General features: G+C 39.0%; 1 protein-coding gene across 1 annotated transcript; it reads left to right on the forward strand.

Moving 5' to 3' along the window:
- The first annotated feature begins 15,389 nt into the window (after positions 1-15,389).
- LOC117409022 (gamma-aminobutyric acid receptor subunit alpha-2-like) lies at positions 15,390-89,715 on the forward strand. Its single transcript, XM_034014537.3, has 10 exons — positions 15,390-17,008; positions 17,533-17,618; positions 19,248-19,363; positions 42,339-42,406; positions 49,824-50,044; positions 51,581-51,663; positions 57,094-57,237; positions 60,825-60,977; positions 75,636-75,838; positions 86,267-89,715. Exons 2-10 carry the CDS (start codon positions 17,539-17,541, stop codon positions 86,570-86,572), a joined length of 1,374 nt encoding a protein of 457 aa, XP_033870428.1. The 5' UTR covers positions 15,390-17,008; positions 17,533-17,538; the 3' UTR covers positions 86,573-89,715.
- The last annotated feature ends 19,341 nt before the right edge of the window (positions 89,716-109,056 follow it).

The raw sequence follows: 109,056 nt of genomic DNA on the forward strand, positions 1-109,056 counted from the left end.
CAATATATCCTAGCATCTTGTTGGCCTTTTTATAGCTTCCCCACATTGTCTAGATGAAGACATTTCCAAGTCAACATAAACTCCTAGGTCTTTTTCATAGATTCCTTCTTCAATTTCAGTATCTCCCATATGGTATTTATAATGCACATTTTTATTGCCTGCCTGCAGTACCTTACACTTTTCTCTATTAAATGTCATTTGCCATGTGTCTGCCCTGTTCTGAATGCTGTCTAGATCATTTTGAATGACCGTTGCTGCTGCAACAGTGTTTGCCACTCCTCCTATTTTTGTGTCGTCTGCAAATTTAACAAGTTTGCTTACTATACCAGAATCTAAATCATGAATGTAGATTAGGAATAGCAGAGGACCTAATACTGATCCCTGTGGTGCACCACTGGTTACCTCGCTCCATTTTGAGGTTTCTCCTCTAATCAGTACTTTGTTTTCTACATGTTAACCACTCCCTAATCCAAGTGCATGCATTTCCTTGAATCCCTACTGCGTTCAGTCCCATAACTAACAATTATTTGTGTTTTCAGATTCTCTTTTCTTCCTTACGTCAAGGCTTCATATGAGCCATTCCATTCTCTGAAGGTTGAACGCGGTCGGTAACTGGGACCCAGTCACGAGGCAACGCCTATAATGACTCTCCGAGAAGTCAGAGGACTCTGTTTTTTCAGGGGCCTGGAGACCATTACGGCTAGCCTCGACTCCATAGGGAAGGCTCTCTCGGTTGGAGTCTGGCCCGTCCTTTTCTCTCTCCATTGTCTAGAGCAGGGGTGCACAATTCTGGTCCTGGAGGGCCGGATCCCTGCTGGCTTTTGTTCCAACTGTGTTCTAAATTTACTAAATTAAACCAATAATTGGTAGTAATTGGTCCAATTAAGTAATTTAGGGCAAGGTTGGAACAAAAGCCAGGAGGGACACCGGCCCTCCAGGACCGGAATTGTGCACCCCTGGTCTAGAGGCCGAGCCTCCAATTCTAAGTTGCAAAAACACCCTTCCTCTCGCAGCCCTGGTTCCCACCCTGTGAATTATGTATTAATTATTAATTGTTTGTATAGTAATTTAAAAAACAATACAAGAAACCAGACCAATTCATGTTGTAGAAAAGTATTATGTGCTTCTACATTGCAAAATCTTTTTTTTTTTTTTAAATCGTACAGATACAGTTTATGTTCATTCAGGAGGTATTACCGAGAATATTTAATTCTGTATGTTACATTGAAATACTAGGCCACACGCTGGTCAGCATATTCTATAACTAACAAATATATGTTTAAGCCTTTCAATTAAGAATAAAATGTATGTTTTTATACCTTTCAAAATATGGTAGATGGCTAGTAAATGTGCTTTGAAAACACGGATCTCAAAAAGAGAAATGCACTTTGTATTGTTGATACATGTCTTATTGTCTTTAATTTTAGTTGAATAGTATCGAAAAATGTCACTGTGATTATATTTTCAAAACTACTTTTTTTATTCCAGTAGAATATCCGTTGTTATTGGAGAAATTAGCAAAAAATAAAAGTAAACAACTTTCAGTAATGCAGTCATGAAGTAAACAATACAATAACTCATTACTTCGTTGACTTGGAATCTGGACAAGTGTTATTATTATTTATTGTTCACGGGATAGGTAAGTAGTCCAGTGATGAAGAGAATGCCATTAAGTGACTGACATACTGTATGTGGCCAGGTAATGGTATATACCCACTTTGAATTTACTTTGTTTTTCCGAGAGGTGCCCCAGGTACTGTTTTTTAAAGCAGGAGTGTACCAATATTGAGCATGTCATTGATGTGAAGTGCCATGGCAGCCTTATATTCTTAAAAATCACTGTAATGTGCTGCATATGAGATACTGATGTAACTGTCTTTTTTCAGTGTACTTAATTCAGGCCAGTGATGCACACGCATTACAGAACAGAAAATAATTGGGCCTGTCAAACACCATGGAAACAGGGCTTGAGTTCAACCTACTCTGTGTTATACTGTACTTTAAAGAGCAAGTGTTGAGAGATATACCATTGAATAACTTGTATTCACATTCAGTGCTGCAGCGTGAATAACTGTATTACTGGATCTAATTTTGGAATTGTATCTTGTACTTGCATCTTGTAATAACTAGGTGAATCGAAGTATGACATGACTAATATAAGGAAAGTAATCCCCGGAATTCAACACTTTAATCTAGGTTTTTCTGACTTTATGTATTTTCCATACATTTGTTGCAATAAGCTTAATTTTCTGTATAACATTTACTTTGTATAATGTGTATGTATGTGTTTGAAAACACATTGTTTCAGTTTGTAAAAACTCTACTTTTTAGGATGTGTAACTTGCAGAGATGACATAATGACCATATATGGCAAAAGGCTGTAGGAAAGAACAGGAATGTCAGTCCCTGAAGGTAACCATTGTATTGGGCAGGGCTGGCCCAAATCAGGACTGGTTGTTAACCAAAGTACTCAAACAGCTGACCCTAATTATCCCTTTAATTGGGTTGCGTTAACTGGGGGGGGGGCAATAACTTTTTCACACCTGAAGATTGCATGTTTGATTACCTTGCACACCAAACAAATGAAAGAAGCACCAAACTTTGGTGTCATTTTTTCTCTGACTCCCTCTATATACTAGTACAACCCACAAAAAAATCTGACCAAATACAATGTGAAAAATGTGCAAAAATGCAGAAAATCAGACAGGGGCCAAATACTTTTTCACAGCACTGTAACTGTCATATAAACAGAATACTAAACAAACATACATGGATGGCTTTGATTTTTGTTTTCTTTATGGTAAACTTTAATTTCCTTATTCCCAAATGTCATGGGATGTCTTCCTGTTCTAATTATTTAACAGTTTTTGGTTTTAAAATTTAATTTTCTACACTTGTGAGCTGTAATTAGATTAGCTGTAATTAGATTAGTCTTTGCTCTGACTGACAGTCTATTGTTTTTCAATCAGATGGTGCCTGCTTGCCAGGTGCATTTTTTTGGTCAGTCAATTAGCATCAGGACTAGTGAAGATCGTGAAGTTTTACAACGCAATAAAATATGGCACGGAAGTATTCTTTGAAAGCTGGCTCCTGACGGTGGCCTGTTCAGGTGTTTTACAATGTATTGGACCTAGCAGCCATCAACTCTTGGGTACTTTACAAAGAATGCACGGAAAATAATTTACCAAGTATAGAATATATTTTACAGTTAGCATAGAAACTTCGCAAGAGACACCAATGCCAGGTTGGCAAGTGCAATAAAAATAAAACTTTGGAAAGCTGTGCCCTGTGCAGAAAGGAGGCATGTGGAACGTGCATAGAGAAGCACATTATCTGTGTTGACTGTGACCAACCTTAGACTCAAGGTAAAGGAATACCCTTTTTTCGAAAAAAAGAAAAATAAATTCAAATTTTTTTAAAACTTGTTGTGCTGTGCGCTTTTGTAAAAAGTTTTCTTCTAAGTTTATTTATCTACATTGTTTAGTTGCTTTTGCGCATCTGATAATAAACCAATTTCTGTTGAAAAGTTCAAAATGTATTGCTATCGTTTCAGTTTTATGAATATGTATGTTGTAAACTGATGTCTGTTCAGATGTTTATTTACATTTTCTGTCCTCTCGTCCACGTCCTCTGCCCTCTCTCCGCTGCTGCTCCTCCAACCCCTCTAACCTCATCCCTCTGCCTCTCCCCCCCCCCCTCCCGCACACTCTCTGGTGCACTCTGGAACTGTCACTCTTCTGCTAACAAAGCTGATTTCATCTCTGCCTTTGCCTCCCACCTCTCTCTCGATTTCCTTGCTCTCACTGAAACCTGGCTGTCCCCTGATAACACTCCTGCCGCCCTGTCCACTCTCTACGTCCTGTCCCATAACCTGCGTCTCACTGGACGGGGAGGTGGGACTGGTCTTCTCCTCTCTCCCTCCTTACTCTTTTCTGTTCCCTCTGATCTCTCCTCACTTTCTGTTAATACTTTTGAATTTCATGCAGTCTAACTAACCTCTCCCTGTCAACTCCTGCTCATTGTACTGTACCGTCCCCCTGGGCCTCTCACTCACTTTCTGGATGAAATCGACTATCTACTCTCCTCCCTCCCCTCTCTGTCTACCCCAGCTGTCCTGTTAGGTGACTTCAACATCCATCTCTCCAACCCCAGCCACTCTGCTGGATTCCTCCCTCTCCTTCACTCCTTCGACTTCTGTCTCTCTCCATCCCCTCCTACCCACAAAGCTGGCCGTCAACTGGACCTCACCTTCTCCAGGGCCTGCTGCCCCTCCACCCTCTCTGTCACCCCCCTGGACCTCTCTGATCACTATTTCATCTCTTTATCTCTGTCTCTCCCCACTCTCCCTGCCCCTCCTACCACCACTGTCACCTCTCGCTGTAACCTCCGCTCTCTCTCCCCCTCTGTCCTTGCTTCCAACGATCTCTCTCACCTCCCTCCTATCGACTCCTTCTCCCAACTCTCCATAGACTCTGCTACCTCCACCCTCTTCTCCTCCGTCACCTCCTCCCTCGACTCCCTCTGTCCCCTCACCTCCCAACCTGCTCGCCCCTCCCCTCCCCATCCCTGGCTCTCCTCTGCGCTCCGCTCAGCAAGAATCACACTGCGATCTGCTGAAAAGAAATGGAAGAGAACCAAACTCCCTGCTGCCCTAGACCTTTACCGCACTCTCCTCTCCTCCTTCTCCTCTACTCTCTCCTCTGCTAAATGTACTTATTTCCAATCTGTAATCCAAGCCTCCACTAACAACCCACGTAAACTATTCTCTACCTTCTCCTCCCTCCTAAACCCTCCCCCCTCCTCCTCCCTCCTCTATCTCCCCTCATGTCTTTGCCTCCTTCTTCTCTTCTAAAATCTCAGATATCCGCAAACTCTTTAACACCTCTCCCTCCCCCGCACCCCCTCCTGCTCCAACCCCTACACCCACTGCATCCCCTAGTAACTCGCCCTCCTTCTCCACCTTCTTGCCCCTCTCAGACTCTGACCTCTCCTCCCTGCTCCAGGGTCACAAACCCACCACGTGTGCCTCCTCCCCACTCACCTCTTTCAAGCTGCTGCTCCTGTTCTACTTCCCTTCATCTCCTCCCTTCTCAACACCTCTCTCCTTTCTGGTCTCTTTCCCTCTGCCTTCAAAAAAGCCTCTATCACTCCCCTCCTCAAAAAACCTACCCTCGACTCCACCTCCCTCCAGAGCTACCATCCTGTCTCCCTCCTACCCTTCCTCTCCAAAACCCTCGAGCGGACTGTACACCGCCAGCTCTCTGCTTTCCTGTCCAACCACTCTCTGCTCGACCCTCTCCAATCTGGCTTCCGCTCTGCTCACTCCACTGAAACAGCCCTCCTGTCTTTCACCAACTCACTTAAGTCTGCCCGAGCTGCCTCTCTCTCCTCTGTCCTAATTCTCCTCGACCTCTCTGCTGCCTTTGACACTGTTGATCACTCTATTCTACTATCATCTCTCGCTGACCTGGGGATCTCTGGCACTGCTCTGGCCTGGTTCTCCTCCTACCTCTCCAACCGCACTTACCAGGTAACCTGGCGTGGAGCAACCTCCACACCTCGCCCTCTCTTAACAGGAGTCCCCCAAGGGTCAGTCTTGGGTCCTCTCCTGTTCTCTCTCTACACCCACTCCCTGGGCCCCCTCATCGCATCCTATGGTTTCTCATACCATTTCTATGCTGATGATGCTCAGATTTTCCTCTCCTTCCCCACCTCTGACTCCACCATCTCCTCCCATATCTCTACCTGTCTGTCTGCTATCTCCTCCTGGATGCACTCGCATCACCTCAAACTCAACCTCTCTAAATCTGACCTCCTTTTCTTTCCCTTCTTCTCCCCCTCCTCTGATCTCTCTATCTCTGTTCCTCTGGAATCTACCACACTCTCTCCCTCTTCCTCTGCTGAGAACCTCGGAGTCACCCTGGACCACTGCCTCTCTTATTCCCAGCACATCTCCACTCTGGCACGCACTTGCCGATTCTTCCTGAGCAACATCCAAAGAATCCAACACTTCCTCACCAACTACGCCACCCAGCTCCTGGTCCAGGCCTTGGTACTCTCCCGCCTAGACTACTGCAACTCCCTCCTGGCTGGCCTCCCTGCGTCCACCACCCGTCCGCTCCAGCTCATCCAGAACTCCGCTGCCCGCCTGGTGTTCTCTCTGCCTTGCTTCTCCCACTCAACTCCACTACTCCGCTCACTCCACTGGCTCCCGATCACCGCTCGCATCCAGTTCAAGACTCTTGTACTAGCCTACAGATGCCTTGACCAGACTGCACCCAGTTACCTCCAGACCCTCATCTCTCCCTACACCCCCACTCGACCTCTCCGCTCCGCCTGCACTAGAAGACTAGCTCTACCTCCGCTACGCTCCCCTGCCTCCAGAACGAGAACATGATGGGAGACTACATTTGGGGGCTGATTCGTGAAAGTGATTTATAGTATAATCGTAAATCTCGAAAAACTACTCACTTCTAAATCTTTTGTAGTCATTTTTGTATTACTTTAGTATAAATACATGTTAATTTGGATTCATATGTTGTTTTTTTCTGACTTTATGTGAACGAAAAGACACAAATTCGCCCATTTTCTCATTGGAAATAGGTAAATTTCAAAATATCACTGTCCTGGTCACAAAAGCAAAGTTTGTGGGGAATAATAGCCATTTTCTATACTTTTGAGGCATAAGCAATTAGGAAATAACACTTACTACCCAGGAACCAAAAAAAAAAAAAAAAAATTTGTTACACGGTGAAATCAAATGCTGGAAGGCGGCAATGTTTATTTCTCTCTGTATAAGAGAAAATAAGCAAAAGATGGTTCAGTTCACCATTCATCTCCCCTCTAGAGTCCATTAATGCATTAACATTCACATTAATTCCAGTAATGACATTAAATCGATTTAAAAGAAAATACAAATTCACAGACATTGGAAAAAGTATTAAAATACAGAAAGACAACATACCTGTATAACAGAAAATGAAAGAAAATAAGCAAAAGATGGCTCGGTTCACCATTTATCTCCTATGGGGTAAAAAAAAAAACTTCAGAAACATTTCAGAATTTCCAGCTTTTTAAAACAAATGAATATAAAATACTTAATTTCTTGAAGTTTGTCTGTTTGCTTGTCACTTCCTTCTCCCCGTCGCATCATTCCTGCAGCTCTTTTATATTGGCCCACCCCCTCTCGTTTCTCAGATCCAGTTGGAGGAGACCTCTTGATAGCTTTCGCCCTCTACCCAATCGGCGTCCTCGCCAGTCCATCACGGAGGTCCTCTGAGATTCTTAAAGAGGACCCGCCACCACTCAAGGTAATTACACTGCCCCCTCGAAACAGTGAAACATCCCGGTCACTGTCACACCTACTACACGCGCCCTCTTACCCCTCCGAGGCTCCTTCTCTCGATACGGGCGACAGCTGCCCAGGCGGTGGACTGCCTATTTTGTCTGGACCATTTTTTCCTCCCGGCCCCCTCGGCTTCTTTCTCTGTGGGGTCCTCCTATGGCAGGGCCCAACTGACGCGGCGGCTCCGCGCACCTAGGTGGTCCGGTGCGTTTACCCGACTCTCCCTCATGGGGCTCCCCTGGCTCAATCCCCCCCTCTTCTGGAACTGTGGTTACCCTTGGTCAGTAGGGCGCCAACCGGTCCCGATGTAGGGTGATCCATCGCCCCCTGTGTCGCACCTGGACCTGGTAAACCACATTGGAGAACCGTGCAAACACCTTACATGGTCCCTCCCAGTAGCTATCAAGTTTGGGGCTCCTCCCCTTCTTTCTCTTAGGGCAGTGCACCCACACAAGCTCCCCTGGCTCAAAGTCCCATCCCCGACTCCAGACGTCGTATGCCCGCTTCTGCCTCTGCCAGCCCCGTCGAGGTGATCCCTCACAAACCAGTGAAACTCGTCGAGCCGGTCTTGGAGCTGTTGGACTCAAGGTCCACTGGGGTCCGCAGCTTCCTTCCCAGCATGACCAAAGCCGGGGTGCACCCCGTGGACTCCTGCACCTCCGACCGGTATGCCAGGAGGGCCAAGGGTAGGTGCTGGTCCCAGTCAAGCTGATCTCGACTGGTCCACAGTGAGAGCTGGACGGCTAGTGTCCGGCTGAACTGCTCAACCATACTGTCGCTCTGTGGGTGAAGGAGGGTGGTGCAGGTCTTGTAGATCCCCATGCTCTTGCACAGCTCCCTAGACTCAAAGTTGCGGTCTTGGTCGTGTGGCAATGTGCCCTGCCCTTGTGTGCGTTTCTGTGTTGTATGTTGCGTGTTGTGTGTAAATGTTGGTGTATTGTAGTTGGTACACGGGATATAAATGGGTGTGTGCAGCACGAGGATTTAAATTGTATAATTATATTTAGGCACGGGATTGCACTATCACTTCACGTGCATTTAAAGTATGTAATAATATGTGAGCACGGTGTTGCACGTAATGAATTCACGTGCTGGGATTCAAGTGAATAATTAATTAGTAATTGAATCCCAGCACAACAGTATATATAGAGACACGTAGCACTCACTCGGGGTTGGGTGTTCGGTGAGTGGAGAACGGGAGAGAGAGAAGGAGAAAGTAAAATAAAGTAAATTAAATTGATAGTTGTTTTCACTCACTGTGTTTGTTCGTTTGTCTGTTTAGTGTTTAGTACGTTTTGTTTGTCTATTTTATTTTGGCGTAGAGTGCCGTGTCCTGTTTTTGTGTTCTCTTGTTTTGTTTATTAAATGCTGAGCACAACCAAGTGCTCAGCTTCACACAACCTCGCTGTCTCTGTCTGTCTGTTTCTTCCGGGCATGCACGTATTCACCACTTTACCATAGTCGCTATGCAGCTCTTCAGGCATCTCGAACTAGCAGAACATGCCCTCCAGTAAGGCAGTAGCGACGGTGGTTGCACACTGGTCCGGCAGGGCGGAAGCCTCGGGCCACTTGGAGAAGTAGTCCATGGCAACCAGGATGAACTTGTTTCCTGCTGTGGACTTGGGAAAGGGGCCCAACACGTCAATAGCCACTCGTTCCAGTGGCACACCCAATTGATAGTGCTGGAGTGGGGCGCAGGCCCTTCCGGGCAGTGCAGGCATCACACCTCCGGACGTGCATCTCTGTGTCCCTCTGGCAGTGGCCCCAATAACAAGGACTTGGTCACCTTGAAGTGCCCAGTTGCTGGCATCCCATGCACAGCCTGCAACACCCGCTCCCTCAGAACAGCAGGAACCACCACCTGCCAACGGTCCACAGCTGATGTTGGGTGGTGCCACAGACAGCAGAGGGTCCAGTCATGCAGACTCAGCTTGTCCACTGTCCTACAAAGCCCTTTACCTCCTTGGAAAGGGGTGCCACCTCCTCTCATGTCGGCCGCTGGCCATTGATCAGTCTGGCCATGACGGTGCCCAGTTCTGGGTCAGCTGTTTGTTGGCCGGTACTTCCTGCAGTGGCTCCTGGGCCATAGTGACGATGTTAGCTCGCTCCTGGGTCGCCTTGTTGGCCTCTCTCTCTTAGAGGCGGGTGCAGTACTGACACTGTTCCTCCTCACAGGGACGGCAGGATACAGCGTCTGCATTTCCGTGCCACCTCCCAGCCCGGAGTGTGAACTCAAACTGGTATCCTTGTAGGGCCTCGATCCACCGGGCCGTCTGTCCCTCCGGCTCTTTATACTGTAGTAGCCACTGCAGCGATGCATTGTCCTTCAGTTATGGTCGGAAGTGGCGGACAGCCATGACAGCGGCCAGTAACTCCCAGCAGGTGACGCAGTAGTTGTCCTGCTGAGGGCCTGACTGTAGTACCCGACCACCTGTTCCCCTCCAGGGTCTCTCTAGGACAGGACAGCCCCAATTCCCACATCACTGGCATCAGCGTCCAGGACGAACGGCAGGTCGGTGTTAGGATAAGCCAGCACGGGGGCATTGGCCAATGTGTCACGCAGCTCCCAGAATGCGCCTTCACACTGCTCTGTCCAGCGGAAGCGACAGCCTTTCTCTGTGGTCTGGTGAAGTGGCTGAGCGATGTCCGCGAACCCCTTCACAAAGCGTCAGTAGTATGAGGCAAGGCCTAAGAACCCACGAACCTGGCGGACGGAGGTTGGGATGGGCCAGTTCTGTAAGGCATCCACTTTGGTGGGGTCAGTGGCAACCCCGTTGACCCCCACTATGTGGCCCAGGAAACATACCTCTTGTCTCATCAGATGACACTTCCCAGGGTGCAGTTTCAGTCCGGTGGCCCGGATCCAGTCCAGCGCCTCCTGTAGGTGGTCCAGGTCCTTTCTGAACTTGGTGGCGTGAACCAGCAGGTTGTCCAGGTAGACCACGCAGTCAGACCGCAGCACACCTTGCAACACCCTCTCCATCAACCTCTCGAACATTGCGAGGGCTTTGCATAGCCCAAAGGGCATCACCTGGAACTGCCAGAGGCCTTGTCCGGTGGTAAATGTGGTCTTTGCCGCGCGTCAGGGGACAGCTCAACCTGCCAGTACCGACTCCGCAGGTCCGGTGAGCTGAACCACCGGGAGCCAGCGATCTCTTCCAGCACCTCATCGATCCTCGGGAGAGGGTACGCGTGCTTACCGGTGACCTGTTGAGCTGGCGGTAGTCTACGCAAAGACATTGGTTGCCATCCTTCTTCTGACTCAAAATGAGCAGGGCAACCCACGGGCTCGTCGAGCATTCAATTGCCCCATTGGCGGCCATCTCCCTCAGTTTCATCTCACTTGGCCAGAGGCAGATGGCAGGATCTCTCGTGGCTGGGCCTGGAGTCCCCTGTGTCTATATACGGTGTTGGACCAGTTTAGTGCGGGTACAGTCCTTTGCTTTAGCCGCAAAGCAGTCCTGGTAGTCAAGGACCAGCTCCTCCAATTGCTCCTGTTGTTCTGAAATAAGCCCTTACCTCTGCGCTGGAAGAGGTCCCGCAGGGCCAGCAGGCAAGCTTGCTGGCACGCATGCCGGTGGCTGGGCTGGCTGGCGTGGTGGCGTGCAGGTTGGTGTGCTGGCGGGCAGGTTGGTGTGCTGGTGGGCAGGCGGCTTTGCTGGTCAGCGGGCAGGCTTGCTGGCTGGCACGGTAGCCAGCAGGCTGGTGCACTGACTAGCAGGTGGTCAGGCTGACTGGTCGGCAGGCTTGCTGGCTGGCATGGTAGCTGGCAGGCTGCTGCACTGGCTGGCAGGTGGCTGGGCCAGCATTCCCCTCTCTAGGCCAACCTGGGCTCTTTTGGGCCAGTGCCTTCAGCTGCTTGCAATGCCAGCACAATCGGTGGTCAGGGTAGATGGTGTACGGCCGTGCTTGGTATCGCATGATGGGGCTGAGTGTTGCTACGTGGCCATGTCGTGTGTTCCCGTCTGCACATGGCTCCCCACCGCCACCTCCCTCTTCATCATCTCGAGCCAGGCTGGCTCGCGCTTTATTGTGACCCTCCTCCGGGTGGTCCCGACACCTCCAATGGTCTCCAGTGTGATTGTATCCCCGTCCGACTCAATAAGGTCACTTCTGACACCAATGTAACAATCTCAGTTCCCGCAGGCAGGGGTTTCCCACAGGTGGAGGTGGGACGCGAACCCGGGACCTCCCGCACTGACGCATAGTGCCGATACCGCTGTACAAAAAGAGTCGGCTCTCTTGAAGGAGCAGATATCGGGCTTGTGAGTTAATTTTTAGATTGTGTCACCTACCGCCCTTGACCCCTAGCCCCATGCATATTACACTCTCCCCTGCCCTTGGATTTGCTCACCAGGCTACAGGCTTCCAAGTGCATTCCGGGGTACCTGCATCCCACTGCTGACACCCGTGTAACGTTTTCAGCTTTGCCCTTATGGAATCAGACGGATGCAGTGTTCGTAGAAAATGGGGGTACAGCCCGTGTTTATTTGGAATATATAACAGAAGGGAAAAGAGCACAGGGTAGGCAGAAGGATGGGGGGAGGGATCAAAACACACACACACACACACACACACTGAGCTGAAACCGCAGCTCCTCAGACTTCGTCTCTCGGACTCCCGTCCGGCTTCCCTTCTTTCTCTCAGTCACGGTCTTGATGTTTGTCCGTTCGCCTGTCACTTCCTTCTCCCTGTCACATCATTCCTGCAACTCTTTTATATTGGTCTGCCCCCTCTCGCTTCTCAGATCCGGTTGGAGGAGACCTCTTGGTAGCCTTCACCCTCTACCCAATCGGCATCCTCGCCACCTGTCCATCACGGAGGTCCTCCGAGATTCTTAAAGGGGGCCTGCCACCTCTTGAAGTCGTTATAATAATGTAAAATCAACAGGAGTGATTACATGTCTGTTTTCTTTTGCAATACATATTTAATAACACATCTGTGAACAGAAAGATGAATTGTTAACTGCATTAAGCTACCTTAATTGAAAACACAGCTCGCCAAATAAAATTTCAGTTATTGTTGTATACTATGTGGATTAAATCAGCTTTTAGATGTCATCTCTCTGAAAGGTTCAATACAATGTTAATTTTACAACTTATCTTGACAATAAAAACCCATACACATAACAGCCCTGAGATATTTTGAATTCAGGTCTGGATTATGCCCTGTCTGCTAAATTACTAATTTTTCAAAAGGAACGGACAGATCCTTGTGTAATGATGCAAATCTTGATGCATGGTGTGTAAATATTTCTGCCAGTAATTGATGATCGCAGAACTTCGTTTAAATAATTTAATTAAAGCAGTGTGACAAAGCAATCACTGCACTGAACTGATAGTATATACATATATAGGGGCAGCAGTGTGGAGTAGTGCTGTATGCACCGTAGCAAGGCAAATTAACCAATGAAAATCGACTATGTCAACGTCATTCAGTTGCTGTATTTCAAACCGTTATTTTTTTATTATCTGAAGTGCATACTAATACTAAAGAAAAGAAATGAACACAGGACACTAAAAATCCATAGTAGCTTTTCTTAAACAGCCCCAGAGCCAGACTGGAACTTTTAGGAGGCTGTGTGGTCCAGTGGTTAAAGAAAAGGGCTTGTAACCAGGAGGTCCCCGGTTCAAATCCCACCTCAGCCACTGACTCATTGTGTGACCCTGAGCAAGTCACTTAATCTCCTTGTGCTCCGTCTTTCGGGTGAGATGTAGTTGTAAGTGACTCTGCAGCTGATGCATAGTTCACACACCCTAGTCTCTGTAAGTCACCTTGGATAAAGGCGTCTGCTAAATAAACAAATAATGACTTTTACCCGCCGAGTCACCCGCTGAGCTGTTAAAATACGTATGTTGTATTATTATGTGGGCAGCAGTGTGGAATAGTGATTAGGGCTCTGGACTCTTGACCGGAGGGTCATGGGTTCAATCCCAGGTGGTAGACACTGCTGCTGTACCCTTGAGCAAGGTACTTTACCTAGATTGCTCCAGTAAAAACCCAACTGTATAAATGGGTAATTGTATGTAAAAATAATGTGTAAAAAAATTATGTAATTGTATGTAAAAAAAAAAAAAGTGATATCTTGTAACAATTGTAAGTCGCCCTGGATAAGGCATCTGCTAAGAAATAAATAATATTAAAAATTAAAAACATGCTTTGATGCAATGAAACACATTTTTTGTATTTAAGGAAAGATGTTAACTAAGGTGACCATTCTTAGGAGTTTTGAAGGAGAAATATTACCCTACCATGGTTGGACTGCATGGTCACATATTGAAGGGTATCATGATGTGCTGTAGGTGAAAATTGTACTCCATTGTCCTTATATAATAGTAGAGGTATGTGCAAACAGGTCCATTTGTGATTTGGGTGAACCACCATTTGGTCCAGCATAATTTGTAGCCACAATTCCTGGGCCATTGGTAAGGCAAAGGCTCTTAACTTTAAATGATAATAATTCAGATATTTACTTAATATCCTTGTACTGGGTTAAAATGAACAACCTATAGTCCATGGTCCTACTGCGGGAGGTCTAGCTCATTAATTGTATACAGTATATCTGAAATGAGGACAAACCACTTTTTCTCGTGGAGAGGGAGGGGTGAGTCACCACAAGATAAGAATGAAAGGAAAGGGGGAAGGAGGGCACATTTCCATCCTGGGGTATTTAAAAAAGACTAACCTGCAATAAACATATGTATATGTATAATTAACACTGCATTCAAATATAATAAACAGAATCTCAGGGCTGTTACGTGTATGGAATTTTATTGTCAAGATAAGATTTAATCCACATAGCAGACAACAATATAATACTAAAACCAGCAACCTTATTTATATTTGACATTTATTCTATGAAGTCCATTTAATTGCGTACATTTTCATAATGTGTAATATGAAGGGCCTTCTACATTATCTAGCAGAAATACTTTTTTCTCAATTTGTCATGCTTGCAGGGATTCCATCATTGTATCAGTTATGTTACTCCACAGGGTCGAATTTTCATTGTATCAGGTATGTTACTCCACAGGGTCGAAGTTTCATTGTATCAGGTATGTTACTCCACAGGGTTGAAGTTTCATTGTATCAGGTATGTTACTCCACAGGGTCGAAGTTTCATTGTATCAGGTATCTTATTCCGCAGGGTTGAAGTTTCATTGTGTGTGTGTGTGTGTGTGTGTGAGTGTGTATGTGAGTGTGTGTGAGTTTGTGTGTGTGTGTGTGTGAGAGAGTGTGTGTGTGAGTGTGTGTGTGTGTGTGAGTATGTGTGTGTGCGTATGTGTGTGAGTGTGTATGTGAGTGTGTGTGAGTTTGTGTGTGTGTGTGTGTCTATGTGTGTGTGAGATTGTGTCAGTGTGTGTGTGTCTATGTGTGTGTGTGTGTGACTGTCTATGTGTGTGTGTGTGAGTGTGTGTGAGTGTGTGTGTGTGTGTGTGTGTGTGTGTGTGTGTGCGCGCACGTGTCAGTGTGTCAGTATGTGTGTGTATCTATGTGTGTGTGAGATTGTGTCAGTGTGTGAGTATGTGTGTGTGTGTGTCTATGTGTGTGTGAGATTGTGTCAGTGTGTGAGTATGTGTGTGTGTGTGAGTGTGTGTGTGTGTGTGAGTGTGTGTGTGTGTGTGTCAGTGTGTGTGTGTGTGTGTGTGTGAGTGTGTGTGAGTGTGTGTGTGTGTGTGAGTGTGTGTGCGTGTCAGTGTGTGTCAGTATGTGTGTGTGTGTGTGTGTCTATGTGTGTGTGAGATTGTGTCAGTGTGTGAGTGTGTGTGTGTGTGTCAGTGTGTGTGTGATATATATATATAGGAACTAATCCACTAAGAATTTAAAGAATACGTTATTGTGTTCAATAATTTACATCTCTGTAGTCTATTACTTTAAAAGACGAATCTTTACACTAACTTGAGTCGTGCTGAAGAGGAAGCTCCCAATAAGCAACGCTCGCGCTTGACTGGCAGACTCGCACAATATCTGTTCATTTCATTTTAAATAGCTCTCAGTGCAGCAGTGAACTGTTTATGTGGCAATATGCTTGAGACCGAGAAACTACTTTAGATAATGCATTTCAGGAAAAGGACTGAAAGCATGATTGTGGATATGTCTGTTGCGTTTTACCCATAAAGCTTTCAACTACATCACAAAAATCAAGAATGCCAACAAAAACACCCGGTGAATGTAATTTCAGCGTTTAAGCTTACAGAGCAGCTGTAGGGAATCATCGTGAGAATTAATACACAGGCTACTGCTGGCGTTATATATTCATTATGGATTTATATATTTAAACACTTGTTTTTCTTTTTGATCTCCAGCGTAGGCCTACTGCTTACGGTGATGCTTTTGAGAAGGGAACTCACCTTTTAAATCAGTTCGGATAAATAAATGCTTGCGTTTACTAAATGGTATTTGTGTTTTAAGAAAAAAAAGGTTTCCAACACATTAATCCAACCTCGTGTTTTGTTTATTTGCTGTATTTTTCCCCCGAGGATTATTAGGAAAAGACATTGTCATCTCTGCGAATTTCAATTAGACGTTTGTCAGTGGGTAAAAATGCATATTAATGATTCGCAATTCTGAGAAGGTTTGCATTCGATTATTTATAAAATACTGTGAAATATATCAGACATAATATTTCAAGTGTAATGGTTACGAGATTAAAATAATTTAAAATGAATAAAAGCAAATTGTATCACTTAAAGAATACAGAACTCTTTATTGGGATAAACATGAAGCAACGGTGACATCAAAAACTTATTTTTGCAAAGTAAGCTCCATAGGATATTAAATATATGTTTTTTTTTTAAATAAGAAATTGACTTTAAATGTAATCAAACCCTACACTCGGAGAAGCTTCGCTAGGTAAATGAAAAGATAGGTACTAATTACACATATCTTTTTAAGATGATAACTCGATCTATACTCAAATGTTTTTTATGACAGAAAAAAAGGAAAAAAGTCTGCATGTCTGCTTGCCCGCAAAAACACACTTAGGTTTAACTGTACATTAATGGGTTTGTATCTATCTATCCATGCCTACTACGTCAAAGAAACATATCATTGAATAACATTAAATAGGCTATGATTTACATTTTAAACACAGTACTGTAGTGTAACCGGCTACAATGCCACTCATGTGCAGTGGCATAATACATGAACACAGTTAACTTTAAACGAATTCAAGTTATCATTTATATTTGTATACTCCATTAAAGGAAAATTGGAAAATAAATCCCTCGGTTCTGTCTGAAATCCTCGATTGGTAGATTCTCAGGTCTGTGCGTGTCCCTCTATAAAAACAGGCATTAGGACCCTGCAGAGCTCCTCCTCTTTCTTGTAGTTTTGTGTTTCCCTGTCTCAGGCTGCAGTGAATTAGGAGCCGAATGTCAGCAGGTGGAAAAAGAACAAAAAAAGGTGGATATTTGACGGAAGATCAGAGAAGTCTCGTTGACATGCTCTGGGATGAGCGCAAACTACCGCCAGTTCAAGTGATTTCCCGGTGTTAGGGATTGATTCAAACTCGCCCTGGTTTCTCCTGCGCGTTCACAGGGGTTTTACCGGCTAAACCACACTGAGCAACATCTTCCTGCAGCAGTGTGCTCTTAGGCTCAACTTTCCCATTGTCTTCATCTTTCTGAAGATCAGTCCAGGGATAGCAATTCTTCCTTTCAGGTAAGTATTTTCTGTGACTGAACATTTGCTCAAGAAGCACGTTAAATATGCATGGCCATGTAAAAGATGTAGGTGCAGTTTAATCTATGGGACTCATGATTTACTATCGCAAATGAAATGGGAATTTCACAAGAAATAAACGGACATGTGCTATAATGTATACTTTCTTGAAGTGTAGTTGCTTATTTTGTCGTTCAAAAATGCACTCTTACAAGTTAATATAAAGTTAGCTCTATATAGCATCATTCAGAGACACATATTCCACACGGAAAGCGAAGAAATTTGCCACACGTATACGTGATCTGTTTTAATACATGATAATTAAGCATTCTTAATATATTACAAAACAAACAGTGTAAAGGTCAGTCTTTTAAAATATGGTTTGTTTAGCAAGAGCACTATGTCCAGTATATGTTAAAAAGGTAGTTTCGGGTAGTTAATGCCGATCTCCATGCTTTACTTATTTGACGCAAAAGTTAAATTTAGCCTGTGCATTGCTTACATATGTATTTCCTACTGTGTAGGTACAAATGTCAGCTATGAAGAGGAAACTGCACGCTTTTGAATATTTATGTATTTGCCTTTGGCTGATGATGTTTTGGCAAGCAAGGTAAGAGCATCGTTTATTTTTGTATTTTATTTGTAAAAAATATGTTTTTAAGATGTCTTTTATAACTCTACAGTTAAAGCATTGTGCAGTGCTAACCCCTTAATCACTGAAAAGGGAGATTGCTGCATTTATAGGAGTGATATACAGAGCGCTGTCATTACTGTTGTGTCTATAATTAAAACGATGTTCGGACTGAAATCCTCTAGGTGGTGACAGTGGTATACAACTTCGTGGCATCCGCATCTGACTCCACGTTGCTGAAAAATCATTGCTGGTCTTTATAATGAAGGAATGCACATCCGCATATACCCGGTTTTCTTTATGCGTTCTTGGGGGAAAAAAAAGACAGTGATTGCATACGGTAGCCAAACATTAAATCCAGTTGTACATCTTTATCTTACAAACCACTATAGCCTATAGTTTGGAATGTAACGTCATGGGTTTATTAGTAAAATCAAGACGTAAAACATAACACAAGACATTGCCTTAAAGTGGAAACCCCATAAATAAAGAAAACAGAATGTCCCACTTTACTTTTTAAATCTCTACCAGGTGCAAATGTGAACTCGATGACTAAGCCTTCTTTTAAGCTCTGCTGTTAATACATTTGCAAAATAAAACTACAACTTTATAATCATTTGTTTATATGCTTCATCAAGCAGTGGCTGGGTCTAAATATGTAATCTCTGATGAAAATAAGACTCAGCAATATAATTAGAGGGTTTGCTATTTGTTTTCTACCATATAGGTCAAGAATAGGGATGCTTTTCAATAACGATAATGATAATGCATTTACAGAGGCAGCTTTCTCTGTGTCTGTGCTTCATTGACAGCAAATGGCACGTAAACGCTCTCTACAAGTTGGATATTTATGTTGACCACTTTTCTGCTAAATATGACTATAATCAAATATCATACATTGAAACACTAGCAAACGTGTTCCTCGTTTATGTATATCAGATACAATAAATTATTATGATGCATTATGTTTTACAATGAATATTTAATAGGTGCACGTATCTCTAATCTAGCATTAGTGTGTGTTTTTTTTTTTTTTTTACAAACTATTTATATTGATTTACCATGATTAAAACAGAACACAGGTTCCTGTATTTTTTTGGATTGGTATGCGGCTGACGCAGCTAGATAATGCCTAACGTTTTTGACTTAGTATTTTGAATATTGTGTTCGACTTAATCAGTCTTACCTCAAAATGAGGATTTAAAACGAGTGTTCACAGAATTTGAAACTAAGGAATCAATAGGAACTATCCATCTCATATGTTTTCAATCCAGATTGAAATACTTTCTTCTCTGCAAAATGTGCTGTGGGTTGTGCAAGAACCATGCAACATCTATCTAGGGTTAAACATATTTTAAAGTAAGCAGAATATATCTTTATCACATAAAATAGAATTCAGTTTGGAAGAAAGGTTTGTTTCTCAAAGACAATTCTAATAAAATGTCAGTGAAAATAATGAGGGGAATATAAGGTATGAGATTGAAGGGGGTGCTGGTGATGTGTATGGATTGGTTTGCTGTAATGGATTCTGAGGTCAAGTGATTGAATTCACAGTGTCACAGAATTCCAAAAAGAATATACATTTTAATGTGTGCAATTTCCATTTAGATCAGGAGAGGCCAACTCCCTGGAAGATGAAGCCAAAAATAACATCACCATCTTTACAAGAATTCTTGACAGGCTTCTGGACGGCTATGATAATCGACTTAGACCTGGATTAGGAGGTAAATAAAAAAAATAAAAATAAATAAAAATAAAAATCATCATTATTCAGAGACAGTGGATATTGTACATATGGCAGCATTTAATTATATTTTATTTTAGGAAAATGAAATATTTAATGAAATAAGTCTTCTATTATTTTACTGGTACACACCAGGAGTAGATGTGGATGTGTGAATAAAAGAATGGGACAGTAGAATGTTTCTAAGATATTATTTACAATGAATTTGGGAGTAACCTTTGTTTATTTACACATTTTTAGACATACAATATCAATCTTTTATGTGAGTCTATAAATGACAGTGTTCCTTTTTTTAGTACTGGTGTTTTAATGCCTAAAGTAAGCTTGCAATAAGTAAATGCCACAATGCAGGAAAATACCAAAAAACTGCATCTCGTATCCATAGTCAGTGTTTGTCTATTGCTTACGACTGCATTCCATATTTTCCTTTTCCTATTTATACAACACATCGCCCCTTTAGGCGACACATTCATTATTTTCCCTGTTTCTCCATGATAGAAACTACAGCCAATGGTCTGTATGCTAATTGGCCATATGCAGGAAAATCGTTTTTTCATACATAACTGACTTTAAACATTCTTGTGGTTGTATAATTATCACACATTACCATTTCCATTTGTGATTCCCACTCAACACACACCATTACCTATTTTTGTGTGTATATATAAGGAATGTAGCACAACTAATAGGCACATGGTCATTTATATTCCAGCTGTACTGGAAATTTTCACCATGTGTGATCCATATGGGTAAGTGTATCCCACAATGACTCAATACCAGTGTAGTATATATTGGCCCCTTTACACTGAACCATGGCTAGCTGTGTACTCACAGGGTTCCCTAACAGTTCATTATATAAAATATAGTATTTTAACATTGCATTCTAAGAGCTGACTCTATTGCTATCTTTCCCTTAAAATAGGGTTAAAATACCTCATATTATTATTTATTTCTTAGCAGATGCCCTTACCCAGGGTGACTTACATATATTGCTGGTTGTTCGATGGACAATCAAGAATACATCCTGTATACATTCAGTTTTTTTTGTTTGTTCATAAATACCTGTTTTCGTGTTACTTAGAGTAAGTGTTTCGTTTAGGTTACGGAGATGTATAAATGAGGTTAGGGTTTGGTATTTTCTTTGCCGTTGTGCAGTCGCAGTCAATGAAAATGATACTTTCATGTCCGTCAGCTCTTCATTTAATATTCATGGTTCGCAAATATAATTTGAGTACTAGTTTAATTTACTTACGCTTGCTCCATTGTGGTGTAACTCCAGGGATATTTGTAGTTTATTACTTTTAACAATGTTACTTCTAGGCCTTCTAGGTTTTTTGATTTTTGATTTGTATAGGTTGATAGCTGACATGTTATATGCCTTATTTATTTGCATTTGTGCACATACAGATCTATATATGTACCAGGCTTATATTATTGTGTGTGTAGGCTACTATTCTCTCCCGCACCTAATAAGAGGGTGTTTTGGCAGCAGCAATTGCTTTACTTTATGGCAAAGACAGCCGAGGAGATTTAAATATGTTTGGAGAGTTGGATGACTCTTGCAATGTGTTTCATGTGTTTGGGCAGATCTGGAGGTGTACTGCAATACAGTATTCTCTTGAAAATGTCTGCACAATTATTTGTGGCTTGCTGCACTTCACAATATATCAATTCAATGAAGGATTATATCTATGGTTAAGGATGACTTCCAACCCCCATTGCGTAGTAGCACCCAATCCCTTACACCCCGACATCCAACTTTTGAAAATGGCAGAGAAGGAACCAATGTATTTGTCCCCAAACTCCATGATACAAACAACCTTTATAGATGCAGCCCACTGACTGCAAATTGCCCACAGCAAGTGTGCTGGCCTTGGTGCTGAATGCTAAAAGAGCTACAGGTTTTGCAGTGATGAGTTAGAGGGAAGATATACAGCACAGGCAGAACATGCACCTTGTTCTACTTGGCATTTACTACTAGGAATGGCATTTTCTGAAGAAATCATGTTGCCACTCAATAGCAAAATAAAATGAATTGATTTCCAATCCGGTACTGTTCTTCATTGTTTTATATTGTATACATCAGATGTTAGTGGGCTTAGAGTTTTTTTTTCATTATTTAGATACACATATTAGCAGGATACGCACACTGAATAAGTTCCTGGAATTGTCATCTTAAAGCCAAACAGATCTGTGATTAATCTGTCCAAATAGGTTATGTCAGTCAGTTTGTCAGTTTGGTTGGTTTGTGGTTATTGTATATAGTACAGCTTTGATTTATATTCTTATCTAAATAAATAGGTGCTGTCAGTTTGTGTTTTTTTTATCTTCAAAGAGAAACGCCCTTGAGATGTAGTCAATGTTTACGACCATCAACCAAGGGGACCGTTTTTTAAATGTTTTAGAAGCTCCGGGGACAGTTTTTATTTGAAACTGAGGTTATTTTCCATCTTTTCATACAACTCTGCCCCTTTGTAACTTCACAGTCTTTGCCTAGAGGGAAGGTTTGTTTATGGAGGTATGTTTTATCATGGAAGAAGTTTTTTTAGCTGCTAAATGTCTCTGGAAACCTGCACAATTGATCTAATACATTGAACGTTTACATTAAAGTATGGGTGGGCTGGGGGTGATTAAGTTTGACTTTTTCCTAGACAATTTCACAACAAAGATAAGTAAAGGGGGGTTTAACAGATCAAATACAATAGACAATTGAGATTTATCTTTTTCTAAAACATGTAACGAGGACTTGAATATACATATAGTGGTGATCAGCTATCCTGTTTCTTTAACCCAGGGCCTCTTTTGTGTCAAATCTCTTCAATTGCTAAGCGTTCTTTGTTGTAGTTGCGTGCTGTTTGTAGCTGGCAACAAGTGAGAGGGTATCAGAATATTTTCAGATATGAACTTTAGACTCCTGAGGAAAGACCTGTCTCTAGTCCATTTCATGTACCTGTCCTTCTGTTTTGCCACAGCGTTAAGGCGACCATATTTTTAAGTCCTTAAACTGGGACAGTATGGAAACATTGTGAATAACTTCCAACGTTCAATTTTCACTTTGGCAATGTTGATCTAATATCATATTTTTTTTGTGAATAAATCTCTGTAATTTCATTTCTACTCAACAAGTATAGTTATATAGTTATTACATTACACAGCAGCAATTCAATAATATCACATTCTGAAATTCTATATTATTGCTGATTACTGCTGCAAATCTAGTCCCTTTTCTGCCTAAAACTACATCTTCTCCTTTTGCTCTATCTCTATGCTATCCTCCAGTGTCTAGTCTTCAAACCAGGCCCTTCCTATATGAAAACATTACATATCTCAATATTTATTAAAATTGTCACTTCATAGAATCTTTTTTTTGTTCAAAATATTTAATTTCTTACATTTAATATGACATGGTAGTTTTGTTTCGAAGATGTCCTGATTACAGAAACAGGAATTTCTTTCTGAAGTAGTTATTAAGTATGGCAAATAGTAATCCACATAGGCAAACCCTTTAAGTTTTTCCAAGTAGTATTTACAAACTCCCCCTTTATAACATGCTGTAAGCTGACAGGTATCACTTAAAACAGAAAGCAACCTGGTAAAAACGTATTAATTGCATGATGAAATTTCCTGCCTATTCCATTTTTAAGTACCAATCAATGATCATGAGAAAGTCTCCTGACAATCTAAATTAGATAACTACGCATTTTACAAAGGCTAATTTTTTCTGATCTTGGCTGATTCTTTTTTGAGTCAACAGTATAGGCTGAGACATGGATCAAGCTGTAATAAGATTAAATCATATGCCTTTTCTGATCAAATGAAATGTTGTCACTTCTTTACTTACAAAAAGAATACTGTTGAATCTTCCTTTATATAAGCATTAGCCCATGTGAAATGCGCAGAGAAGCTTTCAGATTGCCAGGAGACGCTTTCTCATTATCATTGATTGGTACTGAAAAACTGCATCGACAAGGCAGGGCACGTCATCATGCAATTGACACGTTTTTAACAGGTTCCTTTCTGCTGAAGTGAAGTCTGTCTGCTTAAAACATGTTGAAAAGGAAATCTGGAAATAAAACTATTTGGAGAAACTTAAAGGGATCGACCCCCACCCTTAGCCCCACAGTAATTTGATCCCTGCCATTTGCCTCTTGCTGAAGGAAAAACATGTTTTTATCAATGTGTTGTTTTTCTTCTATTAAACTAATAACAGTGATAAAGTAAAATACTTATAAAATACCTTATATAGCTATCACACCTATGCAACAGATAACATTAATCTTAAATATGAATACTCTATTGTCTCTATTTTTTCTTAAACTTTGCAGGTTTAACACAGAAATAAAAAATAAGGGGTCACCAAATTAAAGAGAGATTTATCCTACCTCTAAGACAGCTTATTTAAATATTTTTTAAAGAAATAAGGTAAAGTGAAACAAGGACGTGATTCTTTTTTTGTAATTGTAAGAAATTAAATTGGAGACCTGAAACTATTGTATTTCATAATTACTAAAAACAACATAAAATGTATACTTAAAGAAATATATATATATTTTTATTATTATTCACTAACATACGTTTCTTAGAAGGTACCTGTGGTGAACTGAGCTGAAGTGAATATAGACTTATTTCAATAGAAAATATGTTTCCAAATACTAGTCATATTTTACATCCCCTCCCATTGTTGTAATGCTAATGGTCAGTTTTGATGCACAAAGTGTTCAAACCACAACAAGCTTCAGTGTACTGCATTGTAATCATCGCATGGTGATGTGACATGTCAGCGTTGATTTTTACGCAATTGTCGCCTATACGCAAAGCAAAGCCGTTTGCACGCAGATATACAAATATCATGGATGAAGAGAATAATTCTAACACAATACAAATGGTACCTGTATGAGCCGTTATTGTTAGACTACAGTAGTCTACCCTCTTCAGGCAGTCAGAGTGATGATTCAGACGAGGATAGCCGCCAGTTCATTTTAGCAACCTGGATAAACCCACCTGCAATTCTCTGATTGGTTGCAAATATGGATGTTTACTCTTCAGTAATTCTCCAGATTTGCATAGAGCTGTACAGCTGCTTTTTAATGCTTCTGGTCATTCAACCTTCCCTTTTGTCACATCAAGTGTCATTGTACTGTAATAAGTTAGGTATGGTAGTAACACAGCAGCCTGTATGAAAATACAATATTCTGTTGCCGACGCGACAATGCTCTGGGGGGTAAAAAAGGGAGGAAATGAGCGTCCCAAGAAAGGTTCTGGGAACACTGGGACCAGTGTTCCAAAAGTGGGACTGTCCCGTCCAAAACGGGACGTCTGGTCACCTTAGACAATGTGCATAACAAGGAAGTGTAACTCATGTGGACCTCGATTGTTGTAAAACCACATGCTTTCTTTAAAGTCTGGTTTCTCACTTTCCTGTACTACTAAGTTATAACCAGTCTGGTTTAATACCAAATACTTTTATGAACATGTATACTCAAGGAGTCTGAAAACTTCTGAAACCTGTCATATCTTTCATACTTTAAGTCAGCATAGGTAGAATGATTTTGTATAAGGGACTAGTTCTTTTGTTTGTAAAGCATTTTAATCCAACGTAAACAAGAACTAATTTGAGGTAGCAATTTAGACTGACGTTGTTTTCGGATTGCTGCTTTGTATATATTTGTCTAGTGGGTAAAGTGGCTCAGGTCCTTCCTTTACAGTTTTCTGGGGGTGTTGTCTTCATGAGACAGGTTTTTAATTGCAGGGATGCAGATTTACTTTTTGTATGTGCTACTGGTATTATTACACGGATCATGCAGACTTGCCCTGTCCTGTCTTTTCCCCAAAGAGTTAAAACATAATCAAGTTTCCCATCATAAACATTACAAAGTTTTGAAACATTTATCAGATTTACCTCAATCATTTTCTTGAAAAGAAGCCTCAAGACAAGGCATGTTGCAAATGTGTATTTTGTAATGAGAAAATGACATTCTCCAGTTAGAAGCTTGTCCTACTATCTCCCATACATATAACTGAACATGTGAATTTCTAAAAATGTAAAATAATCCCTGCTAAATTATATTATTATTATGACACTTTATTGATACTTATTGATATCACTTGTTACATGTTTAAATAAACCATGTTGTGTTTCAATGATTGTATCTCATGCACCAATGTGCAACAACAAAGTCACAACCCAGTATATGGCAGAACTATCTCTTTGTATGCATTAACCCATTTTATATGCCATGTGGCCAATACGCTATTAAATGCCCAATTGCCAATTTGCTTTAATTGTTAGATCATGTCTGTTTCTGAGGTCTGTTTTAATTGTCTACACCTAATCAATTTAATAGTTTTTTATTACTTTTTTTTATTGTCAAAGCATTTTCATATGTACATTCTGATTGATCTCCATCACACATTTTACAGTACTTATGGTTAGTCTGATTTTAGCGATGTTTGTAGAAGCTTGAAACTGCCATTAAATAATGCATCTGTATTTCACACTTACTAATTACTGTAAACATGATATAAAGGCCCCATGGTTATATAGTGCCACATCACCCATTAAAATAATGTATCTTGTGTCACACAAGAGCAATTACTAAGGTTGCTGTGTTGGCTCAGCAGGTTATGAGTATGCTTGGGACATTATTCCCCGAGGGCACTGAGTTGAATTATCTATCGTAGTGTCATTCGGGGACAGGTCCACTTCCAGCGCTTCCCATTTTAACCAGGCAACCAGGTGGATACCAGCTCAGGAGGAAGATAAAATGAATTGTATTGCACTATCCTCTAAGGGGGGTAAGGTGATTATTGTGCAGAGTCAATGGTCTGATGAATGGGGAGCCTCAAGAAGATACTACATGTGCAGGGCTCTACGTTTAGATTTTTAACTACTGGCCCCTTGGGCCACTGAGCTAGTGTTTAAACTGGCCCGGATACAATTGTATTTGGAGTTGCCATGTCATTTTGTCTTGCATGTTGTTGGATCTCCTTCTTTTCACCCGGTGTCATGCTTTTATAATGCTTTCGTAATGCCTTCCCCAGATGTTCTGAAGTAAAGCAGTGCTTTTGACAGTCAGTTTGTCGTGAGTGAATTGGATAGAAGTAGTAACTCCTGATATCCAGTTTTGTGGCAGCAAGGTATTCAAAATGATCCAAGATACCATTCTGCGACATGCCTTGTAAGACTTACATGGGAGAAATCTTTCATTTTCCATTTCTATGTGATGCCATGAGGTCATTAGCAAGCAAATTTCTCAGACAGTTAACCATTTCAGAGATGATAGTTTCATTGATGGAAAACTTATACACCGTGACGTTATTGATACAAACTTTAAATCACTGCCAGGGGGTGGAAATGCATTTGCATTCATTTAATTTTGACATGCACTACAAGAAATAACATGAATGTGAGGAATAAAAAACACGAGAAAGTGGTTCTGACATCATCCACTGGTGCATGTGGCTGTCTTCTGAGGGAATCCCATAATTAACATACTTCCTTGTAAGGACCTACAATATGCCTTCTGGTGAAATAGCAACCAGAAAGAACAATCTCTATAGTATAATTATTACCCACAATACAAAAAAAATGAAACCGGTGTATCGCCAATAAACACTGGAAAAACACTGCAAATGGTTAATCAATTAACGTTGACTTTATCCCTTTCCCATTTAAAAAAAAAAAAATTAAAACAAACTATCTTTCCCAGTGCAGTTGGGCAATGTCCCCCCTTCCTGACTTGTATCGATCATGGATTAGTTCTGAATACTTTAAACCCACCCCAACTACTGAGTGGCAGCAAATTCCTACATTTCTAATGGAGACTCCGCTTGTCAGATTTAAAACAAGATTACAGTTAGAAGGCTTGTTTGCGGGATTTAAAGCTATATTACAGTTAGATAGAATAAAACAGAATCACAAATTGTGGCGAAATGTAAAAAAAAAAATGCCTAGACACACAAAAACCCCAGAAGAACATGCCTGTGACCATAAGGATTTCGTTTTGGAAGACAGCAAAGGAAAGAAGGTACAACTTAAGTGTGCAAGTACTGTCAAGTTACTATACATATTGTGACAGAAAAAAATGCCCAAGCATTTTAGAAAGTAACTGAAAACAATCATTTCATACAGTATATAAAAAGCAAAAGCCCCGAAAAAAATACGATTTACATAAAACACGAAAATAGCTAAAAATAAGCGTCAAAAAATGAAAATAATACAAAGCAAAAAACAGAAGCCCTAATTACAGCATCTGATCTTTAATTTAGTGTTTGGTCAACTGGGGTCTAGTTGCTTTAATGCAGTAGCTTTTCTCCATTCCGTTTTACCACAGCTCTGTGACTTATAACCAACAACCAAAAATAAACTACTCAAAAATATAATGTAACTTTGCTGATAATGGCAAATGAATAGCAATTGCAATTGCAGTTAAATAATTTTTGTATTGAGAACATTAAGAAAAACAGATGTGATGTAATGTATCCTTTTAGTAGCTGTAATGTTGAAATTTGCAGAGACGCTGCATGAGCACTTCAAATATTTAACATGTTTATTAAGGAAAAGAAAGCATTCAATCCTCAGGTCACAAGAAGAAGGAGAGCTTTGCAAGCAAAAATCAGGTCATACAGTATATTTTTTGGGGGGGGCGGGCTTTATGTTTTTTTATTAGTTTGTTGGTAAATACCTAGACTGCTTGCTTATAATCCAGCTCCAAGGTAATTAATACATGCCTAGCAGGCATTAATACAGAGGGATTAACATCTGTTCAACACTGGTGTACAAACAGTTTGTGTGAGAAACAAAAACGTGCGGTGAATACTAAACTAAAATTGATTTCTGAAGTGGGATGTGATGTCACAATACTGCCCCTTGGGACATGAAATAATCAATGGTAATGTTATAGAGACTGTAGTACAGAAGAGCTAGGCCACTGTCTCAAGCCAATAAAAAATGCCAAGCTGTAGTGATGTTTGTAGAAGCTTGAAACTGCCATTAAATAATGCATCTGTATTTCTCACTTACTAACTAATGTAAACATGATGTAAAGGGACCCATGGTTATACAGTGCCACATCAACCATTAAAATAATGCATCTTGTGTCACACAAGAGCAATTACTAAGGTTGCTGTGTTGGCTCAGCAGGTTATGAGTATGCTTGGGACATTATTCCCCGAGGGCACTGAGTTGAATTATCTATCGTAGTGTCATTCGGGGACAGGTCCACTTCCAGCGCTTCCCATTTTAACCAGGCAACCAGGTGGATACCAGCTCAGGAGGAAGATAAATTGAATTGTATTGCACTATCCTCTAAGGGGGGTGAGGTGATTATTGTGCAGAGTCAATGGTCTGATGAATGGGGAGCCTCAAGAAGATACTACATGTGCAGGGCTCTACGTTTAGATTTTTAACTACTGGCCCCTTGGGCCACTGAGCTAGTTTTTAAACTGGCCCGGATACAATTTTATCTGGCCCAATACATACATACTGTATATATATATATATATATATATATATATATATATATATATATATATATATATATATATATATATATACATATATATATATACAGACGTGCTCAAATTTGTTGGTACCCTTACAGCTCATTGAAATAATGCTTCATTCCTCCTGAAAAGTGATGAAATTAAAAGCTATTTTATCATGTATACTTGCATGCCTTTGGTATGTCATAGAATAAAGCAAAGAAGCTGTGAAAAGAGATGAATTATTGCTTATTCTACAAAGATATTCTAAAATGGCCTGGACACATTTGTTGGTACCCCTTAGAAAAGATAACAAATAATTGGATTATAGTGATATTTCAAACTAATTAGTTTCTTTAATTAGTATCACACATGTCTCCAATCTTGTAATCAGTCATTCAGCCTATTTAAATGGAGAAAAGTAGTCACTGTGCTGTTTGGTATCATTGTGTGCACCACACTGAACATGGACCAGAGAAAGCAAAGGAGAGAGTTGTCTGAGGAGATCAGAAAGAAAATAATAGACAAGCATGGTAAAGGTAAAGGCTACAAGACCATCTCCAAGCAGCTTGATGTTCCTGTGACAACAGTTGCAAATATTATTAAGAAGTTTAAGGTCCATGGAACTGTAGCCAACCTCCCTGGGCGCGGCCGCAAGAGGAAAATCGACCCCAGATTGAACAGAAGGATAGTGCGAATGGTAGAAAAAGAACCAAGGATAACTGCCAAAGAGATACAAGCTGAACTCCAAGGTGAAGGTACGTCAGTTTCTCATCGCACCATCCGTCGCTTTTTGAGTGAAAGTGGGCTCCATGGAAGAAGACCCAGGAGGACTCCACTTTTGACAGAAAAACATAAAAAAGCCAGACTGGAATTTGCTATTGCATATTGACAGGCCACAATCCTTCTGGGAGAATGTCCTTTGGAGAGATGAGTCAAAACTGGAGCTTTTTGGCAAGTCACATCAGCTCTATGTTCACAGACGAAGAAATGAAGATTTCAAAGAAAAGAACACCATACCTACAGTGAAACATGGAGGAGGCTCGGTTATGTTTTGGGGCTGCTTTGCTGTGCCTGGCACAGGGTGCCTTGAATCTGTGCAGGGCACAATGAAATCTCAAGACTATCAAGGCATTCTGGAGCGAAACGTACTGCCCAGTGTCAGAAAGCTCTGTCTCAGTCGCAGGTCATGGGTCCTCCAACAGGATAATGACCCAAAACACACAGCTAAAAGCACCCAAGAATGGATAAAAACAAAACATTGGACTATTCTGAAGTGGCCTTCTATGAGTCCTGATCTGAATCCTATCGAACATCTATGGAAAGAGCTGAAACTTGCAGTCTGGAGAAGGCACCCATCAAACGTGAGACAGCTGGAGCAGTTTGCTCAGGAAGAGTGGGCCAAACTACCTGTTAACAGGTGCAGAAGTCTCATTGAGAGCTACAGAAAACGTTTGATTGCAGTGATTGCCTCTAAAGGTTGTGCAACAAAATATTAGGTTAGCGGTCCCATCATTTTTGTCCATGCCATTTTCATTTGTTTTATTATTTACAATATTATGTTGAATAAAAAATCAAAAGCAAAGTCTGATTTCTATTAAACATGGAATAAACAATGGTGGATGCCAATTACTTTTGTCAGTTTCAAGTTATTTCAGAGAAAATTGTGCATTCTTCGTTTTTTGTGGAGGGGTACCAACAAATTTGAGCACGTCTGTATCTATATATATATATATATATATATATATATATATATATATATATATATATATAATATATATATATATATTCTCATTGGTTTTTAATTTCTTTATGTTTCTAACTCTGTGTACGGTAACCAAAGAGAGCCCACGGCTCAAAAGAAAGAAAAAAGTGGCTACGCTAAGCCTTTCAATATACAGTACTATTATTTCAGTCATTTAATATGCACATATTTCAAAATGTACGTGTACAAATGATACTCGTTTTTTCATGAGCAAAACTGCAACCAAGCCGTTACCATATAGTCAGAGAAACGCTAAAAGGTTAACTGAATCATAATAATCCTTATAGTAAACATTATTAAAACAATAATCATAATAAAAATAATAACAATCCTTTTCCCAAGTCAGCACCAATGTTACTGCTGACACCAACGAGTTCCGGAAAGACTGTGAATGAAATTTCTGACCTGACCTCATAGTAAGCATCCCAAATCAAAAAGCATGACAATTCAATCCTGTTGCCCAGCTTCCATGCGGCATATCTGGGTACGCATTGCTTCACCTTGTGGATTTTTCACTGGGGTCACAGCACTGCTTTGTTGTGAGACTGGATTTGATGTAAACGAAATGTTGAATTGGCACCAAAAAAGCTAATAGTTTTATCTGCAATCTGGCAAACTGAAGGAAACAAGGCAGAACATGACACTAAATTACTGATTTCAGCGCCTTCCTTTTGGCTTATTAGTGCAGTTGCTCAGTTGCAGAAAACCCAAATTGTAAAAGAGTTGCCATGTGGAGGGAATGAGTCTTAGCAGCATCACGTCGGTACGTAGTCTCAGATTCTGACTGTACAACAAATATGACAGGAACATTCTGATTAGTTCAGTTATCGTGTTATCGGAGGGGGAGGGGGTGTAATTATGTTTTAAAAAATGGGCAAACCAGTGTGTTTGTAAATTCATTTTTTCAGCTTTTTGGCACACTGGCCCATTTTCCTGGGTTCAAGAAACAGAAGCCATATGCAATTTACTATATATTATACTAGTCTGGCCTGTGGTGCTACATAACTACAGGCCAAACTGCAATCTCTAGCGGCCCAGGCTGCTGGGCCATGGCTAATGTCGAACCCTGCTGTGGACTTGTTTATCTGTCATATACTAGAATAAAGGGTTACAGGTTGTAGTTTGAGGGTCAGCATTAAGTCTAATTAAAAAATAACACCCGACCAGAAAAACTCCAGTAAAGATGCTGTTTAAAACGACAGCAAGAGTCCAATGTAAGTGTTATGGCCCATTTATATGGTTTGATTTTTGTTTACAGGAATCAAGTGTTGTTCTTTGTGTTGCAACCGACCAAAGAAATTGTGGTAGGGTGATACATGCCAAAGTTAGAACTGTTTAGATTAAAAAAATATTCAATCACAATTACTTTAATTGCACAGTAACCGGTTATGTAAAAAACGCTAAAAAGTGTTTTCCAATAATCAATCTCAGATTGCTTTAAAAATACAGAAACCAGCATTATTAAAATTAATTATTAGATTGACATTGGATTCCAAATGGAGCCAAAATGACTCCTTCAAAATGAATGCCATGGAAATATATGAAAAACAAACCCAAATCAATACAGGGTCCATTTTTATTTTAAGCGCCAATTTATTTTTTTTATTTTGTGATTGTTAGCTGAGATATGATGCATTTTGTAATCAACATCATAGTATCGAAATTAGAGCACGTCGGCAGCAAAGGGTTAAAAGAAAACAGTAAATTATGTGCCGTTTCTCTTGAAAAACATATCCAGCATAGATTGCTTCATATTTTTCATACTTTTCTCACTACACACTGTTTCAATCTTGTTACCTCCTCATGCCTGTTGCCATGGTTGCAATTTGTGTGAAGATGGCAACAGTTGTATACCTCATACAGGATTCGCACTACAATAGAGGCTTTGCAATCACGTGACCCAGGGAGTCTGCCATTTGATTGTCTAACATTGCCGCAAAGCTGTCAAAACTACCATACAAGTTCAGTACGAGTGTGAATTTAAAGAAATTAATCCAAATAAACAAGGCAAATGCAGTACAAGTACGATGTCTCGGGATACAATTAAACGAACTGAACATACCAGACACCTCACGAAACTGGAATTCGACAGGTATTATAATAAAATAGCAGTTATCTGTGCGTGTGATGCACTGCTGAAAAATGCCGTTTACAGTTTGGTGACATATATGTGTAGTCACTCTTTGCACCCGTCAAGATATTAAATTGCAAAATAAATGAATGAATCTGAAAATGCATAAAAGTATACTGTATATTAATTGAAATATAATTGCCATATTATGCTATTTCACTGACTAGCCTGAAAAATTGCAAAATTATTGTCCTCATAAATTACCGTCTACCCTCTGCCAATGTTGACAAGTGTCAGTAACTGTTTCCTTAAGTGACAGCATGCGAGGGCATTACTACACATTACTAGGGTTGCCACCTGGTCGTTTTTTTGTTTTTTTTTTACATTTGCAGGTTGCCGGTAAAACATCTTCAGATCTTCAATCTACAGGATTTATTTTTTTCTATGATAGATTTTTCTAAGCTCAATATAATTGCTGCAGTATTGCCACTTATCCAGTTTAAGCAATCAAAACTGCTGAAGATACAGCAGCTGTGTGTGTGCCCCCAACACGCAAGCAATTGTACTAGTGCTTGTACAGCCCCGAACAATAAATATCTCAGAAATCGTGTATTATAATGACGGCAAAGTACAACGGAGTACAAAGACTGACTGGCAAAATGTACTGACAAAACAAACATCTGTTGTACAATTAAATTCTTTTAGCAGACAGGCTAAAATAATTGAATCTATTCAGTCTTGAACAAAGAAGACTACGTGCCGATCTGATTCAAGCATTCAAAATTCTAAAAGGTATTGACAATGTCGACCCAGGGTACTTTTTCAACCTGAAAAAAGAAACAAGGACCAGGGGTCACAAATGGAGATTAGATAAAGGGGCATTCAGAATAGGAGGCACAGTTTTACACAGAGAATTGTGAGGGTCTGGAACCAACTCCCTAGTAATGTTGTTGAAGCTGACACCCTGGGATCCTTCAAGAAGCTGCTTCATGAGATTCTGGGATCAATAAGCTACTAACAACCAAACGAGCAAGATGGGCCGAATGGCCTCCTCTCGTTTGTAAACTTTCTTATGTTCTTATGTTCTAATTTTTCAGTGTGTCCACAGTAAAATTATGCATTTTAAAGGTGGTAACCCTATTCAACTTTGTTCAATATTATATTCGACATATGCATGATTATTAGATATATCAATACCATAGCCTACATTATTGTCAATCAACACACTTTTAGTTTAAGAAGTTTTTTCAGACTGTAGGATAATTGCGACTTACCAAAGGTGAAGTGCTCACTACACAGTCGTGTGTGCTGAGTTGCTGTCCAATCTTTTCTTCTTATTGCCGATAACCACTTCTTACGACATTCATCTTTGACTGGAATTCAGTAAAAAGAAACTCCTCCCTCCCTCTTCTATATGAGCATCCAACTGCACAACAAGTCTCCACCATATTAAAAATAAATATAGTCTCTCTAACTGAACTGTCGTACTACTGTATTCTCTGATTGCTGCAGGCTATGACCGACACTCGCTTGAGCGTCAAAATGGCAGAAGTGAACCCCATGACGTCATGTGCAACACCTCAATAGGTTATCTATGAATCGGCCTTATCTTTGAATTAGCCTACCAAGGTCTTTGTTTTCACTGAGGGAATAACTCATCCACACTGGAGAAAGTTCAGTGTAAAAATGATTGTTCTAATAGGGCTAATTTCCATTAAAAAAAAACAAAACGGTTCTTGCTGCTTGGATTATTAAATAAAGGGGGTTCGTTATAAGAAGGGTTCGTTATAGTGAACTTAGACCAAAGAGCCAGCTGCCCAATGTTTCGATATGTTGTACATATCTTTCTCAAGTGTTTGAATCAAAACATTGGAGGTATATATATATATATATAATGTATGCAGCTACTGTATTTTGACTTTTAAAACGCTGTGAATGTAGAAGCCGTTAGGCAACTTTCACGCGATTTGATTGGCTCTTGTAATGCTTTATTTGCATATCTCTCTACAACCCATTTGTTTTTGAATTTATTGCTTTCACTCACCTTAACTTGAAAGGTACTTGTTTTTAATACTAATTAACATTATTCTATATAAACGTATATTTATATTATCATGCAATGCTGGCTATGAGGATCAGCCTTGATTTGGCCTCCCCAGCACATCAGCATGCACAACTTTTGAATGAATTTTGTTTATTTATTTATTTAAATGTTATATATTTATTGGAGTTAATTAGTTCATTCTTTTCTGTTGAGTCCCACTGGCATAATCGTGTTCAGTCTATTTATCCATTTACTTTCTTTTATTCTTCTATATGTCGCATTGTCTAATTTTAGCTGTTCTAATAATACACACTTTACATTATTTATGTCATGTCCTTGACTGGTGAAGTGCTGTACTATTGGTTCATTATTTTATTTTTTTTCTAATTAACGAAAGGTGGTTCTGAATTATTTTATATAAAGTTGTTCCAGTCTCTCCAACATATTTTATTTCATCACATTTTTCACAGGCTATTCCATAACAACATTGCTGTTTTTACAGTAGGTATTAGTTTTTAGTGAATATGTGTTTAATTATATTTTTACTTTTGTCCATGTATTTACACACTTTACATGTACTAGTGGTATTTGTAGAATCTATTCTGTCAATTATTCTTTTAGCTTTACTGTGAACTAAAATATGACCTAAATTAGCTTCTCTTTTGAATGCTACAACTGGGGCCTTAAGAAATATTTTTTTCAATTTTTCTGAATTATGTAGAATCTGCAAGTGTTCCCAAACTATCTTAGAAATATTGGGCAACAGGTTAGAGTAAGTCATTACTAATGGGACTCTTTTGACCTTTTTATCTCTATTTTTATAATCTAGTAGATCATCTATTTTTAGTTTATCCACTTTTCTTAACTTTGTCTCTAATTCTTTCTTTGTATCCTCTTTTTTAAGATTTGTTTTTAATAATTTCTTTGAGCATATTCTTCGTATTCCTTTGGGATTGCCCTTTTAGTGTGTATCGGATGTGCAGAGGACATGTGTAAATACTGGTGCACGTCAGTAGGTTTACAGAAGAGGTCAGTCTCAATTGAACCTTCTTCAAGTTTTACTATGGTATCTAAAAATTATATTTATTTTCTTGTCCATCGAAGGTCCACCTTAATAGTACTGTCTATTTCATTTGCCATTTTATGAAACTGGAAAAGAGATTCTTCTCCATGTGTCCAAACCTCCAAAATATAATCTACAAACCGAATGTATTCTAAAGGTTCTTTTTCCGATTTTCTAAGTAATTGTTCTTCCCATTTCCCCATGTATGTACTGGCAAAATGCATTCCTAATTTAAATCATATTGCTGTACCATTGTTTTGTTTGTAATTCTTATCAACAAATGTAAAATAACTGTTTTCTATAACTACGTTGATCATGTTCAGCACCTCTTCTGTTGGTATTGATTTATCTAGTCTATTATCTTGTGCTTTTTGACAAGCTTCTAAAGTTTCTTTACGAGGGACACTAGGGTGCAAGGATTTTACTTTTAAAACATTTCCTTAAAAAGCATACAGGAATTATGCTTTGTGTGTGGTGTCTCTTACTGTATGTTAAAATGCATTTTATGAACTAGTAAAGAGAGAAATGTCAGGTCCATAGGTTGTATCAGTTTGTGTATATGTACTACATACAGTACACCCATACCCACTGTAGTGTTGTTTACACCTCAATTAAACAGCTGAACTCAGACCAGTGCAATTTGCCCTGTCATTCTTTCATTGGATTTGAATGAAAAGTAGGCCTAGATTCCAAAATGAGATCTGATAGTGCTGAATACAATCATTCAGTGCTAGAATGTACTAGAAATCCCTTTTCAAAACAACCATGGAGGGCTCCCAAGTGGCGCATCCAGTAAAGGCACTCCGCGTAGAGTGCAGGATGCGCTCTATAGTCTGGACGTCGCGAGTTCGAGTCCAGGCTATTCCTTTGCCGACCAAGGACAGGAGCTTCCAGGGGGCGGAGCTCAATTGGCCGCCCTGAGGGAGGGAGGGTTAGGTCGGCCAGGGTGTCCTCGGCCCACCGCGCACCAGCGACTCCTGTAGTCTGGCCGGGCGCCTGCGGGCTTGCCTGTAAGCTGCCCGAGAGCTGTGTTGTCCTCCGACGCTGTAGCTCTTGGGTGGCTGCATGGTGAGTCCGCAGTGTGAAAAAAAGCGGTCAGCTGACGGCACACGCTTCGGAGGACAGCGTGTGTTCGTCTTCGCCCTCCCGAGTCAATGCAGGGGTGGTAGCGGTGAGCTGAGCAGAATAAAAATAATTGGCCATTCCAAATTGGGAGAAAATAATAAAAATAATTGGCAACGACTAAATTTATTAAAAAAAACAAACAAAAAAAAACACAACCATGGATTTCTTGGAACTACATTATTGTAGCATTCCTAGGAGTTTTTGTTTTAATGGGGAGTGCAGGGCTCGAAATTAACGCCAGCCATGCGGCACTTGCATCAGTGCCCTTCTCAATTGCTGCGATGCCCTTCAAAATATATGTCTATTCACAGTCATTATGGCTGCAGTGCCCTTTCAGCTGCAGCAACTAGAGAGATCCAAACAATAACATGACTAAGTGATTTGCGTCATTAAATTGCATGGTTAACAACGAACACAACCCTTTCAAGCACATGGATTTCTACGGTGCGTAATAATAATAATGCCATCTCAGAAAAAGACCACGGAAAGCCTTGCATAATCTGCAAAACAAATGGCAAAACTTGGTCATTTTTCCAGGTCAGTAGGTTAGAAATAATTACAATACTAAAAAAAAAAAAAAAGATTTACTGTAACTAACTTGAATATGTTTCAATTGCCGTCATCCCCTTATTTTAATTTCTTTATTTCTACCACAGCGAAACCAAAATGGTATGAAATACTATTCTACATTGTACAGTGTTTATTATCATTATTGGTCCATCTTAGGAGAAAGACGTTTTTCAGTTCATCTATAAATGTAACACAGCTACTCGACATTTTGTATGTTACACGCAGGAATGAGATTTCTGAGTTTCGTGAGAAGTTTGACGGGATTCAGTGCAAGCATCAGAGAGCTGCATTTTTGTTCTTTCCTGAGTTTCACAGCAACTACACTGTCACATTAGAAAACTGCAAACAGTACTGACTTAAACTAGGAGAAAAACTAGCTCACAAATCTTTTATGCTGGTTCCATTTCTAACCATTTTACTTTCACAATCACTACAACTAATCATTACTCATCCCCTAAGCATGGCATAAAAACTAACTTTTTTTATGCTACACATGACAAAACAGGCAGTTAAAAAAATAAAACATCAATAACAATAATAATATTAGGAATAAACTCTGTGGCACGATAAATGACGAGACCAAAAGTGGAGTATCCATGTCAGATACAAATACCTTGGTGTACTGTATTTGTTATAATTCATTCTAGCCATTTACAATAGCTTGAAAAAGTAGCACATGTGGCCATTTCCCTTCCCTTGTTTTTTTCTAATGCTTTTGTTTTGACACTAAACTTTCTTTTGTTTTTGTGAAGTCCGTTTGGTTACCGTAGTAAATTGAACTTTCATATTTGTGTTGCGTTAAACACCTGTCTTTGCTTCCCAGTAAACCCTAATGTTGTCGAATTGCTGTACTGGTATTTGATTCATTTTCCTGTTTTCTCCATTTTCTTCCAGTTATGCTTTTAGTAAATTTATATCACTCAGTGTCTTTTTTCTTGTGGCATCATTTTCCTGATTTTCAATGAACACGTCTCTGTTTTCATCAGTAACATTTTGAAATCTGGTTGTCATTTTCATTAAACTGCCAGTTTGTGTGCTGTTGTGAAGTCAGTAAAGATGCCCACATGACCTGTACATAATTAACCTTTTATTATTATTATTATTATTATTATTATTATTATTATTATTATTATTTATTTCTTAGCAGACGCCCTTATCCAGGGCGACTTACAGTCGTAAACAAAAATACATTTCAAGAATCACAGTAAAAGTATTAATACAATTAAGAGCAAGATAAAATACAATGACTGGTTCTAGCAAGTACAAGTGTATGACAAAATACGATTCAATAACGGAGCAGATAACAGTGTCAGTGATAGTTACATCAGGATATAATTAAATACAAAAGACTACAGATATTAAATGACACTTGACAGATTACAGTACTCTAAAGTGCAGGATTAAATGCAGTAAAATAGGGAGCAGATAAGATCAAGTAAAGTACATTTAAGGAAGAGTGATAGTGTCCAGAGGGAAAAGAGGAGTTCTACAGGTGCTGTCTGAAGAGGTGAGTCTTGAGGAGGTGTCGGAAGATGGTCAGGGACTGGGCAGTCCTGACATCTGTAGGAAGGTCATTCCACCACTGCGGGACTAGGGTGGAGAAGGACCGGGCTCTGGAGGCAGGGGAGCGTAGAGGAGGTAGAGCCAGTCTTCTAGTGCAGGAGGAGCGGAGAGGTCGAGTGGGGGTGTAGGGAGAGATGAGGGTCTGGAGGTAGCTGGGTGCAGTCTGGTCAAGGCATCTGTAGGCGAGTACAAGAGTCTTGAACTGGATAAGAGCGGTGTTCGGGAGCCAGTGGAGTGAGCGGAGCAGTGGAGTAGGGAGTGTGGGAGAAGCGAGGCAGAGAGAACACCAGGCGAGCAGCAGAGTTCTGGATGAGCTGGAGTAGACGGGTGGCGGACGCAGGGAGGCCAGCCAGGAGGGAGTTGCAGTAGTCTAGGCGGGAGAGTACCAGGGCCTGGACCAGGAGCTGGGTGGAGTAGTTGGTGAGGAAGGGTTGGATTCTTCATATGTTGTTCAGGAAGAATCAGCAAGTGCGTGCCAGAGTGGAGATGTGCTGGGAATAAGAGAGGCAGGGGTCCAGGGTGAATCCGAGGTTCTTAGCTGAGGAGGAGGGAGAAAGTGTGGGAGATTCCAGAGGAACAGAGATAGAGAGATCAGAGTAGGGGGAGGAGGAGGAGGAGGAGGAGGAGGAGGAGGAGGAGGAGGAGGAGGAGGAGGAGGGAAAGAAAAGGAGGTCAGATTTAGAGAGGTTGAGGTGATGCGAGTGCATCCAGGAGGAGATAGCAGACAGACGGGAGGGGATGGTGTAGTCAGAGGTGGGGAAGGAAAGGAAAATCTGAGCAGCATCAGCATACAAATGGTATGAGAGGTAGGAGGAGAACCAGGCCAGAGCAGTGCCAGAGATTCCCAGGTCAGCGAGAGAGGATAATAGAATAGAGTGATCGACAGTGTCAAAGGCAGCAGAGAGGTAAAGGAGAATTAGGACAGAGGAGAGAGAGGCAGCTCGGGCAGAGTTTAGTGAGTTAGTGAGAGACAGAAGGGCGGTTTCAGTGGAGTGAACAGAGCGCCAGATTGGAGAGGGTCGAGCAGAGAGTGGTTGGACAGGAAAGTAGAGAGCTGGCGGTGTACAGCCCGCTCGAGGGTTTTAGAGAGGAAGGGAGCTCTGGAGGGAGGTGGGGTCGAGGGTTTTTTGAAGAGGGGAGTGATAGGGCTTTTTTGAAGGCAGAGGAAAAGAGACCAGAAAGAAGAGAGGTGTTGAGAAGGGAGGAGATGAAGGGAGGTAGAGCAGGAGCAGCAGCTTGAAAGAGGTGAGTGGGGAGGGGGTCCAGGGCACACATGGAGCAGGGAGGAGAGGTCAGAGCCTGAGAAGGTGGAGAAGGAGGGTGAGTTACTAGGGGATGCAGTGGGTGTAGGGGTTGGAGCGGGAGGGGATGGGGGGAGGGAGAGGTGTTAAAGAGTTTGCGGATATCTGAGATTTTAGAAGAGAAGAAAGAGGCAAAGTCATCAGAGGAGATAGAGGAGGGAGGAGTGGGGAGGGTTAAGGAGGGAGGAGAAGATAGAGAATAGTTTACTTGGGTTGTTAGTGGAGGCTTGGATTATAGATTGGAAATAAGAAGATTTAGCAGAGGAGAAGGAGGAGAGGAAAGAGCGGTAGCGGTCTAGGGCAGCAGGGAGTTTGGTTCTCTTCCATTTCTTTTCAGCCGATCGCAGTGTGGTTCTTGCTGAGCAGAGCACAGAGGAGAGCCAGGGTTGGGGAAGGGAGGGGCGAGCAGGTCGGGAGGTGAGGGGACAGAGGGAGTCGAGGGAGGAGGTGAGGGAGGAGAAGAGGGTGGAGGTAGCAGAGTCTACAGAGAGTTGGGAGAAGGAGTCGATAGGAGGGAGGTGAGAGAGAGCGTTGGAAGCAAGGACAGAGGGGGAGAGAGAGCGGAGGTTACAGCGAGAGGTGACAGTGGTGGTAGGAGGAGCAGGGAGAGTGGGGAGAGACAGAGAAAAAGAGATGAAATAGTGATCAGAGAGGTCCAGGGGGGTGACAGAGAGGGTGGAGGGGCAGCAGGCCTTATAATCTTACAGCTGCCTGTACATAATAAGACTGTAAACTCTGGGAGTTCTAATATACTCTAAGGCTGTAAATGTCTACTACTGATGATAATAATAATAATAATAATAATAATAATAATAATAATAATAATAATAATAATAATAATAATAATAATAATAACACAACTTGGCAATTATGTGAAAAATGTAAAATGAAAATATAAATGAAACTTTAAATGTGCACTTACCGTGTTCAATCCTGGAAGAGCAGCAGAATTCAGATCATGCAGTAGTATTGTACAAACATTCAATGCTGTCAATGTGTTTGTCAGAAACTGACATTCTGGATCATCAGAAGAGAGATCTTTGCTCTTTTCGGAACCACAGGTACGCACAATGTGTAACATGCGTACGGCTGCAGGCGCCAATGCATTACAGTAATTGCAGACAACATATCAAGCAGTGAGCAGCTTTGTTCAGGTTGACTGTTGTGACATTCTGCATTGCTGCCTCCCGGACCATCTGGGAGCTGCTGGAGAAGTTAAACTAAGCTAGTGTTGAGAAGAGATGCAGGCAGCACGTTTGGAAGAGTTAAAAATAAAGGAGCAGAGTGCGATTATTGTGCTTGGTGAAACAGTGATTTTAAATGTCAACTTTACTTACAAATGTGTATACAACTTGTAAATTAGCAGTTTCTTTTGTAGTTTTTGAACCTGCACTTAAAGTCCAATGCAAAATTACATAACATCCTACACTTTGGCCTTGACTTAAGCTTAGTGGCCTTGGTGCCTTCTACAAATGTATTGAACTGAAAGCCATTTTGTCCTTGCCCTTTTTGTTGCGAATGTAGAGCCCTGGGAGTGCTTTTAAATGTAGGTCATTTTGTGTGAATTGAAAAAAAATAAAAAATAACAAAAGTCTAGTGAAAGACAGCTAAAAGCCGGCAGCCTTTGAAAAAAAGTTTGGTTTGTTCTTAGAAATATTAGAACACTCTAATGTGAACAGGAATAACAATTATTGTAGAGATGTAATTAAGAAATAGCCCACTAAATAGCCTAATAAAGTTACTAGATGCTAAACAATGCAAAAGAAACATCCTTTATTTATCTAGTGGGTATGTAATGCCTGGCATGCTTTAAAGGTAGTATGATGTTGTCATGGAAACAGTAGCGCTTTAGACTAAAGTAAGCATTGGAGACCTTTTTAAGAAAATGGAAGTTTCATGTTGCTCCCTAGGTGTTATTTCAATCAAGTAGACCTCTGAATTTATTTTTTTTTATATATATTTTGTTTCAGACCGAGTAACAGAAGTGAAGACTGACATCTATGTTACCAGTTTTGGACCTGTTTCTGATACAGATATGGTGAGTGCACTTACAAAGGAAACCTAGATACAACTAACCTAAACAACAAAACTGTCAGAAAGCAAAACATTAAAACGGTAAAGAAATCTGTTATTTCTAGTCTCTTGATTAGTATTTTTCCAATGTTACTAAACCTCTAACAGAAATTCAGTTTGCATGCCTGTTGTGAGGTGAGCGGCTGAAGTAGCTTTTAGGAAACAGCCCCCAAGTCAATTTAAATGTGGAAATTATGTCATTCTGCAAGGCATGCTGGGATATGAGCTGGCGTACATTGTCCTCCTAACCTATTCGACGTTGATAACCCCACACCAAGCCACTTTGAATAGACGCTGTATTCTTGTTGTTTAACATTGCTATTTATGCAATACAATAAGGCTTAAATCTTGATTAGTATCAAACGACAACACAGTTTAAAAGGTAATGTTAATAATACAGGAATGAGTAGTTAAATTGATACTGCTGCTTTGCCTCTGTAACACATTTATGTTGTAAAAAGTGGGAGGCTGCCCCTGCCTTTGCTATTATACATTGAACTAGACGTATTGCATTAATAACAGATTTAATGTCATGTTCCAATAAGAAAGCATGAATAAGCCATTTTTAAAGTAGGGGCCATCTAAGCACACAGGTAAAAGAAACCATTACATTCAATATTTTTCATATCGGTAATTAAAATAATGTGCAGTCATTGGATGCATTTGTAACTAACTGTATTTTCTAAATGCCGTAATTCCAAGTTTATATATTTTTTTATTCATTTATTTGCTGTGTGACATCTCTTGTTTTTGTTTGTTTCAGCATTTCGCTTATATGTCATTTTTGTGCTCAGTTCCACATATTTAAATCATGCATTCCTTAGAGTAAATTTTCCTTAGCTTCTCCCTTCCATCACTTCCCTCAGCTAGAATGTCAGTCAGTTCAGTCCTATCTCTGGTCCTTTTGCCTTAATATTGAAGTTGCTAATTTCCTTTAAAAACAGTCAATACTGTATGATGTACCATTGTGTTAGTTGCAACCCTTCCCCCTCCCCCCACTTTTTAAAATGTATATGTTTTTAATAGGTGTCAGTTTACATTTTGTATTTTTTCATGCATGTTAAATATACTCCCATTCAGGCTTTTGAGCCACTAATAATAGGTCATCAATTACGAGACCAAAGGTCGAGTAATTTATAAACTGTCACAGAAACCCGAGATGGAATTGTTTTCCTGTAACTCACTGAAGAGGCCCATCTATTATTTGTTAGAATACATAGATACCCTTGAGATGCTAATATTAAAGAAGACGAGGTTCAGCAGTACAGTTCGTTTTTTTTTAAACGTAGTGTTTCAGTGCTGTACAGACGTTCTATGTCGTTATCCATTTCTCTGAGATACAAATGTACCAGCTTTACTTTTGTTAACGTATTCTCATTTTGTTGATTTAATGAACATTTCTGTACCGTGGGTGTTGTCGAGTAATTGAAAACAAGACATTTTGTGTTTGAAATGAAAGTGATGGTCTCGAGGAGTCGAATGGGTCAAATTTTCAAGTATATTTTCCTCTAGAGGAATTATCACTTTTCTTATCACTACTGTGGTATTATGCCTTTCTTTTAGAATGGCTCAGGATGCAAATATAGCCTTCGTCCATGCATTATATATACTGTGTGTGTGTGTATATATATATATATATATATATATATACACACAGACGTGCTCAAATTTGTTGGTACCCCTCCACAAAAAACGAAGAATGCACAATTTTCTCTGAAATAACTTGAAACTGACAAAAGTAATTGGCATCCACCATTGTTTATTCCATATTTAATAGAAATCAGACTTTGCTTTTGATTTTTTATTCAACATAATATTGTAAATAAGAAAACAAATGAAAATGGCATGGACAAAAATGATGGGACCGCTAACCTAATATTTTGTTGCACAACCTTTAGAGGCAATCACTGCAATCAAACGTTTTCTGTAGCTCTCAATGAGACTTCTGCACCTGTTAACAGGTAGTTTGGCCCACTCTTCCTGAGCAAACTGCTCCAGCTATCTCAGGTTTGATGGGTGCCTTCTCCAGACTGCAAGTTTCAGCTCTCTCCATAGATGTTCGATAGGATTCAGATCAGGACTCATAGAAGGCCACTTCAGAATAGTCCAATGTTTTGTTCTTATCCATTCTTGGGTGCTTTTAGCTGTGTGTTTTGGGTCATTATCCTGTTGGAGGACCCATGACCTGCGACTGAGACAGAGCTTTCTGACACTGGGCAGTACGTTTCGCTCCAGAATGCCTTGATAGTCTTGAGATTTCATTGTGCCCTGCACAGATTCAAGGCACCCTGTGCCAGGCGCTGCAAAGCAGCCCCAAAACATAACCGAGCCTCCTCCATGTTTCACTGTAGGTATGGTGTTCTTCTCTTTGAAAGCTTCATTTTTTTGTCTGTGAACATAGAGCTGATGTGACTTGCCAAAAAGCTCCAGTTTTGACTCACCTGTCCAAAGGACATTCTCCCAGAAGGATTGTGGCTTGTCAATATGCATTTTAGCAAATTCCAGTCTGGCTTTATGTTTTTCTGTCAAAAGTGGAGTCCTCCTGGGTCTTCTTCCATGGAGCCCACTTTCATTCAAAAAGCGACGGATGGTGCGATCAGAAACTGACGTACCTTCACCTTGGAGTTCAGCTTGTATCTCTTTGGCAGTTATCCTTGGTTCTTTTTCTACCATTCGCACTATCCTTCTGTTCAATCTGGGGTCGATTTTCCTCTTGCGGCCGCGCCCAGGGAGGTTGGCTACAGTTCCATGGACCTTAAACTTCTTAATAATATTTGCAACTGTTGTCACAGGAACATCAAGCTGCTTGGAGATGGTCTTGTAGCCTTTACCTTTACCATGCTTGTCTATTATTTTCTTTCTGATCTCCTCAGACAACTCTCTCCTTTGCTTTCTCTGGTCCATGTTCAGTGTGGTGCACACAATGATACCAAACAGCACAGTGACTACTTTTCTCCATTTAAATAGGCTGAATGACTGATTACAAGATTGGAGACATGTGTGATACTAATTAAAGAAACTAATTAGTTTGAAATATCACTATAATCCAATTATTTGTTATCTTTTCTAAGGGGTACCAACAAATGTGTCCAGGCCATTTTAGAATATCTTTGTAGAATAAGCAATAATTCATCTCTTTTCACAGCTTCTTTGCTTTATTCTATGACATACCAAAGGCATGCAAGTATACATGATAAAATAGCTTTTAATTTCATCACTTTTCAGGAGGAATGAAGCATTATTTCAATGAGCTGTAAGGGTACCAACAAATTTGAGCACGTCTGTATATATATATATATATATATATATATATATATATATATATATATATATATATATATATATAAACAAGACAGAAGGGGATATACTGTTATCGTTAAATATACTGTGTAATATTTATGTAGCCCCTTTTCAGATAAAAGGAAATACATTGTATCTTATCTCTTGCTTATATACAGTATTTGCTTATTTAGAGGATTCAAAAGATAAAAGCAAGTAGCTTGAAACTACATTGTTTAATTTGTTTATGCATTTGCAATCATTGTGGTTTTTATTGGTTGTGCTGCTTTGACAATGAGTTCAGGAGTTGCTCAACGGTTTTAGTTACCTGCCACAGACATATGCAATGTAGACTCGACTATAAAGTGCAGTGATTTATCACACAGATCACACACTACTTTTTTCTACGATTTACGAAGAGGTGCCTATTCTGTGTTGGTGCGCGTACCTTAGTACTACAAGCAAACAGTGTGCTCTCCGCATGTCTCTTTCCAGGACAGCCTGAAGCAGTTGGCAGATGTCAGTGATTGATTGTCTTTAGAGGCGAAATTGAAGTCTCCTTCTCCTCTCTTTGTCTGGCCACGTAGAAATTATTATTATTATTATTATTATTATTATTATTATTATTATTATTATTATTATTTATTTCTTAGCAGACACCCTTATTCAGGGTGACTTACAATTGTTACAAAATCACAGTACAAAGTATCACATTAATCCAGTGCGAACTCCATATTTCTTTTATTTCTTTTTTTTCTGTCTCTCTTTTCTTTGCCTGCTTCCCTGGCAGTATCAACAGTTTTTATAGTCGACCATGTAATTTGCACACAGTTTAGACCTGGTTTTCACATGTCAGCTGAAACGCAAACCCTAACACTGTTTATGGTTTGCTAAATCGCTACATTTGTGTGTAAGTGAGGACACTCCCCTAAAGTTCAGCCCATGTCCAGCGCTAACCCTGACTTGCCGAGTGGGCACTGAAACACGTTTGCTAAATCACATATGTGGGCAAAGTCTGTTTGCCCACACGTGCGCCTAATTCTGTTGCACTAACTGTTCGCAAAAGTGTTTTGCGATTGCCTTAGGGGTTTGCTAAATAATTAAACAAATTGCTGTTATTGAGATCCAACCCAACTTCTGAGACGATCAATTAAGCGGTATGGTCCACTGTATCACATGCAGCACTTAAATCATTCACCACTCTGATGAGAGCAGTCTCTGTACTGTGCGCAGAACGGAAACCCTACTGAACATTTTCAAGCACTTTGTTACCCTCAAGAAATGAATTCAGCTACTACTTTTTCTAGAATCTTAGCTAGAAATAGCCAGGCACTCACTCTGTTTTAGTTTGCCAGGCACATTACATTTTAGTCCTCAATATATAGCTATGTTCTGAAATCAATCTCCTTGGTATTTGTCATGGTTTCTAACCCCAATCAGTTTTCTATATGACATTCTTTTTTGCTTTTCCTTCATGGACGACAGCTTTGAATTTTCGTCTCAGAGTTTGTTAGGACCCCCGACCCTTTTAATTCAGTTTTAACCAATTTGATTCCTTCCACCTCCCTTTATTTTGTTATCCAGGCTTTCTTTGTGACCTTTCTGTGTCCTACCAAAGAGAGGACTGGTTTTCAGCCTACAGCACACCCGATATAGCTTACTCTGGATAAATGCTGGAATATGAATTTATAATTTTTGGTATAATGATTTTCTGCATTATCATATTGAAACCTCTAGCACCTTGTAGACAATACTATCATAGCATCAAAGGGTATGAATACTTTAGAATTAGCAATTTGGATTTTTGCAAAAAAAAATACTGAAATAAATAATTGTAGATATCTGTTTCTTGTAACTTTCTGGGTTGCTTTTTCATCCACAAAAGCAAAACTTTTGCTACAAAATATTTTTCCTATAATTATTTGTTTTCGATACATTTCTAGGAATTATAAATTTCCAGTGGGGTATGTACACCTTTGACTACAACTGTATATATATATAGTGTGATGTAGTGTACATTCCTAACCGGAGTGTAGAGGCTTTAGGACCCTGGTGGTAAGGAGCGTACACTCCATCTTAGTAAAGATGGAAAGCTTAGGAGTCCATCTAGGTGAAACTGTCCTAACGATTTCATAATTGTATAACTGTTTACATTAATTGTTTGATTGGGGCTGTTTTAAAGAAATGACAATGTTTAGAGAGAGCGAGCGAGAGAGAGAAGGAGATATACAGCGTTTCAGCAGCATAAACAAAAGAGCATTGCAACAAGGTTTTGTTTAAACCAATTTTTACAGGGCAAACAGGGTTAGCCTGTCCCTGTTCAGATTAGAAGAATCAACAGGTGTTTAACCCTGTGCGGGTCTATGTCGGACCAGGTCCGACATTAAAATTTTTCCTTTCCGGTCCGATGTCGGACCCTGTCCGACATCATCAAAAAGGCGTCAATCACAGGTCCCTAGTCGGTTTTTCTCCGGAAAAAAACAGAGAAAAGCTTTCAATGGCTGAGAGAGGCCGAGAGAAAACAGAAAAAAAATGGAAGCAGATCTGAGCAATATGTATAGTCCCTTCACCACAGACATAACACGGACATAAACAAACAAGTTAGCTGCTTCTGCATCCAGCGCTCATGAAAATCGTGGACATTTGTCAAGCTTTTTGAGATGTTATAGTAATAAAATAATGACTTGGGTAGCATTATTGAGGAGTTTGGTGATAAATCGAGTGATCAGGAGATGATTTATCAGTATGCACTACTATGAAGAGATATGTGATAAATACAGAGAACAAGGGGTGGGGCAGGGCTGGAGATGCAGTACTGTGTCCTGTTGATATGCAGTGCCTTTTAAACCTGTTTTACTGTGAATAACATGACTTTTAAACTTTTAATTTAGTGGTCGCTAATTATTTTTATTGTTTTCTCCCCAATTTAGTAATGTCGAATTTATTTATTTATTTATTTACTTACTTATTTATGTATGTATTTATTTTTAGGCTCAGCCCACCGCTACCATCCATACATTTTTTACTTCTGTGACGGTTAATTGAAGTTTATATATATATATATATATATATATATATATATATATATATATATATATATAGGCACCTCCAAAATTATTGGCACCCTTGATAAAGATAAGCAAAAAAGGCTGTATAAAATTAACACCACAGGAAATGAGCTATATTTTATGCTCAAATATATGGGAAAACCATATTCTTTTATTCCAATACAACTGCTCAGAGAAAAAGTTTTTTATTAACAAGTAAAAACATTTTTTCTCAAAAAGATAGGTGTCAGAATTATTGGCACCCCTAAAGATTCTTATAAATAAAATCAAACAAAATTAAATCTTCATTAACATTCTACTTCTTTAAGTTCATCTCAGTCTTAAGGAACTGTATTGTGGCCTTCCATGGCTTCCAGTTTCACTGGGGTATAAAAATGAGGTAACCAGCATAGCTGTGTTAACTGTTTTAAGGCAGAGAGAGCAGTCATATATCAAACACATATTTTTCTTCTCAATTATACAGAGCAATCAGGTTATACAGGGTAATGCAAAAGACCAGAGTAAAACAGACTGCACCTTTACTGGTTCAGCTGTTGCACTGCCTAGACTGGATGCGAAGGCTGGACACAATTGTGACATGAAGCCCTAAGCTCATGGGCAAGATGGTGAGATAAATGTGGCCTGACATTAGCCAAGGGGAGAAAACCTGTGTGTGAAAGGGGAAGAACAATAATGAGGTAGCACAGAATCATTAAGCAAATATGAATATAGATATTATTATTATTATTATTATTATTATTATTATTATTATTATTATTATTATTATTATTATTATTATTATAGCGAGGTATAGCATTCATTTTCTGAATCAAACCACAACCAGTCTGCATTGCAGTTTGTTATTATTGGATACCTGAGCTTTGTGTACCCCTTTTAGAAAAGGTGTAGTGCTAGAAATGCAGTCGCACTTAACTAATGTCAAACTCACATTAGAGGGGAGCGTAAATCCGAAGCTAATTGTAAAATGGGAATAAGCAATAATATGTAGGATTTCTCTTCTCCAAAAAAGTACTAATGTTTGATTTTAATTGGCAGGAATACACAATAGATGTTTTCTTCCGACAAAGCTGGAAAGACGAGCGGTTAAAATTTAATGGACCAATGAACATCCTCCGATTAAACAACCTGATGGCTAGCAAGATCTGGACCCCAGACACATTCTTTCATAATGGGAAGAAATCTGTGGCACACAACATGACCATGCCAAATAAACTGCTAAGAATCCAAGACGATGGAACGTTGTTGTACACAATGAGGTAAAGCTTCAAACGTGTGTTCAGTGACTCCATTCCATATCCATCTACTTGTAGTGTGTCTCAATATTTATCAGCAACTTTTTATGATTTTTACGAATTCAAATTACACCTAACCTATGAGCAGGCTTAAGTCATAAAAATGATATATGCTAGATAAGATATAAATATGCATCATTTATTTTTTATTGAGCAGACTCATGCTACATTCTCCTTCCAGTTTACATGTATCTAGTCATCTGTTCATGCTGAAACAATACATCACGTCAAATGAATGGATTAAGTTGCTCAAACTTTAAAAAAGCAAGCAAAAAAATACATAAATAAATACCAATGCATAAATCATCTCATGACTTATTTATCATTCGAATAAGACTGAAATTTATCAGGCAAAATGATAACGTGATAACTGCATCTAAGGACCCATTCTTTATCCATGGATCAAATACATTTGTTTTTTAAATGGAGGCACTACATCAATGGCGTTATATTTTATTACAGGAGCGCTGCTTGACCCCTCTGACTGAGTGCAGTGACTGGGTCATTATTGTGACAAGTAAATTCCCCTTGAACAGATAACCACAATGCTCTAGAAAAGTCATCTGAGAGAAAAGAGAACTCTGATCACCAATGCGTATGAAAAAATGACAGATGTTCTACACTTAAAATGTTAAAATTTCATAATTTGAATATATATATATATATATATATATATATATATATATATAATATACTGTGTGTGTGTGTGTGTGTATATATATATATATATATATATATATACTGTGTGTGTATATATATATATATATATATATATATATATATATATATATATATATATATATATATATATATATATATATATTTATTTATTTTAAAATGTAGGATGCTATTTTAAATTATATTTCTCAGTAATATCACCATTACTGTACCTTACACAATAACTAAACTGTTAATTAAAGTAGTACTTTATACCCTTTGAATGGTCTGGGTGTGCACTAGGTATTCCTTCCCCCCCTGAAACAGCGAGTAACAAACTTTAGATTCCTATTAATCATTACAAAAGCTCCAAATATCAATGAGTGCAGCAACAGTAGTTAGTGATGATTAAGAATACATATCATAGGCAAATATCAAATGCAAAATTAAATGACAATTCAGAGAGTATATTAAAGTACACTTAAAAAGGTTCACTACTCTCTACACTAAGGCTTAATAGCTGGCCTTAATTAGTTTCCAAATATGTAGTTAGTATAGTATTCTAATATTTTAGATTACACCTGTAGATATTTTAACAATTCTAAATATTCTAAATATAGGATCAATATATATAATATATGATATAATATATGATATAATATATGATATGATATAATATATATCATCCTATCCCAAATACAGTACTGTACAAAACGAGGGTAGTCCTGCTGAAAACAGTCCACACCTCATCTATTTCATCATTTTACTTTTTACTGGGTGATTAATTTCTATGTTAAAAATGGCATCAGATGTAATTTTAAAGGTTATATCATTTTTTCGTAGACTGACTGTTCAGGCCGAATGCCCAATGCATCTTGAAGATTTTCCAATGGATGCCCATGCTTGCCCATTGAAGTTTGGCAGCTGTAAGTATACATTAGGAGCAAGAACAAAAACATTTTTCCAGGGTATTAATAAACATCAGTAAATACGGCACTATCTTAAGGATGTCTGTTGCACTAGTATGGCAGTTTCGTCAAGCTGGATCGACAAGCAACTACAATAAGTCAAAATGTGTTAGAGTTTATGTGGTAAAACAAGATAACTTTTTATTTATTAATGATGCAAGATTTTTTTTTATCTGAACCTGTCAGCATGTCTTTCACTTGCATGCATGCAGCTTTCACTTTGTGTTAGTGTTCACTCTCTGGAATAGAGAGCAGTCTTTTTTCAAAACAGCATCTGGAAAAACTTTCACAGCTCATAAAAATACTGTTGTTAAAGAAACTTGAGTTAAAATAAATCATCTGATAATTGGGTAGTCGGGTAATTCAAACACATTGCTGATATATTATGTCTTATACTGTGCATGTTTACTATTATGAGTGTGGATGGAGTGTTCAATTTATTTTATACTTCATTTTACTGTGAAAGTACATTTTTTATATTGGGGCAATATTTATTTATTAACTTATTGTGAAATTGGACTGTTTTACTCATGCTCTAATAGATGCTCTGATCGTTTCATTCAGTTTGGCAATATTGATTTTGTTAGATCTATTAAAAGCCACAAATCAGTGGTAGCTGTGAGTCCAGTATGAGGTTGGAAATCATGTTACACATGGCGTGAATCTACTTCTTTTAGGAAGAAAAAACAAACAGGGAAGTGTAGTTTGTATTTGTAATATAGTTCTGGATGAAAATAGGATTCTTTCCTGCTTCTTCCTCGTTTGTCCCTGTGGCACTCTGGGTGTTGAGGTGTACTCGGAAAACTACAGACTCTCTCAACTGTCTTCTCTCATTCTCACTTAATTACTGCTAGCATCGTATATGCCATGGCCATATTGATTAGTGTTGTCTTGCCATAAAGACTACTCTGCCTCTTGAGGAAACAGCTAGTTTGCCTTTGAGCTTTGTCCATATAATCTTGTTTCACATATTGTGTAAAAAAATACCTGCATGGTTATTACAGTATGGGATAATAATTCACATAATTGATATCCTGACACAACAAATTATTACCAATAGTGTGTTATTAGTAATATGAAGAGAAATGAAGCTCATGTTTCTAAAGCATCTATAAGTGTATTTAAAACATTTACCTGCTTATAATTCCTGTGGTTTACAGAAAAGAGTTGGGCATGTAAAAAATGTTCTGTGAGCCTTTAGATTTGTTAATAGACAGAACAAAGCATAATATTGAAGAGAACTACTCTACAGAGTCATTTTTTGGTTGCTTTCAGAACTGTGCCGAAGTGCAATAAACTGACCTAGCTGTCTTATGGAAAAATGATACTGTGGTTAACAGAAAAGAGTTGGGCATGTAAAAAATGTTCTGTGAGCCTTTAGATTTGTTAATAGACAGAACAAAGTATAATATTGAAGAGAACTACTCTACAGAGTCATTTTCTGGTTGCTTTCAGTACTGTGCAGAAGTGCAATAAACTGACCTAGCTGTCTTATGGAAAGATGATACTGTATTGTACAGCAATACAATACATGGGATTTGTGACTGATAAGACGAATTGGCAGAATGTCGTGAGGTTTTCATCCAGCAGTAGAGTGATAATAGCTTCCTCTGCTCCTGGTGATGATGATAATTCCTATCTGACACATTTCTGTGGCTAGAATCAGCTTCAGCTTTATTAAGTATTAACCTTTTACCCTTAGAAACTGGGGCAACAAGAGTCCGTCCGTCCCCCCCCCCCCCCCCCCCTAGAAATATCAGCCAATAACGTTGTTATGCATGGTATGGATTGCTTTACTGTATATTTTGTTAATATCTGTCCAAAAACATTGAGATGTACAATTAAAAGGATTACCCATAAATGTGATATCTACAACAGTTACAGAAAAAGGGCTGACTTTTTCTGATTCAGTCTTTTGGTCAGATATAACCTACAATGCATGAACTGATTTTGAAACTTTAGTCCAGTATATGCCGTTAATGAAATTTGAACTGGCAGTATCAGAGTACCTGCCTAATATCCCTCTAAAGATGGCTTCTTGTACGGTACAGTATTGCAGTATTAGGAACTAAATGTACTGAGAGCAGAAAAAAACATATAATTATGTACCATTGTACCAAACAAGGAATCAACACCTTGAACCCTTGTGTTTCCTCCTGTGCATGCTGAACAAAAACATCATCTTCGCCAATTTGTACTTCCCCACCATAAGATGTGTAGTATTCTCTGCACTTAGAAGGTAGCACCACCTCATACAGCTTACTGTATTAATGCAAGCAAGCTATCGAGCACGAAACACAGTGAAACAGAGTGAGCTCTAACAGGGATCGACATACTCTTGATTAATGAACGACAGAACACAGAACAATAAAAGATAAACGCATAAGAGAACTGGGAGTGTGGGATTCACGGGAAGCCTACCAAAGTGACATTAGGGGATTCAACGGGAATGGAAACAAGTTTAATCTGTTGAAGGGCAGGGTTATTCCTGTTCATACCAAGGCAGGAGAAAAACAAAACAGCATAAACCTCAGTGTCACATGATAAACCGATGTATACAAAAGTTGCCCACTCTACTTTCATCAGAATTTTTTTTCATACCCGCTTCATACTAGTTTTCTAGATTTTTGATGTGATCATACCCGCTTCATACTAGTTTTCTAGATTTTTGATGTGATCATACCCGCTTCATACTAGTTTTCTAGATTTTTGATGTGCTCATACCAGCGTCTTACTAGTTTTCTCGATTTTTGATGTGCTCATACCCGCTTCATACTAGTTTTCTAGATTTTGGAACTGGAACGCCAAATGTGGAACGTCTGGAGGGTGTAGGCCAGTGCCAGTCTGGCTCCAGTAACATCTTACGATTGGTCAAAGTGCATAAAACAAATTTAAGAATCAATCTTACTGAGACAAATACACTTTCTGATTTTTTGTAAGTGTTAAGAATGCTCGTCACACAACATTAAAATAAATAACACAAGGGCCAATGAAACCCGATTCTCAAAACATTCTCAGGCATTTCACGACAGACTTGTCAGAGTAATCTCAAAGCATTTTCATCTGTTTAGATATTTATTTATGAATAAAATTCAGAAACACATTATATAGAGATATACACACCTCCAGACTGATAAAAGCACTGAAATCTCAGCATGAAACCAAACTCTTTGTGTAGCTCAATCAATAAAACCTTTGCTTGTGGTTTTTAAGAGCATTGTCTTGAGTCCTACTGTTGGAAGGTATTTTAATACAAAAGCACTTCTCTTATAATATTTATAGTCTGTCTTTGAAAATCAAATTGGTTTGGAGTTAAGAATCATGCATCTTTTACCAGACACATCTTGAAGTTCATATTACAGTGAAGCTATTGATACTTATGGTGAGGAGTAAACAAAAAAGAAAAACAACAATATAATAGTATGTAGTTAAAAAAAGAAACTGAAGAGAGCTTAAGGGAATAATTAAACAAATAATTATATTTAACCATGCTCGCTTGACAACTGAAATATTAACATAGCCCCTCCTTAAATACCATAAAATGGCATCCAAAATGTCCAGTGGATAATTATTTTATGAAAACCTTCTTTTAGGAATAACAGCACTACTGTCATAGCATGCAATTTATTTATTTTTGTAGTAAACATGGACATTGTTTTTGCAGCTCCCCTGTTATAAGTTGATTAAACAAATGCATTTACACTAGCAATAGAACACCATTAGATATGCCTCCGCGCAATGAACTGGGAGATTTGGGGCAGATTGTGCTTCCAGTCTAGGAAAGAGACTATTGACATTTTACTCAGGTGCAAATATTGCCCACGTTGTGAGATGTTTGGAAACAGTTTTAAAAGAGCATGGCACCAAGATACCACCGTTTCAAGGCTCTGCCTGGTAAAAATGTGGCACTTCTTGAAGAAAAAAAAAGATTACTTTAATGCACTATACTACTGGAATATGTCAGCCAAGTCACAATCAATCACAGTTTGAAGAGTGTATAAGTATGTTCTACTGCCAGGAACATGTCATCTAGGTAAACACTTGGAGGAACACTTGAGAAGAGATGCTGCCAGATGTAATGACACAGTGAATGCCCAGCAAAGCTGTTAAGAGACTCCAGACCACAACTTTCATCTGAAACTAATAGCCTGAGCACTGAAAACCAAGGGATTTTTTAAACAATGGCTGTGAATCAAAAACTAATCGCCTGAGCACTTTGGTAAATTTACAGATTACAATCTAGTTCACTATGCAAAAGGGATTTTTGTGGTTACTGAACCCATACACAAGGAACACCAAAGCTAAAGAGATCATAAAAAGGACGTTTACCAGATATGCACATCCCTTTTTTAAAAACAAATTTATTTCTAAAAGTGTTTGTGCTATTACAATGACAAAAGCATGTATATGATTGGCTGTAGGTGGATGTACTGTAATATATGGATCCACCTGGAAACGTCATGTATTGTGATTGTATACACACATGTATTGTGATTGTTAGGCATCCAATCAGAGGGGTGAATAGATATTTCAATATTTCAGTAGACAGTTATCTGTAGAGTGGGTTCCCTTCTTTGTGATTATTTTTTGCTTGTGTTTTTTTAAATTTAATTTAGCTTACACAGATTACTTTCAAAAGTAATTCTACTTTAAAATGCTGCTCTTCCTGGTACAGGATTACTTTCTGCATCACACTCTCTCACATGAGGCCCTTTGGCGAGACAGTGGAAGCTGACCTTTGTCATAGAAAGTGATATGATACCAGGAAGAAGGAAACATGTCTTTTGCTGTAGTGTGGGCTTTTAAAATTGTGAAAAAAAACAAAGAACAAAAAGATAAAGATATTCAGATCAATGACAATCACAAAAAAAAAAAAAATCCAAAATAATCCTCCTTTGCAGTTGTGTCACACCAGTGTTGGAAGTGTTACCGACAAGCTTTTCATACAGAGCTGCATCTTTCAGAGTTACATGTGAGTAGTGCTACCACAGGACACTGCATGATACAAAGCAGTTGAAGGACAAACATCCCATCCAGTTATTTTGAATTTGTAGTAAATTGATAACATTAGATGTGCCTCTATAATTATGGTAATTGTAAAGAAGAGAGGATGATCTATTTACCAAGATGTTTAGAGTTCAAGGTCTTTCTTGAGTTTATTGGCGATACACATCACACCCCTTGTCTATCTGTATTCTTAGATAATGGGTGTACATGCTTGATGGATAAGAATGTTTTTTATATGTTTAAAGAGGAGCTGATCTGTATGTCTCTAGGGGTGGGACTATGTATTGTTAACCCACAATATGTGTCTTTGTAACTATTCACACAATATAACTTAAGTACTAAACTACAGTATGATGCTGTTTTGTTCACCTTTTCCCCCAGATGCCTACACTACCTCAGAAGTGACATATATTTGGACACGCAATGCCACTGAATCAGTAGTGGTTGCAGAAGATGGTTCCAGGTTGAATCAGTACGATTTGCTCGGGCAAACTGTTGGACAAGAAACTATTAAATCCAGCACAGGTTGGTAAAAAATAATGACAAACATCTCAGGTGTAATATTATCAGTTCACAAAGCTTTAACTCCTGAGCAGGTGTTTATTTTTGAGGAGCACACAAAATACTGCAATACACCACTGCTTTTAAAGTAATATTTTGAGTTGACTTCTTCAGAGTCTCTTAATTGTGTAGCAATAACTTTAATAAAATTATTTTAAACACCTGACACTGGGCAGGATTTTCAAAAAACAATGTTATTGTATCGAACTCGTGGTATAGTAACGAGAGCTTTAGTAGCAAGTGATTTTCAGACGAAATGTGTTAATTAAATCAATCAGTTAATGCTTTGAAATTTTGTCGATGAGGTTGTTAATGTTAATGAACGCATTTCTCGTTAAAAAGCTTAATTGTCGCAGGTCACGTACATCACTTCCTGTCACCACGACTAAATAATGGGAACTCGTTAACATTTGACCTCAGTTTGGCTGTTAAATGCATTTTCTCCACTAGTCAGCAGAGGAAATAAAACAGTAGCCCATCATAGTTTATTCTAATAAACTTAATTGTTACACACTGCTCGCATATGTTTAAAAATGCACTGTATACAACATTAATGTAGCTTTTAGATTTCAAGACCATGTCACAGGGTGCGATTTGTCAAATTTCCAGTGGGGGGTGTGGGTAAAATACACAGAAAGTCATTGTCAGTACAAAATCGATTTTCCCTGCCGTGGATACAAACAGAGCCTGTGATATAAAAAAACAGTGCCAGGGACACATCCCCATCAAATCACACCCTGCTAACATACACCCTGCAAAACATATTTTATAAATAAAGCTGTTAATGCAGGAGAAAGGCAGACAATAATCAAGCACATCTTATTGACTTCATTTATTAAACGTAAATAAATGACCAACAAAATAACTAGACTGTTCTGTACCGAGTGGTGGCTGGTGACTTCTGAGTCACGGCACAATTACAAACCTGTTGTTTCATCTCATCAATCTGCCATGCAAAAACATTAGCTTCATTCATTTCTTTATTGATTTCTTCTAGCACAGTGAAAGAAATGGATGACATCGGTCATTCAGTATAGTGTTTGACTGCCTAGTAAATACGGTTCCTTATTTCCATGTGAGCAGCAAGTAACTCATCATATCGAGCAATTGTTTCTCTAAGTTCCCTGTGTTGTGACGGTACTTTGAGATATGCACATACTAATTTATTCATCGCCATGGTTTCAATGTGAACTTTCTGCATTATAAATTAAATGCACTTTTTAGACACCAAAACAGTATAAAAACACCAAAATACAAGATATAAAGTGAACATTTAATTAACACAGTAGTTATTGTCTTCCGTTCTGCCTACTTTTCATTGATATTTTTGTTTTGAAATACAGTAGATGCCGCTTATTAACAACCTCTCGGTTCCCAGCAAAAAGTTGTTATTAACCAAAAGTTGCCAATAAACAGAAAGCCTGTTTTCAAGTGTATTTATATGGAACAACGATATATACTGTAGTTGTACAAATATGGTGCTGAAATTATTATTATTATTATTATTATTATTACTACTAGAATTACAGTGTTATTCAAACATCCTCCCACAGTGCTTTTTGTTTAGTTTTTATTTTGTTTTTCTTTTGGTTCTGCAGTTAAGAATGGATGACTTTCGTTAGTTTTAAACAAAATTCATTTTTATTTATTCATTTCTTAGCAGACGCTCTTATCCAGGGCGACTTACAATTGTTACAAGATATCACATTATTTTTACATACAGTTACATTATTTTTTTACACATTATTTTTACATACAACTACCCATTTATACAGTTAGGTTTTTATTGGAGCAATCTAGGTAAAGTACCTTGCTCAAGGGTACAGCAGCAGTGTCCCCCACCTGGGATTGAACCCACAACCCTCCGGTCAAGAGTCCCGGCATTCGAGGCAAGTACTTTTATAAATAAGGCCCATAGTGTTTTTTAAATTGTCCTGCCGTTATGATTAATTTCTTTTTTTTTTCTGGACACTTTAAAATCTCAAAACCGAATGATGACATTTTCATTATTCAACAATTCACTCATAATCGCGCATAACAGGCCTACAGCAGTGCTTCAGCAGGGGGCGGGAGGGTTTGAGTTGCTCCTCCAATTAAAACCAGGGATCAGACTACGTCATCAGCCACTGCTAGTACTGTGCTGTGTGTGGTTATAACTATATGAATTTATAACAGAGGCTTGTCTCTGAAGGAAAAAACTCTCTGGTCTCATCGAATTAAAACCTGTGCTCAGATCATGTGATCTGCTACTGCTAGTACTGTGGAGGAGGCAGAACTGCTGTTAATATGGGAATGTTGAATCTAGGGTTTTGGTTAAAATTACATATTTTCATGGCTTCTAGCAATGTCCCTCCTTCCTGATTTGTATTTCACATTGATTCATTCTGAATACTTTAAACCCACCCCAACTACTGAGTGGCAGCAAATTCCTATATTTCTATAGTAGGATTGTACAAGCTTGCGAGATTTGAAATGAGATTACAATTTAATACAGAGCACTGCTCTTGCTCGCCAGCTATAAAGCTATATTACAGTTCAAGAGGGTTCATTTACACACTCGTGGAATCTCAAACAGAATTGCAAATTGTGTCAAAATGTAAAAAAATGCCTAGACAAACAATCCTAGAAGAATATGCCCGCACTGAAAAATTAAATTAATAAAAAAAGAAAAACAGAATCCCGATTTATAAGGCATAATGAGGCTAGAAAAGACCCAGTCAGGCCAGTAATGTTTAATGGACCAGTAAGGTCATACTTCCCAAGTGTGAATGCATCATTAGATGTGTACAGAACATCCTCTAAAACATATCCAGATGTTTTCAACTGTGTTGATCTGTTACACATCCTATGTCACAACCTACACATTGAAGATTTGTTCAGGTTATTATTTTATATATTTGTAAATTATTTGTTTGCCTGCAGTAAGTTCAGGTTGCTGCTTGTATGTGTTGTGGAAATTATCCTTCATCTGTGTCAGTTGTATGTTTAGAGTCCTGCAAGAGGCCAAGTACACTTATTTAAAATTTTCCCCAAAACCATTAGCTCAATGGTTCTGTCTTTGTAAACTTACGACATTTTTTGAAAATGTCTGCTTTGAATACGAAGTTAAATATCAAAACACTTTTTTTTACATATTCAGTGGAATGTCCATATTGTTACCTATATATTTAAATATAATTAACTACGTAAAGTATTATTTTGTAGGCATCGTGGATCCACTTTTTACGGCTTTACAGTGCCCAGACATTGAGATTTTTCCACAGATTAGTAAATAGGAACACCAAACAGTTGGAGCTTCCACTGTAAATGCCAGTTTCCTTGTAAAGAAGAAATGTAAAGAAGAACAAGTGTTTGCAATACAGTACGAACAGAGGAAGGCCATTTTTATCTCTCCTCAGCCCAAAACTACATGGTGCAATGTATAGATTTACTTCAATTAAACCAAAGTACAGCATGTGGCACTACTATGACAACAATGACAGTGCTGTTGTGTAAAGGAAGGGCTCTGTTAACTTGGATACCCCTGTTTCCGTGTGTTTTCTATTATCCAGGTGAATATACAGTCATGACAGCACATTTTCACTTGAAAAGGAAGATTGGCTACTTTGTGATTCAGACTTATTTGCCATGCATCATGACAGTCATTCTGTCTCAAGTGTCGTTTTGGCTGAACAGAGAATCTGTCCCTGCCAGGACTGTCTTTGGTGAGTATTTATGGTTCTACCATCTGCACGTTTAGTGTGCCATAGAAACTATACTGCTGTGTTTATGTGACTGAGTCCAATGAACATCTTAACCCTGCCTTGATCTACAGAACATGATTATCGTAGGGGAGTGCACTGGAGAGCAGTTGCCGTTAATCATTATCATCATTCATTGGGCACAGGCCACTTACACAATACATTCCCCAGTAGGTCCCAAGGAAATCTAGTTCCTATTTCTATCTATTTTTGTAAAAATTCTTAAACTTTCAACTTCATGTTAAAAAATCCCTGTACAATAGCAGTGTTTCGGAATACAAATTTCAGTTGTGTTTAAACAAGATTTTCAGGAATAGATGTAATGCATGCGTTGTATTTCTGTATCTAAATTAAACTACTGTGATATACTAGAGGATTTAATTAGATTAATATGACATGTACTATTCAGAAAAGAATAGAATATGACACATTAGACTATATAATTAGATCAATATGAAGTATGCATTTCCCAGTGGTTCGGTTTTAACATACCTTCCTACCTACGGCACAGTGATGTTTCTCCACTTTTTAAACGATTCAAGATGAAATGTAATTATGCCGTAACAGCAAAATGACAATCATTTTTTGGATAAAAAACATAATAGGCTTAAAAAGTTAAAACCAATTAGAAATGTTATTAAACTGTGTGGCTCCTTGTTATTCCATGGCCTTAGATTTAATACAGGACCTGACTATCCAGGTGTTCTGCCAGCTGAGCTATTAGGTCAACTGACTGTCCAAAGTCGCCTTGAGTCAGTGTCTTTCTCTAATACTGATGAGCGAACAGCTGCTGCTGATAGTGCAGTCTGTTATACTCAGCACTCGGCTGTACATATTCTGTACCACAGTTCTGTTTAGAATTTAACATTTATTGATAGAGAGATATACGATTGAGATTAAAAGGGTGTGTGGTCATGATGGTTGGCTGGCTGTATTTTAGCTGGTTAATGAGACTTGGTGCTGGTCGAGGAGTTGGTTACGTTGGTCCAGGATATTAAAATTCCCTTTACTGTTAAGTTATGCAGTACAGTTAACTGTTAACTGCACTCCTGGATTAATCTATTTGCTTGTCTGGGATTTGATATACCTGCTGGGTGCCAAGTAAGTGCAATGAATATTTGTTCCAACTCTTAGCTGTTCACCAGCTTAAAGGAGGAAGGTGTTGCATAATGTTCAGATTTGATATCATGCTAGATTATATTAAAATGGGTTTGGTTTCCTGTTCCATTTAGTGATAACAGTATTCAAAAAGATATTTCAGCATTATTTTAACTGGACATATGAGATCCTCCACATGATTTAGAAATGACTCAATTCTATACAACATATAGTGGTTATATACCTATTTTAAGCCATTTCCATGGACTACAAATTCCTGTGAACTGAATTGTGTTGTCATTGTACAAAAAATATTTTCACTGGCTTTTCTTCATTTAACTTCAGTATACTTAGTGTTCCGCATTTCCGGTTTATTCTGATTTTACTGAAAGATTACAGGATTTTTTTTTAAGTGAACTTTTTTTTTTACTGCTTGATACCCTGTTTACTATTTAATATTTCCCTGGTACTATTTTCTAGGAAATACACAATATTGTGATTAAAATGCTGTTTTATGGCACATAAGCGACACAGTAAACTAAAACAAGAAAGTGAACTGAGAGAAAAGCAATCCATTTATGCAGCTTTTACACACGCTTTAATAAAAGAGAGTGCAGAATGACTGTGTTAATGAGTTTGTCAGAGTGCTGTGCTTTGCTGGACAGCCACTGTTTATTGCAGAGAGGTGTGTATTGGGGACTTCGTGCGACAGTACTGTCCATCAGCTAAAACACTGCCTAACGGCAACAAACTTAATCGTAAATATCTTTTTTTTTTTTTTTTTTTTTTTAATAATTTAGTCGTTGCCAATTATTTTTTATTATTTTCTCCCCAATTTGAAATGCCCAATTATTTTTAGGCTCAGCTCACCGCTACCACCCCTGCGCTGACTCGGGAGGGCGAAGACAAACACACGCTGTCCTCCGAAGCATGTGCCGTCAGCCGACAGCTTTTTTTCACACTGCGGACTCACCATATAGCCACCCAAGAGCTACAGTGTCGGAGGACAACGCAGCTCTCGGGCAGCTTACAGGCAAGTCCGCAGGCGCCCGGCCAGACTACAGGGGTCGCTGGTGCACGGTAAGCCAAGGACATCCTGGCCGACCTAACCCTCCCTCCCCCTGGGCGGCGCTCGGCCAATTGAGCGCCGCCCCCTGGAAGCTCCTGTCCTTGGTCGGCAAAGGAATAGCCTGGACTCGAACTCGCGATGTCCAGACTATAGGGCACATCCTGCACTCCACGCGGAGCGCCTTTACTGGATGCGCCACTCGGGAGCCCACAGTAGTAAATATTTGACAGAAAATGGTGATACTTTAGTTGGTAAACTTATGGAACGCATTGATGGAAATGTTCAGTGTGATTTTTGACGTATCTCCCGATGGCTTGCATCGTCCAATTCTTATCTTCTACTCTCTCAGCTGCTCCCCCTGAATTTGATTTATCCATAAATCCTGCATTCCTTCCATCTTCTGGTGAGTTTTGAAGTGGCCATCTTGAAACACGTCATAATGTAAGGCTGTGCATTTTCACCAGCTAGTCAACAATGACCTGGCCCTGCAGTGGAAATGTACTGACCCGAACCATACATGGGCTGCCTCAAACAGCCTTGTGGAAACGTGATATATGTGACTAATAGCACTAACAGTTAAAAGCTTTGTTGTGTTTAACAGCAGACTATTAGCATACTTTGTCTATTAGCAGGTGTACAGTACACACTCTATGGCATATTAACCACGGTTTAGTTACCAGCTTCTCCTGAGGATCAGTCCACCATTCAGACTACTCTGTGTCAGTCTTTCAATACAGAGACAATCTGCAGAAAGTTATAATTAGGGAGCAGCTGCGTCATTACCATAAGCACTCTGTTTGCACAGAACCTCAGATATGATGTGAAAAGCCCTTCTGGAAGTTAAAAAAAACTGCTAGTGTGCTTCCCAAGCAACATTGGCTTTTCAACAAGTCTGTAACCATGCATATGAGAACACTGAAATATATAAGAAATGGAGTTGCTAGAATGTGATGATAAAACATACAACATATCAAACCAAACAAAATGAAACTGAACCCCATACACTTTCCGTCTTGCCTACTTTGCTCTGCTCCCACCCCCTGTTACAGTGCAACCTTACCTTGAATAACAATAGCACATACAAAGCATTCTGTTGATCAGTTTTCCAATATAGTCTACATGGCAAACTGCCTGTGTGGCTGCCTGTCTAGTTCATCTTTGGGAAAGCAATTCGTTCATTTTGACACGCCACTGTACTTATTTCCACTCCAATTGTTCAGACTGGAAGAAGTGTTCCCTTTCAAGTACGAAATGTAACCATTACCAAATGGGTATTTACCTCCAAAAGACCCCAAACCTGAATAAGATACAGACGTGCTCAAATTTGTTGGTACCCTTACAGCTCATTGAAATAATGCTTCATTCCTCCTGAAAAGTGATGAAATTAAAAGCTATTTTATCATGTATACTTGCATGCCTTTGGTATGTCATAGAATAAAGCAAAGAAGCTGTGAAAAGAGATGAATTATTGCTTATTCTACAAAGATATTCTAAAATGGCCTGGACACATTTGTTGGTACCCCTTAGAAAAGATCATAAATAATTGGATTATAGTGATATTTCAAACTAATTAGTTTCTTTAATTAGTATCACTCTAATCTTGTAATCAGTCATTCAGCCTATTTAAATGGAGAAAAGTAGTCACTGTGCTGTTTGGTATCATTGTGTGCACCACACTGAACATGGACCAGAGAAAGCAAAGGAGAGAGTTGTCTGAGGAGATCAGAAAGAAAATAATAGACAAGCATGGTAAAGGTAAAGGATACAAGACCATCTCCAAGCAGCTTGATGTTCCTGTGACAACAGTTGCAAATATTATTAAGAAGTTTAAGGTCAATGGAACTGTAGCCAACCTCCCTGGGCGCGGCCGCAAGAGGAAAATTGACCTCAGATTGAACAGAAGGATAGTGCGAATGGTAGAAAAAGAACCAAGGATAACTGCCAAAGAGATACAAGCTGAACTCCAAGGTGAAGGTACGTCAGTTTCTGATCACACCATCCGTTGCTTTTTGAGCGAAAGTGGGCTCCATGGAAGAAGACCCAGGAGGACTCCACTTTTGACAGAAAAACATAAAAAAGCCAGACTGGAATTTGCTATTGCATATTGACAGGCCACAATCCTTCTGGGAGAATGTCCTTTGGACAGATGAGTCAAAACTGGAGCTTTTTGGCAAGTCACATCAGCTCTATGTTCACAGACGAAAAAATGAAGCTTTCAAAGAAAAGAACACCATACCTACAGTGAAACATGGAGGAGGCTTGGTTATGTTTTGGGGCTGCTTTGCTGCGCCTGGCACAGGGTGTCTTGAATCTGTGCAGGGCACAATGAAATCTCAAGACTATCAAGGCATTCTGGAGCGAAACGTACTGCCCAGTGTCAGAAAGCTCTGTCTCAGTCGCAGGTCATGGGTCCTCCAACAGGATAATGACCCAAAACACACAGCTAAAAGCACCCAAGAATAGATGAAAACAAAACATTGGACTATTCTGAAGTGGCCTTCCATGAGTCCTGATCTGAATCCTATCGAACATCTATGGAAAGAGCTGAAACTTGCAGTCTGGAGAAGGCACCCATCAAACCTGAGACAGCTAGAGCAGTTTGCTCAGGAAGAGTGGGCCAAACTACCTGTTAACAGGTGCAGAAGTCTCATTGAGAGCTACAGAAAACGTTTGATTGCAGTGATTGCCTCTAAAGGTTGTGCAACAAAATATTAGGTTAGCGGTCCCATCATTTTTGTCCATGCCATTTTGATTTGTTTTATTATTTATAATATTATGTTGAAAAAAAAATCAAAAGCAAAGTCTGATTTCTATTAAATATGGAATAAACAATGGTGGATGCCAATTACTTTTGTCAGTTTCAAGTTATTTCAGAGAAAATTGTGCATTCTTCATTTTTTGTGGAGGGGTACCAACAAATTTGAGCACGTCTGTATAACAAAGCTGCTCAGCCGAGCCTGTGACGCAGTCATGCCAGCCCCCAAGGGTATAAAGGACTGCACGCACAGATCTCCGCACCATTTTACCTTTCAAGAACTGACCTGACAGGAGAGCCTATTCAGATAAGTACTTTTTCTGCTATAGATTTTTGCATTTATTGTGTTTTTACACAAATTATATGTGATATTAAGTAATCACTGTATTCGTTTGACTAATTACACGTATTTGTGCACTACAGCCTGTTGTTTGTTAGGTTCCGCTGTGGCCTTGTGCCTCGCATGAAGCCAGCGGCTCTTTCATTCTCATTTTGGCTTCAACCAAAATTAAGAGACAGTTTGTATAATTAAAGTAATTGTTATTACTGTATTTTGTTGAGAAAAAGATTTATTTTCTCATTCTGTTTTTCTGTTTTCAGAGAGACTAAGCGCAGGGCTGTCTGCAGCGTGCACGGGACCAAGAGGCTGCTTTGGTTGTGATTGCTTACAATCTCTACCACAGCATCTTGATGCCGTTTTGGTGACAGCTTTTGCATCCCCATTATGAGGGCTGTTAGTTCATTCTAACAAACAGGCTTCCCTCAGTCTCGTGTGAGTACTGACTAAGTGGTTTTGCCAGCAGCTTGCAGGTGGGCATCCCTGTACAGTGCTACCTGCGGTAACTGCAAACTGCTCCATCTGTCAAAACTGAATGGGCAGGCTGTAGGTAGAAACCTGGCTGCACTGGTAGCCGCACGCAGGCAGGTTTGGCTTTCCCAGGCACTCGTGCCTGATGTGGACAAAGCACTGCTGTTGATGCCCCTATTCCACCAGGTATACCTTTGGTCCTGCGGTGGACGAGATGCTGCAGCGGTGAGAGCGGGAATCCACGAAGGAGCTGGTGAGCTTGTTTCTCAAGTACCACCCTCAGTGTGCACAGCCAGCTGCGCCTGCTGCTAGAAGTGGTGTTCAAAACCGGCCCGCGGCTACTTGCCGCAAGGCTACAATAGGTTCCGCAGCCCAGTGCAGAGGCAGAAGTCTCAGGCCAAGCCACAAGCCCTAGGGGTTTGCTGCCACAGGGAGCCATCTGGAGTATTGGCATCAGTGCACCACGTACATCTAGGTGCTTACTACCATTCAGACCGACTACTCACTGCAGTTCAAACACGGTCGTCGTACCTTTCGAGGAGGCTGTGACATCAGAATTATTTTCATTTATCAATATTGGAATATTTCTTGTTATTGTTAACCTACTATTTTTGTATGGTTATCAGCTATGGTTTAAAATAATGTGAAAAAAACTAGTAATTTTCTTACTCATAGATGTTGCATCCTGAAATATATCATTACAGAACACTTAGTGTGGCCCGTGGTCCCTTCTGACTGCAAAGAAAACCTGTGGAGTGATGGGAAGTCTAGGTCAGGGAAGTGAGAATCACTATCCCCCCAGAGGGGACCGACACACGCAGCATATGAAAAAAGTGACGAGAAGGAGGAAAAAAGCTAACGCAAGAGAAGGAGCTGAGCTGTGACTGGGTTACATAGGGGGAGTCAATGATGATAGACAGGTGAAATTAGGAAATAGTGAATCCCTGGTTCACACCCCATTTAATTGAACAGGAAAGCATTTTTTTTATTGTACATGTCAGTTATCTACATAGAGTTCTTTTTTGCAACACAAAATATGTTATTTTGTTTTGTTTTGTTTTTTTCATACTTTTACAAACTGTATAATTCTCGCCCATCAGAGACAGAAAGGTGTGATCCGATAGAAATAAACCCCTGACTAGAAGGTCCAATTGTTATTCAATACCAAGACTGTGTCAGTACACATGACAGAGACCTCTAGAATGTTTAATTCTGTTCTACTGTAGAACGTAAGTCTTGTCAGCCTGCAGTATGTACCGGAATGTATTTGGAAATCATCTCCATGCCTTACGAACCATAACATGTCATCTGTCACAGGCGGTTCTGGCACATGCCTTTTGTGCTATAAGTCATTAGATCCTTTTGCATGGAAGGCCTCATGGAAGGCCTCAGTTGCAAGGGTGTGCGGTTCTTTGATGGACCCAGATTCAGTTGAAATGAGTTTGCCCATTGACGATGGGAATGAGAATGTAGAGATGGGAGCCCAGCTGACAAGATTTAAGTTTTTGCAGGTATCAGGCTTTTAAAGACTGTCACCCACACCTGTGAGCAGAAACTGACCCAAGACTGTCACAGCTACTGAAAGCAGGCTGATCTTTGGGATACAAATTGAACATTTGTGAAACTGCAACAAATATTGTAATGACTGCAATGTATTTTAGAAAATATTTTCAGCAGATCTGCACAGGCCTGTCGTGTTTGCAGAACGAGTCTGAGCTGAACCTGGTGGAGAGTTTGAATCCTGTTGGGAACGTGCTGAGTTATTAGACATGAATTGGCTGCTTTAAACTAACCGGTATTGATTGAAATAATATGATATACCCTTTGTCAATAATTATAGTAATACTGTATATACTCCTTTCAAATAGATCTGTAAAACCTAATAATAGAAAATATTATTAGCAGGCTATGAAAGCACCTGCTGGAAGGAGTCAAACTTGGCAGGCTCTTATCATAAGACCTTGCTAACATATTCCAGTTTTATGAGAAATTGGCCGAAGGCTAGGATGTCTTAACACCTGCTTCAACTGGATTTTGTATGAACAGAGAAAGGGGTCAGACTTAATTCAGTAAAATAATATTACCATTTCTAGGAGCAACTGTTACACTAAAGTAACTGAATTAGAAATACATGTTATAAAAGCATTTCAAGTTAAACTGTTATACAAATAACATTATTATTGTTGAAAGAACATATCACAGTTAAAAACTAAAGAAGTTCAGTACTAACTGACAATATCAGAATATTGCAAATTATGAACAGGTTACAATGATTTGAACTAAGAAAACTAAACAAGTGTTAATTTAGAAAAAAGCTTGTCTATGTGCCTTTGTCATAAGTGCACATACACTTTTTGAAACCGGTCAGACTATTGTGCGTGGAAGCCTGTAACCTTGAAAGAAGCAGGCATCTGGGGGAATTAAACACAGAGGCTAGGTATTACAAATTAGCAAAAACAAAAGGGTAACCCTTTTTAGACAGAACGATATTTGAAACTAAAAAGACCTATTTGATTTTATTTGATTGTGTTGTTACTAAGCATAGAGGTTTTAAATAAGTATTCTGATCTAATAATAGAATGACAAAACTATCTGAAGAGAAATAATGTTTTAAGTATTTTGATCTAATAAGAAACTAAATATTTAAACTAACAAGTGTTTTTGCTTGTTTAAGGCTCTACTGTAATACAAATAGCCTGAAAAAGCAAGAGCGAGCATTTCATTTAATCAATTTAAGAATTAGTTCAGTTTCTTTCTCCAACTGAACAAAAAATCTGTTAGACATTACAATATCCATTAAATTAAAGAATATAAATGTTTAGTTTATATAAAGGTGTTACTGCAATAAAAAACAGGAACTGTTAGGTTGGAATATTAGACAAATAAAGTGTAAACTGTATTCAATAGGGTCTTTCTATGATAAAAAAACCTGGCAGTCGAAGCGAACATTCCACGAATCAGGGGAGTTGTGTCCAGTATCAGTTCTTATCAAATAAGTAGCGACTTTCTTTGGGACTTCATGCAGTGAATTTGGAGAAGTGCTTACAATGGTGTTTCATATTAATCAAAACAATAGTCTTGGCAAGAAAACAGGGTGTCTGAATCCTGCTTGAGCAGCAACTTTTAGAAACAGAGCGAGGTCAGGCATAGTCCGAGAATGGCTCAGTTAAATAAGGCTGTTATACTTAACATGTTTATTATAGCTTAAATTTAAATGAAACTAACTGAACTGACCACTGTATGCTTATTCAAAGGCAGTCTGTCCCATACTTTGTTAACACACATTTGCATATGAAGTTAAACTGGCCTATTGACAACACATTGAAAAGGTAACATAATATGCGGCTAAGAGGGACATATATTTTTGACCCAGCTTAATATAATCAAATAGAGCTGGTGTTACATATTAAAAACATCTCTCATATATACACATTCTATTATATTATAGCAAGGATTCTGTGAACTTTGCTCCACCTGACTTTTTGGAAAAGGAGGAGAAGTTATATCCAATCAGTTTTGAAAAAGGAATTGACCAGATCCTTCTAGAATGTATAATTAACTTAAAGATAAGAAATGTCAAGGCCGAGTGATGATTAGATTTACTTGGGACTTCTGATGTATTCAATGGAGGTAAAATCCTATATAAGCCCAGAGCAAGACCCCATTTGATATCGCACGACTTCCTAACTACAAGTTGTGTGGTCCATGCTCTGAGGATGACTGAAAAACTTATTGCTGTTTGGTCGAAGTCAAGTCTCTGCCTTTTGAAGACAGTTCTTATTTTTCAATATATCGTACACTACACTTCCATATACTGGAAGGTAAGCATATATTTGAATTTAATATCTCTTTTATATTGATGCATTGCTATAAGGTATAGGATTTATATTTTAGCTGTGAGAGTGATATATTGAATGTTCTAGAACGTAGCGGTGGGCGCTTTAGCGTTTTGCATTTTATAGCCTGAAGGCTAAGCATATGATAACCATTTGTATTACTGTATTGAAGTACTAATGCTGTTAAACCTGTAAAGGCACTGGAAACACCCAGGCTGCCTATTAGCAGGGATCCAAAGTGGCTTGCAACCACTTGATCAATTTTTAAAGCATTTAATAAACCAAAAAGAGCACTACTACTGCTCTGATTCATTAAAACTTCAAATTAAATGATGATTGTGTGATTTTCTTGAATATTAAAAAGTTGTCTGGACATATAGCACGCCCAGTGCATGAACAAAACCACTTACAGGAGTTTAAAACATCTCTGTCCTTCTTAAACGTCTCCCCTGAGTTTAAGAGTGTGCTCAGAGCATATATATATTAAAAAAAAGAGTACATGCGAAATTCAAACACAACGTAACAGTACATGTTTCTGTTCGTCATGGGTCACATGCCTAAACAAAATAAAAACAGTAAATCGAAAGCACTTTATTGGTATTGGCATAATTTAAATAAATATGGACCTGGAAGTCAGAGATGTATTTGCAAGGGATGGCAGAAAGATTTTTGTGATGTATTTTCTAAAAGACCCATTGTCAAGAGATCACACGTGGGATTTAACTTTGCATTTGTCACGTTTAATGTAGCTGTTCTTAATTTACTGAGGATTTGTTCTCCTTATAAAAATGTGTATAAGGGTACATTGGATTTGACCTCATACTAGCAACTTAGATTCAATCCATAATGTCAACAGGATTTAGGAATTTTTTGAACTAAGGAAACCGAAGTATTCAGAATCATTAGATATGGGTGATTTCCTTAGTGGAAATGTGAATGATGCTCCTTGGTTTAAGCCAAACCTCCCAGCTTAAAAGTGAATATTCCTTCAGTTGGCAGAGGATTGTGTTTTGGTGTAAACGGTCATTTGATTTCATCTTTTTTTTCTAACAGCTGCACTGAACTGGAATCCTTAGAAGATAATACCAGCGATTCCATTTCCATTAGAGAAACAAGCCTCAGTAACGCATAATAAAAAAAAAAAATCTTGTATTGAGAAAAAAGATTAAACTCCAAAGGCACTATTCTCAGCATGATTCTAATTTATCTTCTTTAATACGCTGTACAAAAATATGCTGTGCCTCAAGTCAGTATCTTGTATCTAATTAAGACAACTTCACTTTAGTGGGTGTTTGTCTGTGTTCTGCATATTATTATTATTCTTTTTCTTATCATCCTTGTTAAGATTGCTTGATAACAGGGACAGATGGCTCTGTGGGTTGATAGGTAGGAAGCCTTTGTCCACTAGGGTATTGGGTGAAATCCTGCTAAAGTCATATTGCCCTGAAGGCTGATGGGGGGGGTTATGAAATTAGTTCTATAATCTCAGTATTTCCACATCACATAAAAACAACCGGGACCAAGCGGCATCTTGCTGGCAGTCTCCCAGAGAGAGCAAAGATTGGATGGTTATGGAGTCTGAACTACTCTCACTCCCTACGCGGGTGGTCCCTCCAGGGAAAGGGTTGAAGCAAATTGATGAGGCAGTGGAACAAACCTCAACAGGGATAAACAGAGGTCCCCAATCTTTGGTGCTATGAATCCTGCTCCTTCCATGAGTTCAGGAATAACCATTTAAAAATAAAATGTATGTTTTGCTTGAATAAGTTGCCAATGTATAAACATTTTTTATTTGCCTTACACAGGGAGCATTGGTTACCCTGAGATAAAGTTTCCTCTAGGGAGATTAGAGATGTGTTTGCCTCACCACACCCCCAGAGGGCGAGGCAAACAAATTGAGGGGAGTGCGCTGTTCTAGATTGAAACCAAGGTTGTGTAACAAGGCAAATACACAAATCAACCCCTTCATCCCCTTCATTTGTGGAACAGCATCTGAGCCTCATGTTATTTAGCTGACAGTGCCCCAAGTGTAGTTGTTTATTTCCAGCACCACTGAATTCCAAGCAAAAAATACCTCATCCTCCATTACAACAGTTAAACAATTGATGTGAAAAAAACCTTAATATAAATTCAAACACAATACTCTATCCAAAAAGAAGCCTATTTTTTGTTAAGCATAATTGTGTATGCCCTGTGGCCTTGACTAAGTGCACAGATGGTCCCTGTCAATCTTTAGTGCATGAATGAAAGGTCAGCACTTTGTCCCAGTCCCATAAAGCAGAATCAAATAAAATAAAAAAGATAAAAAAACTTGACTTAATTTAGTGTATCATTTTTCCTTCTGTATCTTTTCCTGTTGCTGGATTAAATTATTCTCAAGTGTGAGAGGGTGTGGGGAATTCACTAGACACAGAAAGTTTATTTGAAACACCACTGGGGTGCACGGTTTTATTTATCCCAGCAGAGGGCGTTCTTATGCCGTGGCCCAATACCGACAGCGACTAATTGGGTATCATACGGGGGTTACCAACAATGGTAGGTGCTGAAAATAATATTCCAAAAACAAAAGGTGAAAGCAAAAAGGAAAATAAAACACAATAACAAAACTACAAACAAAAGGTGTTGCTTCTTGCAGCGTCCCGCAGCCTCTGCTATCCGGTGCGGCTCAGGTCTCAGTTACACTTTGCTGTTCCCTCACTATCACTCACAGGGCTGCCAAGACTTCCCCAACTAAACAGTCAATGTCCCTCTCAGGTACGTAATAATTATTAAATAATATGTAGCGCCTGTCTTCCTTAGCCGTGCTTGCTTGCCCCTTTTCTCGTTCCAGACACTGGCGATCTGTTTTTATGTTGTGTACTCCAGGTTTCCGAAACCAGCTCCCGCTATCATTTTTTCTAGTAGGGCAAGAGCGAAGGAACAGCAAAGAGTGATTTTTATTGGTGGACCAACCCCCCCAAGACCCGACTCCTGACCACTCAGAGTCGGGTCACCCAACCTCTCTGTGTCATTGCCATGATTGACAGGCAGATCCCACGGGGCTCCCGACCTCCCCCTGCAGGATCATGCATGCGCCTGATAGCCAGCACAGGTCTCCCCTATCACACCAAGATTAGATACATTGTCATACAGACGATTAGAGTCTGAATTTGTTAAATTGATGAGTCACCTAGAAATTAAGCAAAGCGTGCTTCTGGCAGAGAACTCATTTTTAACCTTAGATCAAATCACGTAAATGTCAAGCATATTTTAGGCGCTTCTGATACCAGACTAGACAGTCAATCCAATACCTTTTCTTAGTTGTCCCTCGAGAAACAATACGTCCAATGATCAGCAAGGAAATGATTTATATCTTACCTCAATCCATTACGACCCGCTGTGTGCCAGTTCACCTCCTCAGCCTCCAACTGCTTGTTGTCTTTGTGTAATGGGGAGGGCAGCTATCCTGCCCCCTACCAGTAGCTTCTCTACAGCCAGCTTCTCCACTTATCTGCAAGCTAATTGATGGGCAGGGGTACCTCGAAAGACCAGCGAATGTAGTGTAAAATAGGTATATTGTAATAGTGTTGTTGAGTCTGTTTTAATAATAATCTATCACATCAGTTTCCTGACTGAACTAAATGTACAACACAGAAGACCATTCAGCAGATGCAAAAGAGTATGACAAGACATTAATCATAGATGACTCAGTATATGCATTTACACTGTGTCTACTTCAAGAAAAGGTTCTGAGTAAATACATATATAAAAGGCAGTACTAGGCTTTGCATAGACAGTTTGTTTTTGTTTAATGTATTTCATTTTCGTAAAGACAAATCATTCAAAATGTTTTTATTAATCAAACACTATCACTGAATTGCTTTATTTCATTTTGTTGAAAGGAAAAATGTTTAAAGTTAACTTTACAACATACAAATCTGTAAAAATTGCTTACTTAAATAAGTCTGTACATAGACTAAATTGTAGATTATATAAATATATAATTAAGTACTGACTGCGGACATTCATATTATATAATGGATTAAATGAAATGCTTACAGAATGGCCTTTTGGATATCCAGTACAAAATATCCATTTATATAACAAGGGTATTCTGAGTGTCCCCTGTTTTATTATTGTGACAGGTGCATTTATTTTGTTGAAATTTGTGAGTGTTAGAAATTGTATTTTAGAAAGTTGTTAGCTTTAAAGCTTCTGTTTAAAATATGATCCTGTAATAAAGATGGAGGTGGTAGAGTACAGTACAGAGAGCTAAACTAGGGAACACTAGGGACTGAAGGCCATTGCACACCAGATCTGTTTCTTTATCCAATTGCCATGTTAGAAATAATTGTGTACATGTACATTTCCTATCGTGTCTTGCACACCAAGTCTAACATTCCTGTAAGAGAGCGATGTGTTGGTTTTGGAATCAAAATCAATTAGTTGCAATCCAATTTTACATGCATTAAAAATGACAATGACCAATGATAGTCACAGTAGGAAGCACTTAACATTCATGCAATAATTACACTTACAAATTTAAAGTCTGTTTCAAAGCTCTTTTCAAAATGTCCGCTGGTAATGTGTGGATTATTGCCCACATTGTCAAACAGGTAACACAGCAATAACAACCCATGATGTGGTACGGAAGAGAAAACCCAGAGCACTTGTTATGTTTTTTTTTTTTTTTAATTACTCTTCCTGCAGTGATTTAGAGGACAGATCTCAAACCCCAGTGCACTAGAGAGGACATTTTGAAAATAGCTTTGAAACAGACTTTGAAGTTATAAGTGTAAAAAGTTGTCAGGATGTTAACAATGAAAAGAACAATTACAGGTATGTTATTTAAACAGTTGTAGCAACACATGGGAACGTATAACTCTATATTTTTCGCAACCCCATAACTTACTCTTTAAATCCAAAATACAAGTGCATCAAATAATTAAATGTAACTGGGCCCAAACTGCTTTACCAAAATAAATACATTTTATAGCTTATAAAAAGAAGAATGAAAAGAAAATATAAATATTTTATATGAAATATTTATTGTTCCTTCATCATTTACCTTCCTCAGGAGTAACAACTGTGCTGACGATGACAACTCTGAGTATCAGCGCTCGCAATTCCTTGCCTAAAGTGGCTTACGCAACAGCCATGGACTGGTTCATAGCTGTGTGTTATGCCTTTGTCTTCTCTGCATTGATAGAATTTGCCACAGTGAATTACTTTACAAAGCGTGGATGGGCCTGGGATGGTAAAAGTGTAGTGAACGATAAGGTAAAGTATAACCTTTTCTTATTCACCCAAGCAATGTAATTATTCATGGTAATGCTTCAGCTAAACTTTTATGAGTTCAGATAGAGATTGGCACAGCTTTGTGGCATATAGCCTAATGGATGACTTCTGCTTTCAAAGGAATCTGTCGGCCACCAGATCAATATATGAAAAAAAAAAAAAAAAAATACATTGCTGATACAATCATTCCATGATACAAGTGTTTACGGACATTATTCAGTGATCTTTCTATTAGATGCTGAGCTGAGGAAATCAAATAATAAAATGCTTCAAACTTCTCAAGGTGTTTGATTATTGTATATTATAATTAGGGCTTCTGATTTTTGGTTTTAACTGATAAAACCCGATAAAACACCCCTGATACAAAAACAATTAAATCGATGGATAGCAAATAAACACCGGAAAAACTGTGGAAATGGTTAATCTATTCACGTTGACTTTACCCTTTTCACATTTAAAAAAATAAAACCTACTACAAAGATAATAATAAATGCATTTCCCAGTGCTGCTGGGCAGTGTCCCGCCTTCCTGACTTGTACCTATCATTGATTAGTTCTGAATACTTCTATTGAAGACTCTGCTTGCAAGATTTAAAACGAGATTACAATCAGGATGGAGGCTTGTTAGCGGGATTTAAAGCTATATTACAGTTAAGATACTGAGGACTTAAAACAGAATTGTGGCAAAATGTACAAAAATGCCTACACACAAAAACCCCAGAAGAATGTGCCCGTGACAATAGGGATTTCGTTGTGGAAGACAGCAAAGGAAAGAAGGTACAACTTAAGTGTGCAAGTACTGTCGAGTTACTATACATATTTTGACAAAAAAAAAACTGCTCAAGCGTTTTGGAAAGTAACCGAAAACACTAATTTCATACAGTATATCAAAAACGAAAGCCCCGAAAAAAAACGATTTACATAAAACTCGAAAATAGCTAAAAGCCCAAATTATAATCCAGGTCTGGCAAAGGAATGTGAAACAAGCAATGTGATTGGTCGAGCAAGGTTCCAGCTGTCTGTACATGGATATGGACAGTTGGAGCCTTGTCACATATTCAAAATCTGACTGAAACAAAAAACTAACTCGGAGAGGAAAATATAAATTAACTCAGTGTCGTCTCAACTCCGCCCCCTGGTGGATCTTTTCAATGGCAATGTGCAATTCGACACACTATCAAAAATAAAGGTTTACTTTTGCAAATTTAATTTAATTTTACTAATCTTAACGTAGTGTGTAGTTCAAAGTTTTAAATGGAACTACTTTATTGGCATAAGGATATTTAATAGAAAAAAATAATCATTTTTTGTCCTAGACATGAATTATGCTTTTTTTTTTCAAATCCACTGTTTGACCTGGATTATAAATTCAATAAGGCCCTTCAGGGTGTCCGTATACGTCCAATATACAGACTTCTCGGGGGATGAAGGCACTTGACTTCGTCTCATGTCGCACAACACCCCGAGGCGTCCGTATATTGGACGTATATGGACACCCTGTCGGGCCTTATTGCAGACTTGCAGGCCAATGCTGTTGAATTCTATACAGCTACAGTACTATGCTGTGCCAGCTGGTTATTCATGCTCTGTTATATGCATGCTAGTCAGAGCAATGCATTTTACATTTATAGTATGTACAGCTAAAGGCTGGTAGATGTAGTAAACTGGTGTAGGTATATTTCATTTCATTCCTTGAGACTTAGAATGGGGGAAACGGCTATGGCAACAAGTTTTGTAGTGATGAAAAAATCAACTGAGCACAATTTAGCTACCTGCATTAAGAAAACAATTGGAGGTGCACACTTAATAACTGTAGCCTATGTGTCACGTTATACTGCAGAAGCTGAAGACATGGTAACTAGAATACATTGATTCTGCTGTTGTGGCTGTTTCAAATGAACCCGGGCAGATTTACTCTATTAGACAGCTGTCAAACAAGATTGGTTTCAGCCAATGCTAGAGTAAAGGATGCCCTTGATTTGTGTTTCACGTCAAGAGTCTTGAGGGTTTAACTAGTCCCTTAATGCATACATGCACACCCCCACATGTTTGATGTTTAGAGCAAGAAAGTGTCTCTTTTGCCTCATGTCTACATCTATAGCAATTGGTAAACAAATATCAACAATGTACTCATAGCTAATGCAACACAGACCCAGCTGAGCTGAACTGGGGCTTAGTGTAGGTATGGCAACACACATGGAGAAAATGTTTTGAGGGAAACTAAATGATTTGGATAATGTGGATACATTCCAGCTGGATTTCTTTTGTTCTTATAAACAAATTGCCATGTGCATTTCCTTTCATGTGAGCCTGGTCTGCTCATCTCCCCTGGCTCTGATGGGGTCAGCTTCAGTGTCATTAACACACAAATCATTGTTCTTGGACAGTAGTTTATTTCTTTGAGCATAAAGCCTTGATTGATTTGTTTTTCATTATTATCAATATTCCTTAGTTGTGATTGGTGTTTGTTTCATTTTACGTTGTTGTGTTTTAAGTGCAGTAGTGTGTATGTCAATTAAAAAGTTAATTACTTCCAGCCTTGCCATTTTAAATTTGTAGCACAGATGTGCAGGAGCGCAATACATAATGTTCCCTAGTTAGATTAATATTCATTGTAGCAGAGAAGTAAAGTACTGCACATATTAATTTATCTTTAGGATAAACAAGACAGCATTTGCTTTCTAGGCTTATCAGTGGCTCAGTTTGATCATGGCAAACAGATAGAAGGTAGGTAAGGTTAAATATTAAATATTTTAATATCATGAATTTTGTAAAGTTCTAAAAAAAAAAAAAAAAAAAAAAAAAGATGTGGATATCCACAGCAGATGCTTATATAGACCTTGGAAATAGACTTTTAAACATAAATCTGACAACGCTACCTCTACAAATATGCTCTGGTGAATCTAATGCAAACCTGCCTGGATAAGGGCTAAAGCCGACAGGCACAAACAGAATCACTTCACAGAGTGGAGGTTGATAATGTGGGTTTCCTCTGGGTATACCAGACAGAGCAACACAAAGAGGAGGTACAGTGTTATTGGATTTAAACTGTAAGAAATAGCTGCATCAGGGAGTGAAGAATGAGACTGCTATTCAAAGTATAAGGAGCAAATACTGGGGTGGCAACCATGTACTATTGCTCAAAGGAAAGTCTTCCTGCTTTAAGATGGTTGGACCATTTTAAAGATGCATCATTATATCATGTTGGGATTAGCATAACATGTAAAACATAACATTTCGTAATGTTACACACATTTACAATGTCATGGTTGATTTAGAGACAATTTCAAGGAATAGCCCTAAACTAGTAAACCTGCTATATCACTGTATTCTATTGTATTAACTGCTAATAAATTGGTCAATACGCACAGCAGGATTAACACAGAGTTAAAGGTCTACCAATCATTAAAATAGACCCCAATATGTGTTACTGTTAAACATGTTCCACTGCTACAGGGAACAAAGAGACTGTATAAAAGGATTGCGGTATGGAAACATAAGAGAATGGTCTGAGACCAAAAAAATATATAAATACTGAAATATTTGAATGCAGTGCAGCACTCAGACAGAAAAGAAAAGAGAGTGAGGTGGAAAGGAGGGTTTAAATGTGGAAGATTGGCCAATAGTGAGGTGAGTTAGTTCCCCTGAGAATGCTAAGCTTAAAACACTACACACACTACATATTTATAAGGCCTCATCTTCCCTAAGCTGGATGAATAATTGATGTTGGTCGTTGAGAGCTACACTCTCTTTGAAACATTTTATTTTCAGCTCCGAAAGCAATACCATGTGCCAATCAGATCTAACACTTGTTACAATCTTGAGGCTAATAACCTTTGAATAGCCCTAACGCTTTATAAATAAGCACCATCCCATGGGAGTTGTCAATTGCAGCAGCAAAATTATTATTAGAATCAACAATGCTTCCAAAAAGACAGAACATCTATGTCAAAGTTTGTATTATTGTAGGGTGTCTGTAATAACATTACAGAATCATATGTACCTAAACAAAACTTTTCACCATGGATAACGATAGGTTGCGGATGCAACCCCAGTTCCCTGAAAGAGAAAATAACCATCAAGGTATGGGATATTGCCGTCAGGCAGTAGCGATTGGCTGAGCTTTATAGCAAAGCTGCCGATAGGCCTCTGCGCGAGCTGCCACGTAAGCCCGCCCCCTTGGGAGCTTACTATACGCAGCGACTCACTTCCTCTTTTGCTCTTCAGGCCGTGAAGGCTTCTGGAGCGACCACGCGGCTTGATGGTTATTTTCTCTTTCGTTCCCTTTCAAGTCGAAAATAACCATCAAGGTATGGGAACAGTGTACCCAAGCCGTCGCGAGGGAGGATTCTCGGCAGTAGGACAGATTTACGTCATAACGCAACTGCGTAGGCAGTACATCCACGCATATGCGGAGCTGCGCCTCAGCGTCTATGCTCGCAATGACACCTGTCCTAAGGTGGAATAGTCACACCATATTGTCAACCACTCTACACGTCCGCAACCTGAGGCGTCATAGAGTGTAACACAGATGCTCCAAATGACGGAGCAGAGGATTCCAGTACATTTAACCGGTAGAACCTCGTAAATGTATGCGGTGTAACCCAACTGGCTGCAGCGCAAATGTCAGACATCGGCACCCCTCTAAAGAGGGCCCAGGATGTTGCCATACCCCTAGTGGAATGTGCCTTCAACTGCCCTGGTGGCGGAAGGCCCATAGAATCATATGCTAACTGAATAGCATCCACTATCCAATGAGAAAGGCGTTGCTTAGACAACGGCTGACCCAAAGTCTTAGAACCATGGCATATGAACAGCTGTTCTGTTTGCCTCACAGTCCTTGTGCGGTCAATATAACACCTCAATGCCAGTACGGGGCAGAGCATGTGTAACCGCTCTTCCTCTGGGGAAGAAAAAGGAGGAGGATGGAACGCCATCAACTCGACTGGTTGGTTCATGTGAAACGGGGATATGACCTTGGGTAAAAAGGCCAGATTTGGACGCATGGAGACCTTAGAACCGTCTCCTGCGAAACGAGTACATGATGAATGCACCGAAAGTGCATGTAACTCGCCCACGCGTTTTGCTGATACCACTGAAAGCAAAAACACAGTCTTTATAGACACGAACTTCATATCCACACTGTGGAGAGGCTCGAACGGTGCCTTGGTAAGGGCTTCTAGCACCACATCAAGGCTCCATGATGGTAAACTGGTCGACCTTGGAGGCCGCAAGCGTCTTGCGCCCTTTAGGAACTGAGATGCCAGAAAATGGCAACCAGGTGATAACCCGTCAATGCGTACATGGCAAGCCGAAATAGCGGCTAAATACACTTTAAGTGTAGAGGGAGATTTCCCCTCATCTAGCAGCTTCTGCAGAAACTGTAATATCACTGCCATAGGGCAGGAGACCGGGTCATGGCCCTCAGCCAGACACCAACTCTGAAACAATTGCCACTTATATGCATACTGCGACCGAGTAGAGGGCGCTCTCGCACTCTGAATGGTCGATATAACCGCCGTCGAAAGCCCTAAGGCTGACAGGCACTCCCGTTCAGGGGCCAAGCCCATAACTGCATGAGTTTAGGGTTTTGGTTGCCATAGCCCTCCTTGGGCTTGGGACAACAGGTCTGCTCGCAGAGGGAGCTCCCTCGGGCGACCGTGCAACAACTGCACCAGACTTGGGAACCATATCCTCCGAGGCGGGGAGCATCGGAATCGGTGGAAACGCATATAGGAGCCCTGGCGGCCATTCGTGAGCCAGTGCATCGACTCCTAGGGGGCTGTCGAGATCCTTCACTGAGAACCATAGGGGACAGTGCGTGGTCTCTTGCGAAGCAAAGAGATCTACCTGGGCTGTGCCGAACCATTCCCAGATGCGCTCTACCACTTGAGGGTGGAGATGCCATTCGCCGGCAAGAGGGCCTCCTCTGGATAGGAGATCTGCTGCGTAATTGACTTGCACGCAGAGAGGTTAAACGCGGTTGTGCCCATAGCAACATCCGTGCTACCATCCGGTGAAGACCGGGGACCGCAAGCCGCCCTGGCGGTTGATGTACGCCACAACTGTGGTGTTGTCTGACCGCACTAACACATGCTTGCCTAGAAGCACTGGCAAGAAGTGCCGGAGGGCGAGGTCCACCGCTCTGAGCTCCAGAGCATTGATGTGGGCTGACCTCCAGGGTCCTGACCACACTCCACGGGTCCCTGTCCCGTTCCAGACTGCTCCCCAACCGTGGTTGGAAGCGTCGGTCGTGATGACCTGCCTTCTGAAAATGGGACCCAAGCGTATGCCTTGGCGGAGGTTTGACGGAACTTTCCACCAGCATAGCGCTTCCCAGCAGGCTTGGGATACCCTTAGCCTGCGGTGTTTGTCTCTCCGCGGATGCAACGCGAAGGCATTGAACCAGGCCTGCAGAGGTCTCTGGTGTAGTAAGCCCAAAGGAAGGGCTTGTGAGGCGGCAGCCATCAACCCCAGCATGCGCTGACACAGCTCCATGCTGACTGTTTGTCTCAACCTGAATAGGGAAAGACACCGCTCTATTGAGGCAACTCTTTGTGTCGACAGGGTCGCTTCCATGGAGTCCAGATGCAGACCCAAGAATTCGGTCTGTTGGCTCTGCACTAGGCGGCTCTTTTCTGAATTGATCTTCAGACCTAGCCGCTGAAGATGGTCTGTAACCATCACTGTGTGCTGTGCCACCTGCTCCTTCGACTGCGCGCAGACGAGCCAGTCGTCCAGATAATTCAGCAGTCGGACACCTTGAGCCCGCAAGGGAGCTAAAATGGCATCCATACATTTTGAAAAGGTTCGAGGAGCTAGTGACAGGCCGAATGGAAGGACACAAAACTTGTATACCCTGCTCTGAAATGCGAAACGCAGATACTTCCTGTGACCCGGGCAGATGGGAACGTGAAAGTACGCATCTGTCAGGTCCACGGTGGTGAACCAGTCACCGTGTCGGACTGACTGGATGATGTGCCTGTGCGTAAGCATCCTGAATGATAACACCCGCTGGTATTTGTTCAGTACTCGCAGATCTAAAATAGGACGGAGCCCGCCGTCCTTCTTGGGCACCAGGAAGTATTTGGAATAGAACCCCTGGTCGATCAGAGCAGGGTCTACTTGTTGAATGGCACGCTTGCTGAGCAATGCCTGTATTTCCACATTCAGAGCTGAGGACTGAACCGAGTCCTTCACTGCAGTCACAACCACTACCCGGAAGGGGGGAGGTTTTAACTGGAACTGAAGGGTGTATCCGGTGGATAAAGTTTTGTGCACCCAGATGTCGTTGGTGCATTGTTGCCAGAACTGGAGCTGGGAGACAGTGTAGGGGCGGGTTAACAGCTGCCTGGTGTTCTCAGGGCTGTTTAGGCTGGGCTCGTTCGTGAGGGGCCTGGCCAGAGCCCCGAAGGCGTGGCCTGGCACCACCTCTAGGGCACCACCCTCCGCTCTGCGGTCTTGAAAAAGGAGGTTGACCGCGCGCTGCTGTGCTTGAGGGAGAGGTCTTTGTACCCCCTGGCCGTGGCTGGTGCTGCGGTGGTGTCCTGCGCCACTGATGTTCCTGAGGCTGCTTCGGCTGGAATGGCGGTTTTGGCCACATTTTCGCCATTTGCTGCGACGCCTCCCGCGCCTTGGCAGAGCGTTGCAGCATCTCCTCCACCGCTGGACCAAATGTGTGTCCCGGTGTAATTGGGGCATCCAGCAACGGGGCCTTATCAGGTTCCTGCACTCTCGCCTGCGAGAGCCAGAGCTGCCTTCTGGCCACCACCAGAGACGCGATGCTCCTGCCCTGAGCCCGCGGGTTGAGCTGGGCCAGCTTCACCAGCAGTTGACTGACGGTCCCCAACTCGCTTCTGAGGGCCGCCGAAGGGCACTCAGGTAGGTCTTTAATTAGTGCCGCTTGGTAGACTGTCAGCAAGCTGGCCACATTAGAGAGCTTGACCGCCTCTGTGGCCGCAGCGTACCCCTTTTTGAGGTGTACCTCAGTGGTCCTGCACTGCTTATTGGGGCATGCGGGATCTTTCGTCAGCCCCGATAATGTTGGTGTCTTCACCAATGCGGCGAACGCAGCGTCCACAGGTGGGAAGGACGCCAACCCAGCCTCATTTGCCCCCTGCATGTTAAAGGCCGAGGCCTTGCGAGAAGTCGCAGGAGCAGAGGCCGGAGCCCCCCAGGTGGACTGCACCTCCTTAATAAAGTCTGGGAGTGCCGGAAGCATCCTGGACTGATGGGACTGGGCTGAAGGCGACTCAAACAAGGAGCACCGAGGTAGTTCCGCCATAGGCCACTCGACGCCCAAGTGGCGGGTTGCTCTGTCCACCACAGACCACGTTGGGTCATTGGTATCTAGCACGTGGAGCTCGGTGTCTTCCTCAGAGTGCTGGGATGCTACCTCAGTCTCTGTACTGTCCCCCTCTAGGATGTCAGATGCGTCTCTAGACAGTGCATCGATATCCCACTCCCCTTGAGACTGCACTGGAAGAGCGACGACCGGTGCAGGTTGTGGAGGGGCCACTGGCTGACTAGCAATGGGCCCAGTCGGTTGTTCTGGGACTGGGGGCACCACATTTGCTAGGGACATGAGGATGGACTGTTGCCCCATCATAATATAATCCTTAACAAATAATAACGACTCCGAAGAGTGTAACTGAAATCAACTCAGAGAAGGGGCAATAACCAGCTTCTCAAGCTTAAGCTTATCGAGTACAATCAGCTACGAGCTCTAATACCTACCGCTACCAATGCTGAAGACAAAAGAGGAAGTGAGTCTCTGCTCGCTGCGTATAGTAAGCTCCCAAGGGGGCGGGCTTACGTGGCAGCTCGCGCAGAGGCCTATCGGCAGCTTTGCTATAAAGCTCAGCCAATCGCTACTGCCTGATGGCAATATCCCATACCTTGATGGTTATTTTCGACTTGAAAGGGAACCTAAAATTAGAATAAATGCACAGTGAGGGGTCGTTTCATACTGAATAGAAATAGATGATTAAATGGGTGGGCGTAAGTGTACAGTACGTTGGATCTGTGTGTTTTTATACCATGCCACTTATCAGAATTGCAGTTCTGTTCGTCTTGCACAAGCCTTTTTTTTATTATTCTCAAGAGTTTATTAATCAGTATTAACAATGATATGTACACGTGAACTGAAACTGATTTTCCTTTGTGCTTGCACTGTATCACAGGGATACACTGAAGCACAGTACCTTGAGGTTTAGCCCACATCATCACAGTAAATACACACAGATTTTCCTTGGTGGTTATACTTGTGTGTCAGTGGACTGAAGTAGATCCTTCCTCTACAGAGTGGCACAAAACAGAGACAGATTATCCTTGGTGTTTAGACTATAGCGTAATGATGCACTGGATTTTCCTGGGTGTCTAAATGATGACTTGGTAGTGAACTGAAATGGATTTCCCCTGGCATTTACACTTAATATGTCAGTTGCCTGAACTCAAGTTTATTTTCATGCCCTGTTATGGAAGTGAAATGAAACAGGATTTCCCTTGAGTATTACACTATGATGCTACATAGCATAATGCAGGAATATTAATAATCAAATTGCAACAATGCCATGATTTCCACTGTGCTTTAAGGTATAGGCCTTGATAATAGCTATACAGTCTGGGTCTGTAAAACCATCTGATAAAGTATGCTGCAAGTAAAAATCAAAAATACCCCTTAAGACCAAATTCATGTGGCTATTCCTCATAATGAGATTTATTGCTAACAAGGTAATACATTCTATGCATTCTTCAAAAATGTTTTTGAGTGCTATTAAACCATTAACACTTTTTAAAGATCATTTAAAAACATTTTACACGATTAAAAATAAATACCATAATGCCTATTATTTATTAAATGAAAAAAAGAGTATTTAATGAAAAGTGGTCTTCACTGCCAGGGAAAAATACTACATTTAATTAGGCTGCTGCGGGGCTGGCAAGAACATTACATTTCCAGAATGTATACATTCCATATTACTGTGGCAGCTTAAAGCAAACCTGATTTACATAAATTCACACTGTCAACCAAGCAGGGGCACGTTCAATTAACCTGAACCCCTATGATCTGTGTTTCTCATGAGGTTCATTTTAGTCTCTTCCAGACTCACATGCAGCTTGAACTTGTGCAGATGAGAATGATTCATTTAGGTTATTAGCCAGTTTAGAAAAGTCACACACTTTCATTGGATACCAGGGTTGACGTCTCATATAAAATGTAAGCATTATGATTCACTGTGCTATAACTGACCTTAAGTGTGGCACTTGTTGCATTTAGATTGATGTCTTTGCCTTCTCCTCTCTCATTAGTGATTATCAACGTTGCTGCTTTTGCATCTATCAATTCTGACTATAATGAATGCTGCAAAAATGACCTTTCAAAACCAATGCTCTTGAATTGTTTTCACAGAAAAAAGAAAAAGCCTCCGTCATTAAGAAAAACAATGCATATGCGGTAGCTGTTGCTAACTATGCACCAAATATCACCAAGGACTCTGTACTGCCCACAATTTCAAAAAGTGCCACAGCAGATCCGAACAAGGCAAAGCCAGAAGCAAAACCACAGGAAGCCAAGAAGACATTCAACAGTGTAAGCAAAATCGACAGAATGTCCAGGATACTGTTCCCAGTTTTATTTGGGTCCTTTAACTTGGTGTATTGGGCCACGTATTTAAACAGAGAACCAGCCATAAAAGATCTTGTACCATCAAAGTAGATGGACAGATCCTACTGAATAACATTCTAAGTATCGGACTGAGGACATGCCAAATACAACAAATAACTGCTAATCTATGTGCTAACATAAGATAGCCAGGCACTAACCCTAAAGTACCGTGTTTACTTATACCCAGCAGTGCATTTTTTATAGAATTGCTATTAGGGGGTTACATTATTATTATGTAATTTATTTTCCACAATATGTACAATCTCTAATTTTGGTAATATTTCTTGAAATATAGTCATGCTTATAGTCCCCACAGAATATAATTCCTTTCTGTTGCTGTAGGATAAAAGAAGGTATGCCTTGTCATGTATTTATTTATTTTTTCCTTTTTTTATGTATAAACTCTTGTAGTCTTGTCTTCAGTTAGTGGAGTTTTAGAGGACCAAAACACCTACAAGTGCTTACATTTCAAAAAAAAATCAGAACAAAATATTTTATATTTAATTTTCAGTAATATAAAGGGACTTTTTAAAAACCACTATAAAAGTAAACATTCTATTTTATTGAGCTTGACTAAGTTTGCCTTTTTAATAATTCGCTCACATACTGGTACAAACGAGGAATTGTTAATAAGATATTGGTTGATACAATACATGCAGCGTACCCCTTTTGTATAGGCTCAGATGTGATGTCTCCTATAAAACAAGGAATGTCCGAATTATGGATTATAGTAAAAAAACATTTTGTAGCTGTTATGAATTATAGGGTGGGCCATATAAAAGGGATCTGCAAATCACCCAGATACTACCCTAATCCTAACCCCATTTAAATGCATATTCTTTCATATAAAGGCTTTCAGTTCATCTGTGGAGTGAAATGGGGGTCTACCATAAACTTTCTGATCTAAAGCAAACACAACAAATCCAATACAGTAGTTTGGGAGAACATTGGGAGAAAAGTGACCTTTGATGATAACTTCAAAAGTATGCATCTTGTCCTGGACGTACAGTACAGGGACAGTTCAATTGTGGTAGATGTAGTATTATTAAAAATATATATATATATGTATGTGATAAACATTTCAACTAAAAATCTTCTAGTTGAAGCATTTGTGGACATGTTTTTTAAGGTACATGAACTCTTGAAAAGTGGCTCTGCTCGGTTGTAATGCTAAGTAATCTGATACTTTGATCTGGTATCTTTTGAGCATTCTGAAGTAACACTCCAAAGCAGCATAACAATAAATACACAAATACATCATATTTTGAGTTGCTCTCTGCATCATTTTCAGCATTGTTACATACATTTATATGACGCCCCCCCCCCCATCCCTAACCCTAACTCTAACCTAACCCCCCTATCCCTAATCGTTTTCTGATACAATTGTTATTATTTATTTCTTAGCAGATGTGTATTTACATATATTATGCAAAAATAGTTACACATTAAGTACATTGTAACTATGCATAATAACACTGTAATTATGTGTAAATACACATGTATTTACTATGTAAATACACAGTAATTAGCAACACAATGGAAAGTGTTACCCCCTTTTCTTTAAGCAATGTCATTATTGATTTTAGGTAACAGTCAGATGTTATTACTTTTGAAACATCCCTCTTACCATTTTCTATATAAAATAAATGCTGGACTACTTTACACAGCAACATTTTACAGAGGTAAAAATAAAATCAAATACGACATACAAAAGCTAATTTCCCTTATGAGTCAAATGGTTTGGGGATTTTTTTTTAATATATATATATATATACATACATTAGCAGTTGTTAGTTGATCTGAACATGGTTGAATCTTTGTTATAAAACTTTTTATTGTAAGTAAATATGTAGTTTAGTGCAAATCGTCACAGTAGTGTACAGTAATGATTTTAATACATTCAAAGGTGTGGTACACAAACAATCTCAGTACAATGTAAAAAATAAATGTTAACAAAATTGAAAAAAGTATGTAAATCAGACATTTACTTGCTAATTTATTTAATTGTTTATTTTGTTTGTTGTGGAACTTTTAAATGCTTTGCGTGATGGTATTTCTGTCAAGGTCACAAATATCAATAAAAAAAAAAAGATCTTGGCACCAGTGATTCAGTCCCCACTGACTAAAACCTATTAAATTCTTGCATTCAGGGAGAAATAAATGTCAATAGTTTAATTTACCCATGCTGGTATAGAATATGAAATAAAGGGGAAATGCACTTTAAAACACACAACATATAAGATTAAAAACCCATTGAGCCACATGGATTAGAAAGTCTGCCTCTTCCAATACATGCAAAGGATGTGTAATCGTATAGTATGTTAAGCAACTGATACTGTCCGTCTGCCTTACTCTGATGAGCAGATGCAAGCCAGATGACAAGTGCAACTTTACGGGTTTGCTTTATAACAGATTAACATCTACAAACTCTCTGGGAATGTAGTCTGCTGTAGAGAAAGCTGTTTTAGAGAATGAAGTTCTTGGCATTCTTCAGTCTTCCAGTCTTGGAATTATACACCTGCTACTATATACTAATGAAGACAGGGTGTGAAGATTATATGAAAGACCACCTTTGTACTGTTTTATTATATTAACTGGAAGAGATTAACAGTGCCACAGTCTTTATAGTTATAACCAAACAAAGCTGCCTTCCACATGTTCTAGCCTGTTCTTGGTTCTAATTTACTACAGTAATGTACTACTGTAATTTAATAAAGAGGAATGTTCTAATATGATAAGCAGTTTTTATTTATTTATTTATTTATTTATTTATTTATTTATTATTATTATTATTATTATTATTATTATTATTATTATTATTATTATTATTATTAGTTGTAGTAGTAGTAGTCGTAGTAGTCATAGTTGTAGTAATAGTAGTGGTAGTCGTAGTATTGCACATTTTAAAACTGACGAAGTAAGGAGATATATATTGGCTTTGCCTTTGCATACTATCAGCGCATTTTGGTTATGAATCTACTTCCAGGATTCTTATGTTTTGCTTCCTCCTCCCCACCTACCACCTCTCTACGCTGCTACTTAAATGATTGTACAGTAGGTACCTGATTCTGCCATTGTTCAACTTGTAAACATGAAGTAGCTAGCATGGCTGCTTACTTCCCCTCTTTTGAAATGCAAGAACAGTGGCCAAAGAATAATGTGTACATACATCATTTTACTTAATAAAGAGATAAACTGACTTGAGTTGTGTCCTGACTGAATTCATGTATCAGTGACTTTAAGACCCACAATTCCATGGACACTTTTGAAAACTGTATGATGAATCAACACGGGTAATGAGGTAAGTTTGATCATGAGGTCTGTATATACTAGTGAGTTGAGGCATTTAGTTTTCAAGGTTTCTGTGGGAGGCGTTGGAAGAAGAAAAGAAGAAACAGCATCACACAATTCTGTGGTGGCATTGCATTGCAGTTTTACCACCCAAACAAGGTGGGAAAATTACTATAAATAGTACATAATATCATAATACATGTACATATTACATAATACCATAATACACTTGTACTGTATCAAGATTTTTTTTTTTACCCCATATTGTTATTTGCACTTTTTTTCTTGTAAAGGAAAAAAAAAAGTTACATTTCTAAAATAAATAAAACATACAAATTAAGATTGCTTGATAGCCCCAAAATGAATTGTCAGAGTGTAGTAGCTTTATTGTGTGTGTGTGTGTGTGTGTGCGTTTTCTTTTGGAAAAGCTTCTCAGGATCCATGTAAAGTGGTCATTAACCCATAGGTAGATGCCCTCTAAAGAATGTCTTCATACACAAAACACCATTTGTTTGATTTATAGTAGCATCGATATCCTCCACAGCGGTCATTTCAGTAGATAATTGACCTTCCCTTTGGCTTAGGCCTTAAATGGCGTTGTGGCCAATTATCTAGCATAACTGAGACAGCATGCCTGCTAATATTATACAACATCTCTCTTATTTAACTGTAAGATTTTTTTTTCTTCTAAATTTCAAAATGCGTGCATAAATGTGCTTTTATCTCTTAAAAATCTTAGCTTAAGTAACATTCTACATGGTATTTACTAAAGGCCTTTTAATTTTAATGTGTGCATTAAAGTGATCAGTTATTAGTGCGTATGGGAACCAGGCTTTAACCACTGATAGGCACGCTATTTTTCTGGTATGAAAACTAGTGATGTGCAGTTTGATTCTTTTCACAGACTCGATTAGTTTGATTCATTCAGTTAATCAATTCAACAGATTTGTTCGTTTTATTCACTGATTCACTAACGTGAAATAAATATATCTTGCTAAATTACTTGGTTATGATTTTTTTTTGGAAAAATCTGGCAGCAAGGGCCATTTAAGTTAATCAATCAATCAATCAATCAATCTTTATTTTATATAGCACCTTTCATAGTGGACCACCATCACAAAGCACTTTACAAGATGCAGTAACACAAGAAATCCATAATACTTTAAATACAGACGAATGCATAATACATGATATACAGTAAAAAAAAAAAAAAAAAACATAATACATTAAATACAGTGGTAAGTGCATAATACATGATAGTAACATAATAGTTTATCGTACATCACAATGTACGTGAAAATGTCTATATAAATTGTATGTAGGCAAGGAGGCTGTGTGGTCCAGTGGTAAAAGAAAAGGGCTTATAACCTGAAGGTCCCCGGTCCAAATCCCACCTCAGCCACTGACTCATTGTGTGACCCTGAGCAAGTTACTCAGTGTGCTCCGTCTTTCGGGTGAGATGTAGTTCACACACCCTAGTCTCTGTAAGTCGCCTTGGATAAAGGCGTCTACTAAATAAACAAATAATAAAATATACTCAAATATACTACTCAAAACACATTACCCCCACTGTGCGATTCCTAGTCAATAAGTATGCAGGTACGGTTTCAATCAATTAATCAACATATTACTTAATGTATTTTATAGTACAGAAATAGGCAGATATAACTAGCAGCTTTCCTAGAACACTGACAAAAAAACTCACAGTGTCACAGGTGTAATATAATGAAGAAAATAGAAATGTAAATTACAAATGAAAACCAGCATACATTAATTGTCTATAATTTGTCTTTTCTATTAATAATAATAATAGTCTTAAATAGTAAGTAGCAGAGTTCTGAAAAATAGCGTTACACATCCCCGCGTGTTGCTACAACTGTTAAAATATAGCGTTACACGTCCCCATGTGCTGCTACAACTGTTTAAATATTATTATTATTATTATTATTATTATTATTATTATTATTATTATTATTTATTTATTTATTTATTTATTTATTTCTTAGCAGACGCCCTTATCCAGGGCTACTTACAGTCGTAAACAAAAATACATTTCAAGAATCACAGTACAAGTAATACAATTAAGAACAAGATAAAAATACAATGACTTTGGTTCTAGCAAGTACAAGTATGACAAAATACGATTCAATAACAGAGCAGATAACAGTGTCAGTGATAGTTACATCAGGATATAATTAAATACAAAATACTACAGATTAAATAACACTTGTGACAATTTACAGTACTCTAAAGTACAGGATTAAGTGCAGTAAAATAGGGGGCAGATAAGAGCAAGTAAAGCACATTTAAGGAAGAGTGATAAGTGTCCAGAGGGAAAAGAGGAGTTCTACAGGTACTGTCTGAAGAGGTCTTGAGGAGGCGCCGGAAGGTGGTCAGGGACTGGGCAGTCCTGACATCTGTAGGAAGGTCATTCCACCACTGCGGGGCGAGGGTGGAGAAGGAGCGGCCTCTGGAGGCAGGGGAGCGTAGAGGAGGTAGAGCCAGTCTTCTAGTGCAGGAGCAGCCGAGAGGTCGAGAGTACAACGTCCCGATGTTCTGCTACAACTGTTTAAATATAGCATTACGCGTCCCCATGTGCAGCTACAACTGTTTAAATATAGTGTTCCACATCCCCATGTGCAGCTACAGCTGTTTAAATATAGCGTTAAACGTCACTGAACTAGTGTGTTTTAGTTTACCATGGTTATGTGAATGTAGATGTCAACCTAACATTATAGATAACTAGGACATTATAAATTAACTCTAAACATTATTTTTGATACATACAGGCAATTTGTTACAAATTATTTTAATATTTGATGGAAAAATATAATGTAATGGTATATATATATATATATATATATATATATATATATATATATATATATATATTAACAGAGGATTTGGAAAGAAATTTCACCCTCAGAATTGTGCATTTTGTAAATGCCCTTGAGCTACCCAGCTGTGTGACAGCATCTGTGGATGATTACTCAACCCAATCTATGAAAATTACAAGAAAACGTATTTAACAAAACCAATGCACTTTATCGAGAACAATGTAATTAAAAACATGCTGTATCAGCTCCACAAACAATAGAATATACAGGTTTCCTCCGCTGAAAAGTCATACAAATGTTTTATTTATTTTTAGTTAATTGGAAGTGACTTTGACAATCCAACCTTAAAAAAAAAAAGTTTTGGTGTGTTATGTGAAGGACTAATGGATCCATGTCATAAATCAGTTAGCTTTATAAAATCCTGGGATGTGCCTTACCAAGAATAAAGTACACAGAAAGAGTACTTGGAACTGCAAACGCAAGTCAAAAAGGATGTTAAAAAGGCCAAGAGAGAGATAGAAATGAGCACTGCTCAGGGGTCTAAAACCAATTCCAAAACCTTTTTCCAATATTATAACAACAAGAGAACATTCAAGGAGGAGGAGGTAAAAAGTCTAAGAGATACACATGGCAAAATCATAGATGAAGAGAAAAAAATAGCAAATATATGCTTTATGTATATGCTTTAATATAAATGTTACATGTACATAACCATTTTATTTGATCAGTTTATTTCATGCAATGACCACTATTGATTTTGGTGTGACAACATGGTATCGAGTGACCTTTATGTTTCACACTGAACTGTGTCCTGACCTTTAACGTGAGCTAGTAAAACGGGTGGGGGACTTTGAAAGATTAATAAATGTAAAGACTACAGCAAGATGGATATTGTAAGACATACCAGATCATATTGTAGCAGGATTAGATCTATAACTTTGTATTGCGCTCATAGTAAATCATTTTGTTCTTAACTGGGCTCAACAACAATAATGTGCAGCCTTTTCAATTGCTTTTATTAAATCATTTAAGATACGTTTTTTGCTGTGTTTGGGAGATAAAGAGTATATTACTAAAGTATTTTCCAGCAGTTTTTAATTGAAGCCTAGTATAAAAGTATAAAACAGCTCAATTATGTAACAAAAAGAGGAAGTTAATTACATTACTTGGTTGTTAGGTTCTAGGTTTATACGATTTTCTTTTAGTTGATGAATGACTTATGCTCTCAAAATATAGCCTACTGTTTATGACAATACAATGTTACTGTGTAGTGCATCCCTGCTTTTTAATTGCAGTTCTTGCCAACTAATATGCTTGATTTTGTTATATATGTTTAATATTCAACAAATATTTCAGTGTTACTTAAAAAAATATAACAGAAAGTACCACCATTCATCACAATTACCCTGAATGAATCATGTGACCTACCTGTGGTTAATACAGTGCTCTACAGGGTGTGAAATAATGTCATGTACAATTCAAAACAAAAGTATGTTTACTACATGTTTTAACACTTCAGTTTCAATTTTTTAATATTTACTACAATTAGCAGGCAATTTTGTGATGGTGCGGATGAAACATTAACATGGTTTTTACAATAGTGTAGGTACAGTGTAACTACAGTAGTGTGTAGTGTGCCTTAAGCACTGGTCGTTTATATTGCTGTATTGATAAAATATATATCCCACTGCCACAATCTGTCAATCAATAGACACAAATATATACAATTCTAAAATATAATTAATCCATTAGAATGGGAAAACTCAAAATACCTTATTACAGAGACAGTTCCAACACAATCATTTGCAGTATATTTTAAATTTAAAACATTTTTTTTATCTTACTTTTTTACTGGGCACAAGGCAAAAATGTATTACACTTTAAAAATCTGGAATTAGCTGATCTACTAGCCTATAAATCAACCTTGATCCTGCTGTGGTGTGATGATATATGGTGATATATGCCATTAATCAATGTTCCTGTATGTAATGTCATCCTGCAAATGTAATTATTTTTATTATAAAACACACTGGTCTGTTTACCTGTGTTACTTACTATATTCTTTTTTGACATGAACAGTCCTTGTAGCATTGCTCATTAACAGGTAGCAGTGACTGTATCTGAATCCAATACCTTGATTTTAAAACCAAATATTCTTTCTGTTTTTATACTGATATACAGTGCTACCCTATTATAACATGACCTGTTATAGTGCGGAATCAGTTATAACAAGGTAAGGTCATGGCTCCAAGCCCTTTTCTTTAACCACTGAACCACACAGCCGCCTATATGAGTCAGTACTTGGAAATTATTGCCTGTGATTGGTTAAAACCTCACCATAGGAGCAGAAATAGATTGAACTATTGCCCTCACATCCTTACACCACCAAGCAATAGTCTCAATCTGTCATGTGACTGGTTCACATCACTGTCAGTCCCACCCATTTTCAAAAGAACGCCCTCCACCTCCACTTCTAACAACAAGATAAAAATGTCTGAATGAAAAAACTGCTGAACGGCGATTCCATGACAGAAAATTAATTACAAAACATACTACAATAAAAAGAAAAAAACTTGCGATATGAACTTCAAAGACATTATCTGTTATTTATTTCTGTTATTTACTTATGCTGTATCAGCTATATTTAAACAAAATACTGTAAAGCCATGAATATTTGCAACCAAAATATTTGGTGAATCACACTCATAAAACTTATTTTGCTCCAGAAATGTTGACGGCCTATTGCACTGGTAGTAGTATATTACTTCATTATACATACAACATTAAGATATTCATGCCAAAAACGTATAATAAAAGGCTTGCAAATATTTATGGCTTTACAGTATATCATATTTACTAGACAACCTTGCCTCTCATTATTTTGACTGACTCATATATTAAACAAGTACTGCAGACTAAAAGTGGAAAATGAAATGCTCATCAGGAAGACTATTGTTACCTCCAGGGTGCAAAGCCCTCCTCTCCAGTCCAGAATTTACTATATATAGTCAAAAGTGTACATACCCCAATGGAAATGAATATTTTCTAGAAATTTCTCGAAAACAAAGAATTTTAAGAAAAATCTTTTGTACCAAAAGTTTTGCTTTTGTGTATGAGGATAGAATGAGATAGAAATACCTTAAATAGCTAAAATAAATAATTGTACATCTATTACTTTTTTTCTTCATCCACAAAAGCAAAACTTTTGCTACAAAAGATTTTTCCTATAATTATTTGTTTTTGAGAAATTTCTAGAAATTATAAATTTCAATTGGGATATATAAACTTTTGACTACAACTGTATATATATATATATATATATATATATATATATATATATATATATATATATATATATATATATATACATATACAATATTTCCAGATACTACAAATTTTCTGCATGGTCCCGGCCAAATTTAGCAGTCGCTTGTTGTAAATTACTTCTTATAATACGTATTCACTTAACACAGTTTTCTTTAGTGCAAATTATTTGAGAGTCCTCCCAGGGGGAAAACATGAATAAATCTAGTTCGCGTGTTGATATTGGGAAATGTATTAACTTGCATACACATTAGTTATTATTATTATTTATTACTTAGCAGACACCCTTATCCAGGGCAACTTACAATTGTCACAAAATATTACATTATTTATACATACAATTACCTATTTATAGAGTTGGGTTTTTACTGGAGCAATCTAGGTAAACTACCTTGCTCAAGGGTACAGCAGCAGTGTCCCCCACCTGGGATTGAACCCATAACTCTATCTGGTCAGGAGTCCAGAGCCCTAACCACTACTCCACACTGCTGCCTCTGTTCTGTACAATGAACAGCAAACTGTAAACGCAAGTTGTAAGAATTTCCGATTTAGTGGTTTTGAACTGCCCTTGATCAGAATGGGACATGCAGATTGCAAGTGCAGTTCACTTGCAATGTATGCTTTTTAAACATCCACTTCTAAATGTATTTCCAATAAATTGCACAATACTTTACATGTGTAATACTTTTCATTGTTCTGTAATTGAAATTTGATTTCAGTGTTACTGTAACTTTAATAAAAACGGACAGTATGCATTTGGTTTAGACTCCTGACAATACAAATTACTGATTATACACATTTCTTTGCTGGTGCCTTGAAATTTGAATGAATTTGTGAGCCAGAGGGGACCCCGGCCAAAACTATTCTAAGTGTCTTTCTTTTCTCGTTCTTCTGCTCAGTGTATCTGTTTTCACCTGTGTCGGTCTCCCTCTGGAGAACAAGCTTGTTCCTAGCCTCAGAGCCAAGCCATGCGGTCTCGACTCCTCAAAGGTGGCTTTCTGAGAGTCGAAGGGAGACCCCTGGCCCACTTTGCATGTTTATTTATTTTCTTTTTTCCAGCGTTCCAGTCTCTCCGCAAGGGAATCAAAGCTCTACTCGTCTTAGAAGTCTGATCACGTCGACCTCCATCAACATAGGCGCCCCTTGCAAACCAGGGAGATCTCTGGACTTCTCTTCATCTTTTCGATTCGTCCACTGTCCTAGTTTTGGTTTCCTTTGGGGGAAGTAGCTCTTGCTTTCCTGCCCTGGAGGCCGATCATTTCGGTATTACCTCTGTGAGGGCGGCTCTCTGTGAACCAAGGCCTTTTCTGTCCTCTTTTCTAAGTCACAAGCACTTCTTTCCTATTCCAATTCCCAAGGTTATTCCTCCATGTAGCCCTTGCTCCTGTGCTGTGAAATAAATTGTAAATAATAATAAATCACGTGTGCCATCCATTGTTAGAGGAAACATTTTAAAATGTTTGTACCACATAATCGACAGTCTTTTGGATGACTTATTTATTTTTAATACAACTTGTTATCATATTTTAGCCCTGTCTTCTACTAATTTGAAATGACCAACTTGAATGCCACCTCACTATTGCAAACTGCTCACCGATCAAGAGGGCTGAAGATCTCCGCTATAGCTGTCATATTACGTTATGTCCACAACAAATGGATATTACCAAGCAACTGGAGGCCAGGGCCAAGACTGGGAAGTCTCTGACCAGCAGGAGCTCATAGGTCAATGCAGGGTCCCATGAGCCTCCAGCCAAGCTCAACAGCTCAGTGCCAATGCTTGCTAACTCACCCTGCTCTCCACACAGTAGTGCTTTTACTAGGTGAGCCACTGTGGACCTCAATCTTGCCTTGATATAATGTGTCTCTGAAACTGCTCATATTTTTTTTCTTTCTCAATACACTCCAAGACATCTATTATCTCATACAAACTATATTTAATTTTGAATTGTCTCTTTTTCCTTGGGGTATTTTCATTGGTAAATGCACTGGCTATATATCCAAAGGTCATGCAAATAATTTTCAATCATAATACCGACAATGCTTATTTTTTTTGTTTGCACCTTTGTTCAATGGTCATTGGTGTATTCAAAGGTTGTGTAGAAATGCTATCATTGGTCGGCTTGGAAAATCAAACCAGAAGGTTAAAACGCAGATGGTATGAGATTCACCATCTACATTTCATGAATGAAGTATAGTTATGTTTAGGGTTGCAGTGGATTGCATTTTTGATTCAATGACTTTTCATATGCATCCAAGGGTAATGCTCTGAATAGTATTACATAATACATTATTTTAATATTTACCTTTGCACTAGAAACCAAAGTATGATGTTATTTTCATGGGAAATAACACCATTTAGACTGGCTCTAAAACTAAAACACCATTTAGACTGGCTCTAAAGGATGGTCTTGTTAGATTATCGGTCATAGCCATTTCACTTATCAACCTGAATACCTTCCACAGTTTGACAGCTTTTTAATAGTAGCTACTTCACAAGACTAGCAGGCATAAAGAAACATACAACAAACATACAATATATATATATATATATATATATATATATATATATATATATATATATATATATATATATACATATATATATCTATATATATGTATACATACAGTATATATATATATATATATATATATATATTTTTTTTTTAAATGAACACACGACTTTTTTTTTATCCCTGTAGACCACACATCAACCAGATTTAGAAAACCTGTGAATTTCAATATAACACTGGGGTCAACACAGAACAATTACAGGTGTTCAATAAGCATTTAGGTGTATTGTATACATGATCAGACATGGATAAATAAATCAATAAATTCATTCATATTCATAAAACAAAACTATGGGCTGGGTTTCCAATGTTTACTTATTAAGTTAACAATTACCATTTATTCAAGTAAAAAAAAAAAAAAAAAAAAAGTTGGAGGACATGCAATATGAAATTAGCATCGTTCTTTGACATTACGAAATAAACCATGGATTATACCACAGTGGAAAACAAGACCCTTTATCATTAATTAACAAAATGGCTTTTCCTTTGCAGATTATTTTATAGATTATTTTGGAAACCCAATCTGAAGCAATCTACAGCACATATCCAAAACAATTTCTGGCCGAACTTAAAATGCAGGTATTTAAACCCCAAAACACTAGCTGTAATCAAATCTATAGACTAGTATGCATATATCTAGAGGGCAGAGGCTTTCTTGACAGATTCCAGGGCGGGGTTCAGTGTTACCCCCAGATTCTATTATGCTCCAACTTCGTCTAGAAATCTTTAGTTACACATTTAGCCTCAATAGGAATTTGTGCTAGGAATTGCAAAATAAATAATACAATGATTATATATACTTCCCATTTTTTGTTATTTTATTTTATTCATTCATAAAATCAAAGTACAGATGTGCCTTGGGCAGTGGAAATATACAATGAAGACAGTATGCAATTTGTGAGAAGAGAGCTAGAATTGTGAGACTCTTACATCTGTGATTGTGGAATTACAGTGGTCCTTTGCAAATCTGCACAGAAGAATGGGAGGAAAGGTGTAACGCATGATTAAACTGGAAACCGGATGATTTTGTGAATAAAAATAACGCATCCTTGGGACAGAACATAAAAGGAATGGATCTCTGATAGAATATAGTGTAATTTAGCTTATTATATCCACCAAGGGTGGCTATAATAGCGTCACAGTACAGTCTGCGTCACCAGGAATTCAAACAATAGGCATGGAATCAGAGGGCAGGACAGGACAACTTCAGCTGTGTTACAAATATACAAATGTGTTAGTGGAGGTGCATTTTGAACTTTTCATATTTGTAGTGTAGCATAAATTTGTATAAAACATTGCAGTTCAGCAGCCACAACTTGCAAATATTGTCACACAGTTACCGATATCTCATTTGTAAAAAAAAAAAAATCCTCACCTGGCATAATTAGAAATTCTGTTCAAAACAATTATATAATTTAAAAAAAACTATAACAATAATTACATTTCAACTTCTTTCTATTTACAATGCATTTTATTTACAAGTTTATTTACACAAATACAAGAGAAAAACATTCAAGCAAAACATTCAAGCCAAAAATAACAAAAGAACAAAAATGATGAGGGTAAATATTACTAATACAAACCTATATATACCTATTTAAGAACATTTTTTTATTATATTGAAAAATGCTGGTAAATTATGTGGACACTAAAAAACAACAATAAACTATTTGGATAGGAAATATCATCTATGTATTGTTTTCTCTGTGTTGTTCTCAACATTCTAGCTACAGTTTCTACACAGTGTAGAATAGTGTCCCCAGAAATCTGAAGCAACAATAGAAGAAACAGATTTCATTCTACATTTTCTAGCAACATGTAAGAACATAAGAAAGTTTACAAACGAGAGGAGGCTATTCGTCCCATCTTGCTCGTTTGGTTGTTAGTAGCATATTGATCCCAGAATCTCATCAAGCAGCTTCTTGAAGGATCCCAGGGTGTCAGCTTCAACAACATTACTGGGGAGTTGGTTCCAGACTCCCACAATTCTCTGTGTAAAAAGTGCCTCCTATTTTCTGTTCTGAATGCCCCTTTATCTAATTCTGACCCCTGGTCCTTGTTTCTTTTTTCAGGTTAAAAAAGTCCCTTGGGTCGACATTGTCAATACCTTTTAGAATTTTGAATGCTTGAATCAGATCGCCGCGTAGTCTTCTTTGTTCAAAACTGAACCCCTTGATTTAAATTCAGCACTTTTCATTATATATCCAGGCATTCTCTTGGCCTTTTTTATAGCTGCCCCACATTGTCTAGATGAAGACATTTCTGAATCAACATAAACTCCTAGATCTTTTTCATAGATTCCTTCTTTAATTTCAGTACCTCCCATATGATATTTATAAAGCACATTTTTGTTGCCTGCGTGCAGTACCTTACACTTTTCTGTATTAAATGTAATTTGCCATGTGTCTGACCAGTTCTGAATGCTGTCTAGATCATTTTGAATGACCTTTGCTGCTGCAACAGTGTTTGCCACTCCTCCTATTTTTGTGTTGTCTGCAAATTTAACAAGTTTGCTTACTATACCAGAATCTAAGTCATTAATGTAGATTAGGAATATCAGAGGACCTAATACTGATCCCTGTACTAATCAGTACTTTCTGTTTTCTACATGTTAACGACTCCCTAATCCATGTGCATGCATTTCCTTGAATCCCTACTGCATTCAGTTTGAGAATTAATCTTTTATGCGGGACTTTGTCAAAAGCTTTCTGGAAATCTAAATAAATCAAGTCATATGCTTTGCAATTATCCATTGTTGATGTTGCATCCTTGAAAAAATCAAGTAGGTTAGTTAGACATGATCTCCCTTTCCTAAAACCATGCTGACTGTCTCCCAGGATACTGTTACCATATAGGTAATTTTCCATTTTAGATATTATTATAGTTTCCATAAGATTACATATAATTGAAGTCAGGCTTATTGGTCTGTAGTTACCTGGTTCGGTTTTGTCTCCCTTTTTGTGGATCGGTATTATGTTTGCAATTTTCCAGTCTGTCGGTACAACCCCTGTGTCAAGAGACTGTTGCATGATCTTGGTTAGCGGTTTGTAAATAACTTCTTTCATTTCTTTGAGTACTATTGGGAGGATCTCATCCGGCCCAGGGGATTTGTTTATCTTAAGAGCTCCTAGTCCCTTTAACACTTCTGCCTCTGTTATGCTAAAGTTATTTAAAATTGGATAGGAACAGGTCGACATATGGGGTATGTTGTCTGTGTCCTCCTTTGTAAAAACGTGTGAAAAGTAATCATTTAATACATTTGCTATTTTTTTTTCTTCATTATGATTTTGCCATTTGTGTCTCTTAGACATTTAACCTCCTCTTTGAATGTTCTCTTGCTGTTATAATATTGGAAAAACATTTTGGAATTGGTTTTAGCCAATATTGATTTCTATCTCTCTCTTGGCCTTTCTAACTTCCTTTTTGACTTCTGTTTGCAGTTCCAAGTACTCTTTCTGTGTACTTTGTTTTTGGTCCCTTTTAAACGCTCTGAAAAGTGCCTTTTTTTGCTGAATATTTTTTTTAATTGATCTATTAAACCATTTTGGCTATTTTGTTTTAGATTTAGATTTGTCTACTTTTGGGATGTAATTGTTTTGCGTCTCTAGTACTACATTTTTAAAAAACAGCCATCCTTTTTCTGTGGATGTTTTCTCTATTTTACTCCAATCTACTTATGTTTCATACCTTCATAGTTTGCTTTTCTAAAATTGTAAACTTTAGCTTTAGTCATTAATTTTGGGGTTTTAAAAAATACTTCAAATGAGACCATGTTGTGGTCTGAGTTTGTCAATGGCTCTCTGACCTCTGTTTTAGTTATTCTGTCTTTGTTATTTGAAAAGATTAAATCAAGGCATGCCTCCCCTCTAGTCGGTGCCTTGACAAATTGTGTTAGGAAGCAGTCATTTGTCATTTCCACCATTTCAATTTCGTCCGTCGTGCTCCTCACCAGGTTCTCCCATTTTATACAGGGGAAGTTGAAATCCCCCATTAGTATGGCTTCTCCTTTGCTACACGCATTTCTAATGTCATTGTATAACAGATTATTTTGCTCAGCGCCTGAATTTGGCAGTCTATAGCATGCTCCTATTATTATGCCCTTTGAATTTGTGTCCATTATTCTGACCCATATTGATTTGGCGTTGCTTTCTTTGTCCAGATTTAACACCTGGGCTTCAAGACTATTTCTTGTGTATAGCGCTACCCCTCCGCCTCTTCTGTCCTGCCTGTCTTTCCTATACAGTGTGTACCCACTAATATTATATTCGTCTCCATCACTCTCAGACAACCACGTTTCTGTAACACCTATCACATCGTAGTTACTTGTTAGTGCAGTAGCTTCAAGTTCTAACATTTTGTTTCTGAGACTTCTAGCATTAAGATCAATACATTTAATAGTGGTCTTACCGGAGTTGTTGCCCTTGTTTTGATGTAGTCTCCCTTCTGTTTTTTTTGTTTTCTCCCCCCTTCCTTTCTAGTTTAAATGCTTCTTGACCTCCTCAAGGATCCTTTCTCCGAGTAGATTGGTTCCCTTTCGTTTAAGTGCAGTCCGTCCCACCTATATAGATAGTCCTAGTTGTAGAATGTGCTCCAATGTTCAAGAAAGGTGAAGCCTTCCTGAGTGCACCACGATTTCAGCCATGCATTTAGATTTTGTATTTCCAGCTGTCCATATGGTCCTTTGCAAGGTGCCGGCAGTATCCCAGAAAATACCACAGTTTTGGTCTTGTCTTTTAATTTCCTTCCTGGCTCTCTGAATTTGTTTTGCAGGGATCTTGGCCTGTCTCTTCCAATGTTGTTTGTACCGATGTGGACGACTACTACCGGGTCGTCTCCTGTTCATTCTAGGAGCCTGTCCACGTTCTCAGTGATGTGCTTGACAGAGGCTCCTGGAAGGCAGCACACTGTTGTAGTAAGGGGGTCCAAACTGCAAACTGAACTTGCTGTGTTTCTCAATATGGAGTCCCCAACAATCATGACCTCCCTTCTTTTTGTTGACTGGCCAGCACTGTTTATAGGGTCCTGGATGTTGTTCCTTTCATTCTCTTGATGTTGGTTTTGGTCATCTAAATGTTGAAGTGGCTCAAATTTGTTGGATGTCTGGATTTCTGGTGGTGTTTGACGAAGTTTCTTTTTTTCCCCTGCTTCCGCCTATCTGAACCTAGCTGTTTCGACTCTCCTATCTCCCTGGTGGCTTTCAGTCTGCTAGGGGTGCAGACTACCATGAATTGTGGGTATGTCAGCTCCTCAAGTTCCTGTTGCTGTCTCATTTCCTCCAGCTCCATTTCTAACAGACTTACTCGTTGAAGCAAGTCCTGGATCGTGCGGCACTTTACACACACTTGGTTGAGCTCTGTTGGGTTTTCTCGGATTTCCCACATCATGCAGTTGTCACAGATTACTGGCTTGAAAACCATGTTTTATTTATGTATTTATTTATTTATTTATTTATTTTTATTTTTGGAAGTTCAGTTTAGCTTCTGCCACTGTCAACCTGCTTTCGATCTGCTTCTAACTGTGATGTACTTATCCACTTGTACTTCTCACACGGTGTCACTTCCACACGCTGTCGCTGTGAACACTGGCTGGCTTTTGTTTGTAAATACATCCACAACAACACAGTAATCAAAGAGGCAAAATCTTCATTCACTATTCATGAGACTTTTACTTGCCCCAGTAAAGGAATAGTATACTGCATTGGTTGTGTGAAGTGTAACAAACTGTACATCGTAGAAACAGAATGGCGTTTAGCTGATCGCTTCGTGGAACATCTACAAAGTACAATTATTAACACATCTACATCTCCTGTTGTCAGACATTTTAACACTAATGACCACACTGCAGATAAATCAATTTTTGGGATAAATCACTGCTATGGTACAAATGCAGTCAGGAAGCAAAAAAGAACATGAATTTATTTTTAAATTAGTCGTTGATAGATGAAATGGTAGCCATGTTAGTCCAGAGATGATAGACAAAGAGAAGGAGATGTGATACCTTTTATTGGACTAACTAAACAATAATTAATCACAAGCTTTCAAGACCTCAAAGGTCTCTTCTTCCATTTTGAATCACTAAAATTCTAATGCAAGGAAAAAAGCTGTGTTGAAAAAAAAAAAACAGGAGAGTGGCTGCATAATAAACAATAACAATATCAAAGACAAAATAAATAAATACATTGTAAGAATACATTGTAAAAAATGTAACAGTAAATACTAATATAGGGAAATAAATAATAGTGAAAAAAGATAGATAAATACAATAATAAATAAATAAATATAATATAATAAAAAAGTAAATAAATTATATATACAAAATTCTGATTGGCAGACAATTGTGCAGCAATCTCCTGCAATCCGAAACACTTCATGCAGCTTAAATTTGCTCGTATCTCACAATGAGTTTCTTTTCACTCACTTCAGCAGATCTCTGCCCTCTATAGCAGGCCACTGCCCATTACTGATGGCAGTCCACCGCACACTATTACGATCTCCACTTTGGCAGATTTGTGCTCTCTACAACAGGCCAATGCACAATACTGGCGGTATCTCTGCTCTCAACGAACCAAGAAAGAATATTAAGATGTGGGCTAATTTAATTTGTCACTAGAACGGCCTGTCCTTATTCTATTAAGTCCTGAAATTCAGAATCTTTCTTCCCACCTCAAAGCTACTGCTCTTCGGGAACTGTCATTTCTTCATTCAAGCCTGTAACATTCCTGGTTCACATAATGCAGCTGATGCTCTTTCTCGCCTACAGATCGCCAGATGTTAGCAGTTGGTTCCCACAGCATCCCGCACCTCTCCAAGTTCCGCAAAACCAGCACCTAGTATTCCTGTGAGCTTTCCTGTCTTCAACCTTCTTCAATCTGCTACAAATGACATGTCTGCTGCCCTAGCCCCATCAACAAGATCATCCTACAGTACAGGCTGGTCTTCTTGTTCTGCCTCTGCGCATACAATTCAGCCAGTTCCCTTTAATAATGACCCTAATAGGGTGGGGGTGGATCCTAGCCTTTATCGTCCACGCACAACATGTTCTACACCTCTCCACTTCCACAATCAAATCTTACATCTCCGGAATGCAGTTCCATTACCGTTTCATAGTGTCCTCTCCGATTCTTCTGGCCATTCCAGCAATCCGCCTGATGCCCCGTGGCATATCTAAGAGCTCCCCTCCTACTTCCCCATCTCGACTTCCTATATCTTCAGATATTCTACAGTCGCTCATATCAATCTTGCGAAAAGGCCGTTTCAACCCCTTTGATCGCCTCATGGAAGTCATGTGCTTAATTGCTTTCTTTGGATTCCTCAGATGCTCAGAATATACAGTCCAATCCTTTTCCAGCTTCCCTTCTCTCGGCATCCATTCCAACGACATCTCCTTAGTTCCAGATTCTCATTCCCTAATTATGCTCTGCATCTCTAAGACAGATCATCTTTGTCAGGGTCAATTTATACAGCTGTCGAAGATTAATTCTCCATTATGTCCCTACACCGCCATGTCTAGATACATCTAAAGCAAGAAGCCTTTCCTCATGACGGATTCACTCACCAGCTCCTCCCGTGCAGTAGTTACAAGACATTGGTTCTCAACTCACCTTGCCTTTCTCCTCAGTTCTACACTCCTCACACCTTTAGAATTGGAGCAGCCACCTCAGTAGCAAAAGCCAACATCAGCATCTAAGTAAGAGCCTAGGGCGCTGGTCCTCATCACCAGTAGAACCATACATACACACATCTGTTTCTGATATAGCTGCAGCTCACCAAAACATTGTTAGCATGCCTGGAGTGGAGGCTACCTGATCCGTTGGGTCCACCAGAGATTTTTATGAAATCACATGACTTGAGCTCATTATTTTGTTATCCCAAGGTACAATATTACTCAAACAATCAACAAACCTATTTAATAACATTATGTGCCCAGTGAGTTATTGATGTAAAATATAGACTGTTGAGTTTTCATTGTGCATCAGTGTATATGTGTATATGTGTATATATATATATATATATATATAGAGAGAGAGAGAGAGAGAGAGAGAGAGAGAGAGAGAGAGAGAGAGAGAGAGAGAGAGAGAGAGAGAGCAACACCTTGTAAGAACACCTTGTATTATCATGAATTATCCACTCAGTAACAGCAACATAGTCACTACATAAGAGCAACACATCCTCTGCTTACTTTCATCAATTTTTATTTTTGTGGCAAAAACAGACAAACTGCCAAGGAGTCACTCACTGAAAGAAAAAGTACAGATTATCCGAGACTGTCAAACTCTGGGGGCTACTCAAAACCAAGTTGCAGTCAAGTGGGAGTCACACAGGTCGGTTGTATGCAGAATTTGGAAGCAGAAGGAAGGATAAGCTTTTGGCCGAATATGAAGATGGACAGTCGAATAGCTGCCGTAAGCGTGGGCTTGAAGGAAAAGCCCCTGATGCACATGATGTGTGCGTACAAAGTATTACAGTTAAGTGCGAGTACAAACATTTTTTTTACATGTAAGAGCAAGAGGTTGTGTTTGTTGTCATGGTTGATGTTTGATTGATCTTAAAACATAAAAATAAAACTTTATATGTTTATAATGTTAACTCAATTAATATCGCTTTCTTTATATAATATGGTAGTAGGCTACAAATTTCCTTGGCCAGAGTTGTTTGGGTGGGAGTAGGACATCCCACCATGGCCACCAACTTTGGCCCGTTGCTGCAGAGTATAAGAATCTGCAGCTGTCCGTGCTGCGGGGAAGAGTGTACAGAGGAGAGTACGGGGAGCGGAGAGAGCAAGGAGAGAAAAAACTACATTTAAAAACGACTGCTAAACCGTATTTGTTTATTCGTTTGGCCCTTGTGCCTTTTTGTTTGTTGATTGTTTAAATCTTTTGTTTTGTTTATTTATTTAATAAATTCAGCTGAACGCCGTTGCGTTCAGTTTAACCCACCCATCCATTGTTTTGGTTCTGTTACTTCCTGGTCCGTGACGTCACCACACCTCACCACTGCAAACCATCCTGCCACAAGGGGTCGAAGCGATGTAATCTGTTCCTTCGTTTTGGATATTGAAAAAGAACCCAGAAGGACCTGAGGATTTGTGTATACATACTGTAAGTGTTTTGTTTGTTTGTCTAATTGTGTCTTGTTATTATTAGACGGCTAACACGTTCTGGAGCTGTCGCCAAGGTCCAGCACAAACCTGGAACAGCACTGCACTTGTATCACAAATAACTGTATTTGCACCACAAGCACTAATTCACTCACTAACTGACTTGTGTATGTGTTTTGTGTTTTGTGTGGGTGTATAATAAACTGGCCTATTATTTCAGGACAAATTAAGTAATACACGCCGCTGTAATACTTAAGATCTTGGCACTGGACATACAAATCATTAAACAACTTTGCACCTGGGTTATAATTGTCTGTTCATTGATCACCTGCACACTGTTAACCACTTTGCCACAGTACATTATTTTTATTTTATTTTTAAAATATTTATATATATATAAATTTAAATTATTGTAAAATGTACAATTCCAAATAATAAAATAAAAAGAATGTAACAAAAAAGATAGTAATACAGGCAGAACAGCCGCATATACAATAATATACAGCACTACATACTTTCCTACCAATAATAATAATAATAATAATAATAATGATAATAATAATAATAATGCATTGCCTACTTGCCCTCCCCTAACTTATGCCCACACTTAACCAAGGCTAAAATGGGAAACATATATTCTCGTATTCTTGTGCTGTGTTGCTTGCAAACGAAGTCAGCAAGCTTATCCCAGTGGCAAAAAATATTACAAAATAAAATATGTAGCAGATACAAATACAGCATTATATAAAATAATACACTAATGTCATAAAATGAACTAAGCATATTGTCTGACTAAACAGCAATCACTCTATTATAAATAAATACAAAATAAGTAGGTACATAAACAAACCGCTAATTAATGAATTACTTAATAAACAAATACAAAATAATTTAAATTGAAAATATAACTGAAAATAATGCACACTGTGATTATTATGATCCAAAATGAATCTTTCCAGGACAGGCAGGATAATGCAACAACCAGTCCTCACATCTCAGAGCAGCATTCCTCTCGGCAGTGCCAGCACACGAGCACAAGCCATTCAGCACAGGGCTCTGTCAGTGCTGCAGTTCAGCACAGGGCTCTGTCAGTGCTGCAGTTCAGCACATGGCTCTCTCAGTGCTGTAGTTCAGCACAGGGCTCTGTCAGTGCTGCAGTTCAGCACAGGGCTCTGTCAGTGCTGCAGTTCAGCACAGGGCTCTCTCAGTGCTGCAGTTCAGCACAGGGCTCTGTCAGTGCTGCAGTTCAGCACAGGGCTCTTTCAGTGCTGCAGTTCAGCACAGGGCTCTGTCAGGTGAACAAGGCGTGCTGATCCAGACCACAAGACAATATGTGGTCGACGGTTAGTGGTGGCAATCTCAGGTGGAAAAATAAGCCGTTGACCAACATCTGCCAGCATTTTCCAGTCTCTAGCAG

The sequence above is a fragment of the Acipenser ruthenus genome, chromosome 2 (genome assembly GCF_902713425.1).
Source record: "Acipenser ruthenus chromosome 2, fAciRut3.2 maternal haplotype, whole genome shotgun sequence".
NCBI classification, from domain to species: Eukaryota; Metazoa; Chordata; class Actinopteri; order Acipenseriformes; family Acipenseridae; genus Acipenser; species Acipenser ruthenus.

What these genes read in the sequence shown, in the direction of transcription:
- LOC117409022 (XM_034014537.3), top strand. Translation starts at nt 17,539, where the DNA reads ATGTCAGCTATGAAGAGGAAACTGCACGCTTTTGAATATTTATGTATT. An exon ending in ATGATGTTTTGGCAAGCAAG is followed by an intron (nt 17,619 to 19,247) that starts GTAAGAGCATCG and finishes ATTTCCATTTAG; the next exon opens with ATCAGGAGAGGCCAACTCCC. An exon ending in CCCATTGAAGTTTGGCAGCT is followed by an intron (nt 51,664 to 57,093) that starts GTAAGTATACAT and finishes CTTTTCCCCCAG; the next exon opens with ATGCCTACACTACCTCAGAA.